At 48.0% G+C, this 123,997-nt stretch overlaps 1 protein-coding gene and 1 long non-coding RNA gene across 9 annotated transcripts in view; both read left to right on the forward strand.

The window, feature by feature from the left end:
• The window catches only part of LOC110353577 (uncharacterized), a 5,993-nt gene extending 2,670 nt beyond the window's left edge, over positions 1 to 3,323 (forward strand). The window contains exons 3-4 of the long non-coding RNA XR_002404265.4: positions 1,600 to 1,902; positions 2,978 to 3,323. This is a non-coding gene — a long non-coding RNA (uncharacterized lncRNA). The remainder of the gene's footprint in view (positions 1 to 1,599; positions 1,903 to 2,977) is intronic.
• Positions 3,324 to 6,695: 3,372 nt separating this feature from the next.
• MVB12B (multivesicular body subunit 12B) lies at positions 6,696 to 71,917 on the forward strand. Of its 8 annotated transcripts, XM_038188058.2 has the most exons (10): positions 7,115 to 7,254; positions 12,932 to 13,054; positions 19,029 to 19,136; positions 22,334 to 22,430; positions 25,334 to 25,463; positions 25,749 to 25,868; positions 38,751 to 38,848; positions 60,285 to 60,340; positions 62,444 to 62,503; positions 66,994 to 71,917. In XM_038188058.2, the coding sequence occupies exons 1-10, from the start codon at positions 7,192 to 7,194 to the stop codon at positions 67,078 to 67,080; spliced, it is 942 nt and encodes a 313-aa protein (XP_038043986.1). In that variant the 5' UTR covers positions 7,115 to 7,191; the 3' UTR covers positions 67,081 to 71,917. The 8 variants fall into 8 exon arrangements, with proteins under 8 accessions (XP_027326895.3, XP_027326893.3, XP_038043986.1 ...); XM_027471094.3 differs by lacking the exons at positions 7,115 to 7,254; positions 60,285 to 60,340; positions 62,444 to 62,503; positions 66,994 to 71,917 and adding exons at positions 6,696 to 6,887; positions 11,796 to 11,882; positions 39,727 to 45,221; XM_027471092.3 differs by lacking the exons at positions 60,285 to 60,340; positions 62,444 to 62,503; positions 66,994 to 71,917 and adding exons at positions 11,796 to 11,882; positions 39,727 to 45,221 and having other exon boundaries at positions 7,113 to 7,254.
• The last annotated feature ends 52,080 nt before the right edge of the window (positions 71,918 to 123,997 follow it).

Here is a 123,997-nt window from a genome sequence, read left to right on the forward strand (position 1 = left end):
CAGCAGTTCTGCATCCACAATAACCACTAACCATGGCTTTTCCCTGCACACATCCCCATGGAGGACTAATTACTGCACTGAGCAGCATGTGCTGAGTCCAGCTCCCTCCTGTCCCTCCAGTGGCCATAGGGACACCCCAGGCCAGCCTCGAGCCTGCACTGGTGGGCCCTGAGCAGTGAACGGCTGCTGCAGTGACCTGCTCCTGCTTAAAGGAGAGGGCAACTCGTGCCTGAGGCTTTACTCCTGCTTCAAGGAAGCCCTGGCAATTCCTGCCCTGAGCCAAAAAGCAAGGTATTTCATCAGAGAAGGTTTGCAAAGAAAACATTATTTCCCCAAATGTGTTCATCATTCAAAATCATTCAAGCAAAAGTCTCCATCTTACTGTAGCTATTATTCATAATCTGAAAACCTGTGTGTGTGGCAGTCCTTGGTAATTAAGCTGCATAGAAGTGTTTTTTTTCCCTGATGTTTGGGTGGAAGAGCAGCTTCAACTCAGTCCCAGGGTGTCTCTGCAGAACAAATGGGGCTGGTCCTGGCTGTGGGGGCTGGAGAGCCCGGTTTCAGTGCTGAGCCATTAAAACAGCAGCACAAACTGCTCGCTGTGCCACCCAGGGCTGCTTTGGCCTGGAAGGAGCTGATGGAGGTCCCTTTTCCTGAACCTCCTTTGGATGAGGAGTGCCTTGAGCCTGTTTCACAAGGGCAAGGCTAAACAGTTGCCCTGGCTGTGGCTGTCACTTGGTGCTCTGTAAATCATGATTTTGTTGTATGTGGGTGTACCTTAGTTCCTAACTGATGTGGGCTATAATGCAGTGTCAGGGCTTGTATTTGGAAACACAGCACCAGTGATATTTAGTAGTGAGTAGATGATAAGAAAGCATGCAAGTTTGAAAAACAGTACATTTTCCTGATAAACTGTGTTGCAAAGTGGATCACAAACAATGGTTCAGAGCAATTAGCTATAAAGGATATTTTTAATAATGTTCCAGGCATTACTCTCATGTGTTGTTCCAGGTAGTGAGTGTACTTGCAAACAACTTTGTAAATGTGCACGGGGTGGGACTGGAGGGAGTCAGCTGGCAGGGGGGGAGCTGCCTCCCCTGTGGGGTCCTGGACATGTGCTTGTGGGTGCCGGTGGGATGCTGCCTGTGCCTCCCCTGCCCCATGGCCGGCTCACCCCAGGGTGTCTGGCAGCCTGTTACAGGGGGCAGCAGCCTGCAGCTCTGCTCTGCGCAGCTGGTCCCTGCCCCAAACCCAACAGGTCCCAGACCTTGACCTGGGGCAAGAGCACAGGGGCTGGCCCAGCCCATGGCCAAGCACCCTCATGTGGGGTGGGGTGGGGTGGGGGAGCCCCCGATGCCCTGGTGACTGGCTGCCCTCGCTTGGGCTGTCTTACTGCCATATGCAGAAACTCAGGCTGTCCCTGTGGGGCTGCCATTGAGTAACTGACCCTGTGGCCTTTCCTTTAATTCAGTGAACTATTTAAGCATGTGCTTAAAATTGAACATCTGTTTTAGTGCTTTGCTGACCTGGGGCTAAGTGAGGAACTGATAACACTAAATAGTGTTTTTTTTTTCTTCTGTATTTTCCTTCTGTATTGAGGCTCCTGCATGAGCTGCGGTGTTGCCTTGGGAGCTGCAAAACCAGCACGAGTGAAGGAGGGGAGTGAGCTGCCCGCTGCTGTTCTGAGCAGACATCCAGCCCCCAGCAGGGCCTGGCACGGGGGCTGTGGGACTTGTGCCTCCAAGCAGCTCTGTCACCAGGTAGGACAGGAGCCAGACCTGAGGGACAGGTAAGGACACCTCACATCGGTGAGCAGAGCTGTCAGTTCTCCATGCATCACCTCTGCGCTGATGTCCTGGCCTGAGGAGCCCTTCCTGGTGTGCTCATGTCCATAGTACGCAGGTATCATAGTGCACAGTTACTGCTTGTGTCCTTGGCCCTTGGCTTGTTCATGGCTCCTTTGGTACTGCTCTAAGAAGGTTAATGCTCATCATTGGAAGCAATCACTGGCTGAAGTGGCATGTTCACATGCCTTTTGCACTTATTGATGCTTTCTGTTGGCTGCGTGGGGCCCTGAGGTGCTGCCTGCTTGCTGCAGCAGCATTCAGCACTGCTACAAGAAGCTTTCTGTTTTTAAGGTTAAAATACGATGGGTCCAGTCTGTTCCAGTTGTATATTCTCCAACAAGTGGCTACGGTGACAGCTTGTCAGGTCTTTGTCCTGATACTTGATGAAATGCACCTCTCCCAGTTACCCTCCAGTTACCCTGGGAGTGCCTGGGTACAGCCTGAGCTCGCCCCAGACCTGCCAGCATGGGGCTGCAGGAGATCAGTGGCCAGGCATCAGTGCTGCAGTTGTGCTGTCCGGAAATTTATGAACAATTCATAAATGTGTTTTACAGACAGCTGTTAGTATGTTCTGAGCAATACTCATTCTGTCAAGGAAAACTAGTTACAGGGTTATAGCCAGGCCACTTAAATATTATGATCCATAATATATAAATAGTGGGCTGAGCGCTGCTGCTGCTTTGTGCTTTAAAGACAGGCCTGTGCATTCTGCCCGGGCTCTTGCAGTCCCATACCAATACTGTCTGCAAGCTATGTACTCGTAAAGACACTTGGTGCTTCTAAAAATCACCCCTTGCACCCTGACCTGGGGTCACGGCATGCTTACAGTTAAGCTGTGTGCCACCAGGCTGTCTGGCTGCAGGTGGAGGGGAAGGGGGGGCTGAAGATGTGCTGTGGCTCAGGCAGACCTGGGAGCTGTGCTGTGGGCTCAAACCTTGGGCTGTCGCTTGGGGTTTTACTTTCATTTGCCCAAAGACAAAGATATGGGGTGAGGCGTGCCTTTTCCCTGATGGGCCTTGCAGGTGGGTGAGCACAGCCACAGCACCTTGGTAGCAAAGCACAGAGCTGACAGAAGAATAGGGTGGAAGTTTCAGTTTAGAAATGTCTCTTGACATCGTGCTGTCTTTCAGCTGGTGTTGTGCACTTCCTCGGTGTTGTGGCCAGACCAAATCAAAATGGACAGAAGAAAGTGTCGGTGCAGCAGCAGTGGGGAAGTGGAAGCTCCTGCTCTGCTGGAGCAGCTCGGAGGAGCCGGGGCTGCAGGCCTGCAGAGCGCCCGCCTGGCTGCCCAGGAGCTCTGCTCACCACGTGCAGCCTGGCCTGCAGCAGTGATGTGCACCAAGGTATGTCAAACGGCCAAAACAAGGAGCTGCTCTAGTAAACTGTACTCCTCTGCAGGGAATACTACACAGCCTTCTTGAATAAGACTAAAAGATTAAACTCAAAGCACAATGAAATGCAAAAAATGCTGTGAAACCTGGTGGGTGGTCTTTTTTTTTATTACAGTGAGCTCCTGAAATATTCCTGCATTTCAGGATCATGTCACTACCTGAAATGCTTTGCGATCTCCTTATTAAAAAGCAACCCACATGCATCCCAGTAGAAGGCAGGTGTCTGCTGCAGAGCTTGCAAGTCTTCAAAAACCTGCCCTGGCTGGGTTGTTTCCTCTAGTTAAGAATTTGCTGTGATTTTAAGAAGTGGTGTTTCAGCTCTGTTGCTGTTGACCTTCAGCCAGGGCAATGCAGTGCCTAAGGCTCTCGCTGTCTCTGAGGATGAAGGTTTGGTAACTACTGGGGTTCCTGGCAAACCCTGCCTGGGAATCAGAGATAAAAGCCACCCAGAGCCCTCTCAGGACGCAGTCTGTGCTTGTGCACTTCCCTCACTCTACCTGTCAGTTGCTATTCTACAGGATGGACTCATGGCAGGGAGATGTGCATTGACAGCTACGCCTTTCCCAGTTGCAGAGGTGCCTAAATTAAAACCTCCACAGGAGATACGAGGACCTTCTATTTCCTTTCAGAATAATCAAAGTTTAAATGAGGAATATAGAAGGGAAGTAGCTGTCTGGAGACACTCTGGTGCACCAAGTTTAAAGGCAGCAGGCTAAACAAATCTGTGTGCCTAAAACCAGGTGGCAGCAGCTGAGCCTGGACCCGCAGCAGTTTCAGCATGCAACTGGCTTTTATCTGAAGGCAGGCACGGGGAGTGGGGTGGGGTGGTGCATGTGGCTGTATGAGCCCGCTGTGAACCAGTGCTGTCCCCAGCATTGGGACCTGAGGAATGATAGCAGTGGGCTGGCCTTGGCTCTGGTGTTTAGCCGGAAAGGTGATGATCTGAGGGAAGGGGGGTGGTCCAAGCTGCTGGAGTGGGGTAACAGAAGTAGAGCCCCTGTGCACTGCTAACAACCATGGCAAGTATGTGTGATAACTTGGAACAAGGTTCTGGAGGATGAGAAGGATGAGTGTGTGTACAGCCACAGCTCCACTGTGATAGCCAAGACTGGCTTAAATTCCTCCTGTTCAGGATCTCAAAAACAAGATGCTGGGGTGAACTGGACAGTATTTGTGACTGCAGGACTCATGGGAGAAGATGTGGCTGAATAAAAAAAAACACCTTGAAGAACTGTTAAAATATTCAGTGGATAACAATTCTAATACTTTTGAGTAACCACGGTGGTGGATTAACCAACTGCAGCATAGTTATTCACATACCCAATACGAAGTGTACAAGTACATGTATTTGCTGATTCAGAGCCTGTGCTTATGCTCTGTGAAAGAACACAATAGTGCCTTTCCCTCAGACTTAAAACTCTGCCAAGGCTTCAAGGTCTCTGTAGCAGCTCCGAGCCCTCACCCCAAGCTGTGCCAGCCACCCCCAGCTCCAGCAGGGAAGCTGATGCTGTGCTGCAGGGTGGTGCTCACTGGGGGCAGCTCCTTGCAGGGAAGGAGCAGCTGAACTGTGCTAGAAAGTGACTTGTATCTTGGAAAAAAAATGTTATTGCAGATCGTGCCATAGACACATTGGGATATATGTTTGCAGTGTATCTTAGAATATTTTGTGGATACTAAGCAGCAATTAGTCTTCCTTTGGAATCAATTCATTTCATACTGCTGTGGTAGCAGGGAGAATCTTATTGAAACTCGAGGATTTTTAATATTATTACACTAAAGACTCAGTATCAGCATCTCCGTGGGGGAGCATTAGCACACTGTAATGTGCAACAACTTCTCCACTTCAGGAAATCTTGTTGTATTTGTAATAGGGCATTTGGGGCATATATTATGTATGGGACATATTTCTCTTTTCCACCAGGCATCATCTTTCCTTCTGTCTAAATTACTCTCCAAATAAAGAGAAAGAGGAGAAAAAAAAAGGCATTGTATTCCTTATCTCTCTATACATGTATTTCAGTCTTTAGACCCAGAAGCCACTACCAGCAAACAGGGCTGCATGTGGTTGAAGCCAGAATGCCTTGGTTGAACAGTGATGGAACAGAGCTGTGGTTAAGAATAGGTGGCTATTACCTCTGTTCAGCAAGTGCAAATTTAACGTGCTTTACTGGAGGGAAATGGCAGATGGGACAGGAGCACCGTGTTTCCAGGACAAATGAAACTGGCTCTGTGCAGGCAGCAGGTAGTGTTTCTCTTTAACAGACCTGGGGGACCACCTTGCCTGGTGCCTGCCCCGAGGGAATGCTGAGTGATGTCTGAAAACTGCTTTTAGGAGGTCTTTTAACTTGATCAGGGACAAAACTGATCTGATTTCTGGAACAGGCTGTCCAGGGAGGTTGTGGAGATACTCAAAGCCCATCTGGATGCCTACCTGGGCCAACTGCTCTAGGGAACCTTCTTTGGCGGGGGGTTGGACCTGATGATATCTGGAGGCCCCTTCCAACCCCTACAATTCAGTGATCCTGTGAAAAACTGTCCAGGCTGTGCTTCACTGCCTCATTGTAAAGTTTTTCACCATACCTTTGCAGAACCTTTCTTACTGCAATTCACACCCACCATTTCATCTAGCCACAGAGGACATAACAGTTCATTGCCCTCCTCTTTAATGCACCTACAAATTAATGTTTTTTTCCCCTCTTTTACTTCGTCTTTCAGCCCATTTTTTTCATGTAACAACTTCAACTCTTTCAGTCTTGCATCAAAAGCTATTGATGTCAGTCCTTACATCCATCTTCCTGTTCTTCAGGTTATTTTTGATGATCTCCCTTGAAGTAAGGTGCTCAGAGCTGAACGCAGGATGGCTGCAGGATTACATGATTACAGCTGCAGGATACACTGCTGTTCCAGGTTATGCTATGATTTGCATCGTCTGCTAATTTAGCAACTGTGCTCTCATTTCATCACTGGAATGTGGTGATAATGTGCAGAACCAGAACGCTACAGAACCTCTGTTCAAGGTGTCTTCTGTGCTGTGAGTGGGCCTCTGATGGCTTCTGGTTGTCCAGCTGCCCTGTCAAACCCTTAACTCTCTGGACTGTGCCTGCTTAGTTTGATTTTTGGCCTTGGTGAGTGGTAGAATCAAATATATCACTGAAGCTAGGGGGGGCTCCCAGAACTGCTTGTCCCCTAGCCACCACAAGCTGTCCTCTCAAGAAGAGAACGAGCTCAGTTGGGTGCAGTTTGCTCTTCCTTAGCCTACAACAGCTGCTGCCGCTCTCCAAGATGCAGCTTGGTTTAGGATGAGTTCAGGAGCTCCAGTTCTCCGCTTCTTTTTCCTCGGGTCATTGCCTGCCTTCCAGGAGCTCAGGGGCCCTGCCTCGCGGTTCGGTGACAGCGGCAGGAGCAGCTCCTCAGAGGTTTCCAGCGCAGCGTTGGCTTGGCAAAGTTTCGGGTTTTGCTTCCCGGTCCGTGCGGCGGGGGCACCGCTCGAGGGCCGGGCCCGGGGCTGCTCCCCGCGGGACCCCGTCCCCGTCCCCCCCCCGGGGCTTCCCGCCAGCCCCCGCCGTGGGTGTGGCGGCGGGCGCGGCCCCGGGCCGGGCTTTGCCTCCGGTGCCGGCCTCGCGTCGGGCGCTGCGTGGAGGCCGCGCCGGTGAGTGCGGGGCGGCTCCTCCGGGCCGGGGGCCGCCGGGGCCGGGGGGCGCGGGGGCGGGGGCCGGGGCCTGGGCGTGCGCGGCGGCGGCGGGGAGCGGGGCGCGGCCGAGCTGCGCCGTGCTGCGGCCCCGCCGCTCCGCAGCGCGGGCCCGGGCCCCCGGCCCCCAGCCCCGCCGGGCGAGGCCCCGGCCGCCGCCGCTCCCCGCCCCGCGCCGCTCCGCCCGGCCGCGCAGGCCGCTCCCCCCCCCCGCCGCTCCTCCCGCCGGGCCGCCCCGCGCCGCCCTGCGCCGCCCCGCCGGGCGATGAGGAGCTGCTTCTGCCTGCGCCGGGGGAGCCGCGAGCCGCCGCCCGCCGCGCGGGCAACAGTTAAGTGTCCCCGGGGCCTCGGCGCGGCCGGGCCGGGGCTGCGGGACCGGGCCCGGCCCTGCCAGCGCCCGCGGGGCCCGGGGCGGCGCGGCGGGGCCCGGCGGGGCCCGGCCATCCCATCCCGTCCCCTCCCGGAGCTCCGCGCGTGGGGCCGGGCCCGCCGCGAAGCCCCCGGTGCCGCCGGGGCCGGGTGCCCGCCCCCGGGGGTCGCTCCCCGCGCGCGGGGCCGGCGGGCGCGGGGCGGCGGCGGCGCTGCCCTGAGCTGGGGGCGCCGCCTGCGGCAGGGCCGGGCCGCGGGGGGCTCCCGGGGGCCGCAGCCTCGGCGGCCGGGGTCTGGCCGAGTCCTGGAGCCGTGGCCTAGCGAACAGCTCGCTGCGGGCGTCGTGTGGCTGGTTACAGAAATCCCCCCAGTGCCGCCTTTCTCTCGGTCTTTGCTGCAGGTGTTTGTGGCGTGGATGTGCTCGGTTGCTCTTTTTCCTCCCTCAGCCCTGCTCGGAGGTTTCTGCTCAGCTGGAGGTGACGAACACGCGCTGTGTGTCTGTGCTGAACGAGCCGGAAAGGGGACGCTGGGCTGCCCAAGTTTTGTTGGCTCACCTCTTACACTGCCGGTGCTTAGGAGTTTTCACTGGTTTCTGGAAGGGTTCTCAAAGACCCACAGAGCTTTAGTGTCTGCTCGGCCTTCCCTGAGTTGGGATGCTCGCGGACTGGTCGTTACAGCTCCAGCTGGGTCCTCAGCTGCAATGGGAGAGCTGGGCTTCAGGAGTTCAGCTGGTCACGTTAAAATTTACATTTCCCCATCCTGTTTTTATTTTAAACCCAGTGAGAGCGTGCAAACACAAAGCTTGGTGGAGCCTGTCGTGTCCCGTGGCAGGTTAGCGGTGTGGTTTGGTGTCGTTGCTGTAACTCTCTGCTTTGCCTATCGTATTGTCTCAGCGTACTGGGAAGAAGGCTTCGTTTGAGCTGCTGGAGGTGTGAAAATAAATACAAAATGTTCCAGTTCTGCAGTGCCCGCTTCTCTAAGTGAGTCCCAAGGTTTAAGGCGCTGTGGCTGCCGGGGACTTGTCCACACGGGTACCAAGACAGAAATAAGCAAACTGAATGTCATTTAAATTTTGCTGCCCCGGTAGAAGGTCATCTGCATTTGGAAATCTATTTTGGTTTGAAATAGGACACTCCTCGCAAGTGACTGCCCATCTGCTGTGAAGCAATGCGAGCGCTGGGTTTCGCTCTCCCTGTGTTGGGGTTCCTGTTTCCTCTGGGGTCGGTGACGAGCTGCGGCACTTCCCCAGCTGCGGGGGGAGGCTGGCGGGGGGTGGGGGTCGGTGTGGGGACAGTCCCAGACGCGCCTCTGTTTGGTGAGAGCTGACACCAAGGCTTTGGGGGTCCCAGCTGCATGTCCTGCCGCGGTCTCCTGTTCCTGTTCTGGCTCAAACAGTTGTGCTTCGGGAGCAGAAATAGCAGCCCGGCAGGGGCTGTGTCCTGTTCCCGAGGGTTGGCAGCCCCCGTGGGGGGACCGGGTGTGCGGAGGGGAGCCCCAGGGTAAACTTGGTGCAGTCCGTGCTGTGCCGGCGGTACCTGCCTCCTTCACGAGATGAGGCAGCGATAACCCGAGCACGTGGATGAGTGTTTCGGCAGCATGTCTGCTCTGGTTTGATGGGAGTATTTCCTGCAGAGCGCAGGAACTTGGGTAGTTGATTTATTTTTTTCAGTTTTGCCTTAGCTCATGGTTTTCTGCTCTGTGGGAAGAGCCAGGTAGTGTCACAGTGCAGGGCTTGCAGCTGAAGGAAGAACCAGTAAGACCATTCCTTCTCCAAGTCTGTTTAACTTCAGGACTTGGCCTGCTTTGCTGCCAGCATGGAGTTTCTATGGCAGATACGTCCCCAGATCTGTTCACCTGCCACCAGCTCCTGAGCTTGCCTCACTTGTTGAAAAGAAACACCAGGAGGGGAGAGCGCTGCACAAACTCAAAATAACGCATTTGTCTCTAAAACTGTGTTCCTTTGTTACGCCTGTGTCCCAGCCAAAGCTCAGCAGTGCATGTGGTCAGGTCGCCATCCTGTAACGCTCTAAATGGACAGTGAAGCCAGTAGAAAAGTGTGCCTAGGATAAACTAATAAAATCAGAGATGAGCTAGCAAGAGTGAGAGATGCAGAAAGGATGGAAACAGGCGATCCCAGGGTTGTGCTGCCTGCGCCCCCTCTGCTCTCCGCGCCGTGCCTGTTTGCCCTGCGGCTGGGTGGCAGGAGGGCCAGGCAGAAGGCCGCTTCCCCTGCCTTGCCTGCGAGGCCTCTGCTCCGCGGGCTGGGGGCTTCCCGGCACCGAGACTCGTGGACACCCGGTCAGCTGCTCTGCGCGGAGCCTGCCCGGTGCCCGCTGCCTGCAGGGCGCCTGCTGCTGGGCTTGGAGCAGGAGCGCTGGCTTTGCTGGTGGGCTGGGCTGGTTTTGCTGGCATTTGTTCCAGGAAGGTCAGTTTCTGATACTCCTGCCTGCTGCTCTGGAGAGGGAGTCTGCCTGCGTTCTCGGGCCGCCACGAGGAAGATGAGGCTCTGCTGACCTGCAGCAGTCTGAAGCCCTGCGCAGAGCTTGCCGAGAGCGTGGGCGCTGTTCCCAGCGGCCTGGCAGGGCACAGGGCCTGTACCCCTGTACCTGCCTCTCTGCCGGTCCATCTCCCACCATGCTGGCCAGCGCAGGGCTTCCCCAGTAGCTGCTGCGAGCCCCATCGTGCAGCTGGGATCGGGCTGCCCAGGACCCCCACACCTCCTGCCCCCTGTGCCACAGCCGGCTCGAGGCTGCCAGAGGTGTTCAGAGCAAAGCTGGCAGCGCTGCAGCCCAAAGCTGTGCATCCTCGTCCTGTGGGCATCCCGCTCTGCCCTGCGTGCGGGACCGGTGCTGGCGGGATGCGTGCAGCGGTGCGGGGCAGGGAGTCTCGGGGCAGGCACGGCCTCTCCCTGCAGGCTTCGTCTGAGCAGTCCTGGCGGGGCTGGCGGTACGTCCTGTCCCGGGGTCGTGCCCGGCATCCCCTCGGTGCTGGGAGCTGGATGTGGCCCTGCAGCTGAGAACCTCCAGGGAGCATGCTCCCAGCTGAGGGGAGGAATGCTCTTGTGATTGTTGTGGGCTGTTCCCAGAACAACCATGCGGCAGGAGGAGCAGCAGAGGCCCTCAGAGAGCTCGGCGAGCAGAGCTGAGCGTGGGATGTGACGGGCTGGTCCCTGGTCAGCTGCTTTGAGTTCCCAGCCACCACGGTGCTAGGCAGGCGTGTGGGTCAAACTTCTGTTGTTTAAAGAGAACTTCGTTAAAATAACAAGCTGTCTGATAGGAGTATTTATAGAATCCTTCTCGATTTAATTTGTTCTTTCACTGTTTGGTTTTTCTATTATTTTTAAGTTCAAAGGCATGCTAGAAAAGAAACCAAACTTGCAGCAAGCACCCCGAGGGAGAAGCGAGATGTAGCTGATGTCGGTGTGATTGCCCAGCCAGAAACTCCTCTTTGACCCGTGTAGAGCTCAGGATGACGTTGGTCTGGGTGCACAGACTGGTTGCTGCCGCTCCGTGTCTGTTCCAGATGCATCCTTGGTACCACCTGGGGACCCTCGGTGCCCGCTGCCCGTCCTGCGCCCCGTCAGGAAGCCCCACGCCTCCGTGCGCGGCCTCCGCTGTTTCCGCCGCGCAGGGGCTTTGTGTGAGCCCTGACAAAGTGCGGATTGATGCGGCTTCCTCTCCCCTCCCCCTGCCGTGCCGTGCGTCCGGCCCGCGAGAGGCCCTGCGACAGAGGTGCCTTTCTTCCCTGGGCTGAGGGCAGCTCCGGGCTGGGCCGGGCGGGGTGGCCGAGCCCTCCCTGTCCTCAGCGCCCCGCGCAGCCCCCAGCCCTGAGGCCTGTTGCGTGCCGTTCCGTGGCGCACTGGGGAGTGCCATCACCTACCTGAACCGCGGCTCCGAGCGGTCCAACAGCAGCCGCTGTCAGCATCCGTCACCCCCCAGCTCCTGCTGTGTAACAGCAAGTCACCAAATTACCGTGAGCGACTTGGGAAGACGTGCATTCGTATGAAGAACACATCGCGAGTTCTTTATTAGAGTCACGTTAAGTTTGCTGAGTTCTGCTTGTTTTAGGCAGTTTCTGCGTCATCTGCGAGGTTTTTTGAGCAGCTCGTGGGCACAGTGTGGACGTGCAGCAGGGCTGGCTTTGTCTGAGCAGCACCCAGTGGCTTTGTTAGCTGCACAGCTGCACTTTGTTCCCTGCTGGCCCTGACAACGTGGAGGCTGCGGTGAGGGGAAGGGGGTGAGCAGGTAGGGGTCAGGGTGCCCTTCTGGTTGTGCTTTGGAAGCTTAAATTGTGTGGGCCTGCTTCAGCTGGCTGCCTGCGTGCTGGATGCTTACCAGGCGCTGAAGCAAAGCTCTGTCCTGATTTGGGTCGTTGGCAGTGGTATTTCCGTCATTTCGAGCACTTGTTTCCTTTGTTTTGGACGCTTCAGGCAGTCTGCTTGTTTGTGTGCCATTGTTATTTATACAGGGCCCAGACTTGCTCTTTTTTTGTCGCCTGCAGCACGATGTTTGTTCAGACTGGGCACTGTGAAGTGTAAAACCCAGGTCCTACTGGCACCAGCACTCACCTCTGCCTTTTCTAGGAGCAGTAAGTAACTGGCCATCTCCATGGCCTCGAAGCGCTGGGTTTCATTGCTCTTAAGAGGGAACTGGAGAGGTAGCTGTGGTTCTCAGCTTGTCTGGCTGCTCACGGCGGTGCGCCTCCGCACACGGTGCTGCCCTTCTGTCTGCAGGTGCATGGGGGCAGTGTCCTGGGGCAGTCCTTCCCGAGAGCCTGAGAGGTCTGGCTCTGGCTGCCGGCCTCTGCAGGAGACCACTTGCTGAGGCAGTGGCACCTTTCCTTCTCCTCCTCCTCAGTGAGCTATTTTGGCAGCTCTCTTGTCCTCTCCCCCTGCTTCCAGTAGCAGCATCTCTCCAAATGGGTTGGTTTCACCCGCTTCTCTCCCTCTTTGCGGCTCTTTCCCCTGAAGCATTCAGTGCTCTTCTCCCTTGTTCCTGGAGGATGCTCAGGCCTCTGTCTGCTTTGCATCAGACCGTCCTGTGTTGCTTCATGTGCTCCCCTGGCGCTCCGCTCCCTGCAGCAAGCAGAGATTTGCATATAGTGCCAGATACATCTGTGCTGCTACGTGAAGGCGGTCGCATTCAGGAGGGTGCGGTGAGACTGATGCCTCGCCGGGGAGCCCTCGCTGTGCCCAGTGCCTGTGTTGGACGGGGAACCTCGTAACGAAGCCATTACCAGCAGATTTCTTGCTGCTTAAAATGGCAGAGCTGCTTCAACCAGCCTGACTGGGGGGTGAAATTTGCTCTTTATCTGGGGGGGAAGGGATGAACTTGGGTTTTCCCATCGCTGGTAGATGGAGACCAGCCCATGCTAAATGTCCTGGAAACAGTGAAGTTAATCTCAGAAGAGGCTGCTTGCTCAAATTCCAGACCTGTTGGGCATTGCACAAACATACCTTCTTATCAAAAGCAAATGAAGGTGCAGAAGGTGTGTCTGGCCTAATCCTGTGTTTAACTTGGCAGTCTGTGGTGTTGCAGCACAAGCACTGTGGCATGCACGCACGCAGGCTCTCGGTGCTCTCTGTGCCGCTGAGGTGCGCTGCCCAGCAGCCCTTTAATGCTGTGCCTTTCTTTCAGGATCAGTCCATGATGCCTGAAGTGCGAGACCTCTCCGATGCGTTGCCTGACCTGCCGATGGATCCCATCACGGGCGTCAGTGTGGTTGCATCCCGGAACCGTGCACCGACAGGTTATGATGTAGTAAGTAGAGGTGTTTCAGCTGCTTTCGCTACTGCTTTGGTTCTGCATTAATGAGGCTTTGCTGGGAGCAGCATCTCTTCCACAGAGGGCTTGCCATCAGACGGGTTTGAAGAAGTAATTTGGTAACCAGCTGCCCACCTCTCAGCCCAAGGTACTTAGCAGTGCATTTGCTCAGTGGAGGTTTGTGGGTGCAGTCATGCCACTTCATCTGTGCTCCAAGAGGAGCGTAATTACCTGGAGGAGAGGTTTTCAGAAACAGCTGGCCACTGTGGCAAGTAAATTTACTGATCCTAGTAACATCCATCCTGAAGGATTCCTAAGTATCGCGCAAATTACATCTCTGAATAAATGGATCCCACATCAGCTGTTTAATCCCACACATCAGCACTGCGCGATAATGATGAGAAGCTCCAGATTGGGAAGCAAATAGCTTCACAACCAGCTGAAATTGCAAGGGCAATTTTGATGGACAGAATGCAAACCTCTAAATTAAGCGTTGGCAGGAGGCTGGGCAGCAGGAAAAGGCAGCTGGATACAGTAGAGATGAACATGGGAATGGGTGGATGGAGGACACAGCGTAACGACTGCTTGTTCCCTGGACTGGTTGCTGTATAGCCACCAACATGATTGTTTTTTTGCCTATAAAGTGAGTGTCCCAAACAGTGAAACATCATGAAATGCTGACCTTGCAGAGTACTGCTTGGGAAGACGTGGTCCCTTTTTGTGTATCCTCCAGCTGCTCTACATCACACCTTGGGTTTTCAGTGTCACACAGCTTGTGTAGCTGAGCGTGGAAACCCATGGACTGCGGCTTTGCTCACACATTTACAGCTCTGGGTCACGTACAATCGCTGGATCGCTGTGCAGGATGCCCTGTATGGTGTGAGAAGGAAGAAAAGGGATCAGGCTGAAATAAGGGGCGGTGTGTCTGCGTCTGTGTGTGTGTGTGTGAGAAAAGGCTCCTGAGAGACCTGGAGGGGTTTTTGCATTTACTGCATTTTTCTGAGTGCTGATTACCTGTGTGAGCCAGGCTGTGTAATTAGCTGCTTGCCCTGATAAAGGAGCATGGGACAATGTGAGAGTTGTGATAACAGAATTGCATTCTGCCTAAATGGCTGGGCAGAGAGCTGCTCACCCCAGATAGCCTGTCTGAGGTTTAATAGGGAACTTTAGCACTAGCACAGTTTAAACTAAACAAGATAAAAGATTCTTCCTGTGGCTTAATCCAATTACAGCGGTGTTGTAATAATGCTTGTGAATGTGGGTTGCTCTCTCCTGGGGGGCACAGAGTGGAGGCTGCCTTTCCTCTGATTTTTCTGTTTTGCTTTGCGTTTACAAGGAGCTCTTCTGACCCAGGGCCAATGGTCCCTGCTGTCGCCAGCGGTGGTGTCTGCTGGCTGCAGTTTCTTTACCTGATGCGTGGCTTCCACACGTTTCCTCCTTCAGCCGTGTGTGTGGCGAAGCCGCAGCGTGGCTCTGTGCCTGGGGCTGTGCTGGGCCGCCAGGAACTGCCTTCGGTATCCTTCACAGGATACCTGCACAGCGCCTGCTGTGGTGTGGCTGTGCCAGGGGTCACGACACGTCCTGGTTACCAGCCCCTGGGGCAGGTGAACGCGGGGCTGTGCCCCTCTTGCATGGATGTCTGGGCAGGGGCTCCTCTGCACGAGTCAGACGCACGTGGGGTGCGGGGGCACCACCTCCCCACGACCTCTCTGGAACCCAGCCTGGAGTATCTCAAGGCACAAAACCAAGCATGCAGAAGCGCTCTTCTGAATGTGGAGGTGAAGACTGTAGCAGGTTCAGAGACGTGGCCATCGTGTGGACCGGAGCAGTACCAGGCTCGAGGTTTCTCCAGATCTTTTAATCGCTGAAGCACCAAGGACCGGATTTTGCCAACACACATGGAATGTGTCTGAATGTAGATTCCTGAAAATCTGCCCAAACTGGCAGGACTGAGCCCAGAGGTGGGGAGGAAAGGGAGGAGAGGTGGGCGGAGGGCTGGGGACAGGAGGGAGGAGTGGTTCCCGCGCTGCAGGCTCGAGGCCAGCTCGGCGCTGCGGGTTGCTCTGGGGCTGCGGTGCTGGGGCAGGGGTGGGGGCAGCCCCTGCCGGGGGGCAGGCAGTTCAGGGAGCCTGCTTGCCAGAAGAGCTGGCCCAGGGCTGCCAGTAGCAGCATGCCGGTGCAGGGCGCTGCGCGGCTGGAGGAGCTGGCTGGGAGACGCCTTCCATACCACGTGCCGCTCCTCTGTGTCCGGCTGGTTGTGGCGTGCACTTGAGGAACGTCTTCAGCTCTGAGAACGACCTTCCCTTGTGCTTGGCAAGGTGCTGTGCCAGGCGGGCAGGCACCTGGCTGTTCAGCTCCACATTCCCTTTCCCTCTGCAGCCCGTCCCTGCCCCCTCTGCTCTCATTCTCTGTCCGTACCCCTCCTGGTCCTCTGGGCCCAGACAGCTCCTGACAGCAGGGCATGGGCTGTGACCTGGAAGAGCTTGTGGCTATGCTTCACACGTCTGCAGTGTGTGAACGCTGGGATTCCCGCCTGCTTTTGGTGGTCGTTGCAGACAAGGGGGTAGGAAGAAGTTTGGAGCAGCCACACTGGAGCCAGCCCAGATCTGGGAGTACCACCCCCACTGCTCCCTCAGTAAGGCCGGGGTGTTGGGCACCATCTCCACCATCCTGCACGTTCCTCACACCTTACCAAAGCAGGGAAGACGTGGGCTGGGGTTGCTCAGCACCCATCCTGCTGGGACAGGCCTGCTGCAGTCTCTCCACATCCTTCCTCTCTCGCGTTACCCCACCGTGGGCACGTTGCCCTCACGCAGCTCGGGCACGGTTCTGCTTCCAGGGGTGGTGGGGATCCTCCTTGCCTGCAGGAGCCTAGCAGATGATGTAAGACGTTTCCTGTTTATGTTACTCTGTTTTCTTTCCCTGTGAGTTTTCTGACAAGTTAATGCATGCTTACATTCTCCAGGCTTGGAAAGAGGCTTCAGCAGGATGGTGCGGAGCCACAGCGTTCAGATTAATCGCTGGGGATAGCGCCTGCAAGTGTTGCATTTCAGCAGCAGCAGGCATGGCTTTGCCTGGCGTGCCCGTGGGAGCTGGTGAGGTCTCAGCCCTGGCTGCTTTCTGTTTTATACCTGCATTGCCCTAAGCACCGTGCGGGAGGAGCGGCTCGGGGTGCGCACTGCGCGGCGCTGGTGGTGGGCAGCGGGTTGGCTGGGCAGGGAGGTGCCGGAGGAGCTTGGGCTCAGGCCCCAGCTCTGCAGGGATGCCCTCCCGGGGGGAGGCCGGAACAGGGCTGCAGGGAGAGAGTCCCAGCACCTTCCCAAAGAGGAGTGCTGTGCGCGGTGACTGGCTGGGAAGCTGACTTCAACCGCTTTGAGATTTGAGGCGTTAGAATTGCAGGGTAGTTGCCTATAAGGGTTTGTGATGTGGTTTTTATTTTTTTTCTGTTATTGCTTTTTGAGGATTTTTTCAGTGCTGAGTCAGGGCAGAACACTGCCAGGCTCCCTCCTCTGGGAAGGCAGAGGTGCCAGCTGGTACACGCCCGTGCTGGAGCCTTCCTGCCGTTCAGCTGGCAGAATCGGGTGTCTTTGGGGCAGCTAGCTGTAAAGGAGGTGGTGTCAACTGCGGTGTTACACTGCCATCTCAACAGTCACCTGTTGGTGTAAGTCATACAGAAGTCCTAAAACTTACAGGGCTTAAAATCCAAAGCTGAATTTGGCAGCAACCTGTGTAGCGCTGCTTTTACAGCTTCAGACTGGGTTTGTTGTTACCTGTTGAGTTTTGAGCATCTTTAATGTGGGAACAAAGAAAAAGCTACCTAACAGAGGAGAAAATGAACAGCAGAACTTGAACGATATTGTTAACAAAGTAATTAAATTTGGTTGTAGTCCCTCAAACTGTTTGGAATTCAAGCAGCGTGTCCCAGTATGTCAGTGGTTTTCTATTTAATCAGTCTGTTGTCTGAATGTTTTCATCAGGACTGACTGACTCTTAGGGGAGGGGGATGTGTGTGGATTTTAAGTGTTTCATTTTTGCTGCCCTTCTGCTGGTGTTTGCCTCGTCTCCACCGCGGGCACGGCGCCCGCTGGGGCAGGGCCCCTGGCAGCGCCCCGGCTGCCAACAGCGCCCGGCCCCGAGCACTGGTCGTGCCTCGGGCCTGTGCCGTGAATCAGCTGGGAGGTGGCGTCTTCTCCTGCCTTACTCCTTCTGTGCACACGTTTGTTTCTTCTGCAGAGATCCTGAGAGCAGCGGTTGCTGTTGGGACGACTGCGTGCAGGGTGGGAATGGCGAAGGCTGCTTGCAGGTGTTCGTTCTTTCACAGGGCACTGCTGCTGAGGTGCACAAGTGCCCAGGGCTTTCCCCTGGGCTGCTAGAAGCAGCCGTCAGCCTGCAGGCCACGTTCCCTCTGTGAGGGGGGCACTGAGATGAGGCATTTTGCTGAGCTGGGTCTCGGGAGGTGGTGCTTGAAGCTGAGCGTGTGCAGCGTAAGTCTTTAAGCGGCTTGTTGGGAGCATTCATCGCGTGTTTCAGTGCTCAACACGTAACTCTCAGCTTTTGCAGTGATACCAAATTTTTGGTAGTTAACAGATTATTTTCCCTGGAGTTTACTTTCCTGGCCCTGCTTTGCCTGCTCATCGCTTTCTCCCCGTAAGGCATAACGGCGTTACGGGTGTTCTTAGCGGTGGGCCTGTCAGCGTCGTGAGCTCCTGAAGCCTCTCCTGAAGCTCAGAAGGCGGCCGAGCAGGGCGTGCTCCCATGTTAGCCTCGCTGCTGTGCTGGTGGCGAGAGCAAGCTGAGGCTGTGGCCTTTGGTTCTCCTGCCCTGTGCCCCCTGCCGGCGGGGGACCTGGCACGGTCCCACCCGGAGCTGGGTTGTGCTGGGACCCGGGGCTCGCTCTTGTTACCTCCTTTAGGGAGTCCTGGAAACGTCTGCACCCGCACAGAGAATGTGTGGAAGCTGTTGGCAGGTAAACTGGCGTCACGCTGGGAAGCAGCATGGGCTGTTGTCTGGGTGAATTTCGTGGGGATCCTGCACTCAGATGTTTTCTGCTGATGAAGGCTTGCAAGCTTGCTTCCAGTTTGCCCTGGGGAGAAGCAGTGTCTGGGAGTGGGCCTGAAGGCAGTGAATGCAGTTAGGTCTGCCTTCAGTGGGGGTCTGGTGCTTGGGGAGCTGTGGGTCGGGGGAAGGCAGCAGATGCACCTCTTGTGCCACGAGAGCAGGGGCTGTGCCCTGTGCTGATGGGTCAGCTCCAGAGCTCTGCTGTGTGTGCAGGGCAAAGCCTTCATAAGAGGAAGGGAAATTGAGGCATGAAAGCGACATACCCGAGTTTTTCATCTTCCCGAGGGAGCGAAATGCAGGTGCTCCAGAGCAGCAGCCCCAGTCGGGCAGTGGGATGAGTGGCATAAGGGCTTGGAGTTGCCTCTCTGCTGTAACTGTTGTAGTGTCACCACTCCTTTGAAGTGACTTTTTAATCCAGTTTAAATCATGTGAAATCACAAGGAAAGGCTTAAAGACTTTTGTGGGAGTACTTCTTGTTCTGGCCTTTGTCAGGAGAAGTGGCTGTGGCTCCTGGTCAGCCCCGGGGCCATCTCTCTGCAGACGGCCGTGGGCTTTGTTGGGATGGAGCCCTCCTTGCAGCGTGCCCCGGCACCTGTGGCAGTAACGAATGCCTCCATGTGCTGACTGTTGCTAACTGTTGTTTGGAGACTGCAGCCAAGTTGCTGTTTCCTCATTAGAACAGCTTTTGTCAGAGCATCTTTAATCAATGGACTCCCAAGCGGCAGCACTTCTAGAACTTTTTTTATACCTCCTCTTGGAAGTTCTTTGCACTGCACCTTGTGAAGAAATAATGAGATGCTGTGAGAGTTCAGGCTGCTGTTAATTAGAAGAGGTCTGAAGAAGTAGTCCTGCACATACATTAACTTTATCTTGGCTCACATGTCTCCTCTCTCCCTCTGTCTCTTCTTTCCAGGTTGCACAAACAGCAGATGGCTTGGATGCTGACCTCTGGAAAGATGGCTTATTTAAATCCAAGGTCACGCGATACCTGTGCTTCACAAGATCATTTTCAAAAGAAAATGTAAGTCCGTTTGCTGAGTGTCTGCATGATTTGTATCTGTGCCTGCTATGTTCTTACCCACAAGGTGATTCATTTTATTGAGCCAGTTATAATTCAAGCAGGCATTTAACTGTGTTTTGGTGACTAAGGAGGCAAGCTGCAATGGCCAGATATTTGTGTTTTGTTTATGTTCTTCATGGAAGGAAATCACTGGTGAAATCTGTAACAAAACCAGCAGAAGAGTGAGTGTTTACAGTTCAGCACCCCTCTTACTCTAGCAATGGGTGCTGCATGTTCCAAATCCTGTTAGATTTCTAGCTCTAATTACACAGAGAAATAAATGCTGCAGGTAATGTTGACAAAGGAAGTGTTAGTTTCTGAGTCCAGGGGTATCACACCTGTCTTCCTGCAGGTTTACATTTTTCCTTATTTTTTGTGTTCATTCTTGAAAATTTGTCTACGTTGTGCTTATACCACCCTATATTTGCAGTCTTCTAGTATGGCTATTAAACAACTGCCAGTGATCAGAAATGAGCTTATGTCTGCCCACATCTCCTGTGGAAGGGGGGAGACCATGTGCAGCGAGAGCCTGACGCCTTCTGCTGTGTTCCTTTAATTTTTCAGTTGAGGGTAGTGTGAAGACTTCCTCTTTTCTGGAGGAGCTATTTAATTCTACAATGAATGCACTCCATCTAGTGGGTAATTCTGCTTTTCTTGGTATTCTGGATATTCACAGTGACGCAATTGTCAAGGGTATGGAGGTACCATTTCGTGCTTTTACCAACAATGGGAACGGAAAAGCGGCCGTGACTTTGGAGGCTGATCGCAGATCTTGCCAGGAAAAACAAAGGCCTGCCTATTTCCAGCATTTGCCCTTTATTCCTTCCACTTTCTCCAGATTAAAATGAAGCTCCAGAGCCATGGGAAATACTGCTTCCTCAGCTGGATGGACAGTACCTGGTTTTTTAGCCTTTAGTACCTGCAGCAGCAGGAATAATAGCACCAGGATAGGTAGGGAGGGTACTAAACAGAAAGATTTGTGATCATTTGGGTATTAAGTTTATCTGCGGCTACCTTAAATGCAAGGTTGTCAGAAATAATTATGGGATAGTAGCAACTACTGGCTACTGGAGACAGCGTAAATCCCCCCAGTCAGTGCCTGTTGGGCTTTGGCATGAATCATCTGCTCAGCATGGCACGGGAATATGTTCTTCGTATTTATGAGGAGTGAATTAAAGGGGGGGGATCGAGAGGGGGGTCTCAGCTGCACAGCAGACGCATGTGCGAGGAGCAGTGCAAGCGGCCGTGCCCCACGCAGGGGCTGTCTCGCTGCCTGTGCCAGGTGGGTGCTGCTGGGCTTTGGGCAGCAGCCGCAGGCTGAGCTGCGGAGGGACCACGGGTGGCAGGGAGCTCCCTCTCTTCGGGCGGTGGGTTTCCTGAGGTTTGTCAGCCTGCTCACACCTGTGAGTGGGTTCTGTCCTGAGGACACTCCTCTATCCAAACTCAGCAGAGGGTGCAGCTCACGCTGCTCAAGGCTGTAGGTTTTGTGTGCTTGGGGCCTCTCTGTGAGGCAGAGATGCTGGGTAGATGGTGCAGCCAGCCTGCCAGCCCCCAAGGAGCACACATCTGACCAGCACTCCCGGTCCCCCACCTGCAGGAAGCTTGGAAATGCAGGTTGTGTGGCCTGGGAGGAGGGGGGCAGATGAGCGGCTTTTTTTTATCTGGTGCAGAGCAGCCCAGCAGAGCTTTCCATCTCCTCGGTCTGCCCCAGCCATGCAGGGCTGCGATGAGCTGCACCCAGCCTGGGGCCCCCAGGTAGCAGAGCACTGGCTCACCTGGACCTGCGGGCGTTGCTGCTCTTTGGGCTGCAGGCTTTATGCATGGGGGTGTTTGTGTTGGTTTGTTTGTGTTTTTTTTTTTTTACAGAACGGTGGGAACTACTCGGCTAGAAGAACATGTTAGCAGAGTGATGCAGCATAGTTACCTGGTTTGCAGTGGGGACAGCCTGCAGTGTCCCGCTATCAGAACAATCATTCTCAACAGCTTAAAATATTTGGCAAATTATAAGGATGTTTTGGGTATTTAAATGTCACATCTAGGAGACCTGGAATGGCGCATCTCACAGACAGAGGGATGGAGGCAGCCGGGGGCTGCCCAGCCTCGGGTGCTTGGTGTGAGCTGGGGACACAAGCCGTGTGTGTGCCGGTGGTCAGGGCTGCAGGCCTGGGGGCAAGGAGCTGACTGTGAAACGCAAAACCTCAAAATCAACTCCAGCCTGATCTCCCCTTAGTTCAAAGGCTACAAATTCAAATATGTTTTCAGATAGCTCAGAGTAATAACCAGAGAGTAGAGATACGCATGAAATAGTTTGTCTGCCAGACAAAAAATACCTATCAGGGAGGTACCTGGAAACAAGTAACAGTAAAACACTCTGGCAAGTGTGATGGCTTAGGATGAAATCTTAATTTTTCTGTGTTGCGTTTCTGTTTGTAAAGGCTGTCTAGTATCTGAAGTGTAGGGCTTTTTCTTCAACACGTGAATGCAGATTACTGGGAGCAATGTTGGCTTTAACGAGAACTGCAAAGAAAATCTGGTCTCTAAACAATCGTGGAGGCTGTCGTTCTGAATTGTATTTTTAGCTCTTCAAGCCTTGATTAACAGGGCAAGGCATCAGATCAGAATTCATATGGACTCTAAATGAAGCTCTTCCTTCCAAATGGCCTGCTCTTCTGGAGCACGCCTGAGCTTGGAGCTAGAACTGTGTCTGTTCAGCACTAATTAGCTAATGCATGTAATGACTCTGGCTGTGTCTGCAAGAATCCTCTTCCCGCAATGCTTTCTGCCATCGCTGTCGCAGAAGCGTCGAGCTCCTCTTGCAGCGAGCAGTGAAGTTACCTGTGTAGGGGGTGGGGTGCTGGAGCTGGTACCCTGAGCTGCCGTGCTTTCAAAAAGGAAGAGTTGGGTTCCTCTTCTGAGGATCCAGGAGTGCAGCTGTGGATGAGACGGCTGAATCTGTGAATGCCAAAAGCTGCCTGGTATTTCCTATTCAGTCTCTGTAGTTTCTGGGGAAGGACAGGTCCAGGTGTTGCCGTGGTATCTCCTCGCCTGTTTCTGTGGCCAGATGCCACAAGGCACCCTGGGGCTCAGAAGGGGATTAAAAGCTGGGTTTGAACTGGATCACGTCTTAATCGTTGACTGTTTCTTTTCTCTCTTCAAAGAGCCATTTAGGCAACGTCTTGGTTGATATGAAGCTCATTGACATAAAGGACACTTTGCCTGTGGGCTTCATCCCCATCCAGGAGACCGTTGATACACGTAAGTTGGTGTCGGTTCCTGCAGCGCCGTGGGGTGGTGCAGGGCAGCGGGATGCTCCGAGTGCTGCTCCGGGGGGCATCTTCAGGGGTAGCTCTTCCTGTGCTCTCCAGGCTTGTTAATGCTGCTGCCTGGCTGCCACCAGCTCGCCTGCTCACACAGGAAGGAACAGTTTATTCTTCCTCTTCCCAAGGGCAAACTGGGCCTCACGGGAACAGAGCTGCTGTGAGGGGGGTGTTCACAGACAGGTACGAGAAGGAAAGTGGCTGCACGTGGGGCTGTGCTCATGCACACGTGACTTTCACCACCCGTTGCAAACAAACAGAAGCCCAGGTCTTGGCAGGCGGTGCTGAGGTTATGTTTGAGCTTGCTGAGAGAAGCCACAAGTGTGGCATCCAGGGGAAATACTGTCCTCGTTTCTGCAGGGCAGAAATGGCTTTCCTGCAGCATTTAAGCAAACTGCTCGTGAACGGGCCTTCCGATCCTCTGAGACTTGTGGCAGCAGCAGCTGGAGCCGTGTCTGGTCACAACAGCCCAGCCTGCAGCAGGCAGTGAGCGCTCTTGGCTCCTGGTACGAAGCAGCCTGGGGCCAGCCCCGTGGGAGCTGTCTGGGAGGGCTGCGCAGCACCGGGTGCTGCTGCTGAGTGCACGGTTACCACGCGGGAGCGTAGGTGGCTGGTACCAGTTCTTGCCAGTAAAGAAATCCAGGCTGGTTATGAACAGAAAGGAGGTGTGTGGGCCTGCTTTGCAGGGGGTAACTCATCCAGATCTGCAGCAGAGGAGGATCATTTTTCAGTCGCTACTGACCTGGTTCTGTTTGGAACCTGTAACCCAGAAGTGAAAGGCTCTGCAGCCCGTTACTGAGCCCACGGGTCGTCCCCTTTGCCTGGAGAATTCCTTAGCTCGTGTGGCGTGGGAGATTCACACCTGTGGGAGAACTGGACAGTTGTCAGCTGTTGGCGTAGCTTTTGTAGAAGTCCAGGTAGAGAGGTGAGAAGGGACTTTGTAATTAATTTAAAATGCATTGAATTGCAACCCGTACAATCTTTAAAGCAGTGGCACTGTCTGTATTAATGAAGTGGTGCATATCCCTGTCTCCGTTAGCATGACTGAGCACATTTTGATTGTCTGTATATAATATGTTTACTTAAAATTAACTGTGGTTAAGCATGAGTAATTAATGGATCTAGCTCTTAAACCAAATTTGCTACAGACTGCTGGCTCTATCCAAGTGTGAAAGAGACCAAAGACAAAAGCAAATAGTGTACTCAGCTTTATACATATTGTGAAAGTTGAGTAAGAAGCGCTAATTTGGTTAAAGCCAAATATTTTGGTTATACGTTTTTCTATGTTCTTCTCTAATGGTGCATGACTTGTAATAAATACATTAAATATAGCATTCTTTGGTGGTTCTTGACAAAATTTTCAGATGCGGAAGCCTTAAGCCCTGGACTCCTTAGACCTGTTCTAGGTATGTCAGAAGCCCTGGCTTCCCAAAGCAGAAGGATTAGAGTTCAGGGATGTAGGTATGTAATATCTCTAAAAAGCGTCACTGTTAATCTGACGTGGCACGCACGGGTGCTGCACTGTGACACACCTCACACTGCCTGTGTGTTTGTTGGTGCTGGTCTGACAGCAGGCTTCAAAGGCCAGGATGAATTGCTTTCTCCAAGGTAAAGATTACGAAACAGCAGGAGCCTACAGAGCCAGGACTGCTTACCATCTGTTCAAGTGAGGGCATATTTTTAAACTGGAGAATACTGACTCATATTAAACCGGAGGGCTTTTATTCTTCTCCCAGTGCTTGTTTATACCTGTTGGTTGCTTTCAGACTTTCATGCAGTGTCTGCACTTTTGATTTTTCCACTTTATCAGTAAGAGCTTCTGTCGTGTCTTTCAGTTGTCTGCGTTCACAGATGGAAACCTCACCCTGCTCACGTTGAGAGTCCCACAGATTTTTAGGGTGAGGTGGAGCAAATCTGTGTCAGTGTGCCAGTACCACGTTGTTGTGCAACTGACCCGTAACTGAACGTAGTTTGTACCTGCATGCAGACAGGTAGTAGGCTTATACATGAACTCATTGTACGGATAAGCCTTAATTGTGGGCTTTAGTTTTTTACAATGAATGGCACAGAAACAAGTGAAATTTCTCTGTGACACACAGCAAGAAGGCACCATGCAGGAGATTCATCTGCCCTTTGAGCTCAGGTCAGCACAGCCCAGTTACCCCGTTGGGGATCCCAGCAATTCTGCTTTTAAAACCTGGTTTTAACCCTGCAAAGACACCAGGGCAGATGTAGTGGAAGTATCGTTTCAGTGCTTGCTGAGGGAGTCAGGAGAGGTTGTTAGCACTTAGCAGAAGTCACCTCTCCAAACCTCGCATCCTGTCAGCGCTCTGTGAGTGTTCTGCCTGCTTTGGCTGTTGGAAGCACTTCTCGGAACAAACTGTCCACTTGTGTCAGCAGCTTCCAGGTATGTTCCCAGAGGCAGTGCTTGTAGGAGAAATACTTAGGTATCCAGGCCAGTGAGTCAAACGCTGCTTTGGAAAGAGGAAGCAAATATGAGAAGCACATGGAAGTGGGAAAATCACCTGCCACTTCTGTTCCCTAGTGCAGTGTGCTGTGGCATGCGTGATGCCTTATCTTCTCTACAAAGGGAAGTGGGGGGTATTGGTTTATCACAGTGCCCAGTAACAATTCCTGCACAGTGTACAGAGAGCTCACAGAAAATTTCTTCAGTCGTTGAATGGCACTGCACTGTCTGGTTTTCTGACATATATGTCCTTTGGCTCTGGTTCCTGCTGTAATTATCTGCCAAATATCTGGAGAGACAATAAATAATATTTATACCCTTGTCTTGCATAAAAAAAAAGCTTCTGTTGTTTTTGTTTTGTTTTGTTTTTACAGAAGAAGTAGCTTTCAGAAAGAAGAGGCTGTGCATTAAATTCATCCCTCGAGATTCTACAGAGGCAGCAATCTGTGATATTCGAATCCTGAGTAGATCTAAGCAAGCCCCTCCTCAGTACACGTTCATAGGGTAGGTACCCCTCGCTCTAGAAGCTGCTTCCATATTTGTGATTGTGCCAAGCATCTTCTTTTCCTGTAATTGGGAAGTAGTCATTTATGAGATGAAGCTCATCATTGGAAATATTTAGGTAAATACAAATGTTACTGAGTTTGATGTGGGAAGTAACTAACCCTTTTTTCCATGATTAAGATAGTTCTTGCTATCCAAGGTGTCTGTGAAATTTATCTGTTTCCTAATTGTGTATGTGTGCAGCATGTGCTCACAGCATTAATGACTTTTGTGTCAACTACACAGGGAGTTGAACAGCATGGGCATTTGGTACCGGATGGGCAGAGTTCCCCGCAACCATGAGTCTTCACAACCTGCTGCTCCTGCCCCAGTACCGTCTTCAACACCAGCTCCTAACCTGCCGAGGTGAGTTTTCTGCTTTCGAGCATCTTCTGCTTGACGCAGCGTGGCATATTGTTGCAAAGCACCTGCATGGTGGACTCTAGACTAAAGGCACACCTAATAATAATTATTCAAATAATAATAATTAAAAGAACTAAATTAATAATTAAAATATTTTTATAAATAGATAAATAATTTATAAATTGATTTATAAATTTTATATTGATTAAATTAATTTATAAATTTGATTTTATTATTGATTAAATAGATTCATGAAATTATAAATTTTATTAATTTTATAATTAAGAATTTAATCAAAAATTAATAATTAAATTAAAATAATAATTATTCAAATTGTTCAGATAATTATGTAGTCTGATTTGATAGTGAGGGAATGAGTCATTCTTTCAAGTGTTTGCCTAATTGGAAGTTCCTGTGATTGTCATTGCACAAAGGCATACGATTAAAGAAGTCAGGGGGAAAAAAAAGCCTTCATAGGAACGGAAACAGTCAGAAAGCTACACCTTTTCTTTGTTTTGTACTGTGTAAAATTTTTGTAGCTTCCAAGCACACGTGGGTTACCCTGCAGAACAGGTGAGAACTGTGGTAGCCAAGCTGGCTTCCCACTCCTTGACCAAGGAAAGGGAGAACTGTTCATACAGTCCCTCATGCACAGGGAGACAAGTTTTGCTCGTTCTCCAAAATCAGTCCACTCATGGTTTGAAGTGCTGGCCCCCCCTTTTTTTTTTCTTAGACCACTATGCTCTAGTCTTGCAGTAGACACTGAATATGCAGAGCAGACTGCTCATTGTACCATGTCAGGAGTAGGTGATAAGTTGCATGCTGGCAAAGGGTAGGCAAGATCAGGGAAAGAGATGCCATGACTATTAGAGCGCAGATCTTCGTTTTCTGTCTGCAAGAAATTCCTGCTTGGGCATATTTCCAAAATAAAGAGAAAAATTATCATAGCAAGAGAATATCGATGGCAGTCCTTAATCACTAAGCGTGGAAGGGTCACTTTATGGCCAAGCAGGGAAGGCTGTAGAACAGCTTCAGAGCTATTGGGAACAGGGCCAAAATTAGAGCTCAGAGCATCAGCGACAGTCTGAAAAGAAGTGTTTACAAGGCTTATATATTTTATAACCTCTTGTTGTACAGTTTATGGTTTACAATGGCTGCAGGGAAATTGGATCAGTTTTGTTTTACTTGCCAAATAAAGCAAATGTCAAAATAGTCAATATAAAATGTATTCTAATTTGGCTGAGTTAAAACAGCCAGCATGCAGTGGAATAATTGAATGTTACATTAATGCCTCCTAGTAAAAACCACCTGTCTGTAGCCAGCTCCACTTTCGTGCCCGGTGCATGATTTACAGGTAACTTTTACACCACCCGCCTGATCTTTCAAAGCATCTTTCATGTCTGATTTTTACTCTGATTATTTATTATCCAATATATTTTTTAAGAAATAGAAATATATAAAAAGGTGCATCCTGCAAATATTTCATTATTACGGGAAACACATGCTACTTGAAAAGCCTTTTCTAATACTATATCAGCAATGCGATGTTACTCAAGTTTAATGTTTGTGGAAGATTGTAGTCACAAGTAACCTCTTATTTTTACATCACCATAGAGATAGGAGATTACAGTGGTCGCCAGTTTGCCGTTTTATTCTGTGTGGATATATTTTGACAGGAACTGCAGTGAGTAACTCTGCTACTGCAAGTGCTAAGACAAACCTGGTGAGCAGAGCAGAGCTCTGTGGAGATCCAGCTGTTAGGTTGGTCAGGTATTTAAGCTATTCAGTTGCTGGCTAGCATTATAAGCAGTTTTAAATTAAGATGGTGTGCTTGGGTGCTTCGGGATAATTGTCAACACTGGATATAAACTAAAGAAGTAAACCATACCAGAGAGCAGGGAAGAACTTCTCGCTGAGAACCTTATTTCTGTCAGCCACGTTCCCTCCGCTGACCCGCGGTACAAGCCGCTGATGGCAGTGGATGGCGGCACATCAGGGTTTTGTTGTGTGTCAGACGTTTGACCTCCCCAGCTCGCTGTGCGTCAGCAATGCTGCTTCCTCTGCTGTGTCGTGGGGTTATGGCTCGCAATCAGAACTGCACAAGGGGAAGCTTTGTTTGATATTCTTGCTGGACTGCATATGTTATTTTCCAGCCATTTCTTCTCCTTGGTGTTTAATACTACAGGCATCTGGCTTAATGGTCTCTAACTGCAGCCGTCACGCATCCCAGCGAGGGCTGCACACTGTACTGTGGAACACAACCGTGCCGTTGTGCAGGGCATCAAGCTGCTTTACTATTTTTTCTCTCCAAATTTTGCAATGGCTTCTTGGCACTAATGGCAGCCTGGAGAAACGCATTTTTAGTTTCCCATCCTAGAAGGCTGCTGCTAAAGAACTGCTTCTGTTGACTTGAGTCACCAGTGAGGATTTAGAGTAACTTCCCTCGGTGCGTCTGTGTTTGAGGCTTGCTCTCTCCAGTAAAAATTGGTGGTAGTGCTACACTGGGACATCACTTTGGGGAGCAAGTAGGTAAGCCCCCCCAAAAGAAGAGGTGCTAATAACAGGTTCTTCTGCATACCTTTATTTCATCTAGCCTATCACTGACTGCCAGTGCATGTGTTGGGGACCTGGAAAAATACACGTTGCAAGCATTTGAGCAGTGTTTTAGGGCTCAGCTCTTCACTGGCTCAAGCTCTGTCCGGGAATAAGCCAGAGGAGGGTTTTAATGACGTGTTCTCCTCTTCATCACAAGTCCGCTTTGAGCCTTTTGTGAGCAAGTCCTTCTCTTCAGCAAATGCATGTGGCACCAACCTCAAGCCACTTTGCTCCGCAGCTGCCTACGCGATGGCTCCTGTTGCAGTGCTGTGAGCCCATGCAGATTTTTGGTGTGTGGGTACAGCTCACATCCCTTCCCGTGGTGCTGCAGGAGCCTCTGCTGCCGTCATTCAAACGGTCCTCTCACAATTTGTCAGCTGCAAGCAAGATGTCAGTCAGTGCTGCTGAAGTGTGTTTTACAGTGACAGACATAATTGCACTTAACTTTTTGCATGGATGTTATCAATCTGTGACAGATACTTTGGGAAATTGAGCGCTCTGATTGCAGATGATGTGTCACAGGCGTTTAATCTTCCTCTCGGAGAGACCAGGATTTCAGTCACAACTTTTACTTGTTGATGTCAGGTTTTGAAAATGTAGATTCGCGCTGACCCTGGGAACTGTTCAGTCATTTAGTTTGCAGGGCTGTCATCTGAAAGGTTAATGGCGTACCAGGGAGAGAGGAGGAAGATCACGCTGCAATTGGCTTGTGTTCACGCCGTGTGTTACCGTGGCTGGGCTCGCGGCACTTGGTCCTCCTGCTCTTTGAAGATCCAACCGCTTCCACCGGCCTTCCTGGGATGCCCGTGGCACATCTCCACCCTGTTCTAATGGAAAACCCGAGTGGCGGTGAGGGCAGGCAGCCCCGCGTGCTGGATGCTCAGGGTGCCCCTGTCCGGCCATGCAGGCCTGCCCAGAGCCACCGCAGTGGAGACGAGCGGCGGCCGAGCTGGTGTGTGGTCGGCTCCGGCCGGAGAGCAGGAAGGCTGCGGCAGGGGTCAGGGTGCTGGGCAGTTCATGGGGCAGCTGGTGGAGGAAGCCCTGTGGCAGCGAGGTGCTGAGCTGCTGGTGCTGGCTGGGGTCCAGCTGGACAAGGCTCCGGTGCTCCTGTCCCATCCCTGCCTCTTCTCGGGTGCCCAGGGCATTCGCACAGAGAGGGGCTGGGCACTGGGCCCCAGCTTATGCCTGCTGTGCCTGCAATTCCTGCCTATCTGCACAGTTAACGAGCCACGGGAGCAGCTGAGTTGTGCTGCAGCTCCCACCCCTTGCAGCTCCCCCCCTTCGGCTCTGTGCGGCACCGATCTGGCAGGAGCACGGACCTGGGGCTGTGCTGCAACCCGTGGGATTGGGAGGTAGCTACCCGGCATAACCCCCGAAATAAGAGCAGGGTGTGTAAATATTCCTACTGCTCTCCCACGTACCCCTTAAATAGTTAGCTACTTTGCCTAAGAACAGGGAAATGATTTGCTCCCGTTCCTTTGCTCCCAGTGGAGTTTAATGCAAGGAATGTCAGGATTTCCTTTCTGGGCAGAGAAGTCTGATTTTCAGATTGACTTGTTTGGACTTTGTCGTGTGAGCTTGGAACGTGATCAGTGTGTGGCTTCCTGCTGGGGGCTGACGATGTGCAGTAGGTGGCAGCTAATAAAGCAGCACCGGCCAACACGCGTGTCCGAGGCCTGCGCTCGGGGTGACGAGGGGCCAGGCTTGCTCTGCACGGTGCGCTGACTGAAGGCAAGTGGGAAGCCCTGTACCTTCCTGGCTTTTAAGCAGCAATGATAGTATTTAGAAATAGCTCGTAGCTTTTTCTTTAAGGTGTTTCGAAGAGATTTCATGGAGAGTCTGTAGAGCAGAAGGTTCTGAGGCTTCACTTTCCTCCTCTGGTGAGGAGCAAAGCCAAGACTTCGTGAGGTTGTCGTGGACCGGAGACAGACACTGCTGGTAGCCTGATGGCTAGGATGCTTTAGCAGAGTGGTTGGTTTCCATTAAAGTCCCTCCTCTGAATGAGAGTCTATCAAATAAGGAGTCTGTTGGGGTGGATCTTTTTGGTTTGACTGGAAACCACTCTGAGAAACCTGCCAGTGAAAGCTCTGACAGCTTGATCCTTTCTACAAAGTACTTTGTTCGTGGTGGAGATTCATTTTCCAGTACATTTCATCAAAAGCGCTCTAAAGTTAAACTAATTTACAACTAATAAAATAGATTCCTTGACCATTCTTTGTGCCGGGGAGGCTTCGGTTGGAAACTCTGAGAAATTTCTTCTCAGAACAAGCAGTCAGGCACTGGAACAGGCTGCCCAGGGAGGTGGTGGCGTCACCGTCCTTGAGGAGAGGTTGGACATGGTGCTGAGGGACATGGTTTAGTGGGTGACATTTGGTGGTAGGGGTTGGACCAGATGATCCTTGGAGGTCTTTTCCAAACTTAATGATTCTGTGGCTTGAATGCTCAGAACACTTGTGTCATGAAATAGAGCCAAATATTCTTAATTCTTACACGGTTTATCCTACAAGAGGCCAAGGATTGCACAAGGGCTGGGATGGAACAAGGGCTTCACAGTAGCTATGGGTGACAATCAATGAGACTGAAACGCCGAGCTGAACCTTGGAAGTAGTGCTTTCCGTAGATCCACTGCAGTTCCTACAGTAAGAAGCAACATTTCAGGCTGAAATGTATGTGATGTGTGTGTACTGTGCAAGTCTGAACCTGATGGGTTGTTTGAGTGGGTAAGGAGTGCTGGCATACGTTTCTGCAGAGTCTGTTTCACATAAGGAATTTGTTATGAAACTACACTGACCATATGGCTTGCATCCAACTCAGCTGGATGAAGACGTGCAAAAATTGGTCATAGTCCAGTATGTTTTAGTGGCAGAAAACGATGATTAGGAAAAAATGTTTAAACAATATGAGTGGTTTCCAGGCACAAGAATGCCTTGCATCAGTTGAGAAAGGCGGACATTAACTGTGGTTAGGAAAAGTTTGATTTAGCTGAATTTGAAGATGCATTGAAAAATTTTGGGGAGTGCTCTGACTGAAGAGGCTTCAATATCCTTAGAATCATGAATCATTTTTCTTTACAGCCCTGTTCCAGATATAGTAATATTCCTCAAGGCATGCTTCTTTAGGGTGTAGCGTAGGGTCGTTATATCTGAGCCAGAGGTATTCATTCAAAGAAGCTATGTACTTAGTTGTTAAATAAGCCCTGTGGGGGAATTGAGCATTTTTTCCCTAAAACATCTATGTTGTCTGCTATTTAATATGATCTCTGCCACTGTTGATTTGTAATCTGTGCTTTCACCCTGAAGTGTATGTGGTTGTGTTCAGATATTTCCGTCTTTAAATCAATCACTTTCACCATTTTCCAAAACACTTCTCGAGTTTATTGCTTTTAGGAAAGTGTTTGGACTGTCATTATTTATTACTGGCGAAGCGCTGACAACGTGCTCTTCCCAAATGAGTCTTTATGTGGAATATTTGTTTAGCAGGTTCTGTAGGGAGGTGCTGGGGCTGTGCCGTGGTGGCGCCAGCCTCAGGTGCAGGCAGCGATGCTCGGGTCGGAGACACTTCTCCATGGGCCTGTGATCTTGGGCTTCCTTCTGAGTAATTTGATGGAATTTAAAAACCCAGCCCAGGAAACCTGCGCTGTGTGTAATTTATCTTTTTGGAGTATTTCTGCTGTTTGGCAATTTTTCCCTACTGCTTCATTATCTGAAAACTCCTGACTCCAGAGAGCAGCTCATGAAGGATGTGGAAAGCTGCTCTCATCCCACCGCAGCCTCCAGAGACGCTGCGCTGTTCATCTCAGACAACCACTTCATAAGCACTTCATGCTTACAGTATGAGGTCTTAGTTCTTTGATGCAGTCCTCTGCCTATAACAATTTAATGGGCTACAGCTCAGACTTTCAAGCAGTGTAAATTAAACTTGTTGGTCTTTTTCTATTGTTTGGCAGCTGTTCCATCCTAGTTACTTAAATTCTCTGTTCTAAATTAATCCCGGTACAGAGGGAGCCGCAGGAGCTTCGTTCTGCATTAAGCCTCACATTTTGGGTTGCTGGTCTGCAGTAGATCATGCTCCCTTGTTAGCATCATCGGGCCTCGTTCCGTGCAGCTGGTGAGTGCTTTCGTTCTGACAGAGCAGCGTAACATCATCTTCCCTTGTCTTCGAGGCGTGGTCATTTCGGGAGGGGGACGTGCAGCGGCAGGCTCTGCGTGATGCATTGGGTAAGGACGCTGCAGACAGGCCTTCTTCCCTTCTTGCTGCTGGGAAAATGAAGTGCTTAAATCTAAAAGTGGAAAGAATCACTTGCTCCCTTTTTCATTCTCTCATGTGTTCGGTCTTTTATAAAATCTGAGTCTGGCACCACGAGCACTCATTGATTTTTTGGGAAACAGGATATTTTAGTAGTTTGGAATGAGATGAAATGCTTGCAAAGCCCATATGTTGCTTGTTTTAGGCAAAGGGTCAGTAAGGTTTTAGAAAGTATTTAAATATTTGGTTTACACGATTAGAATAGATTGTCTGGAATGAAGTCCATTACCCGAGGTGATTCTTGCCTCGCAGTTTTGTTTTTCACTGCAGTTCTTTTGGGTATGAGGTAGGTGTTCTGGCATAGCAATGCCTGAGCACAGTAAAAGTTAAGAACTGTGAATAAATACTGTAGATGGGATTCTGGACGCTGCTGGAGCCATAGATATCTGCTGTGCCATTTTCTGTAAACTACAGTTTGGAAAATACATTCTGGTAAAGTGAGTGGTCATGGAGAGGTCCTCTGATTTCTGTCAGCGAAACGCTAGCAGCTCATTTCTTAGAAATGGGCTTTTTCCTCTGCCCGTAGGCAAAGCTTTCAAGTCAGATTATGTTTCTTGAAAAGTACAGCCTGACATTAACTTCTTGTAGGTGTGTTTTTAGCTTTCTGCAGCTTAGAATGTGTTTAATCATTCTAGCCTCAGTTTTTCGTGAGGCATACGATCTTTGCATAATCCATTGACGATGGAAGATAAGGTTCTTTTTATTCCGGGATATTCCTGTGAGACTTTACAGTATCTGTGGCACTGTTCTTCATTTAGAATAAATTGCAATCATGGCGGTGGTACATCAAAGAACAGAGCAGACCCAGTTCTGTAGCATGCAATGTGCTTTCTAACATATTTGACAATGTGGGGCAGCTTTTAAGGTTTTGCCTGATTTCTCTACAATGTTTGTCTAATCCAGTTGGAAACCAAAACCTTACTATTGTTCTTTTGCTGTGCATTGCTGATATTTTTATGTGAATTATGAAGCATCCTTTGATATCTGGCGTTTCCCCTTATGATCTTTTGTTACTTTTTATGAGTACTTGCTGCCTGACTTCAAAAGCAGTTCATCACCTTCATGCAGACAGTTATTAATAACTTACTTGGAACTGTTGGGCATTCCTGAGCCTGTTTTGTGCAAGTTTCTCTCTAGAAACAGTCAAAAAGTGACCATAATGTGTGCAGACCTCAAACCTCTTTTGCTAGCATCTGAAGGATCTCTCTCATGTCCTTCTGCTGCTGCTGTATGTAGATGCGTTCCATAGATGTAATGAATAAAAGAAAAACTAAAATTAAGTGAGTAATTAAATCTAACCTGTCCTGAATTATGGTAATGTGGCTGTTTCATCCTAAATTATCTGGAAATTTATAATATGTTGGGGAAAAATATTTTTTGTAATGATCTCTCTCTTAATCCATGCGGAAACAATGGGCTTTTCACTTCAGCTTCGGTGAGAACAGGCCTGAAATCCTGCCGTGAGCCGTGCTGGGGCAGGCATCCCTCCTCCCTGAGGGGCAGACGGCACCAAACCCACCCCGTCGCTTGGATTCAGCAGGGAGGACAAAACCTGCTTCTCTGACAATTCAGAAGGAAAGCATTAGGATAGTTAATGTGAGTTGCTGTTCCTTAACATCAGAGATTCCACTAAAGAACTAATAATTACTGTTAATATCTTTCAGCAGAAACTTTCAGAGTAACCCAGCACCGGTTGAAGCAGTATTTAACGGCATGCTGCTGGCATGATAAGAATGCAAATAAGCGTTATTAGCCTAATGATTCTGCTGTCGCCATGGCTGTGCGCGGCGGTGTTGTGAATATGTCATGCAGTACCCGTGAATTTGGAAAGTGTGTCAAAACACAACTTCAATTAGTTTGCTCTAATTATGGCCCTGGAGAGTTCATAACTATATCACTCCTCATTAAAAGAGATTTTCATATATGGATTAATACAGCACGTAAGGATCCGAGGCAGGGTGGAAGGAGGGTGTCCGCGGGGCAGCGCGCGGCTCCGGGGCAGTCCCAGGGCCGGGCCCTGCACCCCCGGGGGCTCCCCCTGCGCTGGCCGGCCGCTGGCTTGGGGTCTGTGCCCCTTGGAGCAGGGCTTTGTCCCTCGGCACACAGACCTGGGTGATGATTCTGGATGTGTTCTTCAGTTAATTTAAAAAACAACAGCAAAAAAAAACCAAACCACCACTTCAGAAACAACACTTGGTGGTAAGGCAGGGATCCAGCCTGAAAAATCTGCTCCGACAAAGGTCAAAGAGCACAGGTAGTCAGCAGCCTGTGGGATGCCAAACGTGCAGGTACCTCTAGCAGTGTTGTTACATCCTTTAAATGTTGTCGTTTTGTATTGTGCCAGCACGTTCTTGCTTTGCAGAACGGGGAAGAGATTCTTGTGCCCACAGGTGAGCAGTTGGTGAGGGGTTAAAGTAGTAATTGTTCAAATCTTTCAGGCTTTCCTCCCAGTTCTGTGATAATTTGATGAAGAACTTCACCCTAATTAAATATTCAAATTAGGAATAAGTGTCAATATGGCTTCCCATTGCCTGGAATGATGATTAATTGTATTCAAAACTCTAGTGGCCGCTGTAATCTAAACCAAACCGTTGTTCTTGATTATTTCTGCAACACATTTACCATGTTTTTGTTTTAAAATTTAAACTAGTAATTGATTTGCCATATGCCACAGAGCTGCACATACTTTCACGATATGTGTTTAGGAACTTGGGGACTTTGTAATTGGGATTTTCTTGCTTTTCAATGGCAGCCTCTCTTTCTTTTTTTTTTTTTTTTTTTTTGTCTTCTACACTGTAAAATGATTTGGCTTTCACAACGCATAAGGAAAATGCATTATGCAATCAACTGACTAGGTATAAGTTATATTGATCCTGGCTAAAGTTTGCATTAATTTAAAATAAATTAGACTTTGTTTCCCATATTTCCCTACCATGTCATGCTCTTAAAAGAGAAAGGGGGAGGGGAAGAACCGATCTCATTCTAGCAGCCTGGTAGAAGGGATGAAATACCTGTTTGTCCTACCTCAGAGAACGGAAGGTGGCAAAAGAAGTGGAGACAGAAACAACGGCGTTTTATGTTGCTTTTGAGCACCTTCACAGCAGTGCTCAGGATGCGGCGCTGGAAGGCGATCGGGTGGGATGGGCGCTCGTGGCACGGGGAGCCCCGCGAGAGCGGCTGCAGGGCTGCCTGCCCACCACCGCCAAGCATCAAAGCACGCACCTACCGGCGGTGCTTGTACTTTTCCCCAGCTTGGGGGAGTGTTTGGGTATGTATTTTCACATTGATACATCTGGAATGAAAAGCAAATAGGATATTATGTCTGGCTGTGTGAACTTCTGCTGCCATATTCGTGTGTATATGGTCAGAGTCCGTCAGACTGCGAGTGATTCATTTTAATTACGCGTGTGGAACGCGTGCACCACTTCAACATATGGTGCTTGTGAAACCTGGTGCTGCCGTGAGCTGCCACGCAGACTTGGTAGTGCCCGGGGACTTGGTCTGGGATGTCTTTCGCAAAGTAAGATTTCAGAGCTGTGTTGGAAGGCTGCGGTGTTTGTTCGTGGCACTGACAGCTCTGTAATTGTGCTTACACAATGCCTCTGTGAGCTACCTGTGGAGCTGTCCTTTCCATCCTGCAGGTCGATGCGATGTGCATGACCGGCTTCAGCAGCGTGCGGTGGTCTCTCTGGGCTTGGTGGTGGCTTGCTGAAAAGAACTGTACATATGGAAAAGATTTAGCCTCTTACAGCAGAAGCTGGGATAAACGTTTAAAGTACTCCGCTCAGAAATGGGCCTTTTTAAATAGACCTGCTTTGTTTACTTCCAAAGCATTTCCTGCTGTTTCGTTTAGGTATGAAGAAAACAATCTGCAGTGCAAGTAAGAGAAATTCAGGGATCTTTGTTAGCTGTTTTGATGCCTCAAAGTATTTTTAGATACTGCTAAAAACAAATGAAATGTGTGTAATGCCTACAGGCAGTGGTCTCCTGTTTTAAAAGTGTGTTCATGACAAACCTGCCTGTGCTGGCCAAGAGAGTTTCATATGGATTGTGTTTTAAACAGAAAACTGTTAGCCAAATTTGAAAATATTTTCACACCATTTTTTAATTTTTTTTTTTTTTAGAAATAGCTTCAGGAAACACAAGCAAATTCAAACTGATGTTTGCTTTTTCTTATTTTATCCGTGCTGTTCACCATCAGCTGCATCAAGATCTAAAAATACGTAGCTCTTCACAAAATGCGTCCTGCTTTTAAAGGCAGATAATTTCCAGATGATCTGCTCGATAGATAAAACCTGCTAGCTAAGAAAATGGATCTGGTGCTGTGCTGGAGAATACAGAGGGCTCTTTGTTGCCCATCACAAATACCGTGGCTGCAAAAGAGGCCGCCTTGTTTTCTGGCAAGAGGGCATGCCAAGCATCTCGCCACATTCGGGTAGCTTTGCCCTTTGTGCAGTGGTAGCTGTTGCCTTTGTCTTCATGGTAGAGTAAGTCCCTCTGCAGAGAGGGAGCATCTTCATTATGTATGGCAACAGGGTCCAGAAGATTGATGGTAACGTTCTACAGGAATTTGAGTAGACTTGAGATCAGCATTAGAAAAAATACGAATTTGGATTAGAAGGGAGAAGCTGGGATCTCTCACCAAAGCATGAGAATCTGCGGGCTGCCAGTAGCAACGTGAGCAAGCAGCCTTTCCTTGGGGACACTTCCAGGGGAAGTCGGGGGGGGGGGGGCACAGTGTCAGGGGACAGAGCGGGGTTCTCTGCCCTGTGGGGCGGGCTGGGCAGCAGCAGAACATGTTGTGTCCTCCCAGATCTGAGTGCTCAGGTGTCTGGGCAGTTCTGGGTTGTGTCCTGCCAGCACAAGTTTTAGTGAGCAGCGTGGGGCTGCTGTTCGCTGCTTGTGCCATGTCCCAAGGGCGGTTGGGTCCCATCCACCTCAGGGCTGGGGGGGCTGGTGCCAAGGCTCCAGGCTCCAGCAGTGTGGGATGTGACCACCTTGCTGGCCCCAAGAGCAGGGCTCGCTGTCACCTCCATCTCTCCAGTACCGCGTCATTTCTGGGAAGGCTGTCTGTTCTTCAAGCCTCTGTCCGGGCTCACTGTGTGCTGGGTTTTCCTTTTAATGACCTCTGGGCCACTGAAAGTAGTTTCACCTTCCCTTCTATGAGTTCCTGTTTTTTTTTTTTTCCTATTTATAGCTAGTACAAGGAGGATTTAACAAAAGATGTAAAAAATGTCTCTGCTGCGGGAAAGGCTGTGCAGAGAGCTGTTGGTAGGCAGGGCACACTTGCTTGTTCCATTTAGGGAGAGGCAAGGGGGTGACGTTTGCCTTTCCTTTCCTCTGCAAGTGGAGGGAAGCTCAATTTGTGCATCCTCCTCTGCATCGGAGAGCAGGGTAGCGTGCAGCATGCCTTGGTTAAGTCTGGAGCAGACCACAGCCATTGAGATTTTAAAGGTTTTATGTATGAATGTACTTAGGTTTTGATACAGATCAATCCAAAGCACTCACTGATAGTGTCCTCTGCCTTGAAGGAACCACAGCCAAGTCCTACCGGGTGCACTCCAGGTGCCTTTTGCTCGCGGGGGGAGGCTTGTGCTCACCAGCCACCATGCGGGTGTTTTGAGGCTGTGTCCTGCTCTGGAGCCCACCTTGCAGACAGATGCTGCTGCTCGGTAGTATTTTGATTGTTGGCTCAGTTTGATGTTCAGTGGGGTGGAGGGAGCTTGCGCCGGGGTAGCAGCCCCGTCCTGCTCACAGCTGGACTGAGAAGCAGATGCAAGCTGCTGAACTGCACTGAGCTGTGATGGTGGAGTCACCACCTCTGTCTCCTCACTGTTATTTGGGATCCACTCCATCTCTTAGAAGTGTTAAAACTGATGTTTGGGCTTAACCTGAGCACAACTGTAAGGCAAGAATGAGCTGATAACAGCAGTGTCTTTTGGTCTGTAGAAATATCATCTTGATTTCCCCGTTTCTCTTCCCCAGGCACATCTCGCTAACTCTTCCTGCTAGCTTTCGAGGCAAAAGTCACAGCACTCGCCTGGACTTGGAGCACCAGCACTCAAATTTGTATGCTATATCAGGTAAGCTGGCACATGCAATGGTTTCTCTGCACCTCTACTCAGAAGCGTAACCAGGTAAAGCAGTCCCATTTGCATAAATAGCCAGATGTGTGGTGTCTGTGAAATATGCTTCCAGCTTTTCTGGCAGTGCCATTTAATTGTCGAGAGCATGAGGGGCACAGAGGGATGCCAGAAAATGCACAGGCACGAGTATTACAGGTGGCAAACATTGCTCATCACAGGGGAGACTGCAGACCTCAGGGAGGGATGCTGCTGCCCGTGTGGGCTCTAGATGAGAGATCTGGTGGAAGGCAACACTGGCACAAACTGCTCCTCATCTTTTACAACCCACCAGTGAAGATCACGAAAAAGATGACATCTCTGCACACTTAGCAGGAGGCTTCATCTAGCATTGCAAGGATGAGTTATCATACATGCAATTCTTTGCTACACTCAACATACCCTAACATTGCTGTTTTTAACAGGTAAATTTGCAATTTGATGTTAGGATGTGGGGGATTCTACTTTACTTTTAAAAACCAGGTGCTTGAATGTGCACAACCGTTCTCTCTAGCTGTGACTTTCTCTCTGTTAGCCAGTCCTGGCCAGCATGCAAATGCTGGAACTGACGTGTTCCCAGATGCCAGTGTGAGGAGAAAAAAAAAACAAAACAAAACAAAAAAAAAAAACAACCTGCTAGTGAATATTTTTTCTATTTTTAATTTTTACTTAGTCTGTAGGGAAGATGTATGTTTAATAGAGTGGTGAGGCTCAAGCCCATGCCTCCGCCCACGCAGGTACCGGTGCTCTGTTTCTGTGCTTCAGGACCACGTGGTGCATTCATTTTGGAACTGGGGTCCCTGCTGAGCTGTCCCTGACAGCTCTGTTCTTCTGAGCAGGTCTTGCCTTTGAGTGCTTGATTTCTTGGAAGATGAGTGCGCTGAAAAGGAACACGGCGTGTTTCTCAGGGCCCAGGATGAACTCGTGCCTGGGAGCGAGAGGCAGGGATGCTTTACAGAATTGCACCTCTTGGAGTCCGTCGCTGCTGGTAACGCGGAGGGCTGTCTGGAAGCAAAAGGACTTCTGTTGCTGCAAGCTAAAGGCAAATGCTACGTGCAGCTCTGGCACAACAGTGCATTTCACCTGCTTGTTCTCTTACGGGATTATCTCATTCTGTACTTCAGATAAGTAGTGCTGGAGTGCAACATATTTTCCTCAAAATTATTATTTTAGAGTAATCTTACACCTGCACAAGTGCTGTGATAGCTGTAGTAGAAACACACTTAGCTGCAGCTTTCTCTTCATTGTGACGTTTTTGCAAGAGGAAAAAAAATACTAGCTTTAACACTAGCCTTAGCAAAACCTAATGGAAGTACAATCCCTTCATTTGGCTGAAGCAGATTTTCAGGATGGTTTGGAAACCCAGGAAAAGCAGCAGTGGGTTGTGCAATAGGTACTTGCTTGTGCATAATCAGAGCAGAGAAGATGGCAAAAATGTGCCATTCACAGGTCCTTTCTATTAATAGTGAGTGACACTTCTAACATGGGAACATGGCATTAATTCATGTACCATAATCAAAGGGTTATTTAAAAGGTAATCTCTGACTGAAACTGCAGCTTCAGGTTCCTAAATAGATGGAATATAACAATGGCATAATTCTTGTCAGTACTCGTTTTTCTTGTTACTTTCCTGCCCTAATAGATTTAGAAATGTAAGGGAAAGCATGTTCTTGTGTTCACATGAGACCATCCTGCAGAGAGGATGGGGAAGCTGGTGCTTCTCTCCTAATAAAGCACCAGCAGCAGCAGCAGCAGTTCTGCACGAGCAGTGCTGGCCATGGCCCTGCTGCTAGGGCTGCCCATGGACCGCCTCTGCTTGTAGCATAACCAGCCGGGAAAGATGACCAATTTTGCAAAGACCTGAATGTCTTACCAGATAATTACAGGCAAAGCATAGAACACACTTGAACGACTGAGCATGGCGCTGGTCCCCCACGTTCACAGAAGCCCATTTCAGAACACATCACTGCGCACCCCCGATGGCACAGCTCTGCAGGCACTATTAGACAGGTCGCACAGACGCGTGTGGTAATGGCTATCGCAGCTGTGAGGCGTTTCTGAAGGAAGGCTCTTGTCGTGTGAAACATCCTGTGTGTTGGCAGGGACCTTCGGCATAGCTCCTGACCACTGCAGCCTTTTCAGCAGCCGTGATGAGGTGCTGAGACAGTTCCCTCTGCGTGCTTAAACGTTACCGAGGCAGGCAAACCCCAGGGCGCACAGTGGAAACCATTCAGAAGTTTCCTGTTATGTCGCTGTAGTTTGCAGCCAGTCCCTTTTATCTCTGCTGTGATGTTAGTGTCTCGCTGCAGCGCCATGGCAACGGGAAGCTTATGAATGCCTCCGCACCGCCCCGAGCTGCTCTGCCAGCTTGTGCTGTGCCGCCCTGGGGTCCCGCGGCTCCGGGGGTGACGGGTACGTGGGGAGCGGGGGCTTGCTCCTGTGGGGAGCGCGGAGCCCCTGGGCTGCGGTGCTGGGCGGCCACCAGGGCAGGGAGGTGACCCCGGGAGGTGACCCCGGGGCCGCGGCTCTGGGTGCAGAGCTGCAGAGCTGGCGCTGCCGGCGCGCGGACAAGCTGCTGGCTCCCTCTCTTGGCTCTCGGCATAATGGAAGGCTCCTGGTACTGGCACAGGGAAACAAAAGCCGTTATATATAAACAGCCTCTTGCTTTCTAATTCTGGTATCGCCCCGGTCTGAATTCTTGTGGTGAGAGCAGGAGGGGGTGCTGAGGAAGAGAGCTGTAGAAAGGAGGGTGATATGAGGAGTTGCGCTGTGGTCTCAGACACCTAACACTTCCTCAGTAGTCGTGAAAATGAAGTGCTCAGAGGTTTTCAGGTAGGTGAGGTGGGTTTTGGCTGTCGAGCCGACCTGGTTCTACCAAACTACGTTTTGGAAGAAATTGCCATGTCCCCACTGGAACTGTCCTGTTACTTCTCCACGTATGTAGTGTAATTCTTACTGCAAATCTGGAAGAAATGGTTTTGAAGGTAGTAGCTAGAATCTTTAACCAGCTCATTGTCATTTCCAATCTTGGCAATTACACATTGTGCCACCAGAAAGTTAGTTTGTTGTGCAAACAGGAGACTCCCTAATTAATCAGCCTTTGACAAGTTGCATATAGGAAACTATTGCCCTGCCCTCCCGGCACTGCAAAGGGAACCTTCCCTGTGCTGCCGTACATAGTGCTGTCACCCACCTCCTCCACACCCAGCAGGCTCCCGTTCCCACACCACGCCGTGCTTCCAAGGCCGAAGCACAGAATTGCCTATAGGTTGATCTACAAAAGGTCTCTGGGAGCACGGTGCTGAGGACCTGACAGGTGCAATAAGCATGTTCAAATAGGCAGCTGCTGGAAGAAGAATGCCTTGCTGCAGACAGACCTGTCGACAGACATTGCTCGGTATTTCACAGCATAGTCTTTCTTCATGGCCTTCAGCTTAATTAAGATGTTGTCGTGACTACATACTGCCTTCATTTCAGACTTCAGCGTCCTCTGGCTGCATATTGCTTTGGCTTATCAGAGCCACAAGGACAGAGGGAGCCCTCTCAGGCAGCCACAGTTGATAACGTGCAGGGAAAATTCCTGAATGAAGTGAAAAATTATTTATAATAATGGTACTCAAATAGAAGGGAAATAAGTCACTTTAAGGGTATATAAATTTTTATGATAGTGTATAAACAGCCACAGCTTGCCTTGTCTCCCATCTATCCCTGCAGAGAATGAGGGCAACATCTAGCATAAAGAAAAATATAATAAGAAAACAAAGAAATGAATGGGAAGAGCTGGAGGATTGATCACTCGGTGTATTTGTATATCCTGATGTAAAAGGTGCTGCTGACAGGTGGCCAGGTTTCTTCTGTATAAAACCATGTGTGTGCTGTCAGGGCGGTGTGAGCAGCCTTGTTTCGATTGATGAATTGCCTGCTTTCTTGATTAAACCTTCCGTCACTTAAGAAACAAAAAGCCTGTGTTTGGATGGCAGAGTGGGACATGTCAAAAAAATCTGTCTGCTTTACCTTTGTGCAGATGTTGGGCACAGACTGTAACATGTATTATTAAAATGAATGTGGCATTTACTGTGCATTATTTCTTTCCTGGGAGAAAGGACCTGTAAATTATATGCTAATAATAAGCCTTAACCCTTTCAGAAACCAAAAGATTTAGAAGTGCAAATATTCTCACAGGCAATGCTAACAGGATGGGCTTTAATACCACTAACTCTCTGAAGTGCATAAACAGTGTGTTTCAGGCCAAGATGCTGATGTCCCTTGGGAATCTTGCTTCCAGTAAGTTTTCTGCTGTGTGTCAATGGGTAAACCTTCAGAATTACAGGATTTTCTATTGAAAGCTTTCAAATTCTGACTGCAGGCAAAAGCTGTCTCCCTGCTGGAGGACAAGGCCAGCAGAGGAGAGGTTACACGGCCAGCCAGGCACGACCTGCGTGGCAGCAAGGCAGTGCTCTGCCCCAGGAGCTCTTGGAGCTTCCCCGCAGCTGCATCAGCTCCAGCATTCGATTTAACTTCCAGAATTGCTTTAACCTGCCAGTCAGACATAATGCAACCAACTTGCTATTTCAAGAAAAGGATTAGAGATGGACGAAAGTCTTAACGTTCCTTGCAGCACACGTGGCAGGATTTAGCATTACAAACTCGTGGCTATGCTTGCAAAATGAGATTTTTACTTTCTCAGCTGTGAGTTCCAAGGAATTACAGGATGGTCCAAGCAGGGTGCTTCCATGCTGTGCAGCTTTTGCCTGCTAATATCAGGTGGGCAAAGCCATCTCTGGCTTTGGTGTGTGACCCTGCATGCTGCTGGGCAGGGTTGTCGTTTTTTGGTCCTGAAATTCAACTGTAGCCAGCTTCAGTCATGTCGTGGGTAGACACGTTTGCTGGTACCCTTGTAGAACACAAACTTGTATTGACTGCCTTATGTTCAAAATTTGTGTGTAACTTCTGAAATGTGTTGCTCTTGGGCTGTTAGGAGAAATTGCAGTGCATGAAGTGCGTCAGATACTTCTGCATGGCCCAGTCAGAAGGTGTGCAGAAAATAGTTACAGCCTCTTTGTATCAGTTGTATAGGAAACACACCTCTGAACTTCCAGGTACTGCTTCAGCTTCCATCTCAAAGGCAGAAACCTGGCTTCTGGCATAGAATTCTGTACCTCCAAGGATTTTTGCTCTAGTGGAAACCTGGAGATAACAAGATGATCACAGCTACCCTTGTATATGACCAAGTTTAATTTATTTTGAACGCTAAAATATGGAAACTGCAGAAAAAAAAGCAGAACATACTTTGCATGTTTGTGATCATTGTTTTCAAATAATACTTGCCAATTGTCAGCCCAAAACAATTAAAACATTTGTACAAATACTTTAAAAGGAACAACTGATATTAGCTTGGCATTAATATGCCATCCATATGTTTGGTACCTCAAGCCATGTTAATCCATGGAAATAACACAGCGCCCAGAAGCACGTATTATTTGTACTGTATGGAAGCTAACCGAATTGGTTTTTAAAATATAGTTCAGGTTCTCATGGCATTTGAAAAGTTTTCAGTTCAGTTACGGATCCTTCAAAAAGCATTTGTGGAGCCAACAGCCAGTGCACCCCGTGCAGAGGTTTCCTGTGCCTGCAGCTGAGCTCTCAGCAGCTGAGCACGAGCAGCCAAGCTCGGCGCCAAGGGGCTGCTGCTGCCAGATCCTTTGCTTGAAGCGCTTTGTGCAGCCAGCCTGTAGCATTGCTCTCTGCTTGCGTGTTTAGTTGTACGTCATTCAAATGTGGCTTCTCATTTTTCTCAAATCCTTTTATCCATTCAGACTGTATCGCTAATTATGGCTGGAATTTTCTGAAAATGTTAAAAGCTTTGCTTGTATTGAACTGAAGATGGAGGTTTCCATACTCTTTCAAAGGAAAACACCCCGTCCTCCAGGCTGAAGCTTGGATACCATAGATGTCACATCTCTGAATGAAGCTTCTCACTTTGCAAATCTGTGGTGTGAATGCCTGTAAGGAACAAACGGCAGAAGGCTTTCTCAGGCCTGGGGGACTCAGCTTGGCCAGTGAACAATAGTGCACGTGCCTTACTTTCCATACAGCTTAAAAAATCTAGCTGCGTCGTGCTGAGCCGCTGGTGAGTCGCGGCCAGGGCCAGAAAGCCGCAGGTATTCAGTGCTTCTAGAAGGTTTGGGAGGTTTTGGTAAATGGTGTTTGTTCCAATGCTGGTTTGTAATCCGGGAATGGAAACTGCTGCTAAGGATCTGGAAAAACATCAGTCAGTGGGTTCCTGGGGTGGGAAGGGAGGTGCTTTCCTGTATCGGATAATGCAGACCTTGGCAAAGAGACTCGTAACTTTTTGTGAGTAGTTTCTTCTTTTTTCTTTTTTTTTTTTTAAAGGATTTACTTTACACACTGCTCTTATGGTAGCAGTTTGCTTCCAGATTCCCTGTCCTTTCTGGAGCTTGTTGGATTATTCAGCATGGCCTTCAGTCGTGAAACCCTCGTGCTCTGGAATGCATCAGAAGGAAGGTGCCAGCGCATCGCTGGGGAGCCGGGGGCCTTGGGGGTGGCTCGCTGCTCTGCCTTCTGGCAGCTTGGTTTTTCTGGTGCTCTGTGATTGACTCAAGGGTGCCTTGTTGCATGTGCCACATTAGGACAAACAAATAAATAAAACCCCCTGGTCTTTCTAGATTAAGAAATGGAAGAAAAATGAAAGATTTTGTTACATTTCAGTGCCCATATGTCAACTTCTTTCTTGTTGCAAAATGTCAGGTTATCTGTGGTACAACTGCCACTTACTTCTCTTCAATGTACATTTTCTTTTAGAAGATACTGTATCTTTTATCTGTATGTAATGAGGACAGACGTTTTAATCAGAGGTTAGTCATTTATTTTTGCAAACTATTGTTTTGCTTCATCATTTTTGCAGATAATTAAATGGTTCACTTGGCACAGTGTGTCTGCTTTATTAAAACAGGTAATTTTGAAAAAAAGAAAGATGCTATTTTTTGGATCACTGCACAAGAATTGCTTTTATCTTCATCTTCCTGCATAGTTTCTGGTGGTTTTGCAATACCCTCCTATCTTCATGTATTTTAGTACATTCTTCTCTCTAAGGGGGGAGGCCCCATGCTATGTTTTACCGTTGATCCAGATTTCCACATGTATGTTCTTTGCACTTCTTGGGAATAAAATCAGAATAAATTTGTTTTTGTGACACCAAAATTTAATCAGCATGGTCCAAACAAAAAAACACCAGACAAGTTGTGACACAAGCTTTATTCTGCATCGAAACCTCTACTGGGCTGAGATTAAAGTCATCCTGTTTTTCTGCCCTATTGAAATTTCCAGTCTTTGGATTTAGAGACCTGGATAATCTTCAAAATATAAGAGGTTCTATTAATAACCAGCAGTGCAGGGAGACTGAAGGCTCATGTAAGATGCTGCAGCTGCGTATTTCAGAGAGGGAAATGTAAGTGTTATTTAATACTGTATTTAATGAGATTCAAAGGAGCATATTTCCTACTAAATTCTGCTCATCTGTGGTATACAGATTTTTGTGCACGCTTGCTGCTGTAGTGCAACATCCCGTGTTTTCAGTGCTACGCTCAGGTGGGCTCAGACCAGACGGTGAAAGATGAAGCCGCGAGTTCTGCTTTCTGTATATTTTTTTCAGGCATGTGATTTTTCTGATTAACCTGGTGTAGTCCAAAGTGAAATTGTCTTCACCATCCCATTTTTCTGTAGCTGTATTTAGGTTTTGGCTGCGGTGCTGCTCTTTGCCATGCATTTAGTCTGTTATCCCATGAAGCTGCGTACTGGTGTATAAAGTTTCATTTTTTTCACGCTGTAACGTGCCAGACTTGGTCTTCACTCGTTTTACTCAGATTGCATGTCCTCCAAGGGAAGTGCTTGTGGATTTCCACCCGGAGCGTTACCGGGTTCCTCACCCCAGGTGTGCAGGCAGGCATGTGGGCAGGGGCTCGCACCGTGCCCGCCGTGGGGGCGGTGGTGAAGGTGTTGCTGGCAGGGAACCATCAGGGCGCTGCTGCCCACCTGCGCTTGCTTGGAGAGACGCTGGCACGTGGCTGCTCCCGAGGACTTGCACCAGTTGCTTGTGGAGCACAACCTCCGAGGTGGGCTGCACTGTATTTGTTTTGCTTTTCTGAGTGCCGTAGTTTAATTTTTTTTAAATAGGAAGCCGCTATGCGGTTTGGATATTTAAACAGTTATTAACCGAATGACAATTAACAGATTGCATAGACAGATTTTCTTTTCAAAACCTCTGAAATTGAGTACAGTTTGCAAAACTATCACGGCATAGTAATGACAATGAATTTTGATTTCCCGGAACTGATATTAGACTCCTTATTAAACTATGTGCATCTGCTTTTAATTTACTCCAAATAATTGGAAAATGCAATGAAGCTTTCCAATTAAAGCACGGCTTTATGCTGTTTAATAATACCCCCATAATATTATAGCTTATGAAGTGACAGGTGAGTTGGTATATGAATAAAACATAAAGGCAGCAATAAGGGACAGAAAACCAGAGACAGTTGTTGGGGATTTTAAATGCTGGATGTAATTTGCATATATTAATCTCTTCTTTTCAGCCTTATCAGGCGTTCTTCAGTATTTGAAGTTAAAATAGCGTTGACAGGCGGGAGTACGCTTAGTTTTTTCAAGGATTTATTACTTGTATAATTTCTGATCTTTAATAAGCAGATATGACTGATCCTCATAGTTCTATAGAAATCGGTTAATTGTTCCAGATGGCGTGTACTGATTATGCAAAATTACTTTTCACACCATTTTTTTTTTCTGATGGAGTTTGGAGTAAAATTAAATTTTTTATAGCCTTCTTATCATGCTGTTTTACAGTGGTTTTTGCACAGAAGTTGAATTTAATCTACTATATTACATTGACCAGCAGAGTTATTCTAATGTAGTATTTTGTGATTTGACAAAGAATAATAGAACACATTGCTCATTGTTCGTTACTGTGCTGCTAATAAAAAGGAGTTCTAGTGCAGAAAACCAGGCTGTTATTTATGAAGAATGCTTAATTTGCACAGTTAAAAATGCAAAATTGTTACAATGAGATGTTCTCTCTTTTGCATAGAAGATCTGGGCAGAACAAATGAAAATAGTCTTGTTGGTACAGATTTCATCTAATAGAGAAGGATTTTTTTAAAAATAACTGGTGCGGTTAGGCTGTTTTACTGGGAGCAGCAGTCATCCAGGCAGCATGCGCTGAATCCTATCAAGAGGTGTCACTGGTGTTTTCCCTGATCATCGTAATCTGGATATCTCAATGGCATAATTCCGTAAGTGAACAGCATTCATGAAGGTTGCGGGGCTTCATTTGTCTAATGAAATGCTGTTCATACACAACAAGCCACATGTGAAGCCCCCTCACTAAGCAGGCTGTTGTGGTTCAGGTTGGTGTGAACTCTGCCTTCAGAGGAGGTGCCTGGGGTCCGCGTGCCCACGGGGTGCTCGGGCTGGGCCCCGCCTGCTCCGGCACCAGCGCCGGTTCCGTTGAATTTCCTCGTTGCCTCCCAGCGTTTGTTGCACCCTCCTGCAGCCTGCATGGAGCACTGCTCTGACGGCGCTGAGTGTCACGCGTGTTCTGTTTCTCCTTCCTCGGCCAGCTCGGGGGCTGGTGGTGCCCCTGCCCACAGACGGCTTCGTTGCCGGCGCCCTTTGCAGCTCCCGGCCGTGGGTGCCCTGCGGTCAGGGACAGCAGCGTGAGCACGGCCCCATCTCAGGGGCCAGGCGTTGTCCTGAGGTCTCCGCTGCTGCACGTAGATGCACGTGGGGAGAGGGGCTGAAGGTACGGTCCAGGGCTGAGTCTGAGACGTCTTATTAATCTTTGAAAAGCAAAACAGCAAATGTTTAAAAAATGACCCTGTGGTTAATGGGATTAAAATCTCCAATTAAATTAGAAAAGTGGGGATACAGTAAATGGACTTTGGTAAAGAGTGCTTATTTTTAACTCAGTAGAAAAAAGACAAGTAATTAACTCAGCCATTAGAAAGCTCAAAATTCCTCCCGTCTCCTGTGCAACAAGAAAATTGTTTTGTGTATACTTTTCTATATGGAGGAATAATATATAGGGAAACGACTAATGGCATAAATCAGAAATGATTAGAAAATATTTGTTCTAATGAAGTAATAATTTGGTAGTAATGCTTTTCATCAGTGTAGCTTAAGGCTACATTAAGTGGACAGACTTTATATGGATTCTCTAATTTTAATCTCCAAAATGCTATCTAATGTCTCATTAAGACTTGCATATAATGTATCTTAAGTACAGTCATTAAATATAGTTTAGGGAGATTTATGTTCAGATATTGCTTAAAGATGTTTTAATAGGCCCATTTACTCTGATGATATTAATGAGTTCTTAACACATATTAAGCTTCTAAAATTGGTAGTATTCCTCTCACAGTGAGCAAAACAACTTAGGAATTGTAAATGAATTGGGTGCTCCAATAAGGCTCTTCAGTCGAGTCTGCAGACACCCTCTTGAATCTGTTTCACTCTGTAAGTATCAGGCTCTGCGCCTCCTGCCTTCCTGCAGCGTGCCTTGCACGGGCTTTGCAAGGTCATTCAGCCTTACCAGCAGTTCTCTCCTGGGCGTGCAAGGGTTAATGGTGGTCCTGGGCGCTCCTGTGAGTGTGTGTACCCCAGAGCTGGCGTAAACGTGTAAAACGTTACACAAATCTGGTTGCGTTATTTACTAAAAGAAATAGATATTTTAAGGAAAAAGACAGTACGGCCCTCATTTTCATAAATCCTTTGCTTTTGATCATTTCACGTTAGCACGTAACAATTGTAATTATGTGTAATAAGAACCGTTCGTTCCCATATTTTCACTTTAGTTCCAACTCTGAAAGTTATTGCAAACAAGATGCTCCAGTTTCATCACTCAGCTCTTAAAAAATCCTTCTGAGTTCAGAGACTTTTATAATTACTAAATTGGTTTGTTAGAAGGAGATAATAGCAAATTTCTTCTTTTCATAATTGGACATTTCTTCCCTGTAGGCTAATGTATGCGCGGCACTTGCATACACAATAAGCCGTGCTTTTGAAAAGCCATAACTAGCTAATAAGTGCTGTGGTGTCATCAGAGAGTAATGGTTTGCTGATTAGCATAATTAATGACAAATGGTGGTGTGGAGCTGGTGGATTGGTTTAGCAGATGATGAATGCATCGCAGCCCGAGTCGAATCCTGCCAAGAAGGCCTTGCTGGCTGTCAGCCGTCTGTTCCCGTGCAGGTAGACCTCATTAGTCACCGCCAAGCGTGCCAGCTCGCCTTCGCCGCCGTGCGGGGCTGGGGGGCTCAGCACGGCGCGCTGCGGGCACCCCCCACCCGGGGCTGGCCTCGGCCCCGTGCCCGCTGGGAGCCGCTGCGCCCGCGTGGGGCACGCTGGTGGGCGCTGAGCGTGTCTCTCCCTGGGAGGGCAGGAGGGAAGCTCTGGGCGACCACTCCTGCTATGAGATGGGCGCATTTATCTGTGACTTGATTAATCGGGGCTAATTTGCATTCACAAATGAGACTGATAAAAATGGAGTTACCTTTTCACCTTTAAAGGGGAGGAGGGATTATTTCTAGGTTGTCTCTTTTTAAGTGATAAGCAACTCTTTTACCAGTAAGGATGAAAATACTTAATTTGCATTAGCAAAAGAAGCTAATTATTATATAGTTAATTAGCATCTGGAAATGAGGATTATCTTAATTACAAAGCACAATTTCCTTAATAGCTACAAAACTGTAAGTTTGATCTGTGTGGAGATTGGCGACTATTATTATGTAATTAGTGATCATATTAATGGTGCAATGTATTTAGATATAATTTGCATATGCAAATGAAATTTACCTGATAGAAATATGTGGCTCCACTAATGGCTCTGAGCACTTAAAGTAAATTACATTAGGAGATCTGGATCCTGGCTTGCCACGCAGTGGTGCTGAGACCTCTCGTCCTCCAGAAGAGCCGGTGGTGCGGGGTGTGTTGTGAGAAACCCAGGGCACAAAGACACTGCCCGGCCATCTCAGGTCCTGGGCTTGTCCTTGTTACAGCTTCTGGCAGCTGAGCGTTCCCTCGTGCAGCACAGGCATTGCCCGTGCCGTGCTGGCAGCCTCTCCTACACTGAAGGCATCAGCTCCCTGACAAGGCTGCTTTGGCTGGAGAAGTATTGTCCCTGGAGCGAAAGTTGGTAATTTCAGGAGGAAGCAAGCATTCGTGATAATGGCGGTAGTGAGCTACTGGGCAAGGAGATGCAAGTCCCGCCACCTTCCTTTGTAGCATGCTCGTGATTCCTTTCTGCTCTCCATTCACATTTGGGGATGCCTTGGTATGGACAGCATGCCGTTTGCATGACAGCTCATCCAGTGCCTTTCCCCTGCCCTTGCTAGGAGCAAAAAGCTGCATGTATGTTCAAAACAAAAAAATAAAAATAAAAACATCTTTAAAAGAAAACTATTGAGAGAGGGTGCAGTGTACCTGTATCTCACACAGGGAGCCCTGTGGGGCATGTACTGGTTGCACAGCTGCAGGCTGTGGGGTGCTGGTGCTGAGCAGGATCGCAGCTGCCCCTGTGAGTGCTTCTGGCCCCACGGGACCTGGCCCCCTGAGCACAGAGAGGCTTTCGAGCAGGGGGATCCCAAAGATCCTCTCATGGTGACAACCTCCCACCTCTGTAGGTGTCTCAGCAAAGGAGAATTAAAGCTTCCAGGGCCAGATACTGTAACAAAATGAAGTGTGTTTCTGTAATATACCCTGCTTCTAACCTGTGGTACTGAAAATTAGTGAAGTGAAAAAAAAATACAAGTGCTGGAAGGAAGCAGCCATTACTGGGCAGGATGTTTCTCTCATCAAGAGGGAGAAATTTACAGCTGCCTGCCGGGGAACACTGCAGCTATTGTGGGTGCTTCCTGAGATGCTTTTTGCAACTGTTTGCTCAAGCCTGAGTTCTGTATGCCTGCGTCTCCACTGCAGACAGACATTACAAGTTTAATGACTTCCACGGAGTCTGTCTATCGTTACAGTTAGAGCTGAAAGTAATTGAAAAATGTCTGTGTTTCTCTTCAGCACAAAGACCTGCGTGCAGGGGCTGGAGGAATACCTCTCGTTCAGTGCTGCCGTTCGCGAGGGTCGCTGTCCTTATGTGAGACCTGCTTAAATTCCTCTGCAGCCCAGCACAAGTACCCTGTTTTGTATCTGCTCTGGTCTAATTAATTAAGGGTTGTTGCTTGGAAGCAGCACATGCTTAGGTGTGATCTTTGAAGTTTAGTATAGTGCAGAGACTTCAAAGGAGACATTTTATTAAAAAATAATAAAATCAAGAGCTCCTAAACACTTGCAATTTGAAGAGCTTGTTTGAAGTCTATCCATGTTCTCTGGTGCTGATATAGCCATGGTACCAAGGTACTATTTAGCTGTTACCATGCAGTACTTAACCTTAACTTTATTTAAAAAAAAAAAAAAAAAGAAAAGGAAAATAATCAAAACCAGGAGTATTTTCTCAAGTGTTTTCGTGGCTTGATCTAGCAGTAAAGAACTAATTATGTTGTGTCATGAGCTGTGCAGGAAACAGAGAAAATCAAGGCTGACAATCAAATTAGCAAAAATGAAAATTTAATCCAGGTCTGTTTTTTTAATCAATGTCATTTCAAGATGAACAGAAAAGCTGTAAACTGTTCCCCTTGCTGGGGCTCCTCTCGGTGGTCAGGGAGGCAGCGTTAGGCAGGGCCTGGCTCCGCGGCCTGTTCCTCGGCGCCCTGCCCGTGCTGGCGGCAGCGCCGGGGGCGGCCCTGTGAGTGCCTTAGGAGCTGCCATAGCCAGCTGGGTACGGCTGTGGGCCATGAGGTGCCCCCAGTCGGGTAGTGCTGGGGCCCATCAGCACGGCAGGCTGTGGGGCAGGGCGCCTCGCCTCGTGCTGGTGCGGCAGGACGAACGCGGAGGCCTTGGCCCGTCAGGCCGAGCCCAGCGAGGGGTCGTGGCTGGGGCCGGCACCGGCAGGTCTGGCAGTCAGGGCAGAGCCCCCAGTGCACCCCACATCGTGCCATGGCAGCACTTGCTGGAGTGGAGCTTGCTTGGAGACTGCCCTGGTCTCCTCTCATCAGCACACTTGACTAACGAGGGGCTGTGTGGGGCCAGCCAACCTGCCGATCCTCTCGGCACCGCCAGCGACAGCAGCCTCTGCAGCAGCGGCACAGATGGCAAGCCCGAGCGACAACGTAAACTACAATATGTCTTGGAGACACTGTCAGGCTGCCGCGGATTTGTCACGTCGTGGCAGACTCTGGGGTGGGGAGCAACTACACGTCCCCTGATCCTGCCTGAGAAGTTGCTGATGGTGGGGCTGTGCCTGGTAGGCTGCAGAGGAGTTGGACGCGAGCCAGAAGAAACAGTGGTCAATTGCTTGATATGCGGGCACTTCATTAAACAAATAAGTGTGCATTTGGGGGGGCGGTGTCTGAATCTGAGGAGTGCAGCCTGTGGCAATCTCAGGCGTTCGGATTGCTGAGGATTTGGCAAGAGCTCGCAGGGAGAGTTTGCTTTTGTTTTCCCCCTGAGATTTTGCTATCATTAGTGATTTGGAAATGCAGAGTGGTGGTGTTCCATCTGGGACTCGGTGCACAGTAGCACACACACATGTTTACTATTCAGGCTGCTATTTAAATTACTGTGTACAGAAATACAGAAGTAGGAGGCTTAGCTGTACATTATGAAAAGAGTGGTGTATTTTGAAAAGCTTGCATCTTCCTCTTGATGCGTTGCAGGCTGTTGTAAAAGGTTTTTTTCTGCGCTTGTGAATGACTTTCCTCTGCGCTGAGATCACGTAACATTCCTTCGGTGTTTGATGTCAGTGTCCTGCAGTCCTCCACGTGTGACTGTAACGGCTGAGGCACGCCCAAGCATTTGCTGCAGTTCCAGAGCCCTGCGCGCTTCGTAGGGGATGAAGGGCACCGAGTGCTCTGCTGGGGTGCTGGTGGTTCTGCCCTGTGCCCTGCCTCCTCCGTGCCCCAGGCACATGTCCCTCAGGAGAGCAGGGCCTGCCTTGCACCCTATTCCCCCCAGCGAGTCACACCCTGATCACGTGTAATCTATTGCCCTCGATTGCCAGAACTGTCCCGTGTTCTTGGTGTGCAGCACAGGATGGCACAGGGGCTGCAGTCTCTTGTGTATGTGCAAGTTCTGTTGGAAGAGGGTGGGCTGCCCAGGTGCTGTGCTGCCCTCACCAGGCTGTGCTCTGTGGAAAAGGAGAGCAAAACCTTCCAGCATTGCCCTGGGAGCATGGTGTTTCCACGTTCATCCCATTTATTGGTGGTTTCTCTTGGCTTGTGCACATAGCTGCCCGCTCTGATCGCTGGAGCACCAGCAGTCTGTGCCCAGCCTGCCCTAATTCTTGCACGTTTCCAAGTTCCTGATGAAAGCAGTGAAGATATTATTTCCTATAGTGTCATTTAGCTGAAAATTAAGTTTCTCTAAGCAGGCGAGCTTTGCTGTTTTTATGGTATTACTGTAGGCTGTTCTCTGAGATATCCATTGTGGTAAAACATAAACACTGAAACAGTGTCTCAGGTCTGGGGAAAATCTGAAGACTTGTGCGGTATTACAGAAAGCTATTTCTAAAATCTAAGATGATTTAAATTTTAGAAGTGGCAATAGTACATCCCGTGTTGTGGGGGGGTTCATTTTTTGGGGGGGAGGGGGCTGTTATCAGTGTTTTAATTTTCATAGTAATGTAGGAAAATGTTTTGCGAGGGACTTAATTAAATATTTTTAATATCAGAGGTTGAAAATTTGAGTGTAAAAGGCCATGCAGAAAAAGCAATAAAGAAATCCAAAGCTATAAAAGCTTATGGTGAGAATTTAAATGCAGAAACAGCTGTTATTTCCTTGGGAGTTGAGGTATATAAACTTTTCTACGGCTGTGTATCCCCACAATAGTGGTGTGAAGAATTAGCGCTCACTGCAGTGTGCAAACTGAACCCGCCAAGCACTGAGGCAGCTATTCATCTATACCCAGGAGCTAAATATGACAATGTTAGCATTTTTCATTTCCCTGACGTTACCATTAATAAAGCAATGATCCAAAAGAAGCTTTGCTGAGTCTGTTCTTTATGCTTCCATCACTCACGACTAGATAATTTCACACAGGATCGTTTTTAAATTAAATGACGATAAAAGCGCTCTGCTGTCCTGTGTTCACTAGTTCATAGAAGTCTATCAAGTCATTAATGTGTCATGACAAACTGCTAGTTGGATACAAGAGTAATTAATTATTTGCATAAATAACAGGTTGAACTTCGTGCTTTGAACTGCAATGACATGTGCATAACATCATGGGCATCTTAAAACCTCTTGTGTAGAGTTCACAAGAGGGGTTAAAACCGAGATGTGTGTGTGTGTGAAATCGTATCCTCACTTACAATGGTCAGGAGCTTGGCTTGAGTTTTGATGCTTTTTGTGTTCTTAGGTTCTTCATTAACGGCTGTTTCAAGAAAGCATCTGATCACTGGAGATTTCAATGAACAATTATACAGATTTTCATAATCACCATTAATCACCACATATTTTTCAAGATAATTACAGCAATTATTATTTAGATTCCACTTTTATGTGTACATTGTAGAAGAGAACAAGTGCTTATTACACTGGGTAGTGTAGAGAACTACAGTCTGAAGTTCTTTGTCATCCAGCAACTCATTATGTTAACTGATGCTGCCTGTGAAAGTTCGTCAGCATGTTTAAATTAGGGTAGCATTGGCAGGTCTGATTATTTAAATCTGGTAGCTTTGCTAAAAATATAGTTATTCTAGAAAGATGAATTACTAATTTGACAACTGAGATTTAGTTGGAGTCTGCAGCACAGAAGGCAGCATCTATCGTGTGCTTAGAGGAGGGTGACAGTACTTCTTCATATTAAAGAGTGAATTTCTAAGTGAGCTAACAAGTTGTATTTATAGAGCCTAGTTTTGTGGCATGCCCTTTAAAGGCTGATAATAAGTCTTAGTAAATTATGATGAAGTAGCAGCAACCAGGCAGAAGCTGGACGTGCTTTCCTGCGGTCCTGCGTGGTGCCACCAGCCCAGTCTCCCCTCAGCTTGGTCAGGGCTTTGCAGGGAGATGCTCCCCTCCTCGGTTCGATTGCAGGCGTGCAGTTCTGGCAGTTGGCTCCTTTTGGCTCTTATCTAATTCCAGTGAATGAGCTAATTGGATATAACCCTCAGGGAGGAGCTGTTCCTCAGAGACAATAAACAGCCACTGAAAACATTTTTCTTTCTGAACTCCCTTTTTATTTTTTTCCAGTTGGAGAGCGAGCGGTGGAGGCACCTCCCTAATCTGTTGCAGATGCTGTAGCTGTAATTACGGGGAGGGGAGAAGCTGCTCCTCCACCGCCAGCCCTCCGCAGCGCCCCGTGCTGGGGGTGTCCATGGCCCTGAGGCTGCGGTGAGGGGAGCGGTGCTGTGAGGGGAGCAGCGCAGAGCTTTCTGCCAGGCCCTCCCGCTGCTGTTGGCCATGTGGCCGTGTGCCAGGGAGGTGGCAGGAGGTGTGTGGCCAGGGCTCTGTCCCGCTGCAGCTCCCCTCGAAGCCTCAGCGTTGAGGGGCCGTGCGCCTTCACCTCCATCGCCCCCGCCGTGCTCCGCCTGGAGGTGCGGGCTGCGGGCACTCTGTGGTGGTGGCCGCTGCTCAGGCCCTGGCTCCGCTTGCCCGTGCTGCGCTGCCAGCCTGGTGCTGTCAGTAAGTCATGCGAAAAGTCAAAGTCCTTCGGTGTGTCCCATGCCGTTGTCCTGGCCTACGGAAGCGGCTGCTGTGCACAGCGCCTGGTCAGGCTCACAGGCAGGCGTGAGGTGGGAGCTCAGAGGGGGCCAGATGGACAAAGCCTGAAAACTGTGTAAAAGCAATGAAGGGCAAGAAAATCTATGTCTACCTGTGTAAAGAGGCTTTTAAGTGACACGAGCAAGGCAATTTATAGATCTTTTAAAACATTTTAAAGTTACAACCTTTTAAAAATGTCAAAACCTGTATGGGTTGTTACATGAGCTCGCTCATGTGATGGTATGAGTAATGCTACTTGCAGCAATGCTGCAAAAAGGGAACTTCACCCACCTCTTTTGTTCTGAATCAGTACGTTTTGCCTGTGGAAAGAGAGTTTTACTTTATCATTTGTTAGCACCAGTTCCTCTTATCCCCTTCTGTTACTACTGGCTGCTCGTCCTGAAAGTGGCACCAGCGGGCATTAAGGAGCATTGCACGGCTCTCGGCCAGCCTAAAACTAGAACTGTAGCTCCAGCCCAAAGCGTGGCTGGTCAGTTTTGATGTGAAAACAACACCGGGCAGCATTTCAGCGCAGTATTTCTTTCATCAGAGACTGCCAGGAGTGTCTGAAAACCAGTGGAGAGAGGTGTGGGGGGGAAAGGGGGAGGAGAAAAAAAAGGAATCATAGGCTGCTGCTGCTGTTTATTTACAGCACAACATCAGAACAAGAGACATGGAATTAAAAGCCTCCTACAGTTCTGGTCTCATTTGACTTTATTATGAAATTAACTGTCTGCTGTAAGTGCAGTTGCACACTGCCTCGTGGTGTGTGGGGGGGGTGAGTGATGGCACTCGCGCCCAGGCCCTGGTGCCGGACACCCCCAGCAGGTCACGGTGCAGCAGGGGAGCTCTCTCCTATGGTGCCTGCTTGCTGGGTCGGGTGCTCAGCCCTTGGGACTGCTCCCTGGAGCGGGACGTTGCCCTCTTTGTGGGGTGATGGTGAGCTGGACACATGGCGTGTGCACACATACACAGCCCCATCGCTGCCCTGCTGCTGCTTGTGCTGTGTGGCTGTGCTGCACCGGGGGGGGGATGGCTGCCAGGGCTGGGCACCGCGTGCTCGTAGCGCTGGGAGGCCTTGGTGCTGCAGCCTGGCTGTGTCAGGGGGACGCGAGCCCCACGCGCAGCACCAGCGCTCCCCAGCACCGCTGCTCAGAGCGCTCTTCTCTCCTGCAGATGGTTTCTGTTCAGATTCGTGCTTTGTGTAGGACCCGTGCCAAGCACGCTCCAAACCTGAGGAGAGGCGTAGTGAGACAGAGACGTTAACAGATACCAGTTCAGCATTTTGGTGGAACTAATCGTCACTGCATTTATTAATCTTCTTGGATTTGGATTTATGTGGCTAAAAGGAGGTCAGGTGCCTCATCCTTGAAGTTGTTTGTAGATGTGAAAAAACACTACTTTGGTAACAGTAGTTTTGAATCTCTTTCTTCTTGTGTCAAGCGTTAATAAGACCACACTCAGCTGCTTTAGGGTGAGGCATGGGGAATGGGGCGATGTCTTTTGAAGCACCTATTTCGGCCTGGGCCATAGGAGCTGCTGCCGCCCGCTGCTTCAGTGCCCCTGGCAGAGCCGTCTGCCTCCCGCCCGCTGCACGTTGAAGCCGCGCTCCCCAGCGGCACCAGTACCACCACTGCTCCCAGCCTGGCCGTGACACGGGTGCTGCAGGCACCGGGAGGAGGCTGCCCCCGCTGCCTGGCATAGCACGGGGCTGGTGGTGCAGCCTGCAAGGACAGCCTGGAGCTGCATTTGTGTAAAGTTTCCCCAGTTGGTGGGTATTTAAATCCTCTCGTCTCTGGTGCCTGGCTGTGAAAGGACTGTTGAATGAGCTTGTTGTTTTCTGATTTTTCCCTTTAATGTGTTTTACAAGCAGCCTAGTGACAGGCCCGATACGCCAGCTCAATGCACGCTCCCCACGCTTTGGGATTGCAGCATTAATAACACACTTCCATGCATCATGCCATTTTTAAGCATGATCGTTATGATAAAGGGCATATACTTAATTACAGGCCTGCTTAATTACAGCTCTGTTGAAGCTCGTTTGTTTAGGAGAGTGCTAATTGTGCTGCTGAGCCCTTGGCACACCCTGCTTTCATCTGCTGCCTTGCTCTGCAGTTCTGAGCTCTGTCAGGACCGAAGGACCGATGGAGGCAGTGCAACGGGGGTGGCAAGAGGGGAACATGCGAACGCACCATGGCTTATTCTTTAAATTACTTTACAAAAGCTGGCGTGTGACTGATCAAAGCAGGTTTCTGTCGGGATAACAAATGCAGATGGTCTTTCAGGTTCAAAACTTCCTGGATTTTGTGATGCTGCTTTTCATCTGTTTCCTTTTGTTTCATGTAACACTGCAGCTGCCACATAGCACCTTTGATAATGAAATTATTCCATTGGAGTGGATTTTTTGTGTTTTTTTATGTTGAAAATATACAAAGTGAGTGTAAAACGCTAAGTATTCTTAAATAGCTGTTATTAAAACACTGACATGGTAACTCACTGGTGCTGATGGCAGTTGGGAAACAGCAAGTAGGGAAATGCAGGGTTCGTGCACACACCCTGTGAAAGAAAACCCTGTTTGAGGATTACTTAAGGGCATTTCAGGGGTTAAACTTGCTCCAGTTTGAAGTTTTTATTTCTTTAAGAGCTGAAATTTAAAGACTTAAAGGTGTAACTGAAATAAAGCATGTGTATCTGGGGCTGCGCTCTGCTTAGAAATGTGCCCTTCTCAGTCTTTGTGGAAATTGTTGAGATGCATGCTTTAAAAATAAGTGGTTCACTTGTACTGACATGTCCTGTGGGAGGATTTCTGTGAAGTTTCCAAGGTGGTGATAACAAGACAAAAACACTGAACATTGTTGCAATATCTGAGAATAATATACAACATTATAAATAGAAAAAATCCTTTTAATATCATTACGGTGGTGCTACAGAGAGTGCCTAGCACAGTGACCTGTCCTTGTGTCTCTCCAGCTACTTCACTGGTTTCTGTCCTCCAGATGCGGTTTGCATTTTGTTCAAGCTCCGTTGCTTGCTGTTGAATTTCCAGTGGTGGCAGTCAGGTATGGGGAGGTGCTTGCTGTGGTTCTGCCCAGCAGTGCCTACCTACTGCTTTGTATTTGGAAACGTGAAAGTTATCTGAACAAGGTGCTTCCCTTTTCCTCTGGTTAGGACACCAAGGTAGCTCAGATTGTTCTGTGTGGTAGCGATAAATAGATGTCTGTCCTTTTAAACTGCTCGTATTTGTTTGCAGTTTCAAATGCTGTCCTTTTTTGGCAGCTGGACCAAGTTGGAAGCAGACTCAAAACCGAGACCATGAAATGATATGTGGGTAGAGCAGGGAGGGTTTATCGAATTTCCTGACTTGGTAGGAACTAACCCAGCTGTCTTCAACAGAGAAAACACTGGGAGATTAGAGGGAGAAAAGATTGGCAATAACTTCTATGAGGTATCAATCAAATGTCAATGCCATGTACACTTGATATGTTGTTGTGAATATGTGGAGCTGCATGTCAGAAGTGAGCTGGAAATGTGACGTTTTTGCTTGTTTTGTCCCTTACAGCGATGGATGGAGTACCTTTTATGATTTCAGAGAAGTTTGCCTGCGCTCCTGAAGGGGTGAGTTACCTTCATTCTTCTTCCCATGTCTGTAATTCGTCTTTTCATGGAGAACGATCACATAGCATTAACACAAATTATCAGCTTCTGGGACCTTTTCTTCTGTATGGTCTAATACATGCCTTGTGCTTGAGATGGCCCATGGCTGCACCTCAGAATACTTTCCTGTAGGTGGGAGCAGCTTTTGCCAGATCTTTTCTGAAACTGAATTCTCCCAGGAGATGAAGGTTTAATGCCATTAAAAATAGGAGCGGTGATTTGACCTTCTGTGCCCTGGAAACACTTCTAATTTCCTAGTCTAGATTTTAAAGAAAGCTGCAAATACTCAGGTCTCCTGAATTTAACCTGTTGTGGAGACCGCACAGTACAGTCAACCTCACGGGTTTCCTTTTGCGCCCCAGAAGCTGAAGGCAGCAGGAACAGCACGGTGTTTGCTGGCACTGACCCCTGGCTGCTGCCCTGCAGGCGGCCACGAGGTTCCCCCTGCATGCTGCACACCCCTTGGGAGCAGAGCCGGGAGCAGTGTGGGGGCAAGGAGGGCACGGCACCTCCAAGCGGGGCCCAGGCTGTGCTGCCCTTGCTTGGCCGCAGCACACAAAGTGCCTGAGCACGAGCGCTGTGGTCCCTAGCAGGTCAGCCCCACGTGCGCCATGGCCAGCCAGGGTTCCCCTGTCCCACCACCTTGCTGCTAGATGCAGTGCCCGAAAGGCCCTTGGTGGCAGGAGCATCTCTGGAAAACTGTCTGGGGAGCACCAACGAGGCGGGACGCCCCTGCGTTCTCTGCTCACACCAAACACAACTGGCATCACCTAAATCCTTCAGAGCTACCGGATCTGAAGGAACGCCAGTGATCCCGCACGTGGAGCGGTGGCTGTGGTGCCCCGCAGCGGGGCTGCCATGGCTACGCTGGCAGAAACCCAGTTCTGCGGGAGGCTGAGGCGTCCTGTTCCCTGATTCCAGCCTGGGAAGTTTAAGGAGGTGTCTGCGTCCTCATGGCACTGCAGCTGGACCTCTGCGGGGTGCCAGGAAACAGAAAAGGGGATAGAAAAATGATTTCAGCATTGCTGCTGCCCTCTGGTTTAAGGGATTATTTAAGCTCAGGCATCTCAATTGCAGCAGCAAAACATGCTTGGTTATTTTCGCACAGAGCATGTTTCTGAGTGACTTCTCCTTGCAGAGAGGGGTCCTGCCCAGCACGCCCAGGAGCTGCGCAGCGGCGGGGCACGGTGCCGCATCCTTGGCTCTGAGCATGGCAGTGACTGCGGAGGGAGGGCGACTCCGACATCCTGGGCAGGGCAGCCTTGCACCTCAGTACGGGCACCCACCCCAGTACAAGTTGAGAATTGCTTTTGAGCATCACTGGCCCAGCACTGTCTTAAGTTGGTGATCCAGAGCTCAAAGGCATCCCATTACCAGTCCTCTAATCCATCCGATCCCTAAAACAATATCTTCTTAAAATAATTTACAAGATGCTGTTGCAGCAAACGCAGAACTGTCAGATGTGTCTGATTTTTCACATCATACTCCTGCTTCGTGCATTCTTTTTCTCACTGACACAACCTGTGTGGGCAGCTGGATGTGGTTTTTCACAACCACTGCTTTCTGCAAGGGTTGTTTATGGGACTTCATTCCCAGAAAGCTGGAGGCCCCTGCAGCGAGGACAAATGCAGAAAGATTAGGTCATGCTAATCTCCCTTCAGATCCTTTAGACACCATTGCCACCATATGGTCAATATGATCGAGGTTTTCCACAGCTGGTGCCACTCACACCTGCGTGCTGTGGCCATACAAAATCCATGGGGTATTACAAAGCGTGTTCCAGTAACGTGGCAGGGAGATGGCTAAAGATTTACCTGTTTAAAGTGACACTGTGATGAGTGTCAGCTGTCCCCATTTAGGGAGAAAGGTATTAGAGCTGTTATCCCTAAACCGCCTTCTGCTGCTTCTCTCTTGTGGTGCACTGAGAAATAGGATTATGCATGCATTTACAGATGGTGCCTCTAAATCTCTGGTGATGGAGTATTTGCTGACTTTAAACAAAACCAAAATCAAAACAACAACAAAAATTGGCATTTCTGTTGTTTTTTTTTTTTATTCCACCAGATGCAGCCGGTTGATCTTTTGGGCATCACAATCAAAACCCTTGCAGAAATCGAGAAGGAGGTAGGTTCCCACCCATGCACTAAGAAGTGTCATGAGATCTGTGTTCATTTAGTTGTAAGATTTTCCCCCCTGTGGAAAAGGTCTTGTCTTTCCCAAGTCACTGCTGGTAGGTGAAGTCAATGCTGAGTCAAACAGTAAATACAGAATTAGAGACATCTGTGATTTGTGCCAGGTAAAGAAGTGTTAGACTTAGAATCTAGTGGCAAAGGCTGCTGGCCTCCATTTAATTCCAGATGTCTCTCTTATTCAACCTTTCTCTTTTACTAACAAAAGGTGTTTGTTACAAGCAAGGTGCTGTTTGTGTCAGGAAGCAAATGAAGTCAGCTAAGTAGTACAAAGTAAACTACATCATAATTTTTCAATTAGAATCCGCAGGTAACTTGCTACCAGGAAAAAGAACTGGCATTTTTAGCAAATGTGGGTCTTTCAGGAGGTTAGGGAACAGGCAGGAACCAAACTGAGACTGTTCCTGAGGGAGCATTTTGGCACACGTGTGACTTGGGCTGCATGGTGCTGAGGAGCCAGCTGCTCTGCAAGAGCTGCTTCTCAGGTGCATGTCTAAGACCAGGAGGAAGATTCTCAGCAGCATTTGTTTCTTTGGGCATCCTTGGTCACAGATGTCTCTGTTGTGCAGACCAGCAGGGTTAACGGCAAAGCGTAAGCAGGTAGCATAGCAATACTTCCAGACTCTTCTTGGCCTCTCTGCTCTTTGGTTGCAGTTGTGGGTCCAGTTTCTTAAATCATAGAATCATGGAATGGCCTGGGTTGAAAAGGACCTTAAAGATCATTTAGTTTCAACCCCCCTGCTCTGGGCGGGGTTGTCAGCCACTGGAGCAGGCTGCCCAGAGCCGCATCCAGCCTGGCCTTGAATGCCTCCAGGGATGGGGCATCCACAACCTCTCTGGGCAACCTGTTCCAGTGCCTCACCACCCTCTGAGTAAATAACTTCCTCCTAATATCTAACCTAAATCTCCCCTGTCTTAGTTTAAAACCATTCCCTCTTGTCCTGTCACTACCAACACACATAAACAGGGGGAACCCCTCCTGTTTATACCCTCCCTACAAGTACTGGAAGGCCATGATGAGGTCTCCCCAGAGCCTTCTCTTCTCCAGGCTAAACAAGCCCGGTTCCCTCAACCTCTCTGCACAGGAGAGGTGCCCCAGCCCTCTGATCATCTTAGTGGCCCTCCTCTGGACCTGCTCCAAGAGCCCCACATCCTTCTTGTGCTGGGGCCCCAGGCCTGCACGCAGTGCTCCAGGTGGGGTCTCAAAAGGGCAGCGCAGAGGGGGACAATCCCCTCCCTCTCCCTGCTGGCCACCCGTTTTTAATGCAGCCCTGGACGTAGCTGGCTTTTCGGGCTGCAAACACACACTGCTGGCTGATGTCCAGCTTCTCGTCCAGCAGGACCCCCAGGTCCTTCTCCGCAGGGCTGCTCTCAACTTCTTCTTCTCCCAGTCTATATAAATACCTGGGATTGCCCCAGCGCAAGTGCAGCACCTTGCACTTGGCCTTGTTGAACCTCATGAGGTTCTCATGGGCCCAGGTCTCCAGCCTGCCCAGGTCCCTCCGGATGGCATCCCTTCCCTCTCCCGTACCGACTGCACCGCTCAGCTCGGTGTCATCTGCAAACTTGCTGAGGGTGCGCTCGATTCCATCGTCTGTGTCATTGATAAAGACGTTGAAGAGCACTGGACCCAAGACCGACCCCTGAGGGACACCACTTGTGACCGGCGAGTCACAAAATCTGTCTCCTCTTCCTGCCTTGAAATTTTGCCTGAGTAAGAAAAGTTGGCTGGATGCCAGAGCTTTCCAGGCATCCGTCAGCACAGCAGAGCGCTGTGATGGTGACTCTGAGCATGCTGCCCAAGTGTGGAAATCGCTGGCAGAAGCACCCCGCTGCCTCAGGCGCTGCGGTCCTGCCATGTGGCGCGCCTGCCTACTGCTGGGGGCCGCCACGGTGTGCTTGGGCAGCCCCAGCCTGCCCTGAGCACGTGGAGCCCAGTGCTCGGGGAACAGCTGCCCCGAGCCCTTCTGCCTCCTGTCCCCCTCTCGCCAGTCAGCTGCAGGTGCCTTTTGCTGGAGGGGAAGCGCAGTGGCGTTAGGTCTCCTTCTGCTGCCCTCTCCATCCTGCCAGGCGTGGTGAGGTCAGGGCAGCTCAGCGTGCTGCCCGCAGCCCTCTCCGGAGCCTCTCGCGGGCCTGCAGAGCGTGGGGACCGCTGCTGGCTAGGCTGGGGTGGCTGTGGGAAGAGTGGCGGATACCTGCTGGTTCTCCCCACACCCTCCTGTTCTGTTACAGGCTGCGTGTGTTTCAGAGTAATGAAAAGTATAATTATGCAGCCTATATTCCTTGATGAAGCATCTTGTCTGCACATAGATAGCTGCGCATATAAATATTGTGAATTTCCACATGGTTTTATTTCCCTTGCAAGCAATAGCACCATTACAACAAATCTTCTGGATTTCCAGAGCAGCAAGAACATTTTCCCTGGAGCTAGATGCCATTCAAAAATATTCCCAAAGAATTCCAAGAGTTATTGTTCTCTGTCGCAACATTTGCAGATGTATGCACCCATCCTCCAAGCTGTGCAGCGAGCCAAATGAAAGGACGCCACCCTTTCAGGAAAAGCAGTGAAAATAGGGTGCAAATCCTGTACTGCACAGCCAGCCTGCAGCGGGAGCGGCTGCGTGCTCAGGCCGCGTCTCCTTGCAGCAGGCACTGGAACCGCACAGCCGAGCGCTAGGGGATGTGTGAGGAGGTGGAGCCGGGTGGGAGCAGAGGCTGGAGAAGGTTTGAAGCTGAGTTCACCCAAAGCCATTTTGGTGGACACGGGGCAGAGAGGAGCAGAAGCCCCTGCAGCAGCCTCCTTGCGGGGCTGCAGGGGGGCTGTGCTTGCTGCTCCTCGTGTACCGGGTAGGGAAGCTTCCAGTGTCAGCATCCAGGCAGGTGGGATGGTCACTGCCGAACGCCGCGTGGCCCTCAGCCTCCGGGCAGGCTGCTGCTCACGGGATGCTGGCAGAGAGCACCGAGCCTCCAGTTCAGCTTGGCATTGAGCTGAAAGTCTGGAGAGGATCTAATTAGTAAAGTGAGCATCTAATATTAATTATTCTTTTTAAACTGACAAGGAAGGCAGCTCGTTTAACCACTTAATTCCTACAAGTTTTCATGGGCTGTTCTTTGCAAGTATGTTTAATGAAGAAGTGGTAAATCTAAAAGAGCTTAAAATTTTAATTTTATACAGAAATATTTTTCCTTGTTCTCATGTTTGTAGTCAATTCTCCGGAGTGTAGTCACATGAAATGTTCTTTAAATGAACATATTTGCTAACTGGCATGATTTCAGTTTTTAAAACATTGGTTCCAGCAATTAGGCATTTTTTTCAGTTCCCAAATGACTAGAGAAATTCGTCTTGATTATAATTGCTCTTAGCCACGCATATCTAATTTGTGTCTTTTTAAGTGTTAATTAGTAAACAGTTTGAGCTGACATCTTTATGTGTTTGCGCGTTGAAAAATGATGCTCGGTGCTTATTTAGCTTGGGGCTGGTTCTGCTGGCTGTGACATCATGACACCGAGGCAAAATTAATGAAGCCGCGTTTGCCAATTAAAAGGCAGCCTTGACAGAAGCGGCTGCTTGACCCCAGCTCCCCGCCCGCCGCTGCCCGCTGCTGCCTGTGGCGGAGCCCGGCCCGCGCCGAGGCTCCCGGCCCTGCTGCGAGCGGGGCCGCCCCGAGGCGCTCCCGGCGCCAGGCGGCTCGGAGCCGGTCGCCGAGCACCCCCTAGCGCCGCCGCGCCTCGCTGCACGGCCCCGGCGCTGCCGCGGGGGGGGGGGAGAGGGAGGGCCGGGGCCGGCTCCCGGCCGCCGGGGCCTCGCCCGCCCGGAGCCGCCCGGCCCCGCCCGCGGCCCCGCCGGGTACGGCCCCGGGAGGCCGGGGGAGGCCGGGCCCGGGCCGAGGCCTCGGGGCGGCCCCGCAGCCTCGGGGTGGCGGCGCGGCGGGCGCGGCGCGGTGCGGCCGGCAGGTGGCGCTGCTGCGGCATCCCGCGGGCGGCGGCTCCGCGTGCCCGGGCCCCGGCCCGCAGGTGCCGAGCCCGGCCCGGCCCCGGGGGGCGAAGCTGGGCGGGCGGCGGGGGCTCGCGGCCGGGGCTCGCGGCCGGGGCGCGCTCCCGACAGCCGCAGGCACCGCGGTGGGAGGTGTCGCGGGAGGCCCGCGCCGGGCGGGGGCTTCCCGGGGGGCCGCTTCGAGGGCAGGAGGCGCGGCCGCGTTCCCGGTAAGCCGGGGGCTGGGGGAGGGCAGCGAACGCGCCCCGCCGCGGGCAGGCTGTGCGGGCACGGCCTCGGCCCGGGGCAGGGGGGCGCGGCTGAGGCTGCTGCCGGTGCCGGGGCCGTCCTGCTGCTCTTCCTGCCGGTGGCGTTCATCCCGGGCGGGGCAGGGGCTGGGGGCGCTGCCAGGCAGGTGCCGCAGCGCTCCCCGTGTCCGGTCTCTCCCACAGTACGACTACAGCTTCAGGACGGAGCAGAGCGCGGCGGCTCGCCTGCCGCCCAGCCCCACCAGGTGCCCGCCGGTCCCGCCGTCCTGAGGGGCTGCCGGCGCTGGAGCAGCCTCGTGCGCGTGTACTACTGAGCGGGATGCGGCGCCGGGGCCCTGCCGGCAGAGCTCTGCTCACCCAGACATCGCCACCCACCCTGCGCTGCACCGCCTCCTCCCGCACACGTTGCTCCACGCGTTTGGATCGTGCAACCCTTCGGCAGCTGCCCTCGGCCTTGTACGCTGCTGCGGACGAGTCTCCACGTGAGTACGTTACTCAGAGCCTGACTGGCAGCCTCTCGGTTGCTTCTATTTCCATGTACCCTGCTGCAGGACAGTCACAGAAACAATAGACTGTAACGAAGCCCTGTGAACAGCACGCTGTGAGCTCACAGACGATCAGGAATGCTCAGCAGCGAGCCCTGAGAGAGAGTAAAAGATAACAGCCGGTTAACAGCAAACTCCAGACCTCCTGCCCAAGCTGGCTGCTTTGCTCTCGTCACCCCGTGCACATCGCCGAGCAGGCGGCACCGAGCCGCGGCAGACACTTCATTGGCCTCCGCTGAGGTCTGGGCATGCAGCAACTCTGCCGTGGCCAGGTTCAACCCCAGACTGTGGTCTTCTTTTTTGCTGTAGGCTCGTGGAGCCAAAGTCACTTGCTCAGACCTGCTCTGGGCCCTCTCCCCAGTTGCTGCCAAGGGGGAGAAGCACAGAGATCACGAGCGGCACTGCGGTCTCTGAGGTGAAGCACGTTTGCTTTGCACAGGGTGTCCGCATGTCTGGCAGGACCTCGAGTGACAAACGTCCCATGTGTCCTTCTGGGCTGGATGCTGATGGCAAGCCAGCAAGACCCCTGCAACGTCATGCTGACCCCTCGCTGCAGCTGCCTGCTGAGCTGTGGCCCTGCTGACCAGGCGGATGCTGTCACCTGTCTCTTGCTTTGGACAGTTTTCTCATTTTTGCCCCGCTAGCTGCTAAAACAAAAGAGATGTGCCTGTTCTCCTTTGCACTCGTGGAAGGAAGCACTGAAGTCTGGCGTAGCACAGGATGAGAGTTGATGCATTAAACCCTGACCTCAGCCTCCTTGTGATCGGTGACCTTAGCTCACTCCTGAGTCAAATGCATGTCTTGGAGAACTCGGTTGTTGTAATGAGTTACTTAGAAATGCCCGTCTGACTCTGTGCTGCTTTTTCAAGTCTCTGCTGTAGAACAAAACTCCATCATGGCAGCAAAATGGCAATTTTTAAGTGTTCAAATGTACAACTTTTTGTATTGTAAAATACTGATTACCTAACCCTATTGAAACGCAATTGCCATAGTAACAAGTAACAGTATTGCCGCTCTCGGTCTGGGTCACATATATGCCCTGACCTGCTTTGCACTGCTTTTGGTTGATCTTGTATTTTCTAGTTGGACAGAATGGTAACTAACAGTAGGCTTTGTACTGTCGGCTTGTATTTTTTATTTGTACATATGTAAAATATTTCTTGTCCAAAGATTCATTTCTGGTTTTAAGGCACCGTACCATATCTCTAGAATAATGAGCACAATTTACCTTAACATTCAGGATAGATTGATTCCCGTTATGTGCTTCAACTTCTTCTAATCAGGTGATAATTTTCTAAAACTGCCTCTGCAAAGCAAGGCTGTGCGATTCAAAAGCATAGGCAGATTTGGTTGCAGGTGTGTCATAATTTGGTCAAAAGGATTAAAGCTATGTCATTTGCATCAACTCTGGAGGTTTGGTTGACCCCCTGGAAGTGCTCATTTACTTGAAGGTTGCAGCACCATTTTTAGTTCTTATTTATCCTGCAGGAAAGCAAAGCCAGACCTCACTGCCAAGCTTCACAAAGGCTAGATTGATGATGCCGACATCAACAAATGAACATACCATGGCAGCCTGGTCATTCGGCTCAGGTTCACTTGAAGTTCAAATCCACTCTATGCTGTAGTAGTATGCCCATCTCATCCATCTTTTGTCGTTCTATTTTTCTGCTTGTAATTTGTTCTGTAGTTTTCTGTGGCATCCACTTATAGCTTCTCCTTTAGTGGACACTGCAGGTAGGTCGAAGCTGACTGCAGCAGTGCATTCCTCATAGCTTTGGGACAACAGAGTTGCAGACAGCTGACCTCCCCTGTTACTGATGGTGGGCGAGCAAGGGCTGCAAGGCTAGTGCTAAGCTGCCAGTACAGAGTCTGCAGAGCTCCAGGGGCAGTTTCTGCTGCCCAGAGATAGGGAGACAGCTACAAGGAGCACCTCCTCCCTCCGCATCTTCCTGTGCTGAAGGCAGGACTGACCGTGCCACAGTGAGGAGCAGCTTTGGTAGCTGCCAAGCTCAGCATCCAGGCGAGCACTTCCTATGGATGTCTTGGGAAAATGGGCACATAGCTTTGAGTCCCTTCCCGTGAGATTTAGCTTAGAGCATCTGGAGATAAAACCTGGTGCTTTAATATTTATAGCGACAGTTGCACTTGCTCAGTCTTCTTAGGGATAGTAAGTTCAGCTTTCTCTTCAGTGACCTACAAGAAACACTGGATGGCTCAAAATGCTGCCAGGACATCCAGCTGGGACAAGCATCTAAGAAATCTTCGGGATATATTTGTATAGTTGGTTCTCACTGTCTCTTCTCTTAACACTGGCCTAGCAAAGCTACTTCAGGGATGCATCTGCAAAGAAAATTGGAAGATAAATTTGGTCTTTACAGTGGGGTTTTGCACTGTGGCACTTCAAAGATAGCTGTTATCAAAAGCATGATCTGTGTGTATGAGTGCAGTAGAGATGTTTTGAGTAAAGAGCTACAGCTGCTGAAAGCCAGTTGTGCTCTCAGACATGCTAACCTGAGGCTAGAAAAGTGTGGACATCTCCAAAGCTGAGAGGGCTCAGAGTCAATACTCAGAAGCACAGCGAGGCACAGCACAGGGTGGCTGATTTTACCTTCTCAGTCCACTGGTTCTAGGAAGCTTTCCTGCTGCACCTCTGAATTCTGCATATCGCAGGCATCAGATCAGCATTTCCACAGGCAGGTTCTATTTGCAGTTCTGTAACTTTTGTACTCTCAGTAACTCATTGCAGGGCTGGTCCTTGCATCCTCACAGCAATGTGCCAGAGGCAGCACAAGCATCCCTGTCGGATAGGCAAGTGTGCTACCACTGGTCCAGGCAGTAAATATTCAGGGAGCCTGATATTGATGTTTGTCTGTGGGGAAGCCTTCTGGGGCATAAGGGGTGGGGATGTGTCAGTGGGAAGCAACAGAAGTGGATTTGCAGAGCTTTACCAGATGCGTTTGGCTACCTTCTTTCTGTTTCTAGAACAAAACTGGACACCAGGTAGCTTAATCTTGTGGCTGATGCAGAGATTAGTTTGCCAAATTATCCAACAGATCCATATCTCTGCAACAGAGACAGAAGAGCAGCAGTGAGGGGTTTACTTCCTGTAAAATACACCTTCCGATGTGGGTTCGTAGTGGCGTGCTGCCTCCTGGCTTTCCCACAGTACCAAGATGAGTCATGGACCGTCCAGGACAGGCTGCGATGTCTAACGTGTTACTTACGGAAAGGCAAGAAATTAGTGCAGAAAGTAATGTAAAGCGTGAACTTTGTGGTAAAACTCAAGTGTGGACTGACTTAGCAGATGTCTTCCTGCGGGAGCATCTCGTAGCTGTAGTTGTATAGGAATAAACTTTGTCATACTTCGTTCCTTTGACTGTCACTGAGATTGCCTCAGTGTTTGTAGGAAAGGATCCCTTGTGAGCCTCCTGTGTAGTAGGACGTTGTTGGTAGTTCGTTACTTTGGGCTTGTTGGGTTTCACACCCGCCCCGTGCCCCTGCTGGTTTCCTGAACTCCTCAAACCGAACCTGCGGCCTCAGAGCCTGTAGGAGGTGCTGCCTGGGCACGGCACGGTGGGTGCTGGTGGCGAGGGAGCGTGTCCTGGAGCCTGGGAGCCTGCTGGTCCCTTGGCCCTGACAATCTCCTCAGCAGAGGGAGGTTGGGGCACGGCGCCCTCCGCAGCTGGCAAGGCCCACACCCGCCCTCACCCCCTGCCCCTCAGCGCCCACGGGGCACGCAGAGCCCTGCTGCCCTGTGCCAGGGCCGGCCTGCTGTGGCTCTGCCTCGCCATCCTTCAAACCGCACACGGCACAGACGGCTGCAGAAAATGGTGCCTACGACACTCGGCTTACCCGTGTTTTTAACATAAAAGTAAAACTCCTGCAGTGCCCGCCTCATGGCACGGGGGTGTTGCTGGCGGGGTGAGCGCCTGGCGAGGGCGCCCAGAGCCCAGCCCCACGCGCGGCCACGTCCCCCAGCAGTGCCCCTCGTGCGAGGGGCCGGGCACGTTGCAGAGCTGCCCTGGGCCCTGCAGGCCCTGCCCGGGTGAGTCCCCTCCTGAAGCAGTGTCTGTGTGTCAGCGTTACCTCAGCCTCCAGCCTTGACGAACAGACGGCGTGTCCCGGCAGCGGGGCGGCCGAGCGGTGTCAGGCAGCTGTTCTGAGCCATAAACCACCAGCGCTGCGGGTAGGGAGGGTGTTCCTCGGTTAATTAAAAGGCTCAGTAAGGTGCTGCTCAATTCATTCAATACAGGGACACCAAACAGGTTGGATATTATGGTCATTTATTGTGAAATTCTTTGTAAACAGCAACAGTTTTGAATGCCATCATACGAACATGAGAGAAACCTTTTATGCAGTTGGAAAGTGTTTTTTTAAGATGCTATGCATTTTGTTGGGTTATTGAAAGTGAATTTACTGTGCATTAATCTAATGAATGTTATTACCTTTTGTATTTATTTTAGATGACTCTCCTGTATTTTACAAAGGGAAGTTTCATTGTGTGATAACTTAGTCTGTATTCTTAATATAATTGTTAAATAAAATTTGCTTTAATCAGTTTATTCTCTGTTTTGCATGTGTATGTTCCTTGGGACCAGCTTGCACATCTTCCCTCTGTATCGTTGTTGCGCTGACTTCTTCAGATCTCAAACCTGGATGTTTTGCAAGTAGTTAAAACACGTCAGGAGAATGAAACATGAGTTAATGCTTAGTCTGAACTCTGCTGTACTGTAGCAGTTTCAGCTGTGTCACCTGGAACTACTTGTATTTCTAACTGAGATTACAAGTTTGTTTGATACAGGTGATGCTTTCTAACAGTAGACTTGGACTTCAGTGAAGCAATTGGCTTTGTACCAAGATGAACACTTGTTAAGGAGCTAGAATGGTACAGGTGGGTGGTTCTTGTGGTGTCCTACAGAGGTGAGTTTTCTTACCTTCAGTCTCTGGTTTTGATCATGTGGAATTATAAATCATCACTCATATGTGTCCTTGGATTGGAAGGTCTCAGAAAGGAACGGGTACTGCAGGCTTTAATGCAAGAGACTCATTTACAAAGGTGCTTTTTTCTCTGTCACAACTGTGCAGGTCACCTTCTGCTCCTGCTTGGGGCCAACAGGGGCTTTCTGAGCAGTTTTGGTAGGACATGAGGGCTGAGACCAGAGATACCCTTTCCTGTGCTCTCAGGGTACCCAGGAAGGTGAAGGACACTGCAAGAGACGTGACCTGAATTCAGACACAGGAGTAATAAAGAGATGGGAGCAGAGGAATCATGAGCAGTTGGACCAGGAGCTGTGAATCCCTGATGAGGAGCTGGGGAGCAGCCGTGACTGCCCGCAGTGCTGACAGGTACCCTGACTGACAAGCAGGTATGTCAGAGGTTATGGCTTGATCCCCACGTAGGTAATTCGCTTTTGCTTGTCTTGTTTTCTATCCTTGAAAATAAAATATAAGAAGTCTTGGAAAATCAATCCAAAATGTCTCTGTTAAACTTTATGCTGCAAAGTCAGTAGTCAAAAATCAGTAGTCAAAAATCAGTAGTCAAAATAGCTCAGCTGAAGTGTTTTCTGGAGGATAAGGACCACTCGTGATCCCTACGCTGCTGTACAGGCAGTGTCCCAGATGTGGGTGGCAATGAGTGTGTTCAGTACAGTAAATGCTGGCAAAGTCGGTGAAACAACTTGTTTATCCTCTATAAAGATTAACAGCTTTAGTGACCCGTAATTATAATTTGCATTGTGTGTCATTATGAGGAGGTCAGGTTTAAGTCACGGAGTCAGCATCACAGCTTGGCAACACCAGCGTCTGGGCTTGACTTTTCAGCACCGTCTTTCATTGGATTCCTTGTTGTTACCGTGCACATGCTTGTGCGCAGCCGCTCCCTCGGACGGCCTTTCTGCAGCGCAGCGCATCCCCTGCTGGGGACGCTGCCGCAGCCCGGAGCAGGGAGGGCTCTACTGGGAGCTCCTGGCACTGCAGCAGTGCGCAGCAGGTGACAGCAGCATGCAGCAGGTGACAGTAGTGTGCAGCCTGAGTGCAGCGTGTGTGGGGCTGCAGGGCACCTCGCAACTGCAGCCCCCGGCTGCTGCCCGCAGTGTTGCGCAGTGACCCGGCAGCAGGCAGGGCTTTTGGGCAGGGCGTTCGGGCAGAGCGCTGAGGCTGGGCTTTCTTGCCCGGAGGCCACCCAAGTGGCTTCTCTCCTGCGCAGCGTTTCGGCTCGGGGCTGCCCCAGCAGGGATGGAGGCTGCACGTGGGCCAGGTGGGAGCATTTCTGTAGGCTAAGAGCAGCCCTGCCCAGCTCAGGGCTCTGTGGTCTTGTTTTTTACAAATATTATAAACTGGGATTCTGCAGAAATAAACAGGGTTTTATAATCAGCTCTGAAATACGGCCGTGTTTTAAGAGAGGCAGTTAAGGGTGGAAGTGTGAGTTACAGGGAAGGTGCCGTGCTTTTATGACTCAGGGTCTGTACTGTGTGGCCCTGCTTTGTGCTTTCTTTGTCAAGTGCTGCTGCAGTGTTTTAATGGCACTGGAGGGACGTTGCTGGGACTGCCCTCAGCTCAAGCGCCTGCTGCCAAGTGTGGTGCTGGAGGGCGAAGCCCCTTTGGTGGCTGCCTCGCAGCGGCGGGGAGAAGCGGCAGCACTGGGCAGGATGGGGAAGGACCCGGCACGGGGGCTGTTGGGCAGCAGCGAGGGCAGCGCACAGCGGGGACAGAGCCCTTCTGTTGCACCCTTGTGAGAGCCCTTGGGGGCAAAATGGATTTCTCAGCTACAGAGAGGCTAATATCACCCCATTAGAACTCAAATTTGTTATTCTTTGTGCTTAGTTATTTTTCTGAACTTGACCCAAGTGGTGGCGTACGCTATGACCTCTGCCATCTTCTCTCACCCCAGCCAATATTTCTGTCTCACATACTTAGAGTGGCCTTTGAATTAAAGGAGATTAATACCCGAGTTCCCAACATTCTCTTCAGGCACATGTTTTTATAACCTTTTTAAAGCGAGTACCGCTGGTTCTGCCAAAAACTAAGAAACTGCACCGTGGAGTTGCTGTGGGAGCCGTCACCGGCACCTGATTGAATGTCCCGGCCGGGGGAGGAGGCAGGCGCGGGGGGCACATAAACCAGGGGGGGCTGGTCCCGCACCACCCCCTGACCTCCGTGGCTACGTGCAGCATTCGGGCGCGAGCGGCCGCCGACCCGTCGCTGCCGGGCGATGCCTGCAGGGTCGGCTGCTGCCTCTGCCGGGGGCTGCGCCTGGGGGCAGCGCGGGCTGGGGCTGCACAACTCCTGCTGGGTGGCAGCAGCGCCTCCGCACCCGCTGCGAGGGCTCATCCCTGGAGCTCAGCTTGGTTTGTGGTTGGAGCCAGCGCCGCCCTGGCAGGGCTTGGGCTCCCCTTCCTCTGAGAAGCTGCTCAGAGGCCTCTGGGATTGCGCTGCTGTTGAAATACTCCAGGTTTCACCAAAACCCTAGTATTTCTGCTCAGCCTCTGATCTTTGTATTTCCCAATTCAGCTGCTCAGAATCCCCCTGTAATTATTGAATGTTAAAAGATCCTTCACCGAATCTCTCTGCCATTTCTGAGGAGTTTCTTCTGAAGCAGCCATGGTCTAAAGAGCTGCAGGGACTGGTGCTGGTGGGAGGGGGTCACCACCACCGCTACCAGGAGCAGCAGCGATGCTCAAAGCCAGGGGGAGCGGTGGTGTCCTGCCCCCGCTGCTAGGCACGATGTGGTTGATGTTTGGGCTGCAGATGCTTGCACGTGGGCCACAGCCAGCGCGTGGAGCAGTGGAGGCAGCTGCACTGCGTGCTGTAGGTCACGGTGTTCAAAAGCGGGTAGAAAGAAACCCAGAGCCTCACCTGCCGTGTTTCTTGGTGCCAGTGCCTGAACAGCATTTCCTTTTGTTATGAAAACCCCTAAGTCTCAATCCATTGAGCCGTCATTTCCTCCTCAGCTAAAACAACATTCTCTGGTATTTCAGCTCCTTCTCCTGTGCTCATCCCTTTCAGGCAAAACAAATTTAAAATCGTCTGCCAAGAGATTTTTGCTGCCCAGGGGACCGCTCAGCTGCGTGCTGGGAGGGGCGATGGCCCCAGGCCCAACAGGGGCCAGGACGGGACGGGGCGGGCGGCTGGGAGCGACCTGCCGGGAGGTGTGTGCCACCCTGCAGAGACCTGGCAGTGTCACCGCCTGGCGTGGGCGCCTGGTGCCAGCTGGGTACGGCCCCTTCGCTTTGCTCTGGGGCTGTGGGACCTGGGGCGCCTGCATGGAGTGGTCCCGGAGCTGGTTTGTGCTGAGTGTCATTCAGAGAATTTGTTTTCTAAGGAGAGTCAATAAATTAATGGAACTTCGAAGGCAGCCCTTCTGCTCCGTCTCACGCTCCAGTCACTGGGAGCTGCCATTTGTCCGAAATGTGAGCACCTTGTCATTCCTACCGCAAGGCAGGCCTCGTCTCGTGAAGATGGGGAAACAACAGGCACGAGGGGGGGAACAAAAGCCAGCCAAGGGTGCGTGTGGTGTCAGAAAGCTGTGCTGGGCTTTGTGTTTCTGTGGCTTTTTTGTTGGTGTTTGTTTTCTTTTCCCCTTCTCCCTCCTACAGCTTTAAAAATTAACTTGCCCTGGGAATTTCTGAAAACCTTTTCCTTTCTCTGCAATGATTGATAAGCCATGTAACTGATTGTCATGGCCCCGGAGAGGATAAACATCTTCTGCAGTTTAAAATAAAACCTCCTCACTTCTTGGTTAATAAGTGTTGAAAGAAGCATAAATAGAAAAAACACAGGATTTCCATGACTAACAAGATGACCACATCAGTGAATGTTGTTTGGGGTTAAAAATGACTCAGCTTTTGCTTCCCCAGGGTAAGATGTTTTATTCCGCTGCAGGAAAGGCTGCCAACAGCACTTTGAAGGTCTAGCAAAGCCGACATAGCTTGGATTGTGAACTGGGAAGTGTTTGAATGCACAGTTAAAAAAAAATAAAAATCCTGAACTCTGCTCCATGTGTGCAGATTTCTGAAGATAAAGGAGCCCACAGCTTTATCCAGCTTGTGCTGACTCTTTTCTTTTCAAAAGCCTTTTCAGATGTTTTCACTTTTCTGCTTGCTTTGTTGAAAGATGTAAAAATTTAAGACAACCACAAAGTAAACATTTCAAAACTTTCTATTCTGAAAATTAGTGACATTTTCAAAATCCCTTGAATTCCAGTTCTGCGTTATCAGAAATGAAGATGTTTGGCATTTCTTTGACAAATTTTTCAGGCAGGATTTTGTTTATTGATAACCTTTCTTTTATTTTTTTCAAAGAAAATAGATTTATTATTCGGTAGAAACACTAGATAAGTAGATGTCTTGTCAAAATAAAGCAGGTTTTCTTTATTAGAGTGAAATAGTAATGAACTCATCTGCTTCCAATATTTATAAAGAGTAGAGAAGGCCATTAATTCTACTGCTTGTGAATAAAACCATCTGTGATTTCTTTCCATTTGATGTGTTTTGGTTTTAATATACATTTTTCACAAATAAGTACAGGGATTTTTTGTGAAAATGTCACATTCAGAATCTCATAAAGAAAGAACGCAAAGAGGGGGGAAACGAAATGTTTTGTTAGCTAAGTAATTTCTCACCTTGCACAGAGAATAAAATTCATGCCAACTTTAACACATTAGGCGACAGAATTACATGTTCAGCTCTAATGCAATCCATGACATGTAACAAGGCAAATAGAGTATGTTTGGAAGTTTGTTTTCCTTTGGGAATCACACAGTACATTTAACCTAATCTGTCCTGACACTTGAATTATAACATTATGAGCTTCTTCAGAGAAGCAAAACGGTAGATGCCTCGTTTTAAAGCAAAGCAGAAGTTAATAAAACGGGCAACATGTCAAGGAGAAAAAGCCCGATCAAATCACGGTGCAGTTCTCTGGGGGAAACAGGTTCTAGGTTGTGTGTTTTTCCACCAGATCTTGGAAGTCTCGTGACGTAGTTCTACTGAAGCTGAAATTTGGCCTGCAGAATTTTGCTTGATTAAACCAAAAACTGTGAGAACACCCCAAGTGGGACCACTTTGTAGTTTGACTTGTGAGTGTTAGATCTTAAATTAAAATGAGTATTCATCCAGCTGCTCTGCCGTATTTATATATATATTTTATAGTCTTCCCATCAACTCCTACGGAGGCCGTACTATTTCATGGGTTTCCAAAAACGTGCCCGTACCCGTTAAAGGAGTGCAGTGCAATGCGCTTGCCAATGCCAAAAGTCCCAGCCAAGCTCCAGGTAACCCCTTCAGAGAGGCTTCCACAGGATTGCCCCTGAAGATGCCATCCGCTCCGCTCACTGCTTTGCACCCCCCCTGGGGTCCCCAGGGGTGCCCGCTGCCCTCGCGGGGCTCTGGCTGGGGATGCTGCTGTGCCTGCAGGCACCCGGGCACGGCTGCGGGCAGTGAGCACCAGCGTGAGTAGGAACAATTGATTCTGGAAAGTGCAAAGCGGGTCCGTGGGGATTGCACTGATGATTCACGCAGCAGCCACAAACTGGCGTGTGAACAAACCTGCTGTGAAACCCCATGCGTTGCTGCTCCTCTTGAGAAACTGCAGCTTAAAAAAACACGTCTTCCTTTTTTTTTTGCAGTAAAAATTAAAATGTTACTTTTTGTAATCTGAAAAAGGCCTTTCAAGGAAGGCTTAACCCAAGTCAGATCAACAACTAGTACCTAGAGGCTCAGCTCCTGTGCTGTGCTTTCAGCTGCTCAGAGAAGTGCCTCTGGTACCTGGGCAGATGTGGAGCTGCCAACCCATGCAGCTGAGCCTGCGTGGTGCCTTTTTGCCCACGCTGAAACATCTTCACTGGCATAACTTTTTTTCCTACTTTTTTAAATTTAGAGGAGATATATATATATATATATATATATTTAAGGAGAATATGTTAAATCATAAACAGAAATTCACTGTTGGTTTTCACTGAAAAAATTAGGAAACCGATTATTTCTCCAGACATTTGGAAAAAGGGGGAGGGAGGAAAGAGAGAAAGAGTGTTTTGCCCCAAATTGCCATGTTCTTTTTAGGCTGCAAGCCCTCTTCTCTGTTGACTGCCTGAGTCAGGACTCGCTTTCTCAGCTAGTTCCTGCAGCTGTTGATTCCTCGGTGTGGCACGTTCATCTCTTAGGAGAGTTTTCATACTTATGTCAAACAGGTGAGTCTACCCACTCTTATAGTTTTATAGTTTAGGCTTTGTTTCAGCTGCTTGGGCTTCATCTTCACCAAAATGCAGACTATTAAAGTATCAAAGAAGTATTAAATGCGGTGTATTAAAGAAGGGTTCTCTGTCTCTTACTAAATATCTTTGGTTCTGCTTTGGATACAATAACAATGTTTTGCAAAATGTGTTTGTCTTCACTAATGTAGGGTAGGAGCTCCTGTTGGAACTAAACTTTTTCTCCTTCCACTGCTGGCAGCTGGCATGTCCTGGTGGCTCCTTGCTCGTCCCCGCGTCTCCTGGGAGCAGACCTGCACCACCACGCAAGTACACGCACTGCCCACAGGAACAGGCCTTGTAACGATTTCACCACTGCACAGTAACCTGATGCTAGAAGGGTTTTCCTGGTGCTTCCAGATCCAGTGCGGCCCCACCACTTGCGTGCAGGCACCGCCTTCGCAGCAGCCGCAGTTTGATGCACAGGCGCAGCACAGCTCTTCTCAGGCAGAGTGGGGGCTGGAAGGAAAGGTTGCTTACGTCTGTTTGATAAGCTTGAGGACACTGCCAGAGGATAAGGACAGCAGCTGCCTCATGCTTTATGCTGAATGTCTGAATTTCTAGAAATTCAGGACTGGAGTTTGTTACTCCTTGGAAACTAACACTTGAGGTAGATGACTCGGGACCACTGAACTCCTGCACAAAGGGACCAGTGAAACCCAACAGGTTTCTGGGAGCTGGCAGGCATGAAAGTTTATGATGGCAGAATTGTGGGAGAGTGTGTCCCCCTTCTCCAGGCTGATTCCATTTCCTGCATTCTCATTCACTTCTTTACATGCCAAAGAGATGATATATGTGTCCTTTATTACCCCGTTACTGGAACTCCATCTCCTTCTGAAAACCCATTCAAAGCCATGGGGTTAGAACTAGATCACTGGTGTATGGGATCGTGCACTGGAGATCCAGGCAGCAGGAGTTGTAGAGAGCATGCACTATGCTCATGGAAATGAATTCTCTCAAATGCCACGTCCCATCTTAAAGACTAAAATGAAGACAAGCAAGAAAATTAATTGATTTATCTGCTAGTAACTGAGGTCAATAAACACATGGCTCTTACAGAACGAAGATTATTCCAGCAGGGATCCATTCCGGTGCCCACTAAATTATCTGCTGCAGAAGAGGGGCTGTGAATGCCCAGTGACCTAACGCTGAAGCCAGCTAGACAGGCCAGAGACAATCTGGCATAGAACAACGAGGATACGAATTGTTTAGAGCACTTCTTTGACCACGTTAAGCTGCACTTTTAGCTGGGCAAGGAAACAAAAACTTTGTACCAACCTTGAAAAGTGACTGATTTTGGACATTAGCTGTAGCAGTTTCCAAGAGCAGTCACGTCTTAGATTCGGCCGAGCGTGGGTACTGTTTTGACAGGTTTAGGGGCACCCTGACCACAGGACTCTGCTGGGTGCACCGCAGCCAGTCGAGCAATCAGTGCATCTGTGGAGGAGGCCAGGGAAGGACACCTACAGGCCTCTCTGGTGTTCTCCTCTCCTTGGACAGAGAGCACAAAACGTGCTGGGTTTAAACGGTCACAAGGAAAATCCACACTGGGTATTAAAAAACCTTCCTGAAGCTGAAAACATCCATGGCCTGGGGAGGCCTCCATCATTGGCCTCCATCGTTAAATCTTTGCTGCAGTTTTTGGGAGCAACAGAGGTGAAGCCAGGCTGCTCTGGGGAAGGTCGGGTGAAGCGGTGCGCGGGGTGTCCCCTGCCCCTCTGCAGACACATGCCCCTGCTGTGGGCACACCGGTGGGAAATCCCCACAGTCCTGGCAAAGATTTTGGATTTATTTTTGGGGGTGTTTGCTGGAAGCTGGGGGAGTCACTGACAAAGTCACTGAAGAGTCAAGAAAAGGGAGCCAGCCAGGGAAGCTGAAGTGCCATGAGGTCGTTTTAGGTCATTTCCCTGCCAGGGAAATGCTCCCAGCAGGAGTGTCTGAAAACAGACATTCTTCAGAAAAATAGGCAAGAAGCCTATTATTGCTGTTCCTTATAATGTGTCCTGCAAAAGCACCTGAGGGCTTCATCAGGATGCGACCTGCAGCCAGGCAGCCTTCACCTGGCTGCCACTCACCCAGTGCCGGGAGGACACTGGGCACTGCGCAGATGCTGTGGCGAGATGCACCGTGTAAGGACCTGATGGCAGCAAGCTGAACCTTGCTGCTAAATGGGATTTGTTTCTGCAGTAACGATTTTCTCACCTGTATAAAAAAATCTGACTCGCAATTTTGCCACCCCCAGAGCAGTGGATGGGGCTGCAGCAGGGAGCTGCACGCGTTCGTCGCAGCAAGTGTGTGAAGCAGCAAATCAGCCCAACAGCACGGCCTTGTCCATCTTACAGTGCCTAACAAGCTCTCCCCTGGCTGGGAAAAACATTTCTCGTGTCAGAGTCAGGCCATGCTCCTGGCAAAAACTGAGAAAGACAAACTTAAGAGCTATGTAAGAATCAATCTGTTTCCTGAGCACTGAAGGGAATGGAGGTGGTTTCCTATGACTGACTTTTATCTGAATTATGTGAAGATTTTCTGCTCTTTCCACTACACCTAAATGTTTTCTGCAGTCTGCTGGCAGCGGCCTGTTGCAGCCAGAGGCAGAAGCCAGCTGATGGACTCAAAGCCCTTAATGCAAACTTTTTGCCTGTTCTAACTTTGAATTCCTTTTTCTGCTCAAATGCCTATTTACATGGAACTTTTAGGAACTTAATTATCCTTGAGACTTCTACCTCTCTATGAAATCTGGTTTAAATCAGTTAAAAAAAAAAAAAAAGGAGTTCAAAGTTATTGGGTAGGACAGGCAGACAGACAAGAGTACATGGATCACAGGAACTTTGTTTTCATAGGAAACTAGATTAAAAAAAATCCCACAGCAGTTTCCAGCTCTTTCAGTGGTAACCCCCCGTAGGTCTGGCACAGCATTTGGGGTGTGAGGGCTCCCCTCAGTGCAGGCACAGCAATTCGAGTTCATGCTCTTGCTACAAGTGGAGGGAGGCTGGAAGAAAATCTGCATCTCCTTGCCAGGAGGTGACTGTGGCAGCAGTGATTCTGCAGCCTGTCTGCTTTTCCCAGCTGGACGCAGATTCATGACATCCCTGCTTTCTTTGGCATGCAAACCTGTACCTAATTTCTTCTGAAAAGGGCCCTGAGGAAGTCAGCAGATGTTATTATTAAAGCATTGAGTATCAACAGCTCCTGAGATATTGTCAGTCCGTTAATGAGCTGATCAAACTGTGGAAAGCAAGGGGTTTCCCAACTTCTTATTAAGGAAAATAAGACCTCCAAGGTTAAAAGACTTCTTCTAAATTGCACCAGGTTTATAGGTTGCAAAATGTTCTTTAATCAGTTTATTCTTAGAAGGCTCTCGCTGTCCAGGCACAGTAGTGGGTGTTATCTTAAGTGGTCCCCAGAAGGAAACATAGCTGCTCTCTTCTGGTAGCAGTTACTGTCATTTTTGCTTGCTAAGTCTTCTTAACAAGCCAGTTCCCTGCAGTTTCTGCAAATCTTTTGTGAATTCTCTGTGCATCACTGACAGCAGCTCTGCCCCGAGACTTCTGCTGATTTGTGGATTATTATGTTCTGCTGTTTAAAAGTTAAAGTGAATTTCCTATCAACACATTTGTATTCTCTGTTTGGCAAACCTTAAATCTCAGCTGTTTCCCAAGGCTGCAGAAGACACAAGATGCATGAGCAAGCAAGAAATGACCCTGAATCAAAAGTTTCCTTGTACCTCTTCTCTGCATTAACTCACTCCTGAACTAGTTCTGTATCTGGGGATGCGTGAACTATTGAGCAGATAAAAGCAACAGAAAATGGGTAACCTGTAGTGTTGGGTCTTTTGCTTACTGACACGTGATCTGGAAGCTCCTTTGGAGTTTTTCAGCTGCAGGAATGTTTGAAATCTAGACGAGAGTGCTAATGAAATTAGAGTAAATTGGTAACAGCTAAAAGCTTAGGAAAATCATTTATTATTTCTGTAGTTCAGCAGAAGACCGTGACTTAAAGGTGAGGAGAAGCCAAGACAAATTCTTGTCTTGGGGAGTTTCATTATATCAGAAATGTAATTAAACAGCTATTGAGAAATGATCAAAGAAAATACAGAGAAGGGCTTTCTTTAGTCCCCTTATCTGCTCACTGATATAAGAAAGAAAGAAAAAATAAGGGGGAAGAGGGACAAATTCCCATCCGGTGGAACTGTGTTTGGCAGTTGTGGTGTGCCCTGAGCACAGCAAAACGCCTTTGTGAGCAGGGCAGGCAGCTTGCCCGCTGCCCGCAGAGGCTCAGCTGTCCAGATGCTCATCAACACTTCTTTCTCACTGTGGGTCACCGTGCTTCACATTCGTGTCCTGATTTATTTGAGCACAGGCATATTTATACCATCTGATAAGCAGCAACCGCTATAAATACATCTGTGCACTCCCTTTCGCTGTGAACCACTGAGGAAGGAGCATGTTGTGATAAATTGACCCTGAAATATAGCGTGTGATGAAATTATAAGACGGAAAGGATTGTGTCTTTCTGCTGTGGTTCAGTTACTTGTTTCTAAAAGCATCTACTGAACTGTGGCTTCCGGAGAACATTTTGGACATTACCTGTATTTTTAATCCAAACTCACGTCACTTAGTGAAACTTTATGGGCACTAATAAACAAACAGGCCCTGAACTATGGCTCAGCATCAAAGAAACATTACCCTTTCCCCACTTGCCCAGCCCTCTGCCCCTTCCTGTTGCTCAGGGGGAGGCAGGAGCCCCGCTCAGCTCGGCCCTGAGGCACAGCAGGCATCGCGGGTGCGAGGTGCAGGCGAGCAGCCCAGGGACCCAGGCAGGCTCCTCCTGGCTGTGCGAGCAGCAGCACCGAGCCTGGCAAAGGTCCTGCAGGCACCCCCAGCTTGGCCAGTGCCCCCCATCCTGTATGTGGGGGGCATGGAGCCATTCCGTGCTCCCCCTAGAGCCAACCCCTCTGCAGAGAGCAGAGGCTGGAGCCCATCAGCATCTCTTCATTCCTTGCTCTGAGCGACGCCCCACATAACCCACACCTTTTGAACCAGGAATGGCCAACAAGCGCCCTTTCCGTATCGTGTACCATTTTGAATGGCTTCAAGTAATAATGCATAACAGAGAAATAATAAATCACAAAAAGCTAGTGCAGAAACCACCCAGACAGCCTAGAGCCAGGTCTGCCTGTGGAGGAGGACGAAGGCATTCGCACGCATCATACCCAGGAGTCCCACCAAAGCCACTGTCACCTCACATAAAGTCAAACAGGTGCAAGCTGGCAGAGTTGGGCATCTGAAGCAAAAGTAAAAGGAAGAACCTAAAAAAAAGCCTTCCTCTGTGAGGAATGCTGAATAGTTCTTTTCCCCTCATTGCTTTCAGGTGTAGAGCCAATTAGCAGCCATTTGCAGAATGGCTGTGTTAGAGGAGCTGCTGGCTGCATTTTCTTCCAAACAGTGAGTATCAGCTCTATTTTTTCCTCTTTAAAAGTAACTGCATAATTAGCCCAGAGTTCTTCAGGAAGAGGCAAAGGCTGTGCTGGCTTGGGTTAGATTGTTTTGTTAAATCTCAAAAAACCTGTTTTTCATTAAAGAATGTATGTTAGCTTCTAGGGAAGTGGCTGAAGACCTTTCCCCTTCCTGGTATTTAAATACTTGTGCATTTTTAAATTTTATTTTCTTTTCCATTTAAATATTTTAAGCTTGCCTATCCTTTTGGTATCATGAAGCTTGAACTGCCCTGTGTGTTGCAGACTGAAAGAGCCTTGGCTGTATAAATATTTTCAGTTTGCCTGGTCAGTAACTGAATAGCCTAAGAAGGTTTGTTGAATTAGAGAGAAAACTCAAGGCTGTTTTACCAAGCAATGCTGAAAAGTTGTTGGTCTCCACACAAGGCAGAGCAAAAAATTTGCTAGGTGAATTAGGAAAGGTAAAGTCAACTTTATTGCTTAATGTGTTTGAGAATTTGGCTGCCTTCTTCTTCTCTGTGCAGTAGCTTCTGTTTGGTTCATGCTTGAATTTAATTTGAGAAGTGATGTTTCTGGATATCTGTAGTCAAATCTGTTTTCTAGATATGTTTTTGTCTTGTTGTGTGCATCCTTCTCGAAATCAGCAGCGTTTCTTCTGTTTTAACTGGTTGAAGGAGCTGCTCTGGCTCTTTAAATCTAAAGAGGCCAAGTAAGCTATATGCACATGTATTTTTATGTAGCACAATATAGCTGTATCTATGTTGTGTTGTACAAAACAAACCAAAGGAAGTGGCTCATCATGCAGCTCCTTGCTATGCTGTGAGGCTCATTGCCACGGATTGTTAGGAGAGATGGAAGGGAAGAGGTTCTCTGAGTGCTGCTGGACACAGAGCCAGCCGGTTCTTGGGAAGTGCAGGCTCAGAGGGATGTTGGTGGGATGTGTACTGCTCTGTTCTCACCTTCTTGGGGCATTTTTCTCTTGGCTAATGTCAGAGGCCTTGGCTAGATGAATCTTACTTTACCTCTTGTAGTTGTTTTAATGGTTTCCATTAGGAGGTTGTGGGGTTTAGGTGGAAAGTCTTCCTGCAAACATTGCAGACAGGAGAGAAAAGCAGGAATATTATTGCTGAGCATAGGAAAGTTCTCCCCACCCCTAGCTGGGAGAGACCTGGAGGCCTACTGAGGCCATCTGCCCCGTCCATCTGTGTCACCCCTGCTGCATCTGTGCAGCCGGAGCTGTTCCTGCAGCTGCCTGGGAGTGGAGGGTGAGCGATGCTGGAGGAGCAGGACGCAGCCGCAGGGGCTGCTGTGCTGGCCGGGCTGTCACCGCTTGGGAGTGAGGTCTGTGGATTCAGTTAAAGTAGTGCTATGGTGGAGACTCCAGATGTGAATTCATTGCGAGTTTTTGACCAAAATAAATTTGAAAGGCATTAAACCGGCAATTCTGCACTCTTACCACCCCACATTGTTTATGATTCCATGTAGGTCACTGAAACCTTAGAAAACACAAAAGCGTTTCATGTAGCCAAAAAGGACACTAGATACAGGCACATTTCTGTATTTACAAAACTACTCTGGAAGAAGGAATGTTACAAGAAAAAAAATATATGCTAAGATACAGACTTCTTTATTTTCGCCTTATCATAACACCAAAAGGAAACTAGTGCACCTTTTGGCAAATTAGAAACAGGTTTGAGTATTAGGCTTTACATTGATGGTACTCAGGTATTAATCCATTAAAGTAATCAAAAGAGCTTAAATAAGAATCTGAAGGCTGCAATATATATGTCAATGAACAAGCTGTAAAACTTCCTGAAAAGGTGATTTCAAAGCCATATTGCCCAAGCTTGGCAAATTGCATATTTAATTATTTTGTCAGTCCCTCTTTCTACTCTAATCTTTTGGTGAAATACCTTTAGACATATGAAATCAGTTAAGATAATTAGGGTATGATGGAATTAGGTGTTACTTGATTTTTAAGAAAGATACCATCCTCTGCCTTGGTATAAAATGTGTGCAGACCCCAAAAGCTAGACTGTATTGTAATGTTTTCTTTTCTATAAAGATCAAAGGTCTCCAGCCCCTTTCAAGATGTTTGCAGAATTTGTTTCCTAATTATCCCACATTTACTTATTTGTGTGCTGGGACATCAGAGTTAACTCTTTGATTGTAAAGATGAGATGGGACAATCATCCAGATGACTGCAGGCCAGCAAAGTCTTGCATCTCTAAATTGTTTTTTTAGATTACCTGGCTCCACTAATTCTAACATTCTGGCACAGTTAAAAAGTCTGGCAGATGAGGTGTTGTGTTTGCTTTATTTTAATACCCCAGTCCTCTACAGCAAAGATTTGTTTTTCCTCAGTAAGAGTTTACACCTTCATTAATATCCTTTACAAGTTTACATACTCTTAGTAAGCAATAGTAAACTATTTAGTCTTTGATTTGTCTGGGAGTTGGAACTGTTTTCACCAAACCTTTATGATCTTTCCATGATGTGGTGCCTGAGTTTTTTCAGGAGAAATTTCTATAAAAGTTTTGAAATTAGAATTTTTTGGCTCACTTCATTGACTTTATTTTCCCCCCATCTAGAGAGATATAAAAGACTGACAGGACACACCAGAAATGTGAAAACAGGCTGTAAGGTTTGCAGTTTCAGTTGTGAAGTTACAAAAATAAAGTTGATTAGAATAGCATGAAATCTATAAAATAAAAAGTAAAATGTTTATAGGGGAAGTCTAATATGAAACATTTTTAAACAATGTGTTTTATTTACTTTTTATACATTTCCTTTCTCATATTCTTTTGAACTTTTTTGAATCTTCTCATATGTTTCCTAATTACATTTGCCTCTACAACTCCTGTCTCTTTTTTCCTTAGTACTGAAAGGGCTGATGGTTATTTTACTTTTTTTTTTTTTTTTTTTCCCTTTACTTTGAAAAATAAAGATGCTGTGTCAAGCTTTTCTGAAGGAATAATCGGGGGGGGCGGGGGGGACAAACAACTAGATAAACAACAGAATTCAGAAATCATGAATACCCAAACAGCCGTATGAAATGCAAGTGGTTAAGATAATGAGCAAACGACACATGCCTGTCTACTTAAAATTCTTTGACTGGCAAATCCTGCGATCTGGCAGAATCTATAAATCCTCTCTCTTTGAAGACGATCATTCCTACTATTTGACCCCTTTTAAAAGCAGCTCATGGCTGGCAGGAAATGCAAGCTGCGGCTTTCACCCGTCCCTGCGGCATCGCCAGCTTGCTGGGGCTGCTGCTGGCCCGAGCCCTTGGCAGTGTTTGTTCACTTCGGGACGTGCTGTGTTCCCGTGTGGGCGCTTCTGTACGAGATCTGGGTGTGTGTCGGGGGGAGTTGTGAGCTACCAGAGGTGAGGCGGCTTTGGGTCTGGCAGCCAGCAGCAATCAGAGTCACGGAACCTGCTTGTGGTGGCAGCTCCTTGCTTCCACCGTACGACCCAGGAGCTGGCAGGAATCCGGAGGCACTGCGGGCACCAACCTGCAGCCTCGCAGGGCAACGCTGGGGCTGCTTGGATGGAAGTAACACCTGTACAGCGCTTTGCGGGAAAAAATGCTCAAATGCCGTGTACTGACAGCTTTCGTGCTTTCACCAGGAAGCCCAGCTGGCCTGCTTGTGGTTCAGCGTGCCCCTCTGCTGCCGGCTCTGGGTGCAGGCATGGTTCAACCTGAATGGTGCTGATCAGGAGGCCAATGGGGCCGTGCTCCGGCCACGCTCCAACCCCGCTCAAGGGGACTGGCCTCCTGTCACTGTCCCTCTTTGTGCTCCTGCCCGGCCTGGCACAGCCCTGCCATGCTCACTGTGCCGTGCTGGCGGCTGGGCGGGTGGCGTTCCGTGCAAGCTGTGGTCTCCCTGGGCACAACTCAAGTTTCTGTAGGCATTCACGGAGGGTTTATTGTCTTGTGCTGCGGCCTTCAGTGCTGCTCACCAGCAGACTGGAAGCAGAGACTCGGCTGTTCTGCACGGTTCTTGCTGCAGAGCCTGTGCCCCAGCAGTGCTGCCCAGCCCTGCCGTGGGACCCCCGGCGCAGGCAATGCATGGCCCGGCCTGAGCCCCGGCACAGGGCAGCGCCCAGACCCCCCCCCCCCGAGGCTCCCTGGTTCCTGCAGGCAGGCTCTGCCATGGAGCACTGGTGGGCGAGTCTGTGTTCCCATGCTTCCCCCCCACCCCCCAGTGCTATTTATTTCTTCACTGTCTTAACTCAGGTATGGGGTTACTTGAGGGTTCTCTTTCTTCTTTGTCATCTTAAATTCAGGCAAGATTTTCTTCAAAATCCACCATTTTAATCTTTGTTCTTTTTTGTTGGTGTTGTTTTTCAGTTTAGAGATTTTTGTTTACTGGTTATTATTTACTGACATAGGGCTAAATTTGTCTTCAGCTTGTGTTAGGAACAATTTTCTTATTTACTCAGTAATGAATTACTTGTTTTTTTCCCCCCACCCCAATAAGTCAAGAGTCATTTGATGATATTTGCTTGCTGTTATTTTTGATTTCAATAGCATTACAGATGAGTTTTTATATTATGTAACCAGTTCAGGAATATTTCAGTGACTTTATTTTATTTTTTTAATCTAAGGCTTCTCAGATGCTCACAGACTTCTGTTGAGCTTAAATGTTTCCATCATTAATAAATATTTCATGTGAAGCTTTAGATCATGACATGTACATCATTCTTCCTGGACAAGTCAAAACATTTAAGTTCTTCATCTCATATATGGCTACAGTTTTCAAAAATATACAAATCTGAAATGGAAAAACATCTCCGGTCTTCTAGAGGGAGTCCTACTGCAGGTCAAAAAGCTCTCGTAAGCATGTAGGTAAAGATATTAAGTAAACTTGGATTTTTAAGAGTCACAGGAGCATTTGATAAAGTTTGCCCTGTATTTCGTGAAGGGGTACCGTAAGTGACTGTTTCATTGCCTCTTAAAAAACTGCTTTTGATACCCATAGTAAATGAAGTCTAGGCAGATTGAGATCAAGGCATTTGATCTGGTCTTGTATCAAAGACTGTTAGTCTGAGCTACTTGAGATCTCCAGGACTACATATTTGGCTTTTATCTACAATTCTGTCTTGATATCCCTTCACTGGGAAATTGTATTTAGAAAGAAAAGAGAAGGAAGAAAAAAACGCAGAGGCTTTACTGAAGAACTTCTGTAAGTTCTGGACTAACTTGAAATTGCTCAGAGATACAGAAGTGCATAGTATTGCCAAATGGCAACACAGAGCATTAACTCTATTTTTCTGCAAGGATTTTCCTTTAGACATACCTACCACATTCCTGGGGGGAGGTGTGTGCCGGGGGGGGGGGGGCAATTCTGTGCTTGCAGGTATTGCAAGCATTGCAACGGAATAAGGAATCAGCAAAGTAATTATTTGAACAATAATGAAAGATCTTCAACACATGTACGTGATATTGTTGCTAGATTGGGGTTGTCCTGAAATGCGGTTTTCATTCCCTTTAATTACTGTGATAATCAAAATAGCAATTTTCATCAAGCTTTCATGGAAAACTCTAGATACACCCTTGTTCAAATGTTTCTGTTTGTTTTAAATAAGCTTTAAAGATTAGAATTCCTAAAGCAAAACTATCCTCATTGAAATACCTAAGGTATGTTATTACTAGTAAGAATTGTTAAACTTTCTTTATATTTAATTCTAAACAGGTTAATAAAATATATTAATTCTATGGAAAGCCTTACACAAATTCATATGAAAGAAAAGGAAAAATTGCTATGCTGTATTTTCCAATTATTTCAGAGTGTTTAATTGATTGTAACTTATGCCAGAACTTTTACCTAAAGCAGCAACAAATATATTTGAATATATACAAAATTCACCTAGCATTTATTTCTTAAGCTGGTTAAACACAACTATAAAAATCCAAGCATTTACCTTGTTGTGATTAGATGCAGCAGATGCCCTAGAAGGTAAGGCGCAGTGATGTTTCTATGTGCAGTTGAGAAGAAGCCCGTGGAGGATTAGGGTGTGTTAAGTCTCTCTTCAGACAGGTGCACAAACACTTCCCCCTTTTAGGTGCTACCTGCTCTTTACTGGACGTTTATTACAAGTCAATGCAATTTCACAAAGCACCTGCATGCAATAAAAACCTATTACATGTGTGAGGCCTTAAGGAAATTAACGGTTCCTCCCTAGGGATGCATATTTTGTTAAGATGTTTATTACAGATGAAGTGGTCCTGGGGTAAAACATTAACAAGTTGTAGAGTGATAAAAGGAATTTTATCATTTCTCAGTGACATAAATAGGAAGAAACCTTTAACTAAATCTATAAAATTCCTGTTTCCTAATGAATTTGCTTTAACTATTTATTAACTGGATGAACTTTTTCAGGACGTGATTTGTTTTTCTTCTTCCTTATCCCCTTCCTCCCACTGCCAAAAGCCAAGCAGAAGCAATCCAGGGTCTGTAAACTGATGTGAGCTCCATTGTCCAAAAAAGAATCTTCGCCTCACCATCAGTTTAAAAAATAATAATTCTCCTTTGTGAGCTTAAGGAAGAGCCATAAAACTCAGCTCACTCCTGTAATACTGATTTTAGCATTAAATGTAGCCTTACATTTCTGTATTGCTATAAATAATGCTAACTCATACCACATAAATTGCAAGTTTTATCTTAAGGTTCAGTCCAGCAACTTTTTTGGTTACCATTACAAATGCAAATTCTTTTTTCTTTTCTTTTTAACACCACATTAACCAAGTTTGTCTGTGCACCATTATTAGAGATGAAAGCATAGAATACTGGCTTTGGACTAAGAATGCTCAATCTAATTGAATTATATGAATGTAGTTAAATGTCTACTTCAGAAAGGCTATATTCACTTTCAAGATTAGTTACTCCAAGAGTTAATGGGCTATTTAAACAACATAGTCCAAGAGCCAAACACAGGTGGGCTGTGTTAATAACTTTATTTAAACCGTTTTTTCCCCTTTTGAGAGGCACAAGCCATCCATTAATGCATTCATTAGAGTTTATGGCATAGTTCTGCTTTTCTCCTAATGACACTATCCAGACTCAAACTTGCTCAGCTAATTTAGCCCAGCTGCCCTTTGCCTCTCAGCAACAGGTCTCTTGTTCTTCGCTCATACATGCTGAAGTGTCATGATGATTAGTTTTTGGTCATTGCTGCTCTTTGCAATATTCTTTTGTGTATTCTCTGCACCAGGAGTTACTTTCCCTTCATTTTTCTTTGCTGAAAAGTTTGTGTAAAGCAGCTGTTGGAAAGGGCATGGTGGCACAGAGGCATCACCACACTTGCTGCAGCACTTGCATTCCAATGTGATTGAGCATAATGGTTTATTACTTTACTCTGACCAAACAAGCTCACAGGTTTCAATATCCCGTTCTGCTGAAGGTATTTGCAGCAGTTCTTTGCAACTGTGACATCTAAGCTTTACCTTGACTTTTCAGTTTAAAATCCAATCTAAAAATGCTTTTTACTGATGTCATTACAGTTGTAAAATATATAACTGAGGACAGAAGTGCCTATTTCTTCCAGTAGCTACAATGCAAGTAACCTGTGTATGTTTAATAATGAATTCCCCAGGTACCAATGAACATCACAACGAATAAGAATTACCTAAGTGTCACTCAGAAATTAGCAGCCAGGAACTATGTGGATGGATTAGAATCTGCATGGTCGGCTACTAACATTGGCAGGGTTTCTTTTGGAATATTTTATCAGTTTGTTCCTAGGACTTTTGTGTTAGCTGTTGACTTCCACCTTGAAATACTGCCTCTGCCTTGTACAAACAGTGAGAGGTGTCTTAACCATTGCCAGATATCGGTATTTGTCCCAGTCTTGTTTGAGAAGGACCACAATGCCAGTGAACTCGAATGACCGTAGGCATGAGCATTCATAGATACTTACTAACAGATGTATTTGCAGGACTAATGGCTTAGAACATTTCTGAACTGATATGTAGAGATAGGAATACAATTTTAGCAGGCGTGCAGTATGCTGCAGATACCAAATGTTTTTACTTTCTCATGTATCAGCTGTGTGCATGATTTCTCCTGAGTCACACTGCAGAGCCTCTACACATAGGAATCACAGTGTAAGGAATTTCCTTTCATTAATCTGGTAAGGTGGTATGTGCACCTCTGACACCATATCAGTAGTGATGTACGTTGCCTATTGGACCGCTTTATGCAGTACACAGTCCCGAGTGCTGCTGCTGAGCAGTTCTGTCCAGCCATGCTGCTCATGCTCTGCAGACTCAGCTTGGCACCTGCACTGGGGCAGTGCTGGCAGGGATGGGCTGCAGGGATGAACTCAGGCCGGACAGGCATCTTGCTAGCCCACCATTTGGGAGGGATCGAGCTTCCGTAAGATTCACCTGACTTTGTGTGTTGTCGTGCTGCATGTTCCAGGAGGAACAGAGGGACTGCTTCATACACCTCAGTGACACCGTGCACGGCTTGGGACAGGCACCTGTGCCTTCGTGCCAGATCCTGTCCATCTCAGGCATCTGCCACAGGAGAGTGTCAACGTGTGGAGTGTGCAAGTCCTTGCATCCAGCCCAAACGCATGCCCATGTCAGAGGGACTTGCTGTCCAACAGACAGTGCATTTAGTCCCCAGCTGGGAGGCAGGGAGGGTGGGAGCAGATGGGGAGACCAGCACTGGCTGGCTCTGACTCTTTCAGCCCTCCATTTTGGTGAGGAGGTGCTGACAGCTCAGCCCCAGTGTATTTGAGGACGATGCCCTCTCAGGCAGGTCCCTTCTGTTGCTGGTGCTGCTGCCCCGTGCCACAGCTCTGGCTCCAGGCTGCTGCTCTGGCCCTGCCACGGCAGGGAGAGGAGTGCCACTGCATACAGAGGCAAGTAACCTCTCTTTTCTACCCCTTCCCTTTCCATAGTCCATGGGTCATGAGGAAATCACAGCCAAAATCATGGCTGCTAGTGAGGTTTTGTGGATTCAACTGCTTCTCTTGGAATAATTTAAAAAATGAAAATGGGGAGGATCTGGAGTTATTTTCTTTGACATTGCCCTTAGGCATTCCCTTTGTAGCAGCTTTCCTAGGTGAACAGCGGTGCAGGGGGCTCTGAGCTCCAGGAGCACACGTGCTCCCTGCGGGTGTCACTGTGCTGGCAGAGGCAGTGCTTCGCAGAACTTCAGCCACCCAGAAAGAGAAAGGTTAAATGTGCAAATTGGACTGGTGCCCCAGTCCAAAACTGGCCTAGGTCATTTAGTAGCAGGACAGGTGCAAGGTGTTGTTTAGGATCAACACATTGGAGAAGAATGCAAATACTTTATTTAGCCTTGGTGGATGAAGGGAGTAGGAGACTTTTTTTTATTTGACTTTATTAATTGTAACTAAAGCTAACAGCTAGCATTGAAAAATATAGACCAGTGAAAAATGTGCCAGGTCCCAAGTTCTCTGTTCTGTTTGCCCACCTCTGTCCACCCATTGCTGCGCCAAATAGCTCTTCTGAGGCAGACAAGCAAGTACCTGAATGCCAACCTGAATACCTTCTGCCACGATTGACTTTAAGTGTCTGGTAGAAGGAGGCCTTTAAAGAGCGGGTGAGGGCAGGAAAGATGGCAGTGATGAGAATCAGGAACCTCAGGAGTCAGATGCTGGCACTCCCGTCTGTATCCACCCATTTAACAGTTGAACTTGATGATCTTGGATGTCTTTTCCAACCTAAATGATTCTGTGATTTTCAGGAAACTTCATGCCCACAGATCCAGGTCTTGCCTGCTGTACCAAATGCAAAACAAGTGGCAGGGCACTTTCTTGTGATGGACAAAGGAACAAGAAAAATAGAGACAGAAATATTTTCACTTGTGGTGAGACATGATCAGGGGCCAAGACCCTGCAGTGAATCTGGGTGCTGAGGCAGATGAGTAACCCAGCACAACATGCATCCCAGTCTATGTGCTGGATGCTTCGTGCAGTCCTGCTGTTTGGCTTGGCAGGGCAGAACTCGCTCTGCTCCGTGCTGCTGGCACAATGCTAACTCCTGCACCAGGACATCCATGGGCCGGGAATCCTGTGCCACTCAGAGCATTGGCTGCCTCCAGCCAGTCACCCAGCACTGACCACAGCTGGGCCAGCGTGGAGCCTGGGAGAGCCTAAACCCTACTATAAATTGTGTGCTGATTCCTAACATGATATAGGGTGACGTGTTGTGTGATAACATGCATCTTACAGTTCATTAGAGGGCTGCTTCTGAGGCTGCAAAAACAATGAATGGAGGAGGAATGAATGGAAGGAAATGAATGGAAGGCTTGAACATGCATAAATCTCCCTGCATGCTGCTCGTATATCACAATGTGTAAACCTGCAAGGGAAGGAAACTTTACCTTAAACACAAATTAATTGAACGTTTTCCATACTTCTTCATTTTGGGTGGTCTTAGATTTGTCTTTGATTTACCATAATTTTTCTTCTTTTATTCTGCATAATTACTTTGTGCTGCTCATAACTCATTCACGGTCCCTTTTCATCCTCTCTTCTGGGGCTCCATCTGCATGGAGAAATGTCCACGCAAGTGTCAGATCTTCAGAAGAAAAGCTTTGGGTGATGAGGTAGTGTCTTTGTTTTGCCTTTGTGAATTGCAGTAGGAGCAGAAGTTTTCTGGTTGTGTTCTTACTACGAATGTATGCTGGTGACCAGCAACCACAGCAGCGCAGGAAGGAGCAGGGGGTGCGCTGTGCCCTCCCTAGCCCCCCTTGTCCTGCTTGCCCAGTGGGGTGCTGCTCCTCTGAGGCAGAGCAAGTATGGCACAGGGTGGCAAGGAGGTTGCAGGTTGTCCTTGCTGCACCCTCCCGTGGCTGCAGACCCTGCTCCTCCATCACCAGGCATGGGGGGGGGCATGCTGCAGGCCAGGGCCGCCCCTGCAGCAAGGGGAGCTGCATGCAGGTCAGTGCTGCACCTCTGCGGGGCACAGCACCTTTGTGCAAGGCCTAAACTGACACTAATGGGGCTATGAAAGGTCTCTGGCAGGTGATACAGTGTCTGTTGGTGGCAGCCTGGGAGCTGCCCTGCTCCTGCCATAGAAGGGAGTTGCAGGGAGTTCCCCTTAGGTCCCCAGTTACGAACATGAGTGAGAAAGCCCCCTCAGGCGTGGGCACACTCTGGACACTGGTCCCAGTGAAAATCGGACAAGCCGAGGCTGCTCGTTTGGGATTGTATGGAAACAAAGCTGCTCTGCCAGCAAGGGAGGCCCCTTTCATTTAGCTGATCTCAGGGATCCCACTTTGGCAGGCTCCCTGCCAGGAGCACGTGGGGCCGCTGGCACCTCCAGGCCATGAGGTGGGCACCTACCAAAGCAGGCACCTCCCACGTGCAGCTAGGTGAAACCCCGCAGCAATACTCTTGCTGCAGACCAGGAGCCATACCACAGCTGCTGTGATGGCCTCACGTAATGAATGTAGTGCACCCCAGCCTACAACAGGAGATCCCCTGGTGATCCATCATCCACAAATTCTTCTGCAATGTGCTCTCCATAATTTCCGCTAGGCAGAAGTTTGAAAACGTTTTCCTCTTTTCAGTACTTTGGTGTGAACTGCTTTATTACTCCAAGGAGCTTGTCTGGCATCAGGCACAGAGTCATGTTGCTGATGCTGCTGTGATGCAAACCATCTGAAAGCAATTGCAGCACAAGTCAGGTTTTGTCATCCTGCCCAGTTAATGAGTTTATCCATGTGCTAGGATCCCTGTTTCTAGCAAAGATACCATGTAATTTTGCTCACTTTTGGAAATGCTGTGAGTTGTGCCAGCACAGATGATGCTCTCAGCTGGAAGATACAGGTGAGCAGTATGAGGTTACCCAGCTATGTGGTTACCCGAGTGGTTGCTGCTAAAGCTGTCTTCCCAATAGCAGTGCAAGCACTATGCAAAAATTTGATTTATTTTTTTTATAATTAGCACCTGGGACAGTCAGCTGGGAATCATTGCTTCATTGTGCAGCTCCCTGCAGCTGCAGTGGCAAGTGAATGCACTGTGTGGGCCACCAGCTGCGGTGGCCTTTCCCAGCTGTCTCTCTTCCACTGCGCTGGGCTGCCAGCATTCCTCCCTGCCAGCCAGGTCTGCCCTGCAAAGCTTAACTGCAGTCCATTTCAACATTTGCAGAATTATCTTTAACAGATCACAAACATCTGAAGTAAAAATACTGTGGGAGGGTTAGTTGCTTTCTTCAGCTGCAAGGCAGCATAGCCTAGAGCAGAGCAAAGGCAGTCAGCAGGGGAGGGGCTGCTCCTCACTGAACCATAAATATTTGTGATCCAGGTATCAAGGATTGCTGAGGTCACAGCACTGTTGTTTGCTGTTGCTGTTATGCTACTTGGATATTTCGTGTATTTCACAGTGTATTTGCAGGCACAGCTGTGTGCGTGTGCAGAGGGGCTGGTGGTGCTGGAGGTTTCAGTGCTCAAGGCCGGGCACAGGCAGCCCCCCTCAGCCACCAGGCTCTGCCCAGAGCCTGGGCTTGCTCCCTGAGGAGAAAGGGAGGGGATGTGGGTGGCACAAGGCTTGGTAGGCTCGCAGGTGGATTTGTGCCTTTAAGTGCTTATGAATGAAATTCAGTGTTGCACTTCTCTAGACCTTCTACAGACAGTTGTGTCCTCACGTTAATCAATATTCCTGAGGTCAGACGTGCTGTCTGGTATGCACGCCTGGCAGCAGGCCTGCCTGCTCCCCCTTGCTCACACAGCTGCTGTGCCATGCATTGGCTTCCAGGTGGGAACAGGCAAGATCCCAAGTGCTGGACACCAGTATTTTGTGACTCTGATGAGGTTTCCAGCAGTGAGAAGTGAGGAACCAGGCAAGGTCACCTTAAAAAGTCAGTGCAAAGAGAGCCCCCATGAGCTTAATCCAAGCAGCAGAGTAGAAGACCGGCATGAACACGTTAACTAAAGCGAGCTTCGTCCCACTGGGGCAGGGGAGCTGCTCTGGCTCAGCCCAGCAAGCGCTGCCCAGTGCTGCCGGGGGCACATCACCCGAGCTCACCCTGGAGGGCACAGGGTGGGCAGGGGCCAATCTGTGTCTGCCAGATGACAAACACACACAACTTTATGGCTCCCCATACCCCAAACTCCACCTGACCCCAGACCCACAAACCTGCACAGCTGGGGGCACAAGGGGCCATGCGGGGAAAGGCGCCAGGGTCGTGCCTGGGGAGAGACCACGTGAATGTGAAAAACTTACTCTGCAGAAGGGAGAGCTGGGCCCAACAAGCATCTACAACGTACCTGGATGAATTGGAGCAGGATGTTAGAATTGTAACATCTTGTGACCCTAACGCTTTCATCTGCAGTAGCAGTGAAAGAGTTAATGCATTAGTTAAAATGATTTTTAGCGTGGGTCTGAACTGGGGCTGACAATCCATTATTCATAACTCTTCAGAAACTTGTAGCTTAATTCTTTTCTTTTTCTTTCATGATTTACAGAATATTACAACTGTAAGCACTTTGCAGTTGGATTTTTATTGCATACTCCAAAGTGAAGAATTACGATTCAGGATTCATGATGAGCAAATGTGTTCTGGTGTTTGTACATCCTTTTCATCTTCTCTGCCCCCATCTATAGCTTACCCCCTGCTCAAAGCAGGGAACTTCTGCCATGTATAGGAGCGAGCAGTGCTGAAGCAGCTTTGCCGTTGCACTTAAGAGGTGAAATGCCACAGGCACACATGGAGTAGGAGGTGCTGCACTGTACCCAGAGCAGCCAGCTCTGGATGTGAGTGAGAGCTCCTTGCACGTTCTGGCAAGCCAGCATGTAGGCTTGTGGGGCATCTTAGCAGTGCTGAGACAAACGATGAGCATTGGAATGGGTCCAGCATGACTTTTTTCACAGTTGTGTCCACTTTGCTACTTCACTGCACCCTGAATGCCAGATCTGCCCCAAGAGGTGGCAGATGTGAGCCTAAAGTGTGGCCACCTCTTCATTTGAGTTTAAGCTAAATGTTCTGTTCTGCCTGAGGCACAGGCTGCTGGGAGGAGGACTGGATGGAGACTGAAAATTTTAGAACTGGCTGGAGGCTGAAAAGTTGCCTTCTGCAGCAGTGTTCACCAGGGCATGCCAGCATCCTGCCCAGTGTCGGACTTGCAGAGCAGCTCCTTGTTTCTGCTCCAATTAGCTCCTTAAAGATAATTGCAAGAAAGTTAAGGCACTTACAATTTAGAAACACCCTCCTCAAGGCGGACGTGAAGTCATCTTTTTGAGGGCTGTTGCAGCAAATGTAGTTAAGGGGTTATGCATTGTCCAAAAGCATTTGGGAGCCTCTGCTGCAGCTATCCATGGCTCTGGAAGGACAACTGCAACAAGGGATAATTTTTCATTATGGACAAGAGAATTATGAGGTACAAACGAGTGCACCCAAGAAGATTAATAAATTACTCAGGATTAGCTCCAGTGATGGGTAGATCTGCTGTGTGCAGCATTAGCCTGGCAGGACAGACAGGATCCTGTGCAGTGTTTGTCACAGATCAGAAACACTAGCCCTTTGACAGATGCCACGTAGATCTTCATTTCCAAATTCACCCATCTGAGAAACATCTGTGTGCTTAGGCTGGCAAATCTCAAGGAATGCTCTGCCAAGCAGTCTGCTTCCGCTTTTATAGCTCTGTAATCCTCGCTTGGGATTCCTCCTTTAAAAAGAATAGAAGTATGTGCAGCTCTTCAGGAAAACTGCGTAGGTCCAGGAGAAGTCTGTGAAGAAAAGATTCATGGCATGATCAAAAAGCACCCAGGCCTTTTACAGACAGGGCTCAATAGGTGCTCTGAACAGTTATAAATAACAGAAAGGAGGAGGGAACAGATTAAAGAGCTGCATGTGAAGCATAGGCACAGCTATGGGGTTTACTTGCTGCTCTTACACAGCAAGACAGCCCCAGGGCCGCAGCAGGGTCACGCCTGTGCAGAGGCATTGCCCAGCACAGGAGGACAATGGGGGCTGTGAGACTCTGCCATTTGTCAGCCTGAACCACAAAGGGGTTCAGGGCTCATTTTAGGCACCTGATGTTCGGAGATTTGGAATTGTCCTTGCAAATCCCACCTCAAAATGAGCACCCTTGCAGAATTTGCATTGTTTCGGTCATCCAGCATGTGACACAAATGCTTTGTAAACAGAGCTGTTAGTGTTTGTGCACCAGGCTGGTTGATTGGCATGCAAAGTTAAACAGTCACCTGAAGAACTGAAAATACCGGAATGCTAAATCCTTATTCCAGATATCCCTGTTTATTCATCCCAGTTCTGCGATATCCCAAGGTTAGTACATCCCACTGGCAAGACCTTCAGAGCTCTGCAGCTGCTGGTGGGATACACATTCCTGGAGTCTGCAGCCTTCTGCATTTACATTTGCACTGTTTGTGGATCTATTTTTTATTATTTCAGGGAGAAATTTTCCTGATTTTTTTGCTGATAAGTAGAGGGAAAAGCAAGGATAAGGAGAGAAAATAGGAGAAAATAAGCAGAGCAGCAAAGCTATACACAGTGAGTATGCAGCTTCAGTTTCTTCTGGGTGTCCTCAAGGAAGGTCTGTGTGGATGCAACACGGATGCTCCTCTCATGGGTTTCATATCAGTTCGTTTTTTTGTTGTTGGTTTTTTTTTTTTTTTTGTTTTGTTTTTTTTTTTAAGCAGTGTTTATGCTGCTTACTTATTAGGTTCACACACTCCCAAAAATGTCAGAGAGCATTAAGTGTCAAATACTATTTTGCTCTTCATCCGTTTCTGTTTGGTTCCTTCCCTGCAAAGTTTCCTTTTGTTATTAAACTGCACAAAGGAACCCAGCTCAGCTTTACATAACTTCCCTCTGTGCATTAACCCAGCTTGCCTGACAGGCCTCCTAGCTGAAACTTAGTCTTTCCCGTGGCTTGGCAGAAGGAAAAGCATTCTCAACAGCAGATGTTCACCTTGTTGGTGCTTGAAGCCACCAGTCTGTCTCCCCGCCAGGTTTCTCCCACCAGGAGCAATGGCACATGCATCCTGGTGAGCTCTGCTGTCTCTGTGCTCACTGTCTGCAGTCTGGGACAGACACAGGGAGGTTAAACCTTGTCTGGCCATGTCCAGCAGCGTCTCAGTAGTTCTGTAAATGACACCCAAATCTGGAAACACAAGTCTCCGCTGAAACCAAGGTGTTTTTCAGCAGGGTGCTAGAATGTATTTGAGCTAGAAAGAAAGAGAAGTGAAGCAGGAGAGAAAGGAGCAATGTTAACATGTAACACTTGCCTATGCAGCATTTGGTATGTGCCAGAACATATCTCCTGCTTCTGGGTTTCAGGTGCCTCAGGGATCCTGAGTGCTCTCCATCCCTCTGGCCACAGCTGTGAAGCCACTTCTGTCCTGGAAATTGCTTCTGCCCCTGCCCTGGCAGTTACAGTGCTTGGGGGCAAGAGCAAGGCAGGGCTGCCTGCAAGCAGAGGGGAGAGAGACAGCAGGAGCAAGGGGAGTGGGGCTCCTTTTTTCAAGGCGGGAATGATTCTCCATGCAGTTGTCCTCACGTGTAATGAAATGTAGCACTTTTTCACAAAGCAGCACTTTGAGATGCTACCAATGTCCATCCTCTCTGCAGGAGCAGCAGGTGCTGGGTGCTGGGTGCTTGGAGCAGCTCCTTGAGCTGGGCACTAGCTTAGTCCTTGGGAGCCACAGGGACAATGCTCACACTGAGGATGCAGACCAGCAGGGAAGAGGTGTGAGCAAATGTACAGGTATCACTTGTCGTGTGCTCTTGAGCAGGTTTGTGAACATTTCCCATGTCCCTGCTTTTTTTCCCTCCCCTTGGCAGCCTGCAGGTGAATTCTCTCAATACCACATCTCTTCCTTGGTCTTTTGTGTGTGTGTGCGCCTTCACCTCTTTTGGAGTCACAGGCTCCTGTGCTAGTTATAAAATAGGGCCCATTTTCCATAGAGGATTTTGAATTTGGGGCAATTCTGTGAGTAGAGGAGGCTCTGGATTTTCCATATACAATCCACAGCAGTCACTAGGGTTTTTTTATGCCTTTGGTTTTTGTTCTATTTTGAGAGGAACCTTTGGAGGAGTATTAATAGCCTAAGGGCTGCCCCAATTTTTTCCATTTGTGCAGGAAAAATAATATTGATGAGGAGGGGCAGAGACACCCACAGCACCCTCAGGGCTAAAGATATTTCATAGGAAATTGTTGTTTTCAGACAGATGAAAGCAGAATCCTTTCTTCCCCTTCCCCCCACCTCTCACCCCTTCTCCCCCCCCCCCTCCTCCCCCCACCTCTCCTTCCCCTTTTTTTTGTAAGTGCATGCAAGGAAACAAGAATAGCCATTCAGTTGTGCTAATATTTTCCCCTTGGATCCAGGGTCTGTCTTGGTGGAGCTTGCTCTCAACTACCTTAAGTGAGATACTAAAATAGAATAGGAACATGTTTTGTTTTTCAAAACGTATCCCCCAGGAGCCAGGCCCAGTAGGCTAATGGTACAGCAGGCTTCGGACTGCTCCCCACGGGCACAGAGGATGATGCTCAGTGGTGGCAGGTCTGTCTCCTCTGGAGCTGCATGACTGTAGTGGTGGCTTTGCAGCCAGGCCAGGGTGGTGGATCACCACAGTGCTGGAGAAACCTCGCCTTATCTCCCTGACCACATCTGGGCATCTACACCATGTTTTGTTTTGTTTTGTTTTGTTTTGTTTTGTTTTTCCTCCTGCCAGCAAGGAAGGCAGTGTGTTTTCTTAACATTTGAGGGCATGGTTTATAAACAACCATTAATGCGCCTTTAACCTCTTTTTTCATTGTTTAAATTTCAAATTTTTGGATGCAAACTCCTTAAATCAATTCAATATGCTCTGAAGGGCTTTGCTAGAATTTGAGTTGAATTGCTTCCAAATGGAAACACAACACACACACAAAAAAGCATGTCAGTAATTTTAATTGACTCTACACTGTGCATATACTCTTAAATAATTGAAGTGTTTCCAATAGTTATAGATGCTTCAATTTGGCAGTGATTTGGGTACAGGCATAAAAAAGGCAGAATATAGAAGCATTACGCCTAGCGTTTCACAAGGGATTTGTTCTAGATTTAATTGGGATTCCTGTGAAACCATGCAGAACTTTGGCAACGAAACTGGAAACCAGGTGACCTGCGTGGTAAACCAGTGTGAGTTTTGGTACAACCTGAGTGGCTTTGAGGTTTTGGATGGAAACCAGACAAAATTCCCTGATTTCACCTGATCCTTCTTTTGAATTTTGAGGTCAATTTTTAGCTTGATATACAAAACCAAATTTAAGGACTCTGAATACAACCTCAAAGTTGCACAAATCTGTGTAGCCTAGAAACAAAGAGGCTGTGCCTGTTTTGAGGCCTGCCAGAATGAGACAGATTCAAAGCTGGTGATTTGAGGTCTGGGCTCTTCCTCCCTGGAGGACCTGCATTGTTCTGAGGTGCTCTGCTGACTTGAACGGCCCTTGGGTTGGCTTCTGCACCAAATCACAGCAGACCGGTGATATATTTGGCTGGTAAAGACCCTGTGCACGGCTGGGAAGCTCCCGTACAGGGCTGTGTGGGCCATCTCCCTGCTTCTGCTCAGCTTGTCTCTCTGGCGATGCTGGTAGCGTGGGGTTGTCACCTGCTGCCAAGGATTCAAAGGACCAAAGTGGTCCCTGTGGAGGGTGATGGCAGTCAGGGACAACTCTGTTTGTAGACAGCCTGAGGGTAGCTGGCTAAGTGACTGGAGAAGTGTGGGGCTCCCTGCTAGTGTTTGAACTCCTGCTAACAGAAATGCAGCAGTGCAGCTACTAAAGCTAATACCCATTCACTTTCATGATAGATTAAGCATTCTAGTTGCATACCAGCAGGATGTAAAAGTCTCACTTTTTTTTTTTTTTTTTTTTCCTGCTCATGTTTATTAGATGTTCCTCTGAGTTCTCTTATTTCTCCCAAAGAAGGAAGTGGTGGTTTAGTAGTACAAACACTGTGAGCACACTAAAGAAATGCCAAAAACATTTCAAACACATGTATGATCCTGTGTTAGTTTAGGCTCAGCTTGAAGCATGTCAGGATGCTGCTCAGGGCAGTATCAGAGCCTATGTGTAATCTTCTTGAGTTTTTCCCTTGCACACTGAATTTAGCAGAAGCTGCCCAAGGTTCTCATGTTCTGTGCTTCCCCAGCACCAGGCAGGCAGCTGGTGGCCACTCACAGGCAGGAGAAGCGCCTCCTGTGCAGTTTGTCCCCTCTAACTGTGGCTGTGACCACAATGGCAGAAACAGTGCTGGCAGTCCCTGCCACTTCGTGGTACTGGGGCCCAACAGCTGCAGGCAGGCCAGAGGCAGGGCAGAGCCCAGCCACCAGCTCACTTCCACCGCAAGCATGGCCACGGGGTGAGGCCGCGCAGCCGGCCATGTATCGCCACACCAGGCTCGGCAGGCCGGGGCTGGGAGGCCGCACACCACCAGAGCCCTGCGGCATGGGCCTGCAGCCCCTGGGCGCTGCAGCCTTGGCTCCCAGCTGCCCACAGAGCCATGAGAGGCGCAGCACAGCCCAGCACGTCGGACCTGCACCAGCTCAGCTGTGCTGCTGGATTGTGCCCATATCGTGCTGCCAATTTTGTAGTAACAGGCCACGTTCATGGTCGTGCTTCCTGCAATCAGGAGAACAGACAGGGCTTACTGAAAAGGATAGGGGCAGTGAGCTTTGTAACTGAGCAAAGCTGATACCTGAGGGAGGGGAAAGAAAGGAAGGGAAGGAAAGGACTGAGTTTGAGGCCCTCAGGCCAGAGCAGGAGGCAAAAACTCTGGGTGGTTGTGGTCTGTGGGGGGAAGCCAGGCCCCAGCCCCTACCCAGTGCCTGCAGGGGCTCAGTGAGCAGCAGGTCTGGACTTGCTCTGCCCTGGCAAAGTCCTGCAGGGTGATGGAGCATCCCCAGAGGGAAATCATGAACACGTTCACAGAATTGGCTGTTTGGCTTACATCTGATGCTTCAAAACTGCACTGCAACTGCAGCTCACTGATTAGTTTTTCGTGTGCATAGCTAAAAGTTTTAAATATTGCTATACAGGGGGAATTGAACTACTGGTGTAAAATGGATGATCTTTGTGGGTCTGGCATATGTCCCTACATATAGATGAGGAATTTTTTTTAAGGGATTTTAATATACTAAGGTGCGAAAGGCATCCACAGAGTTAAATGTTTAGAAAGGAAATGTTACTTTCAAGCTTCATTATGAGCAAATGTAGTCCTAGATTAAGTTGCAGTTTGTCCCTGACAGTGTCAGTTTTCCTGAGACAGGAGTGGAAGCATGAATCAGTATTAAAAGGAGTCAAAGAAAACTTTTTTTTTTTTTTTTTTTTTTTGATTCTATGTGTTATTCCTTCATTCAGAAAGGCTTCTCTTGTTTTACTCTATCTGTTTCTTTGATTTTAAAAACTTTGGATGTGAAATACAGATTCCAGGCCAAATTCTGCCTGTCACAACATATTTCATACAACATTCTTTTCAATAGGTTTCTAGTACGCATAAAATAAGCAAAGTTTGGCTTCAAAAGTGTGTTTACTACACAAAACCATAGAATCCTCAATGGCATAGTAATTTTTTTCTCATCTCCCTGCAACTTTGTATCACAACCCACATCTAGCATCCCACAACTAGACTCTGTGTTCAGATTTCAAACAGAATTACCAGTGTCACCAGAATCTAAATGACCAAGTAGGAGAGGAATTTGGCCTACCATAAAAAAATAAAATGTGTCTTTCCTGGATATGTAGTGAGTCTGCTGTTTTGAGAGCATGCAATATTGATTTCTAGAGTACACGTTGTCTGCATAGTGGCATGAATGCTATGCTGCATGAAACAAAAGCAGCTCATGGGTTCTTCCATTGTTTCTGGATAGAAAGAAGACAGTAGGCACGCCAAACGATAGTATATCATACTCATCAGTTTTCCAGACCCAAGTGAAATCCCACCTGTTTCTACAACAATTAGTTCATCAGATTTCATAGAACATTGGCATATTGTTCAATCATCTCATGTCCACAAGCATTCTGCAAATGAAACAACCAGAAAAGCATTCAGGCAGAGAAGATCATCCTCAGTATGCAAGCTATTCATACTGGGAAAAGATGCGGAGGAAAAAGAAAAAGGCTGGAATTTCCAGTGACTGCAGGTCATGCTGCCCAGGGCACGTCTTGCAGGATGAGTGGACTAATGAAGCACAGAGCACACAGCCACACTTTCTGGGACTCAGCCAGTAACCCCATACTCTTACCCACGCATTGGCTGCATGTCATCATCTATGGCTATATTTTCAGAGTTTCTGAGGCAGAAAAAAAATGGGCTTTGTGCTCCTTCTAGTTCCTGTTTTTCTTGTGACTGTGTGCATTTCCCCTCTCCCCAGCCTCAAGGCCAGATTCTAACAAGGTCTAGGATGGATAAAGGGCACTGTTCAGGCTGGTTAGGACAGCATCAACCAAAACAGTTAAAGATGCTAACCTTTCTGCAGAAGTAGCAAGACAAACTGTAGACAAATAAAGACAGATTTTGATTCAGCCTCAGAAGAGAATTGCATTTACAAGTTGGAGAGCATCCTGCAGGTGTGTGGGTGGCAGGAGCCTGTGCTCCTGCAAGACCCCAGCCCTGCAGGAGGGACCCTGTAGCCCTGAGCTGTCCTGGGCGGGGTGCAACAGGGCCCAGCCCCAGGCACTTCTGTCCAGCTGCCAGCCCTTCCGTTGGTGGTTTGCGCGTTCACTCTTACAGCCCACCACACTGAGTAGCTTTTCCCTATGGCTTAATTGCCTCAATGTGTCCTCTTGTGTCCTGAGCTCCAAGAACTGGGCCATAATCTGAATTTGGCCAGGAATAATGGATAGTGAAGCATCTCTGCTCTAGCAGTTGACATGTTTCCAACCTGGAATAATTAGCAAATATCAAGCATCTTGGAAAGCAGTTGACTCCTATTAGATTTCTAGATTAATCTTAGAGCCAAAGGAATCAAATAAGATGCGTTGATGTTGGGAAATGCTTATAAGAGCCAGATTCACCCTTCTTGTGTGCTGTATATATGACTGCATTACAACCACCGAAAGAGCAGCGGTCTTTCAAAAGGCATTTCAATAAGTAGCCCCTGATGTATAAAATAATTAAATCCTCTTCATCTCTCTGTGTTAATTTCTCCCTGTGTTTATCTGTTTTGTGCTAGTACCTCTCTTTCTGAGCTGCCTTGCTGATGCTGGTAGGGGTTTCTGAGTGACTGCAGTCCCTTGTGCGTGTATATGGGTCTGGCTGCACCTACATGACCTACCCGTGTCCTGGTGCCACCACCCAGCTCTGCCTCTGCGTAGCTGCTGGCAAAGTCTGGGCAAGGGGCCGGGAGGTAGCATGAGCTGTGACCCCAGTACTCCCCAGGTGCTGAAAGACCCAGGGACTCTGTGCTAGTGCTCTATCCATGTGTTGTGTGCTGTTTCTGTGCTCTCCACCACTCTCAGTAGTAACCAATAGCTATTGTTGAGGTAATTTACCAGGTTCTGGGTAATGCTGGTCATCAGCATGCACCAGAGCTGCTCAGCTCAAAGAAGACCCTTGCTTGATTCCTGTTAGGTGGTGGGACTCTTGTATAATTCTGATACAAGACTCAGCATGTGGTGGAGGTGTCTGAGGCATGCCAAGCTTCGGATGGTCCCTGCTTCCTGTCTCATGTCTCTTTAGCTCAGGACACAGAAATGCAAAAGCAGGTTCAGCCCCTGCCCAGGTCAGCCCCATGTACCTGTGCAGCCCATCGGGGCTCTCACCTCTCAGGTCATGGCAAGAAATACAAGGGTTTTCAGGTTTCTCTCTGCATCACACATATAGGACATTTGTGTCACACAATTAATTGTCCCCATGGTGCAAATATCCAAGAGGAAATAAATAGCTTTAAAGGTGCATAATGTCTGGGAAGTGTGCTCTGCTCTGGTCTCTGGGGAGCAGCTTGATTTCCTGAATGCATTCTGAACCTACCACTTCTGACAGATCGCAGTGTTTCTCCAAGCCATTTGCCCATCAGTTACAGAACCCACTTCAAGCCTGAAATAAGGTTACCGATGTTTTCTAGTATTTTTTTATTAACCACCTCCACCGTCTTGTAATTTAAAGCACCTGTCCATTTAAATTTTCCTTCTGACCTACTAAATAACCCTGCATGATACATACAATGAAACTAATGGCTTTTGGATGATGTTGTTGAAAACCAGCTTATGAAAAGTGAGTTGAATGAACCACACTGCAGGAAATCCTTTTCATACCCCCTGGAAAACCAAGCTGGAACACCTTTCTGGTTCAGTGTGCAGGGCTGAATTCTTAAACAATTATCACTCACTTTGCACTTGAAAAATGAGGACTGTCTTGTGATTTCTCAGCATTGCTGGTGTCACCGTGCACCCCCTTCCTGTGGCATTTTGTGATAAATGCCAGAGGCTTTGCATGCGCAGGTGCATGGTGAAGCCAAGAGCTCTTGCCCACCAAGAACAGATCTGTGCAAAGAGAGTGCCTGCTATCTTCTGCTTCACTTACTCTTATTCTTACAAAAATATAAAGCTTTGTTATTTTATTTTGTTTTGTTTTGTTTTATTTAACTTATTGAGGAATGGATAGATTCTTTCCAGCTAGGACAAAAGCAGCTTTGTACTTTTACTCCAGTTACTGCTTTACTCACTGTCAATCTTTCAAGCACAAGTTTGGCAAGCTAACAAGAAGGGCCAGGTGAAATTTTATTGTTGTGGTGTTTTAGCTCCAGGGGACGGGAATGCCTGTACAACCACAGACTGGAAGGTGTCACTGTGCACTACTTCAGGATCCTCAGCCACCAAAAGGCTTTCAGTTTTTCAAAGCACTGCTGAATGGGGTGACCATGGCATTACAGGACCTAAGCTGTGGAGTGTGCAGGCTTGTCCTGCTGCACATCACTATGTAGGGGGCAGAAGCACTGGAAAAGGCCCTCCCCAGGCCATGTAGAAGCAGATGGGTATTGCTGAGTGTTACAAGTCCTAACACTGCTGCAATGGCTCCCCTGGGTGCAGCATGGCCCAGAGCTGCTGTGAAGGCAAGTGGTGACAGTCTCAGTGGTGACAAATTTACAGAGGCAGAATTACCATGTTACAGAAGGAGGGGAAAGGCCTTGCTTCCAAAGTGGAACATGCAAATCCTGTTACCAACCCAAAGTTCTGTGAGCTTTTCACCATTGCCAGGCAGCTACCCTGCAGGCTCTCTTGCAACTTCCCAACAGCAGCAGCAGCAGCAGCAGTAATGAGCTCTGAGCATGGGAATCAGAAGCGTGTGCCTCCCTAGTGGGAAGTGCAGGAGGATCTCTATCAGCTGCCATCTGCACAGGGCTTCCCAGATGCTGCAGAAAGGGCTGGCTGTCGTCAGTGGGGCGCAATCACAAGCACAGAAAGGGACTTGTTTACAAAATGGTTTCTCTTCGAATTCTCTAATTGGAAATCATATTTGTAACAGAGCTACTAGAAATGCATAATGCCAGAATTGATTTTTTTTTTTTTCAAAATAAATTGTTATTGAAACTAATTTTGTTATGGAAAATGTCACTTCTGGTTGGATTTTTATGATTTCTTTTAGAAAAACTTCTAAAACTTCTAAAACCTTTACTGTTGTTACATTTAGATTTAAAAATGTCTTTTAAATTCATAATCTGGTGTAAGAAAAATTAATGTTTGTATACTGAAATCACCCCGAATGAATATTTATTTCTTTTTTAATTGAAAAATAATCTTTTCATTGAATTCTGAGTAATTCTAATAAGTGCTATCCAGGGCCTTTGCTATTAAACAGACCAGAGTAGATTAAAATAAGACTTTACAATCCAGTCATCTAGATCAGATGGAATCTGACTCTTTTTATTTTATAGAAGCTTTCACAGGGGGATTTTTCATTTTCTCATGTTTTTCATAGGAAAAACTGGGCACAGAGAGAAGTAGAGGTTTGGTTTCTTCCAGTCCTGAGGTTTACTCGGACATGGGCTGCAGCAAATTTCATTGTCTTGTTTGGCCACTGGTCGTTGCCATTGGCCCCCAGCAGCAAATTATTGAACAAAACAGAGGAAGTCAATGGGGCAGGTGGAGAGGACATGCACTCATGCACAAGAGGCGACAGCATGGGGCACATGCATATGGGTGCAGCTGATCATCCTGCCTCATAGTGCCTGATATGAGGGGCATGGGAAGAACTGCTCTGCTAGCTCAGTCAGGATTTCGAGCCTTCTGCCAGTGCTGAAGGTGTTCTCATTTGCAGCACCAGCAGCCCCAGAAGCAGCAATGTGTTCTGCCTCTCGCCTGCTTTAATGCTGTGTGCTACCTGCCAGTCCCTCTGAATTTCCCAGCTAGCAAGTCTAGCATTTCTTTGCAAACCGGGGTTGCCAGTGTCAGACATCTCTGGCATGCCCCAAGAACTTGCAGAGACAGTGGGCTGGGTAACATATGTCCACTGTCCACAAATGAGACCTTTAATAATTTTGTCTGCACAGGTACCAGATAGCATCTGTTGCACCTGGATTAGCTCTGAAGGGTGGTCTCTGGGAGTATCAGAGCCTAATGCCAACAGAAGGGCTGCACCAGCTGTGATGAAAAGCTTACCTGCTCTGAAGATAAGGGAGGCCCTGGAGCCCAGGTTGTGGGAAGCTGTATTTAGAAGCTGTTCTTAGTAACAGCGTAGGATAACATTATCCACAGTGAGTTACAAATTGAGGTTACGTGGTGCTCTGTGGTGCTTTTTGTGGATCATTAGTGACACCCACTTCTGGATTAAATGCAGCATGAAGTTCAGATAAATATGTTGGACATTAAGGTGACCATACACAGTACAAGCTGCAGGAAAATAGAAAGAAAAGAGCCTGGAAGAAACTAATCACAAAAGCAAAGAGGATAGCCAAAATAGAGACCTCAAAAAAGTTTTCACACTCAAAGATAGCACACGAAGCCATAAGGAATACCCTGATAAATTCTGGACAATAATAAATTATTTTTTCTCCTGTTTTAAGCAAGAGCTTTGAAGTGGCAGCACCATCCTTCAGCTGTGGCTCGGGTCCTGCAGCCAGCCATGTGCTTTGCCCTGCAACGTGGTAAAGAGGAGCCCAGCATGCTGCCATTTGGGGAGCAGATGGATAGGATCAGGTGTGAACGCAGCTGCCATCCTGGGCTTGGGGTCAGTAGGAATCAAGGCTTCTGTGCTTTAGTTCCAGTGGAGATCTGCTTGAGTTTGACAGAGTATCTTGTGCTCAGATGATGCCCAACACAAGAGACGCCTAGCGGACACCCATGGCCAGAACTGAGGTCCCATAATCAGGGAGTTTCTGGTTACTCGCAGAAAACCACTTCTCCTGAGGGCTGGCCAGGCACTGTTAGCTACACCCTGGCAAGGGCTTGCAACAGGCCTCTGAGATTTGTCACAGCAAGTAAGAAAAAGATAGTTCAAGAGCTAGGTAATGATGTGCGCTGAGAATTGGAGACTGCAGAGATAAAAGGCAACTAGTAGCAAAGCAAAAAGACTGACACCACTTAAAAGGGCAGAAGAAGTAAAATGGCTAGACACATCATAGCCTTAATAGGAAACACATGAGAGATGTTGATCAGAGAATGCTGGCAAACAGATGAGGTCTCTGGAAAAAAAAAAAAAAAAAAAGAGGAAACAGAAAACAAGATGGAAAGATAAAATTTCAAAGCAAGTCCTAAATGGGTAGCAGTTCCTGCTAATAGGAAGACCTGTAGTGATTTTGCCAAGTAGTACACAGAGAAGCTGATGATCATTAACATCTTGATAAATTTATTATCAGACAATTCAGGCCTGTCAATTTCAATTTCTTCCAAGAGACCGGGGTAGTTTTATAAAGTTACTAAAAGTAAGCGAATCTCTAACACAACAAATCCTCACTGATTGCATCTGCATACACTAAATACTCAGGAGTGAGCAGCGTGACGGTCAGGGCAGCCACCAGTGCCAGAGCTGGGGATGGCGGCCGTGCCACAGTCCCATGCCCGTCCCAGTGCCTCCTGCCACCTTGCTGCGTGAGCAGCACTTGGGTCAATGCTCAGCCCTGCAGTCTCCACTGGCTGCAGTTTCTACCCAAAGCTCTTTTTAATGTTCCTCCGGGAGAACAGCAAAGGAGTTGGGCAGGCTGCAGCAGTGGGTTCAGCCCTTATATGAGGTGGCTACGACTGCAGCTCTCGCTGGAGCTGCAGGGAGACTCTGGGGACCCGACACTGCCATGGGCCCTGTTCAGTACCAAGGGGAGGCCCCTCTACATACACTGAGCCACTGAGCCACCCTGAAGGAAGAAAAACTGAATTTCAGCAATCCTGTCTGCTCCTGCCACCACCTGGAGAGCTGCTCTTGCATTTCCTCCATTGCTTTCTGAGTGATTACCAGGCATTAAACCATACTGGAGTTGTTCACAGGGCGGGGAGTGACAAATTTGAGACTCAGAGCCAGAAAGACCAAAAAAGAAAAGCAAAAATTTCAATGGAAAAGGAAGAGTTGGCAGTTGCACAGGAGGCATGCCTGCTTCACTGTGCTCTGCACACAGGGTACGTCACAGCCAAGGCAGCACTGTGGGAGCATTCACTCGCTTGCTTTATGGTACTTGATATACCTTGAATTTTTTGTAATTAATTATTCATGCCTTGCACCATGTTTTACAGTGAGGCTCTGCCACATTCTGAAACTAAAAATAATCTTCTTACATTTTTAATCAGGCTTCATTATGAATGGCAGATGCTTGAGACTGAAGTGAAAATCATCATCAGTTGTACTTATTGGCTAAATTCCTGCTACACTCAAAGCTTAAGAAAAAATCAAACACATTTGACAGCTGGTAGAATGAAAGGGAAGGATAAATCTTACCCTGACAACATATACCATATTTACCATGAGCTGTTAAACTCAAAGAAGCATCAGCCTTCACCCAGAACACCATAATAGCTTTAACGGGATGCTCAAATCATTGTGCATTTATCAGGAGGAAGAGACGTTTGCTCTGTGGATGCTATGGTCCTCATTGGCATGGCATGGCCCCATCCATGTGCTGTGGTGCAGGGCAGGGGGTCTCTTGGCCTTCTGCTCCCCCTGCCCCTTGCAGCCATGCTCCTGGCAGCAGCCTCCAGGTCTTCCTGCAACCTTGTGGCTAGCATGGAGGTGCCAGAGGTGCAGAGAGCTCCTGAACTGCTTGCTTGCTCTTTGCTCTGCAACAAGCTGCCCTTGCTGTCTGTAGGTAAATGCCCAGCAATAAGGACTTCCTTGGAGCCTCCAAGACAGAGATGCATGGCCATGCTGGCCCAGTTTCATGTGTGCGAGGCAGAACAATGCGATGCTGTGCAGTTGCAGCACTGGGCTGCAGCTGGTCCTGAAGGCGAGGATGGTCAGGGCCTCAGGCTCGCACAGGATAGCAGCACCCCAACAGTGCCCAGGGGATGCTGCAGTGCCAGGGAGTGGCAGTCGGCTCTTGCAGCCCTTCTGTAAAGGGGTGATGGTCCGTATCTCTTCCATCAGGGCAGCAAGACGATTTCCCAGTAATTCAAGTACAGAAAGATAAAGTTTCAGCTAACTTGTTAACCTGATTGGTGAGCACTAACTCCAGTGTCACATTTCACCCCAAAATAATTGGGAAATTATGATTTGCATTCATTCCATCTTCACCTGCAGGTCAGAGGTCCGCCGCATGTCCTACAGCATTTGAACAGCTGTTTTGAGGTAATGTTAATGCACTGCGTACTTTGGAGTCACTTGGGTAAGCTACATCATAGCGAGGCAAGCCTTTCCATTGCACCCCGGAGGGCACAGCACAGCCTCTGTTCATTTCTTATCGCAACTAGTTGTGTGACATTATAAAACATTTGCTAACTTTTTGTTGATGCATATTTTATGGGCTTGTGTTGCTTGAAGACTGTCTGTCTGTGAAACGCATTCCTAAAGAGAACACTGAATAAAAAAAATATGTCTGAACTAGAAATGCATGAGTTACAGAAAAATCCTATTTTACTACCAGAGGTTTGCAGATTATTATATGGGTCTGTTTTCACTTGATTTCACACTATGTAGATTTACTAGGTTACAATGAAATATTGGAGTAAAATAATTCTGCAAATGAGTAATGTAATGTGTTTATAATGCAGTGCTCTGTATCTATAGCAATTAGTATGTAACAATTAAAATATTATATTTATCTTTTTAATGAGTGTAACAAACCCCAAAATCTTTCACGAAATAAGATTTGTCTACAAAGGGCAATAGAGGTGGCTAACCTTATCAAATTCAGAAATAAGCTATAATTTCATGCTGATAAGAAACATCCACAGTTTTTCCAGGTAGAAAATATTTTATTTACCCAAGCATTAGCATTTACGAGCTTCAGGTAGAATTAAAAGATAAAGGCCACTAAAAGCCTGGGCAAGTGCATAAGAAAAGGGCATTATTTAGGTTGCAAGCACACAGGAGACAGTGTGCGCTGACAGACACACATACCATAGCGCAATCCATGGTCAGAGCAAGGAAGGGCTTTCATCTTTGATTTCCCCTGCTGTTTCACCAGGACTTCCCTGGCCAATGCCTGAGGTGGCTTGCCAAGGATGGTTTGCCAACCCGATCTCCAGCTGGAGCTGCTGTGAGGCAGGTCTTGCCTTCTGCAGTGAAAGATCTGCTTGGCTTCCGCACTCACTGCATCAGTGCTTTTCAGTGCCAGCTAGGAAAATGCTTCACCCTCATTTCTGATGGTGTCAAGAGTCCTTAGCTTTGCAACAGCACGTTTAGCAAAGCAGGGAGGAGAGCCAGCCCATCAGCTTACAGCTCTGACATTTATGTGTATGGGTTAGGAAAGGAAATTGGTCTTTGTGCTCATACCATGACTGAGCATTTCACCACCAGCACTCAGCACAGCAACAGCCCTCTCCAAACTTGCTTTCCTCTGGCTTAGGCCCTTTTTGGCTTTGCCGTGTGAGTTGCCCCACCACATTCATTTTGACTCCCAGCCCCTCACCTCCCCACGTGCCCCTGCTCTGGCTGCCGGATCCTGCTGGGGCAGGGCGGGAGGGGGCCCTGGGCGGGTGGCAGGGTGCGTGGGCACCCGACTGCTGCAAGCCACGGGGAGGGCAGCACCTGAAAGCTCTGGCCGCTTTCCGAAACCAGCAGTATCCCCACATCTTTGTCTTCTGGATATACATATTTCCCATGTTATTCACTTAATTGCTTCTCAGTCATGTCTGAGCCATTGAACTGCTCTTGTGTTCAGCTGGTGTTTCTTGCTCTGAGGACTCTTCTTTCAGTCTGAGGGGCATTTTAAAACTGACATTTTACCTAAGCTTTTGCTTTTGCTTGCTTTAGGATGCAGGTGAGGAGTTGTACGAGTTAGGCTGACCCTAATTAGCCATCACTACAGGCTGCGTTGTGCTTCCTTCTGAGCCTGGAACTTCTGCTCAGAGGAAGCGCCTCCTCTGTGCCTGATCCTTCTCCACCTCTGCTGCTGCTTCCCTTTCAGCACTGTGTAGCACGAGGCCACGAATCAAGAACAGAGTGAAAGCTCTTTCTTGGCAATGTGCAAAGACAACCCCAACCCCAGTCACTACTAAATGCTTTGACTAGTGACTTTAGCAACACCTTAGTGCACAGATAAACAGCCTGTGCTGGAAACAGAGTTCTGCCAGAAGAAGGGAGATTAGATGGGCAGAGAAGGAAACTAGATTTTCAAACTTCACAGAGTGGTTTGTCAGTTATGAAAACTATTAAAGCCCCATGCTAGGCAGCACACCAAACCTGCCTTGTGACTTGGGCCCTGCCTGTGGTGCAGGAGGGCGCGAGGGGTGCGAAGCCCAGAACTGACGCAGCCTGCGTGGGCTTGGGGAGTGGGGCCCCACCAGCTCCCTGTTTGCAGAGTGGCACTTCACGCAGAGCCATAGCATAGACAATGTGTAAACTGTTGGGAAAGAAGAAAATGATTTTGGGTTGAGCGCTTTGTCTGAACTTTGTCCTTTTCTCAAGCAAAAGAAAATATTATTTCACCCTTTTAAGAGCCACACATAATAAGAGGCAAAATGTCAAGACCAATGTTGATATAAACCCCCAAGGAAAACAAACATCTATGTGGCTTCTCCAAAAGGTCTCACTTCCTCACCCTTCTCCCCTAGTTTAAACAGATTCAGTAACTGAGGAGGAAGGGGGAGGGAGGGCATCTCCCCTGGCTGCTGCTGAAGGTCTTCATATGGACCCAGTCCTGCAGCCTCCTCTGCGGGGTCCAGGCCTGCACACAGCACCAGGTACAACACGTTCCTGCCCCAGTAAGACCCCTGCCTCTCCTGAGAAAAGCTGTGTGCGTGGGGCAGTGTGGCAAAGCCCCAGGCCCCATTTCACCACACAGGGCAACACAGACTCGCAGCAGGAAAATGAATGTCCTATGCTGCTCAGCAACATGAATGCTTACCAGTATGTTGCTGCTTATAAGGTTGCTGCAAAAAATTCCTCAGATCTTACTAGAGGCTTGTCCCAACAGAGGAGATGAGCATGCTGAAGTCAACAGACCTATTTGGACCTGTTGGCTTTTTCAAGGAGTTACATGGAATTAGAGCTGTTTGGCTGCTAGCACTGAGAAATAAAGATTTTGTTATACATGTATGTAGAGTGATTCTATTCTTCTAATATCTTTAGTAAGAGGTAACAGTGAGGCAGCCTGGAAGGTGTGCTGTGTGCAAGATGTATGTGATGTTCCTGGAAGAGCTGGACCTGTTTACCAGAACCAACAGAAAAAAAAAAAAAAGAAAAAAAAAAAAAAGAGCAGCCGCTGGAGATGTCTCCATTCCACATATATGTGCAGCTGGAAGGGATAAGGGACAGTGGACCCTGTGGATTGTGATGGAAGAGCACAGCTGGATCCTCAGCACGCATCCTTGCTGTGAGCATGGTGCAGAGGAACCACCGCAGAGACAAGGCCATTGGCTGTGAAATCAGGGACTGGCCTCTTGCAAGAAGATTGAAGCACACTGAGGCTCTGACCCAACAAAATGAGCATGGTAGGACTGTGGTACAAATACACGCCAGGAACATTCTCTTGTGATGCTGGGTGTTCAGAGGGTAAGGGTGCAAAGGGTGGAAGCTAGCCTCACAAGCAACTAGGGACATTTCTTGATGTTTCAGCTAATGTGCTGAATTCAGCTTAATTCAGCACATTTAATGAAGCTTAATTCAGCTAATTAAGCTTCAGGTCTGTGAAATCAAGAGCCATCATCTTCTATTGCCAAAGCTGAGCTACATCCTGCAGTTATTAAACAGGAATCTCTAAATGTGAATACATGTGCCAATATTAGTGACATTAACCACCTGAAACACTGTGCTGCTCTCACTGGACATGAGCATGGCCTGCTTGTCCAAGCAGCGTGGGCACATGGTGGCACATCCTTGCTGATGGCCCCACTTCCAGCTGTGCTGCGACAGTCCCGAGGTATCCTTTGTTCCCACTGTGTTCATGGTTCCCTTTGAGCTTTGCACCCCTCAGCATCCTGATACTGCAGAGGGCCTGGTTTTATATGACATTTGTGCCATTGTTGTGGACAGGTTCAAGCCATTCCAAAGCTATTCAGTGTTTAGCCTGAAATATAAAATTCCCAGTGACAAAGTTGTTACCAGCAAGCACAGGCACAGTAATTCCCACCCACAGCAGCAATAACTGTCACATGATGCCACACAAAGTACAGAAATTAATAATTAAAAGCCTTGAACAGGCTTTGGAAGAGCTGTGTTATTATGTGCATCAGCAGGAGGATAAATCACAAGTAATTCAGAAGTATATTCCCAGGTTCACTCATAACCATCATGGTATTTGGAGTCCCTTTGGGAGCAATAAACGACATAGAGTCCATATTATAAAAATAAACATGAACTTAAGTGGCAAGGATTCATTTAAACCGAAAGGAAAAAGACTTTACTACTTGCACTATCAGTTTAACATAAGTAGAGCAAGTTTCACTTTGGAGCATATGCCCAGTGCTAGGAGAAGGGCACCACAGTGCAGGGAAGTGGTTGGCAGTGTCTGCTTCTTCTTGAAGCTGTTTACCCTGATAAGAACTATGTTTTTTCTTCTATGTTCTGCAAAACATAAGCTCTCAAAAGCTCTCTTTGTTGTTCCAATTTGAAAATAAAAAGGCAAAAATGTGGCTATTTCCCACTCCGCTTTCATTCAGCCTTTTCTTAAAAGCGTATGACCCAGCCCCATGTACAGTATTGGGGTTTTAGAATAGGTGTCATGGGATTTAATAGTGCTTTAAAGTCCCAGTTCCAGGAGCCATGAGGGTATATGGGACTCCTAGTGTTTAATTTAAAATGTGAGATTCTAGTCCCTATGCTTAGAGCTAAAAGCGGTCAATATGACTATGACTACTCCAAGAGCAGGAAGAAAACTCAAGCATTGCTTATTGGTCTTAGTGGTTTCTAGTCAAATGGATTTTAAGAGCAGTGGATTTTAAGAGTGATTTTTATATGTATATATTTATTTATTTATTTATTTATTTTTATTTATTTATTTATTTTTTCCTGAATAAGTGTTTCAGCATTTTGTCCCCAAAAAACTTGCTCAGGGATAAATGAGGACAGGCTGACAGGCCTTTCCAATATCATGTTCCTTTTATTTTTATTTTTTTTTCCTTAGCAATAATAATATCCTAATAAGAATGTCCTGCAGCACAGATCAACAAAATAATGATAATCAAACAGTACTGCTAGATAAAATGTACAATTTTATCACCTGTTTGATTGTTTTGCACAGAGGTAGGGAGCAGGGAGGTTGAGGGGAGGGCGGGGGTATGACTTGGCTCCATGGTTAGATTCTTAGCAAAATGGAGAATTAACTCAGAAGAGCCAGGGGAAGACTAAGTGCCAGCACTTGTGAAAGCAGACTGGCATGCACATCACAGGAAAATTACCCAGAGGCTTGAGCTAACAAGCCTTTCTCTGGCAAACTACTGAGTGACTTCAACCCATTCAGTTCAGTGGGAATTTTGCCTGGGCAAAGGCTACTAGATCTGGCCTCATGTACACTCTTCACTGTTTCTGCCCACAAACACTGCCTTTTCTCAGATCTTAACTGTGTCTTGCCTCTGATCTTGGGCTCCTCCTTACAGGCTCTATTTCAGTTGGCTCTGTAAATAAATACAATTCTGATGTGTGGTCTCACAGTGGATTATTGAATGGGATCCAAAATGCTTTTCACCAGTAAGAAGCTAACTTTCCTCCGGGTTATTGTACCCTGTAATTCACTTCACACTTCTGATGTAAAAACCCCGTGGGGTAAACATACACAATCACTTGTCTTTTCCTTGATAGCATTTTTTTTTAATCTCTTGAAAAATTAACCTTAAAATTATTATTGATGGAAGACAGAGCATGTCTGGTTATGCGCAGCACAGCTCTGCAGCCATGTGCAATCTGCTGTAATATCAGTAGATGGAGCTAAGTGAGAAAAGAAACAGGGGTTTGTTTCTCTGATGGTGCAGGTTTAGCTCTTGATTTGACCTGATTAGAAAAGAATCCCTCATTTAGTTTCTGATGCTTTGAAAGTAATATAGGCAATAATTACATGTAGCTCTGCCAGTGCAATAACCAGTGGCAAACAGTGACTTCTGCAAAAATAAAGATTTGGAACCAGTTTATTCTGTAGGATGATATGTACAGGAGACAGCAAAGGGGACAGTTGTATTATTTTTCTGGGAAGTGAAAGATGAGTAATCTGTGAGGGTAGCAATAGGGTTTTGAGCACTGAAATATTCATTCTTTCTCAGTGGGCCCTAGAAGGTTATTCAGCTGGACTTTAATTATCCTCATCATCTCAGAACTTGATGTGACAGATTTGGGAAGTAGATGTAGAGAATAGATGCAGTATCAATGCTATCATCAACAGTCACAGTCTTTCCCCAGAGAAAATTGCTTCTTCGGAGCCATAGCAGCAGGTGCAATGGAGGTGAAATTCATCCTCTGCAGAAGGCTTGCACAAACTTGCTATGGAGATATCTGGTTTGAACAAACTGTGGTTGATGAATGACAATGAAACATTAACCAATCAGTTTACAAAGCTGTGGCATGCAGGAAGTATCCTCTGCAAAGCCCTATTCCAAAAGGCTTAGGGGATAAGAATGTAAATCTGAAAACTCTTAATGCTGCTTGCGTTTGTGTAAGTGCTCGCGTATCAATTTATACTCCAAAGTCATCCGTTATTTTTTGTCATATTTTGTGATTTCTGGTAATCTTTTCCAACTTCATAACTGTGATTTAATTTGACTATACCTTCTTAGCAGCCCTTTTCTTTCATTGTATTGACCATAAGAAAGCATCAGACGAGAACCCAGGAGTAGCCCATGTTATTACTGTGCAAGATGTAATACAGACAATACAGGGATTAAAAAGCAGGAAAGCTATGACTGAATTCCAAGAGCTGTGATGCCTATGTGGACATATATGCCTTTTCTTTTGCTTCTTTCTGCTACAATATGACAGTAGTAGTCTGTGGAGAGAAAGGATCATAATTGCTTGAAAAACAGCGGAATTTCCTTTCTGAGGTCTTTTCTGCACAATGAGTACACAATACATAAGTACCTGTTATACTAAAATGAAAAGCCATGTCCACATTGACTATCAATCTAGTTCATTGAGAAAGATGTTAGAATGACAGTGTTTTGACCAAGGCATATTTTACAATATGTACCACTTTGCTTGCATCAGTGTGTCTCCATGTTTGTAGAAATAAAAATCCTTACTTAGAGAGAGAAATGGAAAACCTGGGAAAAAAACAAACAAACAAAATCACAACAGCCAAACAAACAGAATTTCTCACAGAAGTCTGTTTTCTATGCACTGTGTTTACTGAATTAATTGATGGTTTACATGAGTTCTCTTGCTCAGTTCTCAGTTGCACCTCATTAAGAAGGAAGTGCCCCAGAAGGGCCCAGTCCCTTTCACTCACTGATGGATGCTGCTGGCACAGCTCTGCAGAGTTGGGTCTGGTGTGCTTGGGTGAGATCTCAGCAAAAAAAAACAGGAACAATTGCCCCTTGTGAAACAAGGATGGCAGGGCAAAGTGCTGTTAGGGAGCAGAGAAAAGGACCATCAGTATGTGCAAGCCTCTGAGCAGCTCACAGCGGTTTGTTAAAGGTACAGTTACTGGCACTGAAGTGATAAAGGAGATATTGTTAAATCCTCCCTGCAATGCAAAGAAACAGAGACTATTTACTTGTTTAATGTATCTAATTATTTCTAGCTTTTGTTGAATGTTGCTTGCTTATGTAGATGCTGTTCATTTTGGAAGTTGCTGGTTTTTAGTGGTCAGCAAACATCTGTCTATGTATTTCTAAGTCCTTGTGAATGTTATATGGTAATAAAGAAAGGCAAGGTGTAATTTGGTATGGTTTTCTTGTTTCTGTATTTGTTTTATTTTCAGTATCTGAAATTTAAAATCTTATTAGGAGCCTTTCTGTGTAAAGAATAGGGAAAGCAAATAATGTTCTGAGCTTTCTCTGCCCTTCCTCCCTTCCTGAGCCTAACTTGTATGTGATAAGGTCAGCACCACTTCATATCTTGGAATCTTGAGGGCAAAGGCTGGCAGGTATGTCATAATTACCATAGAACATACTTTTACATCATTAGTATATGATCAGTCGTACCAGCAGATGATTTAATGAGGCTTTGGAAAATGCAGTTTACATAGTTAAATGAGTTTTTAAAACAGAACCTGACTCAATCTATTGGGCTCTTTGTTTCTGTGTATTCTGGTGATGGAAGAGTAATGCCAAGGGAGGAACCCACATGTTCTTTCCCTTTTCAGGTTCCCTGGAAAGAGCTGAGGGTATTAGCATTAGCACAGGTGGTTGCAGAGAGGTGAGTGGCTTGCTCTTTGTGGGTTTCTCTTTTCAGCCAATTGCTGAAACAAATAATCTCCCTTAATGCACATAGGGTGCACACAAAAATACTCTATTTCTTCCAAAAGTATTCAGAAGACACATAAAAATAGAGTAGAAGGGCAGAAAAGCCCTCTAAAATTTCAGCTTTTTTCACAGTCCATTACTGCAAATAAATCGTGCCTGTTGTGCTAAAATGCAACATTCATTCAATGTAACTGGAGAGGAAAAAAAAAAAAAAAAAAAGCTTTACAGTTGTAATATTTATATGCTAAGTGTAGAATATTTGGATAATTACATCCTCATAAATAATGTTGTCAGGTCCATTTCATTTTAACTGTATTGTATTGTTGTTAAATGAAACAAACACCATATTTAAATTTATTTCTCTTGCAGTTCCATTGTTCAGCTTTACTTTGATTTCTTTTAAAAGACGAAGAGAAGCACATCCATCCTATACACCAGGCCACAGCCAAAATAAATGCACATCAAATAAGTTTATTTAAACAGACATGCCCATAAAATGTTAACAAGACACCAAATAATTACAGGAAAAGGCTGAAGTCCAACTCTGTACAGAGTCCAAAGGTCTGAATTGTATTTAAGACAGAGATCACATAAAATGCGTATTGACAGTATAACACCAAGTCTCTATCATCAGTGATGCATCCATTTTTTTCAAGGCCAATAAACTTTAATGTGCTAGCAGAGTTGTATCCAAATCACATAAAATACCCTGCCATAGAATGTATAGAATAGAGTAAAATAGGTTTTATGGTTAAAAATATTATCCCATTATGTTTTCGTTTTTCTCACTTCCATTTTGTGATAGGGGCTAAGTTACTTACTACATTATGGTATTTTAAATGTTAGTGTTTGTACTACAGAAAAAAACACATCCTTGTCATCTACAAACAAATAGTGTTTGTTTAATTAAATTGGGCTATGGGTTATGCTGATGGCTTCAGGTTCCACAGGGCTTTCTCAGTGGTTAGTTCTGATCATGAGCCACCCGCTCTGTGTGCAAGTCTCCATTACATAAGATGCAATCCCGTGTGCAAGTAGGGAAAGTGCTTAAGTTTGAGGGGGGAGGGCGGAAGGGGGGGGGGGGGTTACTGCAGGATTTAGGCTGCTCGTAATGCCTCTCATTTTTGCTGATTGGTAGTGCTTGTTCATTCTGTGGTTTTCTTTTGTGTATTGTGGTCTAATGTCAGCTTGGTCAAAGCTTAAGAGCCAAAGAACTCATGTGCACTTGAAGTCTCTGGGCTCTAAATAAATGGCTTATTCACTATTTCAATTTCCTACCTGTGGAAAGGGTTAAAATACTCTCCCCTTAGTAGTCTCCTTCAGCTGTTCCCTCCAGTGGTCTGCCAGATGCGGGTGCTGCACAGAGCATGGCACAGCAGTATGTACTCTTCCAAGGTATAGACAGGAGAGAGAACATTGCTGTTTCCCTGCTTGTGGATGCACAAGGATATGATGTACCCAAGGCTGGAAGCAGACAGAGCGTCTCTGCTAAAGCCAGGAGTGACTTGGGTTGCACAGTCAGAGACCGTCCCTTGAGTGCAAATGCTAATGTTTGCTCTGGCTCCATGGTCAGGGGCTGTCTGCCCACTTCTCTTTCAGTTTGCACTAACTCCATGTGGAATGCCCAGCAAAGAAGCTCACACAAGCTGAATTAATGTTTTACCCTAGAGGTTAAGAAAGTTCTTACTACTTCTGGCTGAAAAAAGGAAAAAAAAAAAAAAAAAAAAAAAAAAAAAAGAATGGTTTAAAATCCTATGCCTCTAAACCACTCTTGTGGTGATCTTAAAGATAAATGATGTGCTTTTAACACATTGGCTTAGTGATATGGAAATCAAATTCCTTTCATTGATTTTTGAATGCTCTAATGTTCTTGTCTCCACCTGCTGGTAGAGAGAAGATGATCTGCAGGTCTTGGCCGGATGGTGCTAGAGAAACTTTCTTGCCATTTTCATTTGCACTCCAAGAGTCTGATAGATATTATTTGCATGTACTAGTCTCTGTAGATACTCAAGGTGTATTGGGATTGTAGGATGCCTGGAATGTATATGTTGGCAGATGTTCCTTTTACAGTATTTCTCTATAGTGAAACCAATGCTGTAATTCAGTCCTTTTTCTCCAAGATGCCTATATCATTTTAGAATATATAAACAATTTTTAAATTGTTTTCCCTGAGCACCAACAGGATTAGAACAGCAGTTTCAGAGGTGAAAGGCCTGTAATTAATACAGCATGCCAATCAAATCCCATCAGTGAAATGCATTTCATTAATATTTGTATTTTTTTTACTATTAAACCATGTTATAAACATTTTAACAGTTCACATCTGTCTCTCATAGAACAATTGTAATTGAAATTAAAATGCTAGTTTTCCAAGGTAATTATATTTTAGAAGTGTATAGTCTTGCTGGTGGACACTTGATGTTTCCAGATGTACATCTCAGCACTGAAAGCTCTGTTTGGACATCAGTAATAACTGCTCTGCATGTCTTTCACCTGACAAAAGGAAACAAAATGTTACCCTTAAAATTCCTCCCCGCTTGTAACATGTTTCAGTCTTCATGGTTCCTGTTATCTGCCTCTTCCCAGCCTTTTTCCAGCACCTAAATTCAGAATTTCAGATTGTCTTTGTCATACCCTCCTCCCTCTACCTCTTTGCAGAGAGTTCAGTCCTTGAACAGGAGCTGGCTCATCCATGCCTATGGCAGAGATGTCATCCTCTCCAGAAATAATGGGGGTTCTGGTGTCTTATCTGTCCTTGGGTGCTGGATCCAGAGATATTTTTAAATGACAGCAGTTGCTTCACACTGAGAAGTGGCTTCTCTGGCAACAAGAGATGCTCTAAGAGTTCACAACGACATGTTAATGTTGTGCAAATTTTCTTTCTACCTTCTCTGGCAAACTGAGCATGAAAGTTCAAACTGTTACAGACTTTACAACTGTCCCTTCCTATTTTAATAGCAGAATGTTAGTACCTTCTTTTTATCTTGTTTTACTAATTAACCACACTTTTCTTAGAGTCTTTGATTGCAACTCCACACAAAGTCAA

This window comes from Anas platyrhynchos, chromosome 18 (genome assembly GCF_047663525.1).
Source record: "Anas platyrhynchos isolate ZD024472 breed Pekin duck chromosome 18, IASCAAS_PekinDuck_T2T, whole genome shotgun sequence".
NCBI classification, from domain to species: Eukaryota; Metazoa; Chordata; class Aves; order Anseriformes; family Anatidae; genus Anas; species Anas platyrhynchos.

Bases quoted from the DNA above. Each gene is read 5' to 3' on its own strand.
- MVB12B (XM_027471094.3), top strand. From the start codon at position 12,941: ATGATGCCTGAAGTGCGAGACCTCTCCGATGCGTTGCCTGACCTGCCG. The intron at 13,055-19,028 runs GTAAGTAGAGGT...TCTTCTTTCCAG, and splicing joins CACCGACAGGTTATGATGTA to GTTGCACAAACAGCAGATGG. The intron at 22,431-25,333 runs GTAAGTTGGTGT...TTGTTTTTACAG, and splicing joins CCAGGAGACCGTTGATACAC to AAGAAGTAGCTTTCAGAAAG.